Below are 141,690 nucleotides of genomic sequence, written 5' to 3' on the forward strand. Positions count from 1 at the left end.
GGGCTGACTCCAGAGGTAGTTCCATGAGCCAAGCTCGGCCTATGAAACATTCTGGCTCTAGAACTTGACTCTGGAGCAGAATACCATCTTGCTCACTTTTCCCGACAGTTGGCTGGCTCCTCAGAAGGTGGAGTTCCCCCCCACCCCCCCACCCCACCTTCACACACACCCTTCTGGCTCCCATGAGCTCCAGAGCCTCTCTGGTCTGATTTGCATTTTAAGCATTTCCAAGTCGCTTCCAAGAAATCCAAGTCTGTGGGGGGAGGGGGAGAGTTCAACCAAAGGACCTGCATGCATGCATATAAGCCTATCCAACGGTTAAGTTCAACAGGGGATTGGGGCCTGCGTGGGGAGAGGGGTGGGATGGGAATGGGGGGATGAGGACAAATATGTGACACCTTATTCAATAAAGAAATTTAAAAAATAAAAAAATAAAAAAAAATAAAAAATAAAAAAATAAATCTTGCTAAAAAAAAAAAAAAAAAAAAAAAAAGAAATCCAAGTCTGTTGCTTAAGTTATCTGGAATGTGTATCATACAGCCAAAAAGAATATAAAAACCCAACTGCTATATTGGAAAACATTTATTTAAAAATACAAAATACAACAGAGTAGCTGCGCAGCAGTGCCCTGAGGAACAGGTGATGTACTGAGACCAATCGGTGGCCAACCTCCCGGATGTACAAAAGCCCTTCTGTTCTGAGGCTGCCTTGCTGGAAACACCTTTAGGGTCAGACTAATGCCTTTGTTGTTTTTAATGCTCTTCCATCTGAGGATGATCTACTTTTACACCTTCTCTCTCGTGTTTCACTCTCTTCACTGTCAACAGAGATGCAATATTATGATTTTATTTCAAAGCATTTTTCTTTTCAAAATAAGATGTCACCTTTTGAAAAATCTCTTTTATTTTTAACAATTTGTCATTTTATTTATTTATTTTTTAAATATATTTTTATTGATTTCAGAGAGGAAGGGAGAGGGAGAGAGAGAGAGAGAGAGAGAGAGAGAGAGAGAGAGAGAGAAACATCAATGATGAGAGAGAATCATTGATCGGCTGCCTCCTGCATGCCCCCTACTGGGGATCAAGCCTGCAACCCAGGCATATGCCCTTGACCGGAATCGAACCTGGGACCTTTCAGTCCTCGGGCCGATGCTCTATCCACTGAGCCAAGCCGGCTAGGGCAACAATTTGTCATTTTAGTACTTCAAATTATCTGTGCACTCATCGATAATGAGGAATCTGTCTTCTTGCCCAAGGTGAACCAACAGAAATATAATGTAAGCCATATATGCAATGTTTAATTTCCAAATAGCCACAGTCTAATAAGGCAAAAAGAAACAGCTGAAATAAATGTGAATAGTTTATGTAACCCAATATATCTAAAATAATATTTCCACGTGAAACATTATAAAAGTATTAATGAGATAGCCCATGTTCCTTTTATACTGTCTTTGAAAATCAAAGGTTTGGGTGCCAGGGTTTTATTTTAGTTGTTTTGTTCTTGTTACTTGTTAGCTTTTATGTTCCTTTAAGTCGCAGGGTTTTTGTCCTGGGAGGCGTTAGGTGACTTGGAATCATTTCATTCTTTTGACGTTTGCTTTTACGTTGTTCAGGGTGGGCCCGGAGCAGCTTTTGGTCGGGCACAATTTGACCTCGCTACTGAGCCACACCCTTCTGAGGACTCAGCCTAATGCCCCAGGCTAGGGGGTCTCTCCCGAGGCTGTGGGAACACACTGTCCCCAGCCTGTGTGAGCCCTGGGAGGGGCCTGCCTACTCCTTCCTGGTGGTTCCTGCGCCTCAGTCATTTCTCACTACATGGATGCAGGTCAGTGCCAGCCTGACTCACAGGGACCCTCTGCCCATCTGGTCCCCAGAGTGGGCGCCCTCTCCCTCTCTCTCTCTCTCTTCTTCCCTCCCTCCTTCAGACCACCAAGCTCTCAGGCTCCCCTCCCCTTTAAGGCACCGGCGGCACTGAGGACCCCTCATGGTTTCTCTCTCGGGAATCAGTCTGGCGATGCCTGTTGTCCAATGTCTGGAAACTGCTGTTTCATGCGCTTTGCCCGGTTTTGAAGGTAGAAGGTCAATCAAGTTCCTGCAATGGCCCAGGTGTAAAACCCTCTCTGTTCCTTCACTAAGTGTTTACCGGATGCCTCCGGCCTGCGAGGAGCTCTGCAGAGCGCCGGGGAGGCCCCACTGAACCGAGAGAGGCAGCTCGGCCTCGTGGTCACCAGACCTCGGGGAGGAACAGCGATAACTGAGTAATAATTCGGATACAATAGGAACCCTGACAGGTGATAGGCCAGAAAGCAAAGTGCTGTGGACACTATAACAGGGCGACCGGATTTACTCTGTGCCATCAAGAAACATTTCCCCAGATAATGAACATTTTAAGTCGGGTTTGGTACCTGTGCTGTAGAGAATGAGAAGACTGCCGAGAAGAACTGCATATGCAAAGGGCCTGTGGCAGGACTGAACCATCAGAGGTCATCGTATGCAGCCCTTAGGTTTCCCCATGAAGACACAGAGGCCCGGATCCTCGAAGGTGCTAGTAGCAGGGCAGGCGCCGGAATCAGGACCCCACCTCCACGCCCAGCTCTCTCCACTTCACTGTGCTGCTGAGCGAATGCAGGGATCACTAGAACATCCTATATAATACATTGTCATTTTATGGTCCATGACATAGTATGGGCAATACACAATTATGCAACATACTTTTATTTAAAAATAATTATGACCAGCCCTGGCTGGTTTGGCTCAGTGGGTAGAGTGTCGGCCTGCAGACCAAAGGGTCCCAGGTTCGATTCCAGTCAAGGGCATTACAGCAGTAGCGGGCTCCTCCCCGGCCTGGGACCTGGTCAGGGCTCGGGCAGGAGGCAATCAATCAATGTGTTTCTCTCACGTCGATATTTCTCTCTGTCTTTCTCTCTCTCTCTTCCACTTTCTCTAAAAGTCAATGAAAAAATATCTTTGGGTGAGGATTAAAAATCTATATAATAAAAGCCTAAGTGACCATTACAGCGGAACGACCAGAACCACCGGTCGCTATGATGTGCACTGACCACTAGGGGGCAGACACTCAATGCAGGAGCTCCCCCTGGTGGTCAGTGTGCTCCCACAGGAGGAACGCTGCTCAGCCAGAAGCCAGGCTCACGGTTGGGGTGGGAGCTTCTCCCGCCTCTGCAGCAGTGCTAAGGAGCAGCGAGCAGGCAGGTGGTAAGGAGCAGCAAGCAGGCAGGCGGTAAGGAGCAAGGGGTCCTGGACTGTGAGAGGGGTGTCTGATTGCTCACAGGCAGACATCTCCCGGGGGTCCTGGACTACGAAAGAGTGCAGGCCAGGCTGAGGGACTCCCCCCATCCAGTGCACAAATTTCGTGCACTGGGCCTCTAAGAATAATAATAAAGGCCAAAATGTCATTCAAGATATTCTTTAAAAGGCCTATATTTTTAATGTATTTACAAGGAAAGGCTGCAGTGTAAATTAATGTGCAGAGCACAGGACAGACGAGCGTGAGCACTAGCACGCTCCGCCGCATTGCTGCGGGGCAGCAGCTGCCTGGTGCCTGAGTCACAGCGGGAGAGCCAGCGGGCAGTGGGAGCTCTTAGGGCTTTAGACCTTCGGGAGCTGCATCCGTGGCCCCTTCCCAGCTTCACTGGCGGAATAAATGTCAATTAACGATCCTTTAAGATTTCAAACGGCCAAACTCCAGTGAAACTCTGTCTGGTAGACTCGCCAGGTCGTCTCCACCTGCAGCCTCTCCGCGGAGACAAGGGCCTTTGCACCTTCCATGGCGCCACAGCCCGCGCGGGCGGGCGCGCAGAGCAGAAGTCCCTTTCCCCGGCTCCGCCAGCCGCCTCGCTCCTCGGTGGCTTTTAAACAGTTCTGTGTTTGTATGTGAACAGACTTCCGTTTCCTGTCCACAGATACAGAGCGAGCACTGGCGTGTCCCAGGCCTGGGGTTCAGTGGGGAGCAGGCAGAGGCCCCCCCCCCCCCCATCGTGCAAGGTCTTCCTAGGTGCCCTGGGCAGTCCCTCCCCCTGCTCCCTCTGACACCACTCCCTTCTTTTCCTTTTACTCATGAGGCTGAAAGACAATCGTCATCCATAAACATAAAACAGGGTCTCTGCTCACTTCTGAACTTGGCAAAAATATTTTTTATGTCTTATGTACAGCTCATTGATTTACGTGTCAAAACAACGCCATTCCGTTTAAGAGGCCCACGCTGCCAGGTGCTTGATGTCCTCGTCCTCTCCTCCTGCCCGCCGGGAAGGTGCTGGGACAGAAAGTGGATGGAAGTTAGTCATTGGTGACAGTCACACGCTGGCATAGAAAGCAGGGGTGAACTGGGTATAGAAAGGTATGTACTTAGGGAATAAAAGTAAGTGCTGCCAGGGATACGGGTCAGGCTCCTATTTTAGGTCGTGGAGGTGGGGACACACCTGCTCGGGGCCTGGGGGCCGTGCCCGCGGGGCCAGGCGTCCTGACTGGCTGTGCTGGGAGGGAGGAGGAAGGCACGCTCGGAAGTCGGATATTTGTCATCTTCTTATTTAATTCTTCCTGCTCCAGTTCTTCCAGTTCTGCCAGCAGCTCATCCTGAACACAGGAGGAAGAAAGAATTATGGAGTTTGCGTTTCAAGCCGTGGGTTTCCTCAAACACAATAACAAGAACATCTGCTACCCAATTGATATGTGAGAGCCCAGTGAAACGGAATATTTATTTTAAGACTAAGGCTCTTTTGCAACACTGAGCAATGATTAAAAAATGAATATTTGGGGTTGTGCAAATTTGTCGTAGCTAATCTTACAATACTTCAGCAAACGGTTATGCAAGTCATGTGTGCAGGCGGAATATAAAGCCTCCACAGTTTCCAGGGAATTCTCACCTCGCCTGTCCATTTCCAATGCAGCTTTTCCTTTCTACTGTGAAAAATGAAGACTTTGTGAAACCTTTCACTTGGGTTAATGTTATTAAAAATAAGCAACAGGTATAGCAAGAGCAGAACGTGCAGAAGGTAAAAAGAATCAAAAGTAATATGATTCTTTGTTAAATTACTAAAGCCACTAGGTGTTTGGGTTAAGCAAACTTCACCCCAAGGCAGACTTCTGTTAGCAAAAGTCTCAGAGCGGCCAGTTCAGTCCTAAGCCACTCTCTGTCCCAGGAACCTTCCATTCGCAAGGCTATTGGGAGACTTTGAGTGTAAGTCACCCACCTCGGGTAGGAGGTGACTTGTGGTTGTCCAGGTCACCTGGCTCCAGGCGTCCTCAGGCAGACCCAGCCCCTGAGAGGCTGACAGGCTGAATTAATGTGTCCCCATTAGAATTCTGAGTTTGTCCCCATTAGAAATGACCAACCAAAGAAAGTCTTCATTGACTCATCCATCCATCATTGAACAAACTGATTGCGAGCTACTCCTGCCAGGTATTGAACTCATAGCTGGGGATGCAAAGTTCAACCAAGAGTTCCTACCTTGACGGAGCTTATTGTTAAATGTGGGAGAAAGGCCCATCACCAAACAATTATCCTGCCTTAAAGTGAGAGGGATAATCCTAGGGGCCACAGAGGAGATACTTAAGGCAACCGCAACATTTGATGATGACGGTCAGACAGGAAGCAAGCTGACCACTGTGGAATGTGCTCGTGGAAAGGAAACGAAGCAGGAAGTGTGGGGTGGGGTGGTCAGTGGAGCTGTGTGGTGTGTGGCTCTCCACAGGCATTTTGAATAGAGTGCCTTCGGAATGAATAGTCTCATGTCCCGTTTCTCTCACAAAGCAATCAGGAGCAAATATAGCGAATGCGGTCACAGCAGAACACATGAGGCCGCCCGGAGGACGTGCCCAGAATCGCCTACCGCGCTCGGCAGGTTCCAACGGCACCACCAAGATACTGACATTTTCCTTATCAAATGGGGTGACAGAATCATCACCCCCTCCCTCATTTCCAGACGGCAGGTACCGCCACGTGTCCCTTCATGGATGAAAGGTTGAATAACCGATGTCCGAGCCCCAGCGTCAGGAGCCCGAGCCTGCAGAGGCCTGTTCGCCTCCCCAGGGTGGGCAAGCTCTCTCCGGGAGCCACACAGCCTCGCTTAGGCTTCGCGGGCCGCCGTGGTCTCTGCGCAGCCTTCTCTGCTGCTGTTCTTGGTGGTGCTGGTTTCCTGCAATCCTTCAGCATGCAGAGACCATCCCCGGTGCTCGGGCCTTACCACCAGGCCCTGGGAAGGATCTGGCCTGAAAGCCAAGTTTTCCCAACTGCTGAGCTCCACCGTTCTCTCGGGTCCCGTGGAACCACACCTTCTCACCACACGCTTCGTTTTTAAACCAGGGAGATGTAGGAAGCCAGGGCCTTCGCTGTGCTACTCTGAGGACGGGAGCCGCCCCGATCTGTGCTGGTGCGAGCGCCGGAACAGAGCCAGGGCCGTTCCCAGCCCCGCCCCGCCTCTCGGGAGGGTCTCACTCCGCTGAGTCCAAATGGAACGTGCGCTCTTAATGCCCGTCCACGTTCATGCGTTTCACAGCCCGAGGAGCGCGGGGAGGCGCACTCACCGCCCATGCCCCAGCCGCACCGTGTGCCTTCGGCCTCGCAGAGCGGCGTCTGCTCTGCACCGCCCAGATGTGCCAGCACCATTCCTCCCCCAATGGGCTGGTTAGGCGCCGCCACGGGGTCTCCAACGTCACATAATCACGGGCTGTTCTTCCCTAACAGCTAGAAACTTAATTGGGGGCCCATCTACCAAACTCTATTCACCTTTCCTTTAAGTCAGAGCTACCAACACTTCATTTCCCTCTTAAGCAGGTTTCTATCAATATCACCTATTCTTTGATGAGACTTAAGGAAGTGTTTAAGGCGCCCGTCTGCTGTGCACGGTGGGAGCTGCCCTGCCCAGCAGCCGCGCTCTGCCCGCCCCCGCGCTCCGTCCTCCCCGCGCTCCATCCTCCACACGCTCCGTCCTCCCCGCACTCCGCCCTTCACACGCGCTGCCCACCTCATCGAAGTCCTGGCCGAATCCAGCGCGCTGAGAAAATGCCTCAGAGATTTCTTGGGCGACATCCTGCTGCTCTGTGATTTCTTGCATCAAATCATCTATTTTGTTCAAATCCCTGGGAAAGTATATTTTGTGGAAATATTTTAGAATCTCACTTTAAAATTATGCATTTAGTTAGATATACTCCCATATGAAAAAACATGAGTCAAGTTAATATAAACTCTTAGTTATTCCTGTAGGATAACAAAAATGATATTATGTATCAACTTTAAAAATAATTTGCATTTCAAAAAAAATAACCTTGCATAAGCACAGACATTTTAAATATTAAATAAACAGCCATCACATTTGGGAGTCACGAATGAGCAAATCATTTTATAGTTTACAATATTTGTAGACCCGTGTTGAAATTTTGTCTGGTAGGGCATATGTAAACTTTAAATATATGCTGCTCTGTATAACTCTGCAAGAAATGGTGCAGGGACCCCAGGCCACATGACTGAGACCCGCAGCTCTCAGCAGCCCCACCTCCCAGCAGCCCTCAGGCCGAGCTCTGAGACCAGAGGCCGGGTCTGCCAGACGCCTGGCAGCTCTGCCATCCTGACCCCCGAGGGCAGCACAGCCTGGCTGCCTGAGGAGTCACAGGGAGGGCAGCGCAGGCCCGGGAAGCCCTCAGCAGAACCCGCCCCTGCCGCCCGGGGTGCAGCACCACAGGCCCCAGCGGGCGGCTGCCTCCAAGACCCCGAGCCCCTGGCCGCCCACCACCAACCTGAGCGGTCAGGGCCCAGTGCCAGGCTCCCACTGCGCTCTAGGACCCTGTCTCCGAGTGCCCCTCGGGCTCTGAAGCGAGGCCGAACGGACTGGACACCAGGAAAGTGGGCTCCTCACTGGGATTTTGATTCTCAGTGGGATAAACCTTTTGAACGTTTCTCAGACTCTCCACATGGAAAGTACTGAGTATTCTGACATACTTTCACGAAGTAAGTAAAAAGCACACTTTCCGTTCTGCTACTGCCCCTTACTCCCAATTCTTTTTATAACAAATATGTGGGGAATCTATGTCTGAAAGGGAGTGTGGGAGGTGCGGTGCAGGTTCGAGCAGTGGGTGAGGCTGCCGAGCCCCCTGCGATGGGGTGCACGTGGGCACCTGTTAGCAGCAGCCACAGGGGTTCGGACTGGCAGTGAGCGGGGTGGCTTGCTGAAGCCGTCAAAACGATGGCCCCCGTGGGAACGGCTGCATCGCCCGGCGCTCACCGCTCTCACGCGTGGGGGCTCAGGCCTCACTGTCACGTCTACTCAGCAAGGGTCAGGTCCCAGGCACTGACTCCGTGTCAATGTACAGCAATCTGCCGCTAGCCCCCCTACCACACTGACTGTTGATTATGGACGGCTTACTTCGTACCAGGGACTAAGCACTTGATATCTGGTATCTTATTGAATTTCACAATAACCATAAGGCAGTGGTCGGCAAACTCATTAGTCAACAGAGCCAAATATTAACAGTATAACGATTGAAATTTCTTCTGAGAGCAAATTTTTTAAGCTTAAACTTCTTCTAACGCCACTTCTTCAAAACAGACTCGCCCAGGCCGTGATATTTTGTGGAAGAGCCACACTCAAGGGGCCAAAGAGCCACATGTGGCTCGCGAGCCGCCGTTTGCCGACCACGGCCATAAGGAGTAGTATTGTCCCCGATTTACAGGCAAGGAAAGGGAATACAGGGGAGGCGAAGTAACCTGCCCGGGACAGTCAGCAGGGTAACCGGGACCCTCACTCCGAAGGTCTGAGCCCCAAACCATGCCCGTGGCTATGACTCTCACGCGTCGGTTAGTGTCAGGGTCACCTGGTGCACCTGCTCAGAACAGAAGGCCCAGCCCTGCCCGCTTCCAGGAGCCTGGCGCCGGCGTTCTCCTCAGCCGCTTTCCGGGAGACCTGGAATGTCACCAGGGTGACCACCACCGTCCTGTATCTAACAGCTCCAGATGCCGACGTCTAAGCCTCTGTGACTTATTGATGAAAAGTTACCGGCGCGGAGCGTCAGACAACAGTGAGGCAACTGGGAAATCTAACGGACAGAATGATGGTCCTTCGTATTGTCATGGAGTTCTGTTCTGTTCTGTTTTGTTTTCTACCACTGGAACTTCTAATCTTTCTCTGAAGGACCATCCATTCTGACATGTCCAAGAGCCTCAACAGGACAGGCCATTCCTGCCGAAACCACCATGTGGCCCTCCCGACACTGCGGGCGCGTAGGACGCGGAGGGCGGGGCACTCACATGTCCTCATGGGCGGCTCTCATGGCCCTGGCCGCCAGGCCCATGCTCCTCAGCACCTCGGTGTTGGTGTGCGCGTTCTCCAGGGCCTCCCGCTGGAACTCGACGGTGGACAGGGTGCCGTCGATCTGTGAGAGCTGCTTCTCCAACCGCTTCTTTCTCTTTAGCGCCTGCAACGCAGCTAAATAAGGGAGAAGCCACGTTTATAAGGAGAGAGCCCCGGCACTTACTCCAGAGACATTGGCACAGCACCAGCCGGGGACTGGGCATTGTTGGCACCTACGGACAAGAGACAACCAGAGGGAGCGGAGAAGCTCAGGGGTGCGGGTGCCCCTCCACCGCCTGCACCAAGGGCCACCCCTCAAACGTCGTCCCAAGACAGGCAAGTGTCAGAGGGTGAAAAGTCCGTTTTCACGTTCCATAAACTAGACCACAGACACTGGATTAAATAAACAAAGAATGGGCATAAAAATATGAATAGAAATCACGCAATCCTATAAAAGGCTAATATGCAAATTGTCCCCTCGACAGGGAGTTCAACCAGGGGCCGGGCCAGTCAGCCAACCACCGGCCTGATTGGCCCGGATCAGGGTGGGCCAGCCGGACACCACCCATGCACAAATTCGTGCACCAGGCCTCTAGTAAAGAAATAAAACTGAAGAGGAAGAAAGAACTTTAACGGCTGTTTATCCTAGCCCTGCTTCCTTGTTTCAAAGACAAGTTCATGGAGACCTAAAGAAGTGACATGGCTTGCTTGAAGGTAAACAGTGAGTGGCTGTCCCATACCCAAGATGCTGAGCTGCCTGTCTGGGTCTGAAATGGTTATGAGATGGCCAGTAAGGTTACAAGGAACTATGAGCCCCATGAAATCCTAGAGTCCCACTCGAGGATTAGCTGGCATTTTGGTGAGCGAAAAGAGTGTTGCCTTCAGACAAAGAATCTCTACCTACCCTGCCATTAGCATTTTAACAAATAACCTTATCAGCTCCATTCAGAAATCACAAAACTAAGAGTTCTTTTGACTACGCAACTTGGAAGGCACCCAAAAACAGGCCCTAAAATGTGAGCTGTGATAAGACATTTGGAGAGAGTGCAGGGAAAGCATGGCCGGGGAATGTTACCATGAAGATAATTAAGTGGAATTGGCAAAATAACTCAAAGATTAATGGTTCCGGAGTGAAACATGTAAGTTATTGCAACAGATTTCTGAGAGAAGGCTCTTTTCTAACTCAGTTTTGGTCAATTTTTTCTTGGAATTACAATAGGTTTGGTTTATCTATTCCAATGCTTTTTGTTTGGTGCACATAGTCATTATACTTGTTGAGATTTATTGGTGATCAATATGAAATATTGCTCTGACCGGGTGGAGCACTGTCCCGATATGCCAAGGTTGCAGTTTGTCCCAGGGCAAAGCACATACAAGAATTAACCCATGAATGCATAAGTAAATAGAACAACAAATCTCTCTTTCTGTCTACCTTATCTCTCTCTCTCTCTCAAATCAATAAATAATTTTAAAATGTAAAGAAATATCACTCTCTGTTCCATTCTTTTTGCCTTAAAGTATATTTTGTTTTATATTTAAATTAATCTTTTAGCTTTCTTTTTGTTACAATTTGTCTCTAATAATTTTTATGGGGACCTCCATTTCAAAAGTGTTTTAATATTTGGCTCTTTCTGTAAACTTATTACAGTTAGCATATAATTGGGTATTTGTGTGACTGTTTTTAACCCAGTCAGATAGTCTCTATCTTTTAATGTAAGATTTTAACTTATACTTATTTATTGTTATAACTGATATGTTATCTAATATAGTCTTTTTTACTATCATCCTTTTTGTGGTTTTTTTTTTGTTTTGTTATTTTTTGTTTTCTTTTTGTTTTTCTTGTCTTTATGTAAATTGGTCAAATTTTCTTTGTACATTTTTCCCCTTTAATTTGTTGGATAGTTACATATACTGAATTTATTCTCCTAATAAATATCCTTGTATTAAAATATACACATATCATTAAAATTAAGTTTTCTATCCATGTTAAAAATTATATATACAAAAGCCTAAGCGACCGAACGACCTGTCGACCAGTTGCTATGACGCACACTGACCACCAGGGGGCAGACGCTCCTTGTGGTTAGTGCACTCCCACAGCGGGAGCGCCACTCAGCTGACTGACGGGCACCAGAGGCAGGGCTCACAGCTGGTGAGTACCGCTGCGGCGGCGCAAGTCTCTCCCTATTGGGACTGACTGGGTGCAAGCCCACGGCAGGTGCAATGGGGCCGGGATGTGTGGGAGCAGCAGGTGGTGTTGGACTGCTGGTTTTGGTCCGATCCCCACAGGCCATGCCCAGGGACCCCACCGGTGCACAAATCCCAGGCCTCTAGTCAGTATATAATTTATTGTTCTCAAAAAGATTCCTTTCCCCCAAAATCTTCCCATGCTTGATTAAAATAATCTGCAATGTTATTAGTTTCAGATGGTTACTAATTGTTTTTCATTATCTTTTTAATTTTTAAGGAACCTTTTCTTAGCAATTGCATTAAGCTTGGTAGGCACAATTTCAAAAGTTATTTGCACTCAACTATAGTGTTTGCTGGCTGATTTTCTTACTATTGCTTTTGTTTCCTACATCATCCTTTCTTGGATTTTTCTTTTTCCTTTTTTACCAAAATAACTCTTGAAGTGTTTTTTTTTTTCAGAAAAGGTGCATAGATTCTAAAGGACTGAAAATGACTTCATTTTATTTCAAATTTGAATGATAGTTTGAATTTTTACAGAATTCTAGGTTCAGAATATTTTTAAAATTTTATGACATGATTCTATTATCATTGGGTATGCAGTATTTCAAAAGTTTGATACTATAATAATATTCTTCTCATCCCTTTGTAGAAAAAAACAAGAAAAACAATGTGCTTGTTTCACCTCTGGAAATGCTTAAGATTTTCTTCTTTACATTGTAGCTAGGAAATTGCATAAGTATAGGTTTAGGCATTTGCCTTTTTTTTTTTCCTTTTCTTAAGTAAACATTCATTCGTATTTTTATTCTGAAGAGTCAAATCTTCCTTCATCTTATAAAAACTATATTCTTTACTAGTGGCCTGGTGCATGAAATTCATACACATTAAAAGGGGATTAATTAGAAGAAATATTATAATATTGCTATTGGCCCTTTCTCTATAATAGAAGTGTCAGAGATGAAAGAAAATTAGTAAAATGTATATGAAAATCTTCCTCCTGTCATTGAGTCTGGGGTGAACCATGGGACCCAGAGTCAAGACCCCCCAGCCTGCGTGCGCCTCGAAATTGCATGAGACCAAGACCCGGCTGGCCCCACCCCCATTGGGCGAGATCCAGACCCAGTTGGCCCCAACCACATCAAGCCCCGCCGGGGGGAGGGGGGTGCAGCCTCAGGTCCCTCGTCAAGCCCCGCTGGGTGGGGGGCACAGCCTCAGGTCCCCCAGCCTGGTGCCAGGTAGGGGGTGCAGCCTCAGGTCCCCTGGTGCACACCGGGCGGGGGTCGCGGTCTCAGGTCACCCAGCCTGGTGCCGGTGCAGAGGCGCGGCCTCAGGTCCCCCGGCCCAGGGCAAAGGGTGCATGCCTTGAGGTCCCCCGTCAAGCCCCACTGGGTGGGGGCCGCAGCCTGAGGTCCCCTGTCAAGCCCCGCCAGGCGGGGGGCGCGGCCTGAAGTCCCCCGGCCTGGCACCAGGGCAGGGAGTGAGCCAGAGGTTCTCTGGCCCAGGCCGGGGCGGGGGGCGCACCTTGAGGTCCCCCGTCAAGCCCCACCAGGTGGGGTGTGCAGCCTGAGGTCCCCTGGCCCAGCACCGGGGCGGGGGGCGCAGCCTGAGATCCCCAGTCAAGCCCCACCAGGTGGAGGCGCGGCCTCAGGTCCCCTGCCCCAGCCCAGCACCACACAGCCTCAGGTCCCTGCTGATCACTCATTACAGGAACCCCGCCTCCGCTGTGGGCGCAGCCAACTTGTGACAGCATGAGGGTTAATTTGCATATTACCTCTTTATTATATAGGATAATTTTTTATTACTTCTTTCCCTTCCATTATTTCTACTTTCTTCTGAAATCCCTATTTATTTTCATATTATTATCCACACCATGACTCTACCCAAACCATTCTTTCTGTTTCCCTCTTGAAATCCCTGTACAATGGATGCTAGATTCCTTGGGTCTCGTCCTCGGTCTATTAACATATCTCTCTTTTTGTTCTGTGTTCTGGGAGAATTCCGTAACTTCATATTCCAGATCACTAACTAGTCCTCAGCTCTATTTATTCTTCTTTTACCCTATTTATTTTTAATTATGTTTTAAATTTCTAAGAACTTTTTCTTCTAGCTGTTCATTTATTTGGCAGCCATTCTTGTCTTATAACACAATGGCCTCTGGACCCTCCCTGAAGATACTAATATACGTTTTGTTTTTAACGTTTTTAAAAATTTCTTACATATCTCTCTTCTCTTGGATTCAGCTGTTTGCTTTGCTTACCTTGATGTTTCTCTTTATGCAATTACCTTTGCTTGAAATTCTTCTGAACTTGTGTTATAGGTTGGTATGTATAAATGAAAGACTAGGATAGTTGGTGCTTGTAGATGTGCCTCTTCTATATACAGAAGTGTGTTCCCCTGTGGCCTCTCTCTTGAAAGGGAAGGCTGCCCACAGCTCTGTAGGAGAAGTGGGTGGGGCATGCCGGAGGCAGCTGCCTTCAGGGGGCAGGGAGCAGGCAGACAGGCTGGGGGCTCCCACAGTCGCCGGAGAAAGGCCTTCATCTGGGTGGTGGACACTTTTCTGAGCGGTGGCTTTGCTTCCGCACCCTCCCTGCCCTGCGGACTGCGGTGACTCTGCTCTGCCTCCCTCCCAGATGCCACACCACCATTTAAGTTCTCGCTGAACAGTACTTACCCTTTATTTATAGAACAGTTTCTATTTGTTTAACCTTTCCTCCAGGAAAGAACAAAAACAAGTCTTTGAAAAGTCATCGGGCATGAAGGCCTTTCACAATCTCATCTGCAGAGAGGCTCCTCACATTAGTGATCGGAGCTGTGGGTTTTCTCCCCACACAGGGGGAATGGCCACCTGGCCCCCGTGCGAACGCCCCACCTGGGCCCACAGCTACTGCTGCATGTATCCCCCACTGTCTTATAATAATTTGTTAAATCTATTCGCCTCCACCTCCCCACACTGATTAGAAGCCCTGGGAGGCAATAGTCTATTCTCCCAATTCCCCAATCCCTAGCACATGGCCAACAAAGTACATAACAAAAACCAGCATCGATTGAGTTTTTGCTGTGTGCCAAGCCGATGTGCTTTCTGTGCATAATGTGATTTATGTCATTAACACTCACAAGCTCCAAGAGGAGACATTATTATAGAAGCTGAAGTGAGTGAACGTTAAGTGAATAAGTCTGGTAATTTTGTGCACACAGTATGACGACAACATGGCCTAATGGAAAAAGTGTGGGCTCAGAGCCAGAGTGTGGGTCCTTCTTCCAAGACTTGTTAGCTTTGTGCTTGTGGCTAAGTCATTCCCTTCTTGGAGCTTCAGTTCGCTCTTCTGGAAATGGTGAGGTAATCCCCATCAGGTGAGGTGACGTTCAGAATTAGTGATAATTTATGCAAAACAGTTTATACAGTCCCTGTGCATGGTATGGTCTTGGCAACTGGATATTATTATTAATAATAGCAATTCATATAACACTCCTTCACTAACGAGATTGTGTATCTTATTTCTGAGACCACTGAGCAGCAGGTTACTCGGCTTTTTTTCACTATAGCTCACCCTACCGGGCACATACATAACGAGACAGCTCCACACTTCAGTAGGCACAGGACACAGTGCTCTCGGGCAGTGGCCGAAGCAACTAAACTCCAAGTGCGCATCTCCACCCGCCACACCCAGAAGGGAAGGTTCGAAGTGTGTCCCCTGCCGGGCTCATCAAGCTGGCTCAGTATCTACACTTAGTTGGACCTATTGATTGATCCATTTTTTAAAACATAAAAATGTTAAAGTTCTCTACTAAAAAGTATGCTATGTTTCCTAATAAGAACTCATTTTAGATTACTTTCTGAAAATAAAGAAATGCAATTTGCTATAAAGGATGAGGTTTGGAGTCACCAGATCTACATTTCCATACCACCGCTACTGATCAATAACTGTGCGCACTGACCTTGGCGGGGACCTTCACTGTGCGCACTGACCTTGGCGTGGGACCTTCACTGTGCGCACTGACCTTGGCGTGGGACCTTCACTGTGCGCAGTGACCTTGGCGGGGACCTTCACTGTGCGCAGTGACCTTGGCGTGGGACCTTCACTGTGCGCACTGACCTTGGCGTGGGACCTTCACTGTGCGCAGTGACCTTGGCGGGGACCTTCACTGTGTGCACTGACCTTGGCGTGGGACCTTCACTGTGCGCAGTGACCTTGGCGTGGGACCTTCACTGTGCGCAGTGACCTTGGCGTGGGACCTTCACTGTGCGCAGTGACCTTGGCGTGGGACCTTCACTGTGTGCAGTGACCTTGGCGTGGGACCTTCACTGTGCGCAGTGACCTTGGCATGGGACCTTCACTGTGCGCAGTGACCTTGGCGTGGGACCTTCACTGTGCGCAGTGACCTTGGCGTGGGACCTTCACTGTGCGCAGTGACCTTGGCGTGGGACCTTCACTGTGCGCAGTGACCTTGGCATGGGACCTTCACTCCTCTTTAGTAGCGTTCTCCCATTTGAATGACAACAACGTCTAGAAGACCACAGTAGAGCACTGTACTCTGGAGTCAGCTGCCCACTTTCAAATCCAGGCTCCATCTAGCCACAGTGCTGTGGCCTCCCATGAGTCACTGATTGGGAAAAGGAGATACAGCTCATTCGGCTGTTGGGGCTTAAATGAAATAACATGCAGAGTAGCCAGTGCAGTGGCCGGCACATGGTGAGTGACCACTGAACGCCAGGGGCTTCCGCATCACCCTCCCCTCCTCCACAGGCTGTCAGAGCCCAGGGTGTGGGAGCCCCGTGTCTAATGCCCACCCCTGCAGGTGTTTGTTATAAATCATAACCAGACCTGGTTTGGGCACAGGCTTAAACACCTATGTTAATAGATGGTTTCTGCCCTTTGAAATGTTTGGGAGAAACTAGACCGTTCACCCAGAGCTGAGATCTCGATTTACACTGTGATTACCACACCACAACTACAGAGCGGCTCCAGGGAGTTCTCCGCTCACAGGGCCAGGCAGGTGGGGAGGGGAGGGGGGCAAAGAGAGGCTAGGGGAGAGGCCTTCTTGTCTTCCCACCTGAGAGGGGGGAGGAGGGGGGCGCGGAGGGCATTGATGTGAAGTCGGTGGGACAAGCCTGAGCTCGTGGAGGCAACACGCTCTGTGGCTTCCACCCGGGCGAAGAAGCCGGAGGTCGGATTTGCATGCAAAATCCCCACATTCAGAAACTGGTCTACACTTTTCAAACAGAACCCTGTGTGAGCAAAACCGGTGATTCCTGCGCGGCTGGACCTGGCCCCAGGACCCCGGATGCATCTGGCGACATCTGCCAGGCACAGGGAGCCTCTCACAGACACTCAGACAAGAGGCGTCTGTTCCAAAGAGCAAGACCTGCCCGGGAGGGCGCCCGGGACCTGCTGCACGTGAAACAATGATGCCGCCGCCCCGGACTGGACAGGCTCTTTGTTTTCTAAGAAACGATTTGGGAGAGTAACCACTGTACTTTCCCAAAGACACGCAACCAACTCTGCAAATCCAGCATCGCGCTGGGTTAGGCAAAAAGGGACGCCTCTGGAGCCGAGTCACTTAGCCCCTGGAGAGGGTGCAATTTAATCCTCCAGGCTCCCGTGCGGCATTCTTCCTACAACAAAGGAACGCACTGTATTCCTTTGTGGTGGAGACGCAGCCAGGGTGGGGCTGGTCTCCCCGCCTGCCAGTGCCGCCTTCAGCCCTGGAGCCACAGAACAATGGAGGCACGGCTGCTGGGGGAGCTGGGAAGAGCCCTCGCTCAAGCCCCCCCCCCGCCCCCCCCTTAGGATTGGGACTGAAACTTGAGAATTATCCCCTTGATGAAATCCAATCAGCCCCGTGCAACTCTGCTCCACAGCGCTGCCAGAGGAAGGCTCCGGGCACCGATGGAAAAGCAACAAAAGGCAGAAAAGCGCAGCGGCTCATTGCTCACATGAGTAGGGCATCTTGGGTTTCAAGGTCAACCTGCTGACTCTCACTCAGGGTGTGTGCAGGCGTGCATCGCTGACGCATTCGTTGGCAAAAAGCAAGCACCTTTGAGGAGCCATCACACCCAGGACTGCAGACAGCCTGTCTGTGAAAGAGGCGACCGTATGACCGCTCTCCCCCTCCTGGGCAGGACGAGCTCCACGGAAGGACTAAAAGGTGAGGCTCGCAGGAGCAACGTTGGTGCTTAAAATACATGCGTCACACCTCATCGTCTTTATTTTTTTTTTTATTTTTTTTTTTTTTAGTGCACTTGGCTTTATTGCACTTCCCAGATGTTTCTTTTTTTTTTTTTTTTATTTCTTTATTGATTAAGGTGTCACATATTTGTCCTCATCCCCCCATTCCCATCCCACCCCTCTCCCCACGCATGCCCCAATCCCCTGTTGAACTTAACCGTTGGATAGGCTTATATGCATGCATACAGGTCCTTTGGTTGAACTCTCCCCCTCCCCCCACCCTCCCCCTACCCTCCCCTATCCTCCCTCTGAGGCCCGATAGTCCGATTGATGCCTCCTTGCTTCTGGTTCTGTTCTTGTTCCTCAGTCTATGTTGTTCATCATTTCCTCTAGATGAACGAGATCAAATGTCACTAGATATATACTAATAAGAACTGAATGTGAGACGAGCAATAATATTTATGCTGACAGGCAAATGAATCAATCTGTAGCGAGCTTCCCCCTGGACCAACAGTTCTTTTGAGACCCAATTTCGATGTCCAGTAGTTCCTTATGTGTACATGTCAGCACTGACCCCTCAGCTCTGGATGGTGGACAAATGGTGGTAATGGAGGTCCGACTCCCTCTGGTTTGGTCTCGGCCAAACCCAGGGGCACGGCATCACCTGGACTAAGGGGCACGTGGCCTCACCCATACCCAAGGGGCGCGTGGTCTCACCCGGGCCTGGGACCCAGCCTCACCCGGATGGATCCAGGGGCGCACGGCCTCACCCGGACCCAGGGTCTGGCTTCACCCGTACCCAGGGACGCTTGGCCTCTCCCAGACCCAGGGGCACGTGGCCTCACCTGGGCTTAGTTGCACAAGGCCTCACCTGGATCCAGGGACACATGGTCTCTCCCGGACCCAGGGACGCTTGGCCTCTCCCAGACCCAGGGCCAATTGGGCTCACCCGGGCCTAGGTGCACGAGGCCTCATCCGGATCCAGGGACGCATGGTCTCACCCGTACCCAGGGACGCTTGGCCTCTCCCAGACCCAGGGGCACGTGGCCTCACCCGGGCCTAGGTTCACGAGGCCTCACCCGGATCCAGGGACACATGGTCTCACCCTGACCCAGGAACGTTTGGCCACTCCCAGACCCAGGGCCACTTGGGCTCACCCGGGCCTAGGTGCACGAGGCCTCATCCGGATCCAGGGACACATGGTCTCACCCGGACCCAGGGACGCTTGGCCTCTCCCCGACCCAGGGCCACTTGGGCTCACCCGGGCCTAGGTGCACGCGGCCTCACCCGGATCCAGGGACACATGGTCTCACCCGGACCCAGGAACGTTTGGCCACTCCCAGACCCAGGGCCACTTGGGCTCACCCGGGCCTAGGTGCACGAGGCCTCACCCAGATCCAGGGACGCATGGTCTCATCCGGACCCAGGGACGCTTGGCCTCTCCCAGACCCAGGGCCACTTGGGCTCACCCGGGCCTAGGTGCACGAGGCCTCACCCGGATCCTGGGACACATGGTCTCACCCGGACCCAGGGATGCTTGGCCTCTCCCAGACCCAGGGCCACTTGGGCTCACCCGGGCCTAGGTGCACGAGGCCTCACCCGGATCCAGGGACACATGGTCTCACCCGGACCCAGGGACGCTTGGCCTCTCCCCGACCCAGGGCCACTTGGGCTCACCCGGGCCGAGGTGCACGAGTCCTCACCCGGATCCAGGGACACATGGTCTCACCCGGACCCAGGGATGCTTGGCCTCTCCCAGACCCAGGGCCAATTGGGCTCACCCGGGCCTAGGTGCACGAGGCCTCACCCGGATCCTGGGACACATGGTCTCACCCGGACCCAGGGATGCTTGGCCTCTCCCAGACCCAGGGCCACTAGGGCTCACCCGGGCCTAGGTGCACGAGGCCTCACCCGGATCCTGGGACACATGGTCTCACCCGGACCCAGGGATGCTTGGCCTCTCCCAGACCCAGGGCCACTTGGGCTCACCCGGGCCTAGGTGCACGAGGCCTCACCCGGATCCAGGGACACATGGTCTCACCCGGACCCAGGGACGCTTGGCCTCTCCCAGACCCAGGGCCACTTGGGCTCACCCGGGCCTAGGTGCACGAGGCCTCACCCAGATCCTGTGACACATGGTCTCACCCTGACCCAGGGACGCTTGGCCTCTCCCAGACCCAGGGACACTTGGGTTCACCCGGGCCTAGGTGCACGAGGCCTCATCCGGATCCAGGGACGCATGGTCTCACCCGGACCCAGGGACGCTTGGCCTCTCCCAGACCCAGGGCCACTTGGGCTCACCCGGACCTAGGTGCACGAGGCCTCACCCGGATCCAGGGACACATGGTCTCACCCGGACCCAGGGACGCTTGGCCTCTCCCAGACCCAGGGCCACTTGGGCTCACCCGGGCCTAGGTGCACGCGGGCTCACCCGGATCCAGGGACACATGGTCTCGCCTGGACCCAGGGGTGTGTGGGCTCTCCCAGACCCAGGGGCGCTTGGCCTCGCCCGGGCACGGGATCCAGCGTCATCCGGGTCCAGGGGCACTTGGCCTCACCCGGACCCGGAGTCCGGCCTCACCTGGACCCAGGGGCATGTGGCCTCAGCTAGACCCAGGGACGTGAGGCCTCACTTATACCCAGAGGCGTGTGACCACACCCGAGCCCAGAGGCGCGCAACCCCGCCCGCACCCGGGTCTCAGCAGGGCCCCGTCTTCCCGATCCCAATTCCTGCCGGTCAATCCCCCCTCAGCAATTCCCCTGGCCATCCTTCCGGAGCTCCAGTATGGCTGCTGCAGAACTCGTCGGGCGGCGGCTCGGCGAAGCTCCGGTGCACCCGGTGCATGGCGGTGGGCCAGTCTGGCGTCGCTGCGTCGGCCCTTGGGTCTGCATCGGTGGCCGGTCGCCGAGTATGCACACCTGGCCGCTTCCGGGGCGTTGAGATTCTTGACGGACTCAGAGGTCAGCAAGCGCGGAGTCTCCCACCCCATGTCTCATAGGGGCTCGTCTGTCCGTGCTTGGCTGCCAGTGGAGCCGTCCCCTCAGCCGGAGACCGCCGGGGGAACTGCGCCGAGCACGTTCCAGGCCGCTGTTGTATCGCCTGAGCCATAGTTCTTTTGTGTCGCCTGAGCTGTAGTTCTTAAAGTGTGGTCTTTGGGTCACCGGCATCAGAATCATCCCACATACCCCTCTTTTATTCTAGTTGTAGAGCATCTACTCAGCCAGCCCTATGGTGGTCTTGGATGGTGTCTGCTCTGCTCTCTTGTCGTAGTCTCAAAGTTGTTGTGGTAGGCAACAATCAGGCTTCCACCCTATGCCTCCATCTTGGTCCTCCTTTGTATAGTTAAGTCTTGATTGTTGTTGGTGTCACTGGGGGGGCTCTCTTTGTCTATAAAGGAAGAGTTGCTGTGCAGGAGACACGTTTATGGGCCGGGTCTTGGTGCAGCAAAGCTTTGGCGCTCACTGAATATTCCCGTTGAATGTGTCCCTTATGCACGTGGTTGAAATCTGGTGTCATCTCCCACAGACCACTAGATGCCCTCGTTTCTGGGTCTCCAATGGGGTGTAGATCAGCTACTGCCTTAGGCACTCAGCAAGGATTACAGCAAAAACTGTAGTTTCTTCCTCCTGTCTGAGTGGCCCTGGAGCAGTCCGACTAGAACAGCAGATCATCTGGTCCGCTGCCAGAGGGCAGGCCACCCACATGCATAAGCCGTTGCTTGGGGCGCAGGTGTGCCTGCAAGACTTGCGGGGCAGGTCTTCAAAACATGCGGGGCGGGTCCCAGGGCGCCAACAGGCCATGGTGCGGCGAGCCTCGATGGCTGTGAGTCTGGTCCTTCTGCCTTCCATGTATCTAAGTCCCCTCGTTCCGCACTCCAGCGCAGCAAACACTGATTGCTGGGCGCACCTCTGCAAGAGTCCCGCCTCTCCCCGCAGGCATCTGGGTCTCCCGGGGTTCGTCAGAAGATGGGTTTCAGGGTGATGGAGAGCTAATCTCCCTTAGGTTTGGAACAAAAGCCCCTTTCCCCCGCCACCAGCCAGACCCACGCACCTCCACACCTCATCCCCTCCGATTTCGCTGGGTGCGAGGCAACAGAACAGCCTTTAACCTCCGCCGCCATTTTTTTCAAACTTCTCAATTTGTACTTCTTAATCCCTTCATTTCAGTCAACTCTACTGAAGTCTAGCGCCGCCGGGAGGTGCACGGAAAGGGCGCCCGGGCCTCCGTCCGGTGCGCGGTGCGCGCGTCCCGCGGAACCAGGCGCGCGAGGGCCGCGCGGCTGGGACGGGCACTGGGCGGCCGCCGAGCTCCAGGCACCGCCATCGCCGTGTTCCGGATGTCGCCGCCGCGGCGTCCCCCCAATTTCTACTTCTTAATCCCTTGATTTCAGTCAACTCTACTGAAGTCTCGCGCCGCCGGGAGGTGCACTGAGAGGGCGCCCGGGCCTCCGTCCGGTGTGCGGGGCGCACGGCCCGAGGCACCAGGCGCGCGGGGGCTGCGCGGCGGGGACGGGTGCTGGGAGGCCGCCGGGCTCCGGGCGCCGCCGCTGCGGCGGCGTCCCCAGCGTCCCCACCTCATCGTCTTTAGCTTTTAACTAGGAAGTCTCACCATCTTGTTGTTTTAGGTGAGAAACTTGAATGGAAGCCCTGTTCTTACATCCAAATCGCTTCGTCAATCCAACACTGCTTTCTGTCTGGGCAGCTGGTATTGGTTCTGGAAAAGCACAATCTGGATACCCGTCATCGTGAGCATTTCACAAATGGAATAAAAACCAAAGTGTTTCAAAGTCACGGTTAGATGGAAACAGCTGGGGGGATACTAGAAAATTCTATTATCATTTGGCTGGCATCACCCTGCTATGAATTCCCCTGGCCCTCGTCACTTTAAGAAACCATTCCTCATCCTTTCCTGTCAGCCACGGGACAGGATACACTGAGGATCTAGCGCACACCCAGCACCCTGTGGCCCCTGCAGGGACAACGGCTGAGGCTACAGAAGCCAAGGAGGAAATGGGTCTTCAGCCCCAGTCCTCATTCAAGGAGCATTTGCTAAGCACCTACTGTGTTTCAGGACCTGGGCCCAGGGATCCTAAGGGGCCTGTGTGCTTAAGTCACACCCCTCACCTCCAGGGCAGAGGAGAGGAGCAGGACGGAGTCAGTGGATGCACAGAGGATGTGGAAGCTCGCTCTGGAGGGTGAGGGAGGTGCCACAGGGGGCCCTGATGACGCAGGCACCTGCCCACGCCTCCCGCACTGAAGCCCGCCAAGTTCCAGGCCCAGAGACTCGATCCTCAGAACTGAGCTGGTCACAGCAATGTCATCAATGTCAAATGCCAGAGAAGGGGAAATGGGGAGCGAGGGGAAGACGCAGCAGTGGCGTGTGACTAGACAGCGGGGTGCAGGTGCCTGGAGAACAATGACAATGGGCCTGCCGAGCGGTGAGGGACATTCTGAGGAAAGGGCGTTTGGGAGAGGATTACTGCTGTAAGCAAGCCAGGAACTGGGCTAAACTCTGTGTAAAAAAGAAAGAAAGATGCTCAAAGTCACTGATCATCAGGGAAATGAAAATTAAAACCACAATGAGATATCACCTCACACACCTGTCAGAATGGCTACCATCAACAAATCAACAATGACAAGCGCTGGCGAGGATGCGGAGAAAATGGAACCCTCGTGCACTACTGGTGGGAATGCAGACGGGTGCAGCCACTGTGAAAAATAGTATGGAGTTTCCTCAAAAAAATTAAAAATGGAACTTCCGTTTGACCCACTTCTGGGAATATATCCTAAAAACCCCAAAACACCAATCAGAGAGAATATATGCACCCCTATGTTCATAGCAGCATTATTTACAATAGCTAAGATTTGAAAACAGCCCATCAGCAGATGAGTGGATAAAAGAGCTGTGGTACATTTACATCATGTGATACCATGCAGCTAAAAAACAGAGGGATCTCTTACCCTTTGGGAAAGCATGGATGGGCCTGGAAAATACTATGCTAAGTGAAATAAGTCAATCCGAGAAAGACAAATATCACATGATCTCACTTATTTGTGGAATCTAATGAATAAAATGAATTGGCCAACAAAATAAGACCCGAAGCATGGAGGCATGGAACAGACCAACATACTTCACAGTGGGGTTGGGGGGACCAGAAGAGATAAACCAATGAAATTATATACTTATATGCATAACCCATGGACACGGGCTCTAGGGTGGTGAAGACCTGGGGGGTGGGAAGGGGCTGGGAGGAGGGGTCTAAAGGGGAGAAAATGGGAGATATCTGTAATACTATCAACAATAAAAAATATATATAAAAGAAAGGAAGAAAGGAAGGAAGAGAAAAGGTATGCAACAAATTTCATGAAATGACAATAGCAAATTGTTGTGGCAAAAATGTTATTTATTGCATTGCATAAGATATTATAAACTCCTCCGGATATAATGTAGACAATATTAAGATTTTTTTCAGCAAACACATATAAATTTAATAAGAAATTTCCTCCCCTCAAAATAATAATAATAATTGATGAAATTAATGAACAAAAATCGCAGTCAATAAAAATGTTTAAAAAACCTTTAACAGGATTTGATCTTATAAATTCAACCAGTCATAAAATGACTTAGATTTCTGTTCTAGAATGGAAAACCATTTTTATATGGAGATATGTTAAAATAATTATTTCAATTATGTTATCTTTGTTAGAAAATTATGAGTCAATAACTAATAAATTAAATATTTTATCAAAAAAAGAAAGAAAGGGTGATTATTAATCTTATAAAGTATAAAAGATTAGAAGGAGAGTGATCAGCGCCCCCTCCTATCTCCAGAAAGATTATGCTTAATTTTATATTGTGTGTGTATGTGTATGTATATGCATGTATATGTGTATATATGTATTTTGCACGTGTGTGTGTTCTAGAATATGGTTCAATGTTCTACTTGTAAACAACGTTTCCTGTTCATATGATGCAGTGATATTCCTACCACTGTGCCTGTGGCTTGCAGGGACCCCTGAGAACCAACAAATGAAAACCCTAGAGCCGCCTACGGCTCTCACTGTCTGTAATTGTGTGATTATTCCTTTGAAATCCTATTACCGAAATCTCAAGAAATGCATACATGGCTCCTGTCCTCGTGATGACTACTGCTATCTGACATTCTTTAAGAGGTTTACCATGAAACTGGTGATGAACTATAATGTTCTTTAATTTCTCAAATATAAGTAGGAGAACAATACCCAATAAATCAAGAGTGCTTACAGAAATAGAATTTTACAAACTGCTCACAAAATCATAGGCTTGTATATGTGATCTTTCAAATATGTATATATTGATTTAACATAATCATAATTTTTTCTTGCTGCAGTTTTTTAGAAATTTTGAGTTAGAATACTCAGGCTCCAAATATTTGCTTTCACTTTATATGCATAAAATATATGGAAAGAATTGGTCGTGTAAATAGCGCTGTGCGCCGAAACAGGCCTGTTGAACAATGTTACTGCTGAGCAAATAAGACACACCCAGGATGGCCAGGTGGCATATACCCCTATGTGGAAGGATAAAGAGATTCTAGAGATTCATGTTAAAATAGAAAAGAAAATGTCCTAAGAGCCTGTCAAATATTTGGATGCATAATTTTATTCCTCTAAATTTATAGGTAAGTCAAATATAAAACTATAAACTTTATTTCATTTAAATTAAAAGACTGGCATTAAATTTTAATTTTTAAATAAAGAATTTAACTTCTACTGCAAGGATTCCTGATTTAATTTAACAGAGAATAATCAACTTCTCGTTTCCTGTATTTTAAAATCACCATTCTTGTTGTTGCTTTTCTGGGTTTCCTTCGTTTTGAGGGTCTGTAGATTGCTAGGCTGAGGAAGGGCTGATGGAGGTGGCCCAGCGTGGATGGGTGTGGGCTTCTAGCTACGCCTCGTCCCTCCCGGGAAATGCCCACGAGTTAGACACCCGGGCCAAGGGCATCGCCGCGGGCTGAGCAGCCACGGTCCAGGTTTAGGAGCTCTGACTGCTTTAAACAGGACCATACAAACTCTGGTTCCATACGCAAAATAGCATAAATCGAGGAAAAGCCTATTCTTTGCAAATACGGTGCTCTCTTACCCAGTTTGGGAATTTACGTGAAGAAGAATAAAAGAATGCTCCAATATTTGTAATGCTGCTCCACGTTCACGGAGGAGAAAGGCAGATCGAAGTAAGATTCGTCACAAGACGCAGTACCATTACCTTACGGAAGCAGTACCCTCACCCTTCAGTCAGCCGACTGTCCACCCCAGCCGCACCGACTAGAAACACGCTAGCCCGCGGTGTCCCCGGAAAGAAGACGATGGTAACCAGAAGCCAGGATGAGCTCACAAAGATGAGAAACCCAAACTAACCTCTCGGATGTCCTCACTGTGGGTTCCTGGGTGCCGACTAAGGAAACACCGCAGCCCACACTGTCCTGCGAGGCTGCTCTCAGCAGAACCCTCAGCAGAGCTGTGAGCCTCCCTCAGGTGTCCCACAGCAGAACTGTCCAAAGCTCCCAGGTGACCTGCCGGCTGAACACCCCCTCAGCGCACAAAACAGCACTGGTGTGACTGCAGCCGGTTTTAGGAATAACTCACAGGTATACTGAAGAGAGAAGCGGTTGGGAAATTGAGATGGCCTGGGCTGCAGATGCAGGTCAGCTGTTTTCACAGCTAGTGACCGCTGACCCCTCTCACTGCGACCTGCGGGCCCGCGCACCTGGGACGAGCCTCCTGCTCACGCCAGCCCCGAGGCTCTCCCCTCGGTTCTGTCTTCTTCAAGATTTTTAACAGACTCTAAAGACTCTGACAGCCACACACACAAAAAAAGGCTGCCCATCAAACCTGTGTCTGATTCAACTAAAAGAAACAGCTTATATCATACACTTAAAATGTTTAAATCTTCATTTTAAGGCAACCGAAAATAAGAGATTTCATAGAAATATATGTAAAATCCCGAGTGCCAGCTTCACAAATTGATTTCATAAGGGGAAGAGGGGCAACCTGGCTGGCATTTCAACTCTTTCCAAATCCAGCGGGGAAAGCAGGTGGGGCCTCTGCATGAGCAGCTGCAGATGAGGCTCTTGACCACAACAGAGTGTGAGTGACAGGCCAGTCCGCAGGGCGCCGGCTCCCGGGGAGAGGGAGGTGGGAGGAAGTGAGGAGTCTTAAGGAAGAGATAGGCCCCCCAGGCTGGGTCCTCCCACTGAGAGGTGGGAGCCAGGAGCTCCCCAAGTTGAGGAGGGAACAGGGGGAGGGGCTGAGGATGGTCAGGTTTCCATGGATCTGTCTTTTCCGGAAGAGACAACGCCCAGACACGGGTTGTGTTATGGTGCCAGGAATAACCTCACTCTGTTCCAGGCCCCAGAGTACAGAGCGTGGTACAAAAGACCAGATAGCGGAGGCGCACAGAACACTACTAGGATGCTCGGTTGTCATTGCACCTGGAGAACTGGCCGGCCAGGGGGCTGGGACCACGGTACCACGTGAGCCTCCGTTTTCCGGGGAGGATGGGTCAGAAACTCGGGGCAGGTTCTTCTCGGATAAACAGAGGGGGAGGGCAGGTAGAGCCTCCTGGTCCAGGCACCCCCTGAGGGCGGGGGCGGGGCAGAGGGATGCGGAGGGCAGCGCGCATCGGAACATGGAGTTCCTCCCTCCTTTCTGGGCCCTGCACTCAACCTTCCACCAAGCCAGAATTTAGGGGCTCCTGGTGGCTGCACATTTCACCAGCTGTCTTCAGGACTGCCGACCAGGTGACCCGAGGCGCCCATTTTGGAAACTCTCTTAGAAAGGAGGTCGCCAGGTAAGTGATCCCTCTCCCAGGGGCACTTGGTGCCCGGGGACCTGCAGCCCCGGTCTGGCTGGTCACCTGAGCCGCTGTGCCCTCACGGCACTGGCACTGCACTTGCCCACGTGGGTCTGGCTCTCCTCACCCGAGTCCTCCGGTCCCCAGGGTCCATATTGCAGAATTCAGCTCCGCGAAGGTAATAAAAAGCAATTTCCAAAGCCCAAAGAGGTTCCAACATGGTGCCCAGGACATCTGAGCCAGGACTCTGAAAGGGGGTTCAGCCTCCCAACAGAACGCCCAAGCGCCCCCAGAACACCCAGGCGCCCCCAGAACGCCCAGGCGCCCCCAGAACGCCCAGGCGCCCCCAGAACGCCCAGGCACCCAACAGAACGCCCAGGCGCCCAACCCAATGCCCAGGCGCCCCCAGAACGCCCAGGCGCCCCCAGAACACCCAGGCGCCCCCAGAACGCCCAGGCACCCAACAGAACACCCAGGCGTCCCCAGAACGCCCAGGCACCCAACAGAACGCCCAGGCACCCAACCAAATGCCCAGGCGCCCCCAGAACGCCCAGGCGCCCCCAGATCGCCCAGGCGCCCCCAGAACACCCAGGCGCAAGCGGGCTCTTACTCAAATAGAAGCTAAAGAGGGGAGAGGCCTGGGCACCCGGCTTTCACTGCAGTCGCATGTAATGTAGGGGTTTGGGCCAAACTTGCTTCCTCGCTGCCCCAACCTTTCTTCTGTCAGCCCATCAGCCTTGAGGCCCAGCAGACCGGCCGGGCACACCCTTCTCACATGATGACACGTTTGCATGTGTTGCTCAGCCCGGGCCTGGGGTGAGGGAGAGGGGCACTGGGGTGGGAGTTAAGGGGCGTTCACCCTCAGGTCGCAGGGTGAGACCCAGACCCAGCCTGGTGAGGACCGTTCCCGCCGGGAAGAGGTACCTGAGGACGCCCCAAAGGTGGCTGCGAACCCGCGACGCAGAGAAGGGACTGCTGTCCTCATGTTGCAAACAGTCTTCACGTCGCACAGGGGGGAGGTTGGTCCCCGTTTTTCCAGAAGACACAGTTTGGGCCGTAAGTGGAACTTGATTTCAGCCTGACACAAACAGCTACTGTTGTCACACTGGCTGTACGTCCAGAGCACTGGAGAAAGCCTTCACACGGTAACGTCCTCTGTCCTCCCACTCCCATCAGCCTCGTCAGCGCCGGGATGCAGATGAGGAAACTGAGCGAGGCTCTGCGCGTGGTCTCCAGTTACCGGGCTGCTCAATGGCAGGCCCGGCCGGGACTCAAACCCAGGCTGCCTGCTGGGACACCCTGGCTCTTCACTCCAACACTAAGTCACCTCCTATCGAATGTGGAAAGATCGGACCAGGATCTTCTATTTCAGCAAAATCCCTCTGACTCTCTCTTCATGATGTCATTTACATATGCACACACCCATAGGGAGGTTAGAACAGCGACCCCCAGGGTGTCCCATCAATCCATACGGCAGGAGGGGTCAGCAGAGGCCACCAGCCAGTGAAGCATCCAAATATCATCAGTGCCCATGGGTGCCAGGCTATGAAAAAGGTGAGGGCACAACGTGAGATAAGAGAGCTGGTCCTTCTGCCTCAGGAGCAGGACTGTGGGCTTAGGGGCCGAACCCTTACCTACCCCAGGACACGGGGAAGAATCACCCGGCGCCCACGCCGCACCCCAGCCCATTAGTCAGCATCCACGGGGGAGGGGCCCAGGCTTCACGGGGACTTGAATGCACAGCCAGGACCGAAAACTGCTCTGGAGGACGGTGCTCAGGAGTAGAAAACACTGCAGGGACACACAGAAAGGGTGCTTTTCACACGCAGATGACCAGCTATAACACGGGAGAGCTCCGTCGCCATCCGAATAAACTGCATTGAAGGATGTCTGACCTCGCAATTTCTAACCAAATTATAAGTCTTGCTCCAAGCATTCCTCTTTTGGATCAGCAGGCCGGGAGCATCATGACGGTTGCCAAGCCAGTCTGGTGACGCAGACCGGGGTCTTTCTGGCGGGTTACTGTAACTGCCAAAGAAGTCCGAAGTGAGCACTCGCTACCTTGCACAGCCTTGCTACATGTTATGGTGAAGGCATGTCTCAGGCCGAGTTCTACAGGCACACGCATTAAACAAACATACGTTGGCCAAGCAGGCAAAAAGCAGTTTGTCAGCCTGTCCCATGAGCTCAGGGAAGTCCTGACTCTGTCTCTTTAGGTTCAATACACTGAGAATGAAAGGCTCACTGAAGACACAGCCCCGCCGCCTGGCAGGGTGCCGTCCCCTGCGGGAGGTGAGACCCACCCGAGCCAGGATGCAGGATGCGCCGCGGCTCTGAGCTGAGGTGGAGCCTCAGGTACCACCCTAAGGTCAGGTTGGTTATCCACCCGACACGTTCTTATCGACACGTTCTTATCACCTGCTCTCCCGTGGGCAGCAGGAAGGCTTCCGACGGTGTTCGCCGGTCCACATACTCAGAGTGCCCACAACTTCACCAGGGAGACCCCGTTCCTCACATGTTTTCACATTCAATTAATCTGGTTTCTTTTCGACGTTTTTCCATTTCTCACATTTCTTATGCTAACGTCTGTTACTCATTTTACCAAGAAAACCATTTTTGAAAACCATTGTTGTAGAGCAATAGATCGCTGAAGAATTTGTACCGGCCAGGAGGGTGGTCCTTCCTCATACCATACTAGTTGGCTACTCAGCTAGTGTTCTTGACAGCATGTTAGCTGGCCAACCACCTCTAGAAGCAAAAGCTTAACTGCACATACGTGATGTCACTCTGGTTGTCATGTAAATTATGGCCATTCTAGCACTGACACTGAGCGAACAAAGTCCATTTAGCACCAAGTATAATGGGTCTTACAATGTGTGTGACAATATTCCCTGGTGGCTAATGGAAGTCCGTGACTATGTGTATAGGAAATGATCTGGGTTGTTTGGTGATGAGGATATTGACAGTGCTTCCAAAACTGGGTCTGATCGAATTCTTTCCATAGTTCAGATTACAGATGACCTCTGCTAACCAGCCTCTTCCTGTTCCCAAGGCTGCGACAGGCTGGGCAGCACCAAAGAAGTCCCCAAGGAGGCAGGACAAAGAGGAAATGGCTTCCTGGCACCAATCGCTAATTTGCACTTGGCACTGGCATCCGTCAGAAACGTCTCTGACTTAAGGAAGTCGGGCTGATGTTGTTAGTGTTGTCTTTAATATTTTTGCTGTCTGTGTCACCTCTAGTCATATACACTTTAGTGAATTGCCATTTGGAGAACATTTTCATGTTTGTTTTACATTTTTGTCTTCTGAAAGCAATTCTATGTTTTTATCACTCCCGAGAAGCAGATACTCAATTTTTTCAAATTTTTTAAACCAATATTTCCTAAGCAACTGCTGTAAGTAAGCTTTCTACAGATCCAAATGGATGATAAAAGAAAAAAGACAAGAAAAGAAAACCCCTGACTAACACTAAGGAAATGGCAGGTACATGTCACGGGGAGAGGCGGCCAGGGGACAGAGGGTGGTGAGTTTTCAGGAAGCCCCAGGGGCCTCGTCTCGCGTAGACACTGCATTTAATAACCTCCCCACATACTTTCAGGCATAAAATAAGAATAGAAACCAGCATTTCACTGGAAAACAGACTATACTACGGTGAAAAGTGAGACAGTTAGCAGAGAAAAATGGAACTTGGCCTTCTTATTGTTGTAATAATGGGCACAAATGTATCAGGAAGCATTTTTATGGGCGCAGCAGGGTTTCAAGGTCCGCCCAGGAGACAGTGTTCCTGTCCTGGGGGAGTCCATCTCCCAAGGCTCTTTATGACTTAAGGAGGCAAGTCCGGGGTTTGGTGGTGAGCAGAGTCCTGTGCGGCCACCTCTAGTTCTGGGTCTGCCATTGACCTCCAGTTACAAGAGCAAATCCCTTCATCGTCTCGCTGGGCTTTATATGTTCCACAGGAGCTGTTTGGATCTCTTCGCTATACAGAGAGCTGTACCATGAAGAAACCATGAACTCTGGCAAAGAATAAAGGGTTCAAGGTCCAACAGATACACGAGGTATTGTTACCGACTCAAAGTCCCTTGAGGGTGGCAAAAGCCAGTGATAACAAATTTATTAATTAATTCCCTGACTTTTATTTTTGTGGTTGTTACAATGTCTCAACTGCCCGACAGCCGATTAAAGTCTTCAGCGGCGGAGGCCCCTGGTACACCAGAACGTACTAGAATGCACTTCAGTGGAGGTTTACATGCAAGTTGAAGTGTGTGATTCCATATGCAAATACACGGGAGAAAACCTGACATTTAGACTTGAGGTCAGCAGTGCTGGGCTGGGGTGAGGCCAGCCAGGAGCAAAATGTAAGGGGCCGCCAAAAATTGCAGTCATCGAGATAAATAATATTTTCGTACCATATAGTTAAAACTCAAAATGAATGTATAAAAAAAATCCATGTTGAACAAAGCAAATTTTTTTAAAAATTGTAAATAAAGAAGTGCAGAGCAAAAAAAAAGAGCCAGCATCGAAAGGCGCGCGGGGGGGGGGGGGGGGGGGGGAATCAATAACACCGATCTTGCTTTTATTTAAAATTTTGATAGTTTGTTCATCGTGAGTTTTTTTGCATTCATTTTGAGTTTTAAATACCGCCTACAGTGCTGTTCATCTCCATCACCCTGCCCTCCAGGAGCGGCGGTCCCAGCGCCCTGCAGCCCGGGGCCAGAGCCTAGACGGGCTGGGGGAGCGCAGCGAGCCCGTGCCCCCAGCAGGTGCCACGCGGGCAGCCAGCCGCCTACCTGGCTTGTTGTGCGTGCCGTGCCGGCGCGCCAGGCTGAGCTCGCGGTGGATGCGGTTCTCCAGGTACTCCTGCTTCTTGCCCAGCATCTCCTCCGTCTCCCGGAGCCGCGCCAGGGCCTCCTGCGGGCTGGGCGCCGCGCGGCTCCGGGAAGAGGCCCCCCGTTTAAAGAACTTGCCCAACTTGCTCATGCTGGGCCGGGGCCGGGGCCGGGGCCGGAGCCGCGTCCTGGGTCTGCGCTCCGACCTCCCTCCGAGGCGGCGCTCTGGGATCAACAAGCCGTCGGGGCAGGTGACACACACCCCTGGGCACTTCCTGGCGCCGCCCCGCCCTCGGCGGCCAGGGGGCGGGGAGGGGGGCACGCCTCCGTGGGACATGGCCGCGGGCGCCGCAGGCCTGGGGAGTTGGGGACGGCTGGGGAGGAGGACAAAACTCCGGGGTGCCGCGGCGAAGTTGTGGCTTTGTCCGTGCTGGGGTGCATGGAGTGGAGGTCAGCACACCCGTGTTCCAGGGTCTTGTGGGGGCCTGCGGGCGCGCGCGTGCATTTGTGTGTGTGTGTGTGTGCGTGTGTGTGTGTGTGTGTGTGTGTGCCTGGTGTCCCTGCACAGTCTCCGCCCTTGTGAATAAGAACATCAGGTATGTGGGTCCAGGTGTGTGTCCCATGGGTATGAGTGAGGAGGCACAGGGACCTGCCGCTGTGATGCAGGTGTGACCGGGCTTGTCTCTGCAGAGCAGGAATGTGGGCAGGTGCCTGTGTGCTCTGCCCCCGACATGGGTCATTCCCGTCATCCTTACCGCATCCTTACGGAGCTGGAAGGGACTGGAGGGTGGTGGTCTCCCTGTCCCAACAGCAGGACTTCCGAGTGAGTTTGGTTGTTGGGTTCAGCTCTGTCCTGAAGCTGAGCCTTCAGCGTCACGGTTAGTGTAGCGATCACCTGTAAGAGGCTGCCCATGTGTCATGCCTCTAGAGACACCTCGGTAACAAAAAGAGAAAAGTCCCAGAGAAAAGACACGTTCTTTTGTTCATGCTCGCTCTCTCATCCCATCTCGGAGACCCCCAACGGTGTGGTCAGCTGGAAGGACACCAGTATGTACAGTGACCGTGGCCAGCCGACGCGAGCACGCCCCTGAGAAGTGCATATGGAGTTGAGTCTGCAGCCTGGTTTTCCAGGGCTGTATGTACCCCACACAACACGGCCTGTTGGAGCAACATCATCCCACGTCATCAAGACCTATTTGTGATCCTTAGCTAAGCACTGATTGTCTCAGGGGGAAAAAGCATCCATTATTATGACAAATACACCTTGACACCCAAGGTCAATAATCCAATTCATCTGCCATCATACTAACACAAGCAGCAGGCCAGTCCGCTTTATCCAGCACTGGAAGAGCCAGCGTCAAATTCTGCCAAAGAAATCAGACATTTTCATAGGAGGCTCATTGGTTTATGTCTTACACACACGGCACAGAAGCTCCTCATTCCCCTGTCACCACGGCCAGCCACTTCTTCCCATCTCCCCCGGGCCATCCCAAGCACTTGTGATTTGGAACACATATTTTGCTCTAATCTTCTTGTAAACTGTAGTAAGTGTAGTTTATGATTGAATGTTTTGTGACTGTTTCAGAACATATTTTCTCCGTTAGGCTGTAGGCCCTGGAGAGTTGAGAAGTAGCACGTTTTCCGCTCAGGTTCCCATTGCTGGTTAGTGGAACGCCTTTACTGAGTGAATCTCCATATAAGGTGCCTGCAGTACAAGGGTAGTCTGCCCGAAAGAGCTTGCCTTCCAGGGGTAGTGCCTCGGACAGGGGCCTGGCCCTGAGCGGGTCTGCCTAGGGCTGCCTCTAGTGTGGGGTTCCTGACTTCAAGCGGGAAGTTTCACCAGAGTCCAGGTGACCCTGAGGGAACAGTTATTAAAGCTGGGGATGTAAAGCACAGAAGGGCTTAGTCTAGAAGCAGCAGCAGAGCCCAGGCCGGGCTGCCCTCGCTCTCTGGGAAGGCAGAGGAAAGGGGGCCTGGGGAACAGGGTCAGGGCACTAGCCTGCGATGACCTGCCGCTGCCCAGTGCTCCCCAGGTTGCAAGCCTCTGGGGTCCTATACGGTTTAGGAGATGCATGCCTGTGGGGGAAGAAGAGGGGACAGAGAAAGGGGAGCTGCTCCCCAGAGGGAGAGAGCTCACTGGGTCCTTTGTCTCGAGGTTTTTATTTCTCTCTGCAGGCAGGAATCTTCGCACAGGCCTCAGGAGAGGGTTTCAGCAGAATATTCATCAGTTTTCTAGGTGTGCTCCTCCAGGGCGGGGTCTCCACCGATGGGTCAGTGGCAGGGCAGGGGGACGTCAGTCATCGCAGCTGGTCCTGGTGTCGCCCACCTGGTTCTGCTGCCTTTCTGGGTGTGGAACTGAAACGCAACTGAGGCTGAGATGTTCTCTCTAGGGAGGTGACCTGCCTCTGCGGTAAGTTGCTGTCAGTGTGCTGAGCGGTGGGTCTGCTTCCCTGTCCCCCGTGTCCTGGCTCCCTGGCCTGTGCCAATGGCAGTGAGGGCGTGCTATACGCCCAACACCGTTCCAGATGCTAGAGTCACAGAGAAAAAAGAAAGACTGAAACCCATGCATTCTTTTACTCTTCACCCAAGGATATGTTTTTATTGATTTTAGAGAAGGAGGAAGGGAGAGAGACAGGAACATGGATTGGTTGCCTTCCGTACCCGCCTGCAACCTTTTGGTGTTTGGGTCAAAGCTCCAACCAACTGAGCCACCCGGCCAGGGCAACCCATGCATTTTTGGGGAGCCTACTTTCTAGCTGGGGGGAAGACAGACAGTGAGTTAAGGAAGTAATGTATTATACGTGTAATGTGAAGGGAAAAAATAAAGCGTGGAGTGTTAGTTAATTTAAGTTTTAGAAAACATATGCCAAAATCTTGAGTCTGAAGTCTTATGGTTCAGAGGAAGGCCAGGACAGCGGGGCTTGGAGGCAGAGGAGAGGACTGTGAGACGGTCTCCAGAGGCAGACAGAGTCCAGCGTCCACACGATGTGCCAATAGGATCTTGTATTTTATCTGTAGAGCAAATGAAAACCAATCAGAAATTGAAACAAGTGTTTAATCATTAATTTATAATTCAACAGAAAAAGGAATCAGTTTTCCCAAATTTAATGGTAAGTACTTTCAGAAATGCATGTAGTATGCAAAGCAAGATACATTCGAATTAAAAAATCTTTCCCTTCCATTAATACATAACTTCAGTAGGGAAAAGATAATATTTGCATGCAAGCAAACCCTCCAAATATATATCAGTGCTTAATCCAGCAATAAGATATAGAGAATAAATTTTTAAATCAATGATGTAGAAGCTGAAAAATAACACATTAATCTTCATTCAATACTCATCCCAGAAATGTGGTTTCATAAAGAGTTCTCAGCATCTGGTATATTTTTCATTTTCTAGTCTCAATTGATCTCAGCTAATAAGGAGGCTGTTGTGCAAAAGAATGGTCTTGTTCAGGGTGATTTACCGCAGTTAAGATGGCGAAGGAAATTGGAAATTTATAGATCGGTTAAAAAGACCATAGTGTCAGGCTAATTGATACATTTTGGCCACCCCTTATAATTACATCCATTTTTAGGATGCCAAATGAACTCTCCAAGGCAACCGAAGAATTGCCCCTTAAACACACTGCAGAATGATCATCAAATAGTTATTTATTAAGCAGCTCAACAAGAATGTACACATTCTTTCCATCAGCAGTTCTGTTTCTCAGAACCAGATATGCATCGTATGTAATATTGAATCACGATAATGAGTACCAAAGTAGTTATTATGAAAAGTAATAATGTTTTTCAAAAATAAAAGATGTGTTGCCCTCATCGGTAATGATGATTTATGGTGCCTGTGACTGAGTTTTGCCTGCATAGCTCTTCCTGTTGTGTCCTATCTCTGCCTATCCCTGACCAGACAACAAGGGACAGAATCCAATGAACACAATAAGATGATGAATAAAATAGGACCAGAGGCATGGGAACTAGAACAGACTGGTGAATCTCAGAGGGAAGGGGCAGGAAGAGATTAACCAAAGGCTTTGTATGCATATATGCCTAACCCAAAGACACAGACAATAGGATAGTGAAGGCCTGGGGCAGGGCAGGAACTAGGAGGTGGGGCGGAGGTGGGGTGGGGGAAAAGGGTAAAAAGGGGGGACATCTATAATACTCACAACAATAAAGACTAAAAAAAAATTAAACTGGTTTTAAAAAAGGGGACAGATTTGGCTGTAAAATGTTTTCTGCCAACCACTTAATGGATATAAAGTGCGATGCAGCTCTACTGTAATGTCACCTGTATTGGGCATAACCTACCCAAAGCTGATTCCTACACCATCCTTTCCCTAGAGTTTCATTATGCCTGAATACAATCCCTTGTGATTTTGGACTTAATTAAGGAACACACAGTTTATCTCTCAGTTAATAATTATAGCTTTCCTTTTGCCAGAGACCTAGGAGTTACCCTTGACCCTTCTCTCCTTCTCACACTCCATATCCAACCCATCAGCAAGCCCATGGGCTCTCACGACTACAAAACCTGACCCCTGGCCGCCACCACCACTGCTAGCACCCTGCTCCCACCCGCTCTGCTCTCTGCTAGATCTCACAGTCGACTTCCAACTGACCTCCCGGGATCACCTTGACCTTGCTGCTGTCTCTCTGCAGAGTAAGCCAGGGTCAACAACCCCCCCCCCCCCCCCCCGACTTTTCAAGCCCCTTCATGAAGTGCTACCGACCCCCACCCACCCTCACATTGTTAGGGACAGAAGTAGAATATTGGAAACTAACTATAATTATAATAAACTAGAGGCCCAGTGCACAAAATTTCGTGCACTGGCAGGGAGGGGGTCCCTCAGCCCGGTCTGCGCCCTCTCGCAGTCGGGATGCCTTAGGGGATGTCCATCTGCAGTGAAGGTGGGAGAGGCTCCCACCACCGCTGCTGCGCTCACTACCCGTGAGCCCAGCTTCTGGCTGAGCGGCGCTCCCCCTGTGGGAGCACACTGACCACCAGGGGGAAGCTCCTGTGTTGAGCGTCTGCTCCCTGGTCGTCAGTGTGCATCATAGTGACTGGTCATTCCCACTGTTCGGTTGATTTGCATATTAGGGTTTTATTATATAGGATTTTAATCATCTGTTAACCATGATGGTTCTGTTCTGATTAGAGAAAGCACATTCTAACCTCACTGAGAGTTGTACTTCCTAGACCTGAGAGCTCACATCAGAATGCAGTCCATCCTCCTTCAGAGAACTGCCAGTCATTATGGAAAGATTTACAACCTCGCGGCCAAAACAATCTAGTCCAGGAGGCATCTGTTCTTTATAACCCCCAGCCCCTATTGCCTGTAATCTGGTCCCAGGGTGCAGGAGGAGGAATCAAGCGTGTTTATATGGCCTGAGAAGCATTTGCTGCCTCTCATCTGGGCTAAAGGCCTGCATTTACTGGGTGAGCCTGATCAAGAATTGGTGGCAAGGGGCATCCAGAGGTCCTTGCCTGGTCTCCTCGCCCTTAGTCTGATCCACTCTGGGATGAGAGACATTGCTCTGCTTTGGTGGTTTTTTGAACGCAGGGCATCCTGAGGTTTCTGTGGCTGGACAGACAAGGAGCATGGTGTGAAGTTCTTGTCTGTGGGTTTTGTGCAGTTGGAAACATTGTACTAGTATATTAGAGTGGTTTTTGCCTGATGTAACTTTGCCTGTGAGCTTGCTTAAATTGTTCAATGATGGGAGCTGGTGGCCTGATCCAAAAGATTGGGCTACTTATGCTTATCCACCAATGGGGGGAAAAGAAAAAAAAGAAAAGGGTGTTTTACTGCAATACTACTTGGCCTCCCTCTTAAATATCCTCAACTGGGAACAAGAAATTAGTGTTTGGGAACACATGGTGTGAAGCTCTTGTCTGGGGGTTGTGCGCACCTATAAATATCCTATATAAGGGTGTCTATTGATTGTTGTTTTGTGTCTCTTTGTTGTTTGGTTTAATTGTTTAAAGATGGGGCATATTCCACTCTGCGGGGGGTGGAGAGGGGCAGCTGCTTGTAGCAGGCTGACCCCATAGCATTGACTGCAGGAACTTCCCAGCAGCTGCCAAGGGTTCTTAATCTTGGGGACCCTCCCTGCTCTCCTTCTCAAGGCATCGGATGTCTGAAATGCTTAGCTAGTGAGAGTTTGGTCTGTCTGTAATGTAACTTTGGTTAAAGATGTTCTTTGCTTGCTTTCTTATCTTTTGGGGACTTAGTTTACTCTTTGCTGTTTTATGAACACAGGGAATCCTCTGTCCCTGCTGTTTGGACTTCGTGCCACTCAGAAGCAAAGGTCATTTGCTGTGCTGGGTTCGTGTAAAGTAAGATTCTAAGGCTAATGTCCCAGTCCCTCCTTTTGGGAGTACTCATTTATTTACTTTAGGGGGTGTTTTGTTTCTGTTTTGAAAGAGGATAATATTTCTTCTTATATACAAGATTTCATGTTGTTTCATCTATTCAGAGAGAAAAGTATGGGGAGTAAACCTTCTAATTCCCCTCCCCCGCCTGAGCTGCAGAAGTGCCCTTGGGCAGGGGCCACTCCCAAGTTGTAAAGAAAAAAAAATAGTAAAGTCCTTGGTAACTTAAAACTTTGGAGTCCTGCTGTAGAAATTATTAAATATCTAGGTATTTTTAAATACATGGATACTGAAATATTAATCTGAGTTTGCCCATTTTAACATTTTATTACAGAAAAGCTAAAAAATACACTTGAAACTTAGTGAATATTTTATAATAGAAACTAGTAGCCCGTTTGCACGAAGATTCATGCAATAGGCCTTCATTCACCTGGCTGCCTGCACCAGTTTTCTGCCGGCACCGGAGACCCAGGCCTTGGCTGTGGCCACCGCCTTCTGCCTTCTTTCAGGGTCGGGGCTTGGCCCCGGGCAGTGGCCTTGGGCGGCTTTCCCGGCCTTGGGCTCAGCCGCACCCAGCGTCCCTGCTACCGATCACAGGAGCCGACCCCCAGTGGTTTCCTGCGATCCGTGCAGGCTCCCCGCTAGTGCCCGAGGCTTTCCCGGCCTTGGGCTCGGCCGCACCCAGCGTCCCTGCTATGGATTGTAGGAGCCGATCCCCTGGTCGTTGCCTGCGATCCGTGCTGGCTCCCTGCTGGTGCCCAAGGCCGGGAAAGGAGGCTTTCCCAGCCTTGGGCTCGGCCACACCCCAACGTCCCTGCAACGGTTTCCTGGTGGGCGTGGTTGGTGGGCGTGGCTTGGTTGGTAGGCGTGGCTTGGGTGTAGCGAAGGTGCGGTCAATTTGCATATTTGTCTATTATAAGGTAAGATATGTCTCTCAAAAGTGTAATGTATTTGCCAATCTTAAAGAATGATAACCACTTAATTTTTGGTGGTCACTTAAAAATTAAGGTTTCTAAGAGTTAAGAATCTAACCAATTGGAAAGAGATTGTGTAGTTTTGGTAATAGAAAGCATGAGGCATGGAGACACATTTGGAAGGAAGAAGAAACTGAGTTCTAAAGCTAGTTGTTTCTGAATGGGTAAGAAGGTTGTGAATGTTGTAAGAAGCTTTGTGAAAGTTATGGAAGGACTGTGAAGAAAAATTTTAAAAGGAAATTATAGGTAATCCGAATAATAAATTTAATTAGATAAATGAATCTAAAGTAAGCTAATACAGAATTTGTTTAGTCTTTTCTAGTCTGTTAAAAGGAAAAAAAATGCAAATTACATGGAATCTTGTCCTTTCTGCAAAACACAATATTCCAGAATAACAATTAGAGCATATCAGAATCTATTTTAATAATGTGCATATAGCCGAGACCGGTTTGGCTCAGTGGATAGAGCGTCGGCCTGCGGACTCAAGGGTCCCAGGTTCGATTCCGGTCAAGGTCATGTGCCTTGGTTGCGGGCACATCCCCAGTGGGGAGTGTGCAAGAGGCAGCTGATCGATGTTTCTCTCTCATCGATGTTTCTAGCTCTCTATCCCTCTCTCTTCCTCTCTGTAAAAAATCAATAAAATATATTTTAAAAAAAATAATGTGCATATAAGTAGAATATAGTTATTATTTATTTGACAAAGTTTACCATGTACCTTAAGCAGAAAATTTTTCCAGATTTTGCACAGGAAGCAAAAGTTCTATAAATTATTGAAATCGTTATATATTATGTTATATAAATCAGGTACTTAATTAGTTATAAAAGGTGATCTTAATTGTGGGAACTGAAGTTTTGCTAGCCTATGTTTGTGTTTAATACCGTTTTGTCACTTTGAATGAATAAATAGTCTAATACTGTTTCATAATAATAATGATGATATATAATCTTTTGGTCAAAAATGTTTGACAACCTTCCCAGGGTTTGAATTTTAAGAAACTTTTTTGACATAGAGTTGGCTTTAGGCCATTCCAATAGGCCCTGGAATGCCTCAAGAATTTGTTTTCTCTCTTTATGAAGAAAATTTTCTGCTTAAGGTACATGGGAAACTTTGTCACATAAATAATAACTATATTCTACTTATATGTACATTATTAAAATAGATTCTGATATGCTCTAATTGTTATTCTGGAATATTTTGTTTTGCAGAAAGGACAAGATTCATGTAATTTGCATTTTAATAAAATCCATAACCGTATCCTCTTAAATTTCTTCTTGTTATTTAGAGACAGTCACTGTTTTGTCACAATGCATTTGGGAAAATGTTACATCTTCTGAGGGATCCAAGGAAAGGACTCTGACATTTTCAGATCATTCCCTTCTAACTGGATGAAAATTATTAGAACTCTATAGAGTATCTGGGTCTATAGAAGTACTAGCAGGAAAAATCAGGAGAAACAAAAAATTGATTATGGGACTGAATGAACTAAAAATAATTATATAGTTTTTGTACTTTTGTTGAGAGTATTCCTGATTTTTAATTTTTGTTTTTCAGACGTAAGGAAACTTGTTTCTTTTCTTAAAGCTATTTGGTAAATTATCTATTTTTCTCCCTACCCTACCCCTCCTGTCTTTGGCAATTCTTAATAAGTGAGTCATGGCAATACTTCCTTTGCATGAATTCAATAAGACCAGTTTCCAATTGTGGTTTTATTAACCAAGACTATGACTGGAATGTCATGTCTGAGAGAGACATGCCCTGACTCTGGATGTTACCAGAAAGCTTTAAGGAATGAAGACTGACTTTGAGGCCAATAAGAGCACCTTGGAGAATAGCCTGGTACCTTGCTTGGTCAGTGGGTTATGGCAGTCTTTCCAGGTAAGGAACGAAGGTTGCTTTCCTAAGAGATGGCCAGGAAAGAACCCCAAGACATTTTGGGAACCTCAAGAATGTGAGGAATTTGCCTAAGTCTATGGGTACTGCAGGAAAACCTGATGGCAATTAGGTGGCTCAGCTTCTTTGTCCTGGGAAGCCAATTAAAGCTCAATCATGAGATTCCAGCAAAGTGATTAAAAAAAAAAAAGCCTATATACCAGTTGCTATTCTTATTGTGTTCATGTAAACAATCAGGCCAAATTAAAACTAGACTTAATACAGAATATAAACTGGTCTTAATTTGTCTCCTTAATAAAAATGATGGTGATTTTAGGGGGAAAATTGTGTTTCAGTAGACTCTATAACACACAGTTGTGAATATTAAACTCAAAACTTTATTTTTTCTCACCTGTGAATTGAATTGGATCCTGAATTTATCTCCAGCTTTTACCCTAATAATACTAACATTTATAACAAAGTTTGTCTCCACCAGGTTATAAGCCCTACTCATACTCAGGGAATACCACCTCTAGGCACCATTGCCACCTCCTTCTGTGCCCAGGCCTCATTGTCCCTCTGACAGAAAGCAAGGATCTCTTGGCTCTGAAAGAAAATGTCATCCCTTCTCAGCATGAAGCAGTTACAGAAGAGACCCTGCGCCCCTTTTCTCTGAGAGAATTCAGAGCCAAGCTCCTTGAGGGGGGATGTGGTGGCAGTTAGACAGACATGAGCAGAGCAAGGACGATGGGCCAACCAGAGGAGAAATGGATGGGACCCTGAGACATGCTTCTCATCACTCAGCTGCTCTGAAGCTGGCAGTGGAGGAACCTATGCGGAACGGATCTTTACATTTTGCTGAGTAGGAGTTGGGACACCTCTTGCTAATATAGAGAACTAGTGACCCGGTGCACGGATTCGTGCACATTGAAAGGAAATTACCGTATTTTCCGGCGTATAAGACGACTGGGCGTATAGAAGATTTTCCTGGGTTAAAAAGTTGTCTTATACGCTGTTAAATACGGTAATTAGAAGAAATATTTTAATATCACTGTTTGCCCTTTCTCTATAATAGAAGTGTCAGCAACCAAATTCACGATCAACAATGACAGATCAAAACACATGCGTGCAATTGGTGCCAGTGAGAGCTTTATATGTATCGTGCATGCACGAGTCAACGTTTATTTTTAAACTAGTAGCCCATTTGCAGGAAGAATCCTGCAAGCGGCCGCTGCAGCCGTGTGCGCTGCCGCTGCCGCCGCTGTTGCAGCCACTGCGCCTGCACTCCCACGCCGCTGCTGCCCACCCCGCTCTGCCCCGCTCCGCCCCGCCCCGCCGGGCTTTCCCTCTGGCAGCCACCTTGCTTTCTGCTTTTCCTCCCTCTTCCTTCTAAGTTGTCTTCAGTCTTCACTCCTCCCTCCCTCAGCGTATGCAAATTAACTGCCATCTTTGTTGGGTAATTTGCATACTCGTCCTGATTGGTTGGTGGGCGTGGCTTGGGCATAGCGAAGGTGCGGTCAATTTGCATATTACTATTTTATTAGGTAGGATTGCCAGTGTGTGTCATATGTACCGGCTGGTCGGTTGGTTGGACGGTCAGACTTATATACAGTCGGTTACTTAGCCTTTTATATATATAGATTATTCCATTCGTTTTGGGAAGAAAGTCACATACTGGGACTCACTGTCTGGGAAAAGGATGCAGGGATGTTTTCTCTAAAGGTTGCTGCAGTAGTTCCCAGTGGCAAATGTCTGACATTTACTGAGTGTTCTAGTTATTGTCTTTCAGTATCTAATAACTACAATATGAATTGTTCTGATAATTTCACATTACCCCTCCCCCCCTTATAGTAATGGACATACTAAGCTGTTGGCTGGTTGGTTTCTGATATGTGGGTGTTTATTCATATATCCCCGCTAACAGCACCACAGGGAGTGGGGGCTGTTCCGTAGGACGACTGACTGTCTTTCTCTCTCAGAAACATCACACGGTCCAAACCAAAAGGGACCTTCTCACGGCCGTGGCACAGGCCTGCAATGACAGTGTCCTCCTGTGGAGCCCTGCTGAACATATTGCTCTAGCCATGTTTGTTATGCTGATAATAGTAGGCTGGCTCCCTTCATGTAGAAGTGACCTGGCTGGCTTGTAGCATGGTGAAAGCCCTGAATGCCACACCAGGCCTATACAGGGGGAAAATCAAGAGCTGAGCCAGGTCAGGGAGGCAGTTCTAGAGAATCAGGCAGCAACAGATTATTTATTGTTGCGACATAACCACACTTGTGAGGAATTTAAAGGAATGTGCTATTTTAATCTTTCTGACAATTCTCAATTGATAGAAAACAACATTCAACAAATTAGGGAAACCATCTCCCAAGATCCTGCATTCGGTGTATTCCATCCCTGAGAACTGCTTTCAAGACAAAAGGCAAACGCAGTCCAGCAGGATGAGATATTTCATCTAAAACTAACCTCATAGCTGTGAGATGATAGGAAAAGCAGGGGTGAATGTTAGGGGCAGAAACAGAGCATTAGAAACTAACTGCAATTATAAGAAATGTTAATCCTGCTCTGTTAACCATGAGGTTCTGCTCTGATTAGAGAAAGCACATTCTAACCTGGCTGGGAGTTGTGCGCCCTGGGACATGGAGCTAACATCGGAATGCAGTCCATTCTCCTTCCAAGAACTGCCTACCGTCATGGAAAGATTTACAACCTCGTTGCTGAAACAGTCAAGTCCAGGAGGCACCTTCTCTTTACAATCCCAAGCCCCTCTTACCTGTAGTCTGGTCCCGGGGTGCCCACCCTCCTGCAAACTCCTCCCTCCCCACCCCTCTGCAAGCTTGCATGATGAGTATCCTGTGCCTGCTTTCCCATGCCTGTAATTCTTACTTTCCCACGTAATCTTTGTCCTTCTGCCCAATGTAAACAGCTGGTTTATGGGGAGAGGCAGAGCAGATTTGTGTGGATGACCTGCTGCTCTCCATACTGCGGGTATTATTGGAATAAACGCTCATATATGATTCAACCCTGTCCCTGCTTAACTGGCTGGAGTAGTGGCAGGCAGCCTGGACCCCTTGGTTGTCCAGTTACAACATCACCAGTCCCTCCCTGACCAACCCACACCGGTCCACTCTGTGCCAGCTGCCCTGGCCTCACACCCCGCTGGGCTGGAACTCACCAGGCACGTCCTCACTGCAGAGCCTCTGCACTGGCTGCTCTTCTGTCTAGAAGCCCGACCCAGACACTGTTTTGTTCACTCCTGGGGAGGCTTTGAGTTAGAACATGGAATGCACGATAAACTGATACTCAGCGATTTATTTGTCATGTGAATTGTGGATTATTTAACCTTTGATTTGTTTTATTTATTCTCTGTACATTAGTGAGCTCTTGCCATGAGGATGCTGTTAGGGTCGCCAAAGGAGGAACACACGAAGCCAAAGTGGTAAGGGATTATGGATTTATTAGGCCATCTGGAATCCAGATGGGATGAGCCCCAACATGGTGCCAGCATCCAGGGACAGGGAGGCAGAGATTTTAAAGGCTTTTAGGTGGGCTTTTTCTGGGGGGAGAATTCTCTGGGTGGGTCCAGAGGGGAAAGATAGTGGTCTTAGCAAATGGATAGTTGTCTTAGCAAATAGTATAAGCGAAAGGGAATGTCAGTTGTGAAATGATCTAAAAGTCAGTTTCCCAGGGGAGGGGGGGTATCTATTCAATTATTTGATCAGACCTAATAGCTACTATGTTATAAAACACCCCAAAATCTCTAGGACTTACAGCCATAAGCGTTTATACTCAAGCTCACAGACCGGCAAGCTTATTGAAATTGGCTGGGCTGGGAAAGGCTTGCTGGGTAGCTCTTCTTTGGACTGTGGGTTGACTGAGCTTCGCTCCATGTTTGGGTGGGGTTTAGGTCTATTCCACCTGTGTTCATTCTGGGACCAGGCTGAATGGCGTCACTGTAGATTGAAAGAATTACGATGATGACTGAAACTTTGGTCCAGCCACCACAGTGGCTATAGCCAGCAAGGGAGAAGATATGCATAACAATTATAATAAAATTTAGAAATTACTGGGTGTGAAGCCACGGTCCACGTGGCCTCAGGTTCAAAGACTTGGAGAAAGAGCTGATGCGCAAATTAATACACAAAACAAGAAATATAAATTTGGAAATTATGGGGAAGCCAGTTGTGATCTTGGTACAAGGGACCAAGTTCCACTGAGTTTCCATTCCCATCTTTTACTTACTAGAATACACAATTGCCTTTTAGGAATGCAAACAGACATATCAAAGGTGATGTTTGGTAAACAGCAAGATTATCAGGTTGGGGGAGTTTGCTTTAGGCCACTGAGTCAACAGTAGGTAATGAAATGCAGATATTCATCCCTGTGAATATCAAAGAGCCCAATTCAGCCTTCTGACCGGACTTCTCCCATTTATATTAATTACTGTTGATCTTGCTTCCCAGCAACTGGGCTTAACAGAGCTGTACTGATCAACTGTCAGGAGAGTCCAAAAGAAGGAGTGGCTACTTCACAGTGGGAGGAGTCAGGGAAAGCCTTGGAGAGGAGGTGAAATTTGAATTTGGTCCTCAGCTTGGGTAGGAATTTGATTTGTGTAGATGAAAGAAAGGACATTCCATGGCTGAGGAGGCAGCACAAGACCCAAAGGTAGGAAAGCCAAGGGCATCTACTGTAAACCTGTAATGATTCAACTTGGCTCATGCATAGAAGAATTAAGAAAAATCATTTATTTATCCAATAAAAATTGGATATCTAAAAAGTAGACTTGGACCAATTATACTACAATTGACAGCAAAAACAGACATGGTCCCTGTCCTCATGGAGCTTACATCTTAGAGGAGGAAACAAACTTAAAAAATCATACAAACAAATACCAAGTCCAGTCTGGGAGATATGCTTGAAGGAGATACGAAGTGAATATAGTAACAGCAGATTGTGCAAGTAAAGGGAGGACAAAGACTGCTAAGGAAAATATACCTGAGGGGGCAGCTAAAGGAAAAGCGGAAACAAACGAGATTGAGTGCGGGAAGAGCATTCCAAGTAGAAGGAACAGCAGGTGTAAAGGGCCTGTGGCCATGGGGAGCACAGCATAGGAGGAGGCATGTGAGAGAGAATGGGTGAAAGAAAGGTAGGTTGGGCCAAGATTTGAAAGACTTTAAGTGCCAAGTAGAGACATTGCTCTGTAGACTAGGTGAACTCCTTGAGATCGGGGATCATGTCTTCTGTATCAGACCTAGACAAGTACCTGATATGCAACAGATGCCCAAACACCTGCTGCATTGACGTCGGCACAGATGTTATCATGCGGCTAATAGAAGCCACTGGAGACTTTTGGACAGGGCAGTTGTACGCTCTGGTTAGTGCTGGTAAGAAAAGAACGTTGGAAGTGCTACTAGAGCAGGTGCCTGATATTTCGCTGATGCCTCAGGACTTTCCAGATGAAAGGATAACAAAATCACACTCTGAAGGTGGGACAAGAGGAAAATCTGGTTCCAAACTGATATGATAAGAATGAAATTAAAGTTGAATTTTTAAATTTAGCTTGCCCGGACCCATCCCAGACCCTGAACATCAGACCCAGAGTCGGGCATAGGCAGCTGTATTAACAACACTCCACCTGACTGTCATGCTCAAGGAAGTTTGGGAAATTATGGGAAAGAGACACTCAAGGGACAAACGAAAGAGCGGGAGGTGGGGTCAGGAAGGTGGAGCGTGGGAAGTGAGTGCCGGAGCCTGTGAGAAGTGTTACCAATAAAGCAGTTCCTCACTGAGCTAAGGAATCCTAAGAATAATGGAAACCCGGAGGAAGGGAGTGAGTTCTTGGGGGAAGTAACAGAATTGAAGAGTGCAGGTGTGAGAGACATTTCCATGGCACAACGGACAGTTCAGTGGGTGCTTCCCTGGGAGAAGGAAGAAAGGAGAGGTGGGGGACTGCTTTCCTCAGGGAGGGGTGATAGGCAGGAAAGCATGCCATTTTCCACTGGAGTTTTACATGACAAACGACACCACGTACCTCACTTAGCCGAACCTCTCCTATGGATGGAAACACAGACCTCCAGATTGGGAGAAGGTTATTGGGGCTGGGAATATGGGGATGGGAGTCACTGGAACTCTTGGCAACAGGGAGGGCACCAGGTGTTAGACTTGTGGGGTCAGACGGGGCTGGGTTCAGCAACCTTAGTACTTGAGTTCTGGCTAGAAAAGAATTCAGAGCCAAGACTCAAGCTATAGGAGAAAGTTTATTTAGAAAGTCGCAGAGGTAGAAGTGAGTGGTAGGAGAAATGGGCTCAGGAAACCAGTTAAAGAAGCAAAAGAAGAGGCCTTGGATCTTAGGAGAGAGGAAGGTAATGGTAATACGCTTGGGGGGCAGGGGGGGAGAGCGCTGGGTCCTCCATCCTAATGGTTTCCAGGGTGGATATTTTAGGAGAGGTCCCAGGGGAGCATCTCCATAGACTACGTACCAGCTTTCCAGGCGTGTCCTTTCAGGATCTCGGTCTCCACGGATGGGTCAGCACCAGGGCAGGGGTCCTTAGTCACTGCAGCTGGTCCTGAGGTCAGGCTTGTCTGGTTGTGCTGCTTTTCTGGGCCCTGAGCTGAAACACAACTGAGGCCTAGACGCATTGATGTGGGTCAGAACCTCATTGCCCTGGGGGCTTAATGCTTCAGGGCTATTCTTTGGCTCCCTTTTCATTCCCCCTCTAAGGGGGGTCTAATCCACATGACTAGCAACATGCCAGGGGAGGAAAGGTCAGGGGAGGGTCTGAACCGCGTGACCAGCAATATGCTAAGGGGAGAAAAGGTCACTTTGGGGGTGAGGTCCTTGTTTTCCCAGTTTCACCCACTGCTAGGCGCCAGGGCTTTCCACCCTGGTGACCTTCGTACCTGGCCCATCGTCCTTGCTCTGCTCATGCCTCTCTAGCTGCCTACACAGAAGCATGGGAATTTTCTTTGTATGAGGATGTAAGCTGATAAAGGGACCAAGGACAAAATTTTGGGGAAACAGGCATGTTTAAGTAGCACCTAGAGAGAAGTCAGAAAAAGAGACTAAGTAGAGATGGAAAAGCTAGCAACTGCAATCTTGGCTATTCTAATTATTTAATACCTATACCCCCAGGCTAAATGAACTGAAAAAAATCAAAAGTATTTTCAGAAACACCAATCAGAAAGGATATATGCACCCCTATGTTCATAGCAGCACAATTTACAATAGCTAAGATTTGGAAACAGCCTAAGTGCCCATCAGCAGATGACTGGATCAGAAAACTGTGGTACATCTACACAATGGAATACTACGCTGCTATTAAAAAGAAGGAACTTTTACCATTTGCAACAGCATGGATGAAACTGAAGAGCATTATGCTAAGAAAAATAAGCCAGTTGGAAAAAGATAAATGTCACATGATCTCACTCATATGTGGGATATAATGATCAACATAACTTGATGAACAAGAATAGATTGACCTAGAGACAAATGGTAGGGGAGGGGGGTTAGAGAGCAACCAAAGGACTTGTATGTATGCATATTAGCATAACCAATGGACACAGACACTGGGGCGGTGGGGGCTTGCCCGGGCTGGGAAGGGCTGGGAGAGGGAGTCGATTGGGAAAAAAGGAGATATACGGTATGTAAAACTTTAGACAATAAAAAAAATTTTTTTCATTATGATAGGACAGATAAAATATATATTTGCCACCTATCTAGAACATTCTAGGAAATTAGAATTTACTTAGTAAATTCTAATGAACAGTAAAATTCTAGAAAATGTAACCACTGATTGATTGACCCAATCAGCTAAAATAAACATACAAAATCCAGGTAAGGAGGCTGAGATAGCTAGATGACATCTTAGCTTGCTTCCAGCTCTAATCTAAAGTGTTTCCAGAGATCCAAGAAAGTCAGAGATGGATTTCTTAAATAGTTATTCAAGAGCAAATCCTGAAGTAATGATACCTATTTCCTAAGCCTACCCTTCCCCCTTCCTCAATGAATAGTGACTAGGGACAATCCAAGGTCATACAGTGGGCGTTGGAATGCCCAAGGTCATAAAGGAGGCACTGGCCACTTTTCCAGTCCCTATCATGAGTAGTTTGATTTGTCATTTATGCACCTGACTGCCGTCTGGTGTCACGTCACTGGGAATGGCATCCATTTGTACCTCACCTAGCCAACCTCTCCTTCCTCTGTAACTCTGAAGTGGCTCATCAAGCACGCCAACTCCCGCAACCCAAAGGAATTCCCGCCCCAACCCCCTTCCCCCCCCTCCGTCAGTCGCTGCAGGGGGTTGTGTAACGAGTCTGGGCTCTCTAACGAGGGGCCTGCACGGTGCCCTATGCACTCGGGAGCTAGAGAAGGCAAGAAAAAAGAAAAAGAAACCTTTATTTATAAAAAAGCCTAATGTCTTCCTTACAAAAGGCATTTACTTTAAACTACGTAATCAAGTGACACCGGTGTAGGACAAATCAGGAATCGCACAAGCCAAGTCGTCTCCGTCACCTGACTTGCAAATACCTGTGCCAGGCACTGTGCTAGTCCCGGTTACACCAATAGAACAGACAGCCCTGGTGAGACCTTCCGCGACGCCGGCCGCAGCTCGGGTCCTCCGGGGCGGGAGCTGAGCATTTCCGTAAAGACTGCCGACTCCGGTCCTGGAAAAAGACGGAACCTGCCCGCTCTTTGGGTTGACGTGGGGACAAACCGCAAACACTCAGGACACCCTAAACACAGCAGCTTCGCCGCTTCCGGCCCTGGCCCCGCCCCGCTGCAGGCTCCGCCCCTGGGCCCCCCACGTTCCCAGCAGGCGCCGCGCGCGCCGTGGCCCCGCCCCCGATCCTGGCCCCGCCCCACCCCACCTGCAGGCTCCGCCCCTGGGCCCCCCACGTTCCCAGCAGACGCCGCGCGCGCCGTGGCCCCGCCCCGCCCCAGCGGCGGAGAGCGATGGCGGAGCTGGACGTAGGGCAGCACTGCCAGGTGGAGCACTGCCGGCAGCGAGGTGATGGCGGAGTCGGCCCAGCTCTGCCCCACGGACAGTGGCGGCGGGAGGGGCGGCGGGGGCGGAGCTTCTCTGTGGGAGGGAAGCGCGTAGCCTCCGTGCATGGAACCGGGAGCTCCTGGACACACGTGGGCGTGCACCTGGGTTTGCAGGGGCGCTGCCGCTCCCCTCTGGCCCTGGCACTGCGACCACGGGGCCGCCGCTTCTCTTCCCCCAACTTCATGTTTCACCTGCTACTGTCAGGCGGAGGCAGCGGGGAGATCAGTGTTAACCTGGGTCCCTGGGCCCCTCCCGAGACGAGTTCTAGTCGAAGGCCCTTCGCGTTCCCAGCTTCCCCAAGGGGCTCTGACCCTCAGGCTGTTGCGCCAGGTGATGGCTCTCCCAGCTGTCACTCTTGTACTCCGATTGTCACCAGGCAGCAAACATCTACCAAGCAGCTAGTTAGCTAGGACAGCGTTCACACTGGTAGTCAGCGGCACTTTAGAGCATTGATAATAATGGGGGCTCTGTCCCCTGAGCCTGGAGGCCCGTGACCGCACAGCCCACCCGGCAGCAGCGCCTGAGGCGAGTTCCTGGAACATGACAGCACCCAGCAGGCTCCGTCCTGGACCCCTGGGTTTCCATGTGCGCTATCACCTGTGCCTCACACTGCAAGAGGGTGGCACATGGGTTTCCTCTCTCGTTGCAGCTTCAGTCACTGGTGGCAGGCACCCGAGTCACTGTTGAGAGGCCTCAGGTTCAGCCCGGCTAGTGGGAGTGCCACCGCTGATTAGTGTACCTGCTGTGGACTGGGCAAAGGACAGCATCCCGCTGGGCCCTTGTTGCTTACAGCGCTCTGGATCTGTACCTTCCACTGCGGCGGTCCCAGCCCTCCAGCAGCTTCCTTGCACTCTTTCATATGGAAGCTTAGCCGGTGGTTTTGACTGAGTTATGTATCTCTGGTGTACCTGATTAACCCTGAGAAGTCCACCTCATCCACCATTTGTGAGATGGTCGCCTTCCTTGCCAACTTCAGAGGTCTTCTAAAGTGTAAATGTCTGAAGGGAGGCCAAGGCCTAGCTCTTGGACTAGTGGACAGCAGTTACAATTTGGAGTGTGAGTATCCTAACATTTTTGTTAGCTTCCTGATGGATAGAAAGATGGTGTCAGGTACCAGGAAATGACCTTGATTGCACTCTCCCCCCTGAGTCCTCTTGTTTGTATCTAATGTTTACATAGTCACTAGAAGTCTCAAAATAGCAAACAGGTACAATTTTTCCCATTTGAAAAAGACACCAGCAGTTTCTGTTTCTGTCTCATTGACAAATGTATACACACTTTCCTGGTATGAAACGCTCATGGAGTCATGCAGCCAGAACCAGAGGGACTGTTCCCTAAGCCCATTCTCAGAATTACCCAGGGTCCCTTTCGGTTATAAGATCCTTTCTTTATGTTTCAAGTTAGATGACCTGCAGGATGAGATCTTTGGGGGGAAACTGTAGCTTTCTCTAAAGGGCAGTATGTTTTGTTTTCACTTTGTAAAAGTGGTGTGATTAGATATAGCCAGCCTTACTTTAGCTGTAATTTAATATGAGGTACATTGAAAACATTCTAGAGAGTAACTGATTGTATCGGTGGTTAATAGTTGTCACATCTGGGACTAGATACTTCCATGTGCTTTGCAAAAGTTCTGTTCCTAATGTAGTTATTTATTTAGTTAGTTAGTTAATACTAACTTAGTTGTTCCTCAACAGCAAGGAAAAACACAATTCAGGATTAAATTTTGCAGTATCAATCCATCAATCTATCGAATTTCTGGACTTTCTTTAAAAACATCTCCACCTAGTCACCACAGTATTTTTCTCAGAGCCTATTCAAGACAAATTAATTGTTGTGATTGTCTTAGGAATTATAGTTGCTTTCTAACTATTCATACCTTTTATGTATATCACTAGAGGCCCGGTGCACGAAATTCGTGCATGGGGGGAGGGTGTCCCTCAGCCCAGCCTGCACCCTCTCCAATATGGGACCCCTCAAGGAATGTCCAACTGCCCGTTTAGGCCCGATCCGAGGGTCGGGCCTAAACGGGCAGTCGGACATCTCTCTCACAATCCAGGACTGCTGGCTCCCAACTGCTCGCCTGCCTCCCTTCCTGATTGCCCCTAACCACTTCTGCCTGCCAGCCAGATCACCCCCTAACCACTCTCCTGCCAGCCTGGTCACCCCTAACTGCCCTCCCCTGCAGGCCTGGTCCCCCCCAACTGCCCTTCCCTGCAGGCCCGGTTGCCCCCAACTTCCCTCCTCTGCAGGCCTGGTCCCTCCCAACTGCCCTCCCCTGCAGGCCTGATTGCCCCCAACTGCCCTCCCTTGCAGGCCTGGTCCCTCCCATCTGCCCTCCCCTGCTGGCCATCTTGTGGCGACCATCTTGTGTCCACATGGGGACAGCCATCTTGTGTGTTGGAGTGATGGACAATTTGCATATTACTCTTTTATTAGATAGGATTTGGTTTTTATAATTACCCTGTGAAGTAGATATAGCATATATATATCCAGAGAGGAAGATATATATACACATACATATACATATAGACCTATATACATACCTAATAATAGCTCTGGTTTTGTGTATATACTATGTGTATATATACTGTAAAATGTATTTATATATAAAATCTCCAAAGCTCTACTGTTAAGTAACTTGCTTAGCATTGCTAAATTAGTAAATAGTGGAATCAGAATTGAAATCAGGTTTTTCCCTTAAAATGCAGGAATTTTGCAAAATGCAGTTCTCGAAAGCAACACCTACTAACTCTGGGGAACAAAAACAAACTGAAAAAGCAGAACTTTTTTTTGGATTTAACATGCTACGCTAAGTAACACTTGTCTCCCGATCATCTAGTAACTTTCTCTCGAGGACTGGAGGTTGTGATGGCGTTTGTTTACCTGCTACATTAGGATATTGGTCAAAAAGGAAAGTTCTCCAATGGAGGTGGCGCAGTACTTGCAGATTCTCTATGCGTAAGAAAACTAAATCAAAATCCAATACTGACCAGTACCTATAACATTTTCCTTCAATTTTAGATTTTCTTCCATTCGTATGTGATGGTTGTTCAGGAACATTTTGGTAAGTTATGTTTTTGTGCAGGATTTGAAAGTAACTTTGATGTTTGTAATATGAGATTTACTTCTGAACAGCAGAATTATGTAAAATAGCTCTTACTTTAGCCATTGATATTTAATGTTCATTATGGTAAAATGAACATATGGAAAAAATAGACTAGTCATAGGCTTTGATTACTTGTGCATATATTTAGCTAATCTTTAAACTTCTTAGATGGCATTATCTGTGTGATTTTTCTTTTTAAAAATATATTTTTATTGATTTCAGAGAGGAAGGGAGAGGGAGAGAGAGAGAGAAATATCAATGATGAGAATTATTGATTGGTTGCCTCCTGCACCCCCAACCCCTACCCCCTCGGGGATTGAGCCTGAAACCCCAACATGTGCCAGGACCGGAATCAAACTGGGACCTCCTGGTTCATAGATCAGCACTCAACCACTGAGCCACACTGGCTGGGCTGGGTGTGATTTTGTATGTAAAAGTTGTAATTGTGACTTTTAATCACAAGGAGAGAACATGTCCACAATATAAAGAATATGGAAAAAATCCAGTTAATGATTATACTCTTTATTTTAATTAATAAAATGAAAGTAATGCATATTTTAAAATCAGAACTAGAGCACATTTTTGACCTTTTATTATTGATGGTCTTTGAGAAATAAAAGGAATCAAAAAAAGATTTTTTTATCAGTTCACACACCTGAAAGCACTCAGAGTAAAGGTAATTTAGAGTGGCAAATTGTTTTTTCTCATATGGAAGTTGAATAACTGTTTTAAACCTTTTGAGGCAATAGATGCTCTATCTTTATCTGGCATTTCAGCTTATCCTTATTTGTAGATTTCTTAATGTAGCATAAATGTAATCTTAAGGATGCTAACAACTGAAATATCTCAGATTATTGCAATTATCCTTACATTATTTGATTGCATTTAAGTAAACACTATTTTTTTGAAATTATTTAAGCCTTGAGCACAGAAGCAGAGAGTCGCACGGCTGTTCTGAGGTACGTTAATAGTTCTCCTCTCTAATAACTCACATTTGTATTTATGTACTTTTCTTCCAATTTTTAAAAATGGATTTTTATTGATTTCAGAGGGGAAGGGAGAGGGAGAGAGAGATAGAAACATCAACGATGAGAGAGAAGCATTGATTGGCTGCCTCCTGCACGTCCCCTACTGGGGATTGAGCCCTCAACCCTGGCATGTGTCCTGACCGGGGAATTGAACTGTGATCTTCTGGTTCAAAGGTCAACACTCAACCACTGAGCCACGCCAGCTGGGCTTTTTCCAATTTTGAAGAGGTTTCAAACCAGCCAGTGTACAGCAGATTAAAATTTGGCATACTAAGCTAATTATGCAAATTATTGTTTTTGCTTTATATTATTTTTCTGTTTGTTTTTTCAAAAGTTGGTCTACTTGGTATTTTTACTTTTTTAGTCTCATAATTCTTATTTCTTTACACTCTGGTTCCGTTTGGGTGGCCGCTTGCAGCTCTAGGCTCCCTGTTTGCAGATCTGAAACGGAATTGCCGCCCTCATGCACCCCTGCCAGTTTCCTTCACTCGTTTGTTAGCACTGGTGCCTGGTGTTAGGATTTGGTGACAGCATATTGTTCTGACTCAGCCTTAGACCACCTGGAACAAACCTGTGGTCCCACCAAGTTCCATTCTAATTCTGACCACATGGAGAGCTTAAAAAGTGGCTGGCAGACAGAAACCAAAATATCTGTGTTATTGATAAAGGACAAGGAGAATGGTAAGGCTTAGTGAGGAGAGCCCAGTAGGTCTGCAGACAACGCCAGGATTAGGCACACTGCCTGCCAGCCCCAGCAGTGCTGGACCTGCCAGGCCTCCTCCTTGACTCCCAAGTTCAGTTCCAAGAGGAAAAAGAGAGAAAGCTGAGCCCACTTTCTCACATTTGACAGTCAGACAAGTGGCCCTACCTCCCTCGGGTCAGGAGAGGCGGGAAGTTAAACTGAATTCTCTCCCTTTGGAAGGAAGCGTTTGCCTCACACTTTGCAGGGGACACATATTCCTGCCCACTGTTTGCCAAGCACAAGGATTTTACATCTGTTCTCTCAGTTATAGAAAATTAAGGTTAAATGGCTTCAGTCAAAGTCTGGCCCTGTGAAGTTTAGGTGATTTATTTGAGGGAACTAAAAATTAACGAACTTATTGGTATTACGTAGGGTTAACTGGGAGAAAAATCTAATTTAAGTCACAGAAACATGCTGAGGTTTCTTATGCAACTTGTAAATCTGCCCTGTGCTGTCCTTTTTCTTATGATACCATTTGATTTTCTTTTAATGTCTCTCACAGAATGTCTCTCAATTGGATCTCAATTAAATAGTGAAGATAAATCATTTACCTTGAGACTGTGGGAACAAATTTGGAAAAATAGTTAAGTCAATTCCAACAAGATGCAACTAATGTTTATATGGAGGAGTGTCTTTGATTGTGGATTTCAAGAAATTATTTCTCTAAATTCATTCAACTCTAGAAACGTAGTTATTTAATACACTTCCCCATTTTCAAAAGTTCACTTTAAGCCCCTTCACTTTTATGAAAGACCCACATTAGTATCTGTCTGTGCTAACCTAAGGAAATCCAAAAAGCGTTTCAGTTTTACAAAACAAGGGGAGAAGTGAAAATAGCATTTAACCCTTGTTTTGCAGTGAGCCATTCGCTGCACAGGCAGCGGCACCCCGAGCTGTGAGAGCGGCTCACCAAGCTCCTTCCCCCGAATCATGCTCAGCATCTCAGCATTAGGGCTCCCTAGCTTTGAACTGTGTCTGAGCATCTGGGAGACCCATTTTGGGGTCTGGGAACAGTGAAAAAAATTTCCATGTAATTAATGGTAATTGCGCCATTTCGGTTTATGAAAAGTTTCAAAGGTAGGAATGCTCAGCTACTTTTGGATAGTGGGGGACACCTGTAATCTAAATAGCCTGGTTGATCTGGATTTTTCTTTGATCTTATAAAATCTCACCTTTTTCTGATGTAATGTTTGCTGGAAATACAATATTAAACACACCATTGCGAGCAGTATATCATTATGAAAACTGTCTTTAACCCTCTGTATCATGGATAAACATAATTTTTAAAATGTATTTTATTGATTTTTTACAGAGAAGAAAGGAGAGGGATAGAGCAGTGGTCGGCAAACTGCCACGGTTTGCCGCTCTGTTGACTAATGAGTTTGCCGACCACTGACCTAGACTCTCGATTCCAATAATTACAGGCTGTTGTTGTTCCTTATGATTAAGCCCCTATCCCAGCGGTCGGCAAACTCATTAGTCAACAGAGCGGCAAACCGCGGCTTGCGAGCCGCAGTTTGCCGACCACTGGGATAGAGAGTTAGAAACATCGATGAGAGAGAAACATCGATCAGCTGCCTCCTGCACACCCCCTACTGGGAATGTGCCCGCAACCAAGGTACATGCCCTTGACCGGAATCGAACCTGGGACCTTTCAGTCCGCAGGCCAATGCTTTATCCACTGAACCAAACCGGTTAGGGCGATAAACATAATTTTAAGTGTTCATTTATATATATTTAACTACTTAAAATTGGTGTAGAAAATAGGTAGACTTGCCATTGAGGACTGATGTTGAGATGACTCCCTGAGCATGTTAATATGGGGGCATCTTTGTGTTGGACCGTTACAAAGTAGAAGACTAAAATTATAAAGAGTAACTCAGTAGTCACGTTAACTTGATTTAGAAGATAAATATACCACAGTAGGAAGATTATGAAAATGTAGAACAGTCAACACAATAATCTCTTCTCACACAATTATTTACTACAATCTGTTTTGTGGGAGCATCTAAGTTGCTCTTATAAATTAAAGTAGCAGTAATATGAATCCTGCCTTCCAAAATAGATTTGTTGACTTATTCTCCATGTGAAATATGCCAATTTCTCCTTTTTTACATTTTCAGGTGACTGTAGTCAAGGAGAGGCTGAAGTCAGATACACATGCATCTTACCCATGTGCGTTCAAGGGCTGTGCTGAGAAAGAGCTTGTGCCAGTGACCTGTCCGCACTGTGAGAAGAACTTTTGCCTGAGGTGATCACTCAGATGAGCCCACTCAGTGGATCTGTTTAATTTGTATGCAAATACTTGAACTGGTGTCACTCTTCTGCTCACAGACACCGTCACCAGTCAGATCATGAATGTGAAAAACTGGAACTCCCTACGCCACGCATGGCTGCCACTCAGAAACTTGTTAGAGACATTATTGGCAAGTACCAAGGAAACTTGTTTCATTGCTTTCTGTATTGCTATCTACCTATTAGTTCCAAAGCTCCTGCTGCTTATGTCTGCTTTTCAGTATGGAAGGCATTGCTAACAGCCCCTGTGGGCTGCAACTTGCAATCTATTTTGATGATATTCTTGCAACAGTATTTCTCACAAGGCCAGATGTTTTCCTGCTCGACCACTCAGATCAGCTGGTTAACCATCACAGCTAGAAATGGTTTCACGGGGCTGAAGTAGTAGTATGTAGTCTCTAAAGACTAAACGTTAAGCCTATTGTCCTAAGAATGCTGTTACAATCTGAGGTACCAGGAAAGAATCTATAATAATAAAAGCATAATATGCTAATTAGACCGGACGACCTTCCGGATGAAGCTGGGGCTGCGAGGGAAGCCCAAGTCCCGGGTGCCTGCCCGCAGCCAGAGGGAAGCCCGGGTCCCAGGTCCCGGGTGCCAGAGAGAAGCCTGGGTTCCCAGGTGCCAGAAGGAAGTCGGTGCTGGCACTCGGGGGAAGGAAGGCCTACTCTTGCATGAATTTCGTGCATCAGGCCTCTAGTATATCTATACACTAGACCAGTCTCTGCCAACATGTTAGTTCAGCCGAATTTTCATTCTTTGTTAAGGACACTACCTTTAATAAAATCTTCTATAACCAAAACTTAAAGTTCTCTGTAGAAGTGTTAGTGATTAGATTAAATCAGCTTAAGTTGGAAAGAAGCACCATGCTAAGGGTTTTGATGTGGAGATTGTCAACATTTTAAATATAATACATACACAATATGTTGTCTTTGTAGAGCTCTGTTGTATGTAGTTTTTGTATGTTTCAGAGCCATAAAACATTAATTGTGGAGGATGGGCTGAGACCCGCCCCTGTGCCCGCTGCAGCCTCGCAGCCCACAGTTCCTTTCAAGGTGCATGAATTCATGCACTGGGCCCCTAGTAGTTAATAAAAGTCTAGAAAATATAATGTAAACATTATGTGTTTATATGTTTATTTTTATTTCTTAGATTCCAAGACAGGAGAGACAGCGAATAAGCGACGGAAGGGTGCAAAAAATAGCGCTACAGCTGCCAAGGTAGCACTGATGAAATTAAAGATGCATGCTGATGGGGATAAGTCACTGCCCCAGGTTGGTCTTGGAGACTTTGAAAAACAAGATGTTTACATACGGTTGAAGCCCCTCTCTACTCCTCCCTCCCATCTGGTAACAACTAACCTGAACCTGATGTGTATCTTTCCTAGTGTTACAGGTGTGTAGCTACATAAAAAATGGTACATCGTTTTGTGAGATTTTCACTTCATAGAAATGGCAGGGAGCCATACGTATCCTTCAGCTTTTTTTTTTTTTTCACTTGGCATTATGTTTTTAGCATTTATCCATGTTGACACATTAGTCTAGTTTGTTCATTGTGATAACTGCATATCTCATAGTATGAATATACCGCATTTATTCATTCTTGTGATGAACAATATTCAGAATTTTTCCAAGTTTTTTTGCTATTATAAATTGTTCAACAGTGAATGTCCTTGTGTGTATATAAATAACGTCTCACTAGGGCAGTTCCTTTAAAAAGCCATAATATCAATTGCATTTTATACAGCAACCCAGTACATACATATATAAATACATACATACCTTAACACAGTTTCACCTAACCTTACACTATTTCTTAATTCTATTTTGTTTTAAAGATGATTGATTTTATTACCACTGAGGGATTGAGACCCTCAGATTGAAAAATGCTCCCCTAGGAAAGATATGGAGAAATAGAACATCTGGGTCCTAGGCTTTGCTTATCCTTAGGTTTCCTGGATACTGTCAACTTTGTGCTCAGTGGTTGTGCTAATTTTTCTTCTTCCTGTCTGACGGTTTCAGTGTTTCTTGCCAACATTGGGTGTTATTCATTGTTACCAATCTGATAGATATGAAGTTATGTCTCACTGAGGTTTAAAGTTAAATTTCCCTTTGACAATTAAGGTTCAGCTATTTTGCATGAGTTTATTGGCTATTGACTTTCTTCTGTGAATTATTTGTTCATATCCTTTGCCTATTTTTTCTGTTGGGTTTTTGCACTTTTTTTTACTCTAGATGTTTTGAATTTTTTTACTACATGTGTTGCACATTTCCTCTCTCAATTTGTGGTTTGTCTTCTCTTTGTTTTTTTATCTCTTGAGTGGTCCAGACTTTTAAAATTTTAATATGTTCAAATTTATTAGTGATTTCTCTAAGATTTATATTTTTCAAAATAAATTGTTTTTTTCTTACATTTTCCTTTAGAAAGCTTTATTTTATTTGCTTATTTTGTGTAGCTCTTTATTCCACTTAATTATAAGTAGAAGTAAAGATTTACACACACACACACACATACCTGAATGGATTACCTGTGGTCATAACACAAGGTACTGAGAGTTCATCCTTGTAATTACACCTCAGTCACCTACCATATAGTACACGTGGGACTAGTTTGGGACTGTCTGTCCATCTTTGCATCAATATCAAACTGGCTTATTATCATAGCTGTGTAAGAAGCAGGACACGTTTCTCCACCTTATTTTTTGCTTTCAGCTATACCTATTCTTGGCTCTTTGTTCTTTTGTAAAAATTGTAGGATCACTTTGTCCTGTTCTATGAAATTGTGATTGATAGGAATTATACTGAATTTTCTATTAGAACAGTTTACCTCTTTAGAATTTTGACTCTTCTCATCCCATCCATGTTTGTGGTCTATTGTTCCAATTTTTCATTAGGTCTTCTTTTCTGTCTTTAACATCTGTAATGCTTACCATCCACATCTATATGTCTTTTCTTCATTATATTCTTAAGTTCTTCATAATTTTTGCTGCCATTGTAAATAATAACTTTTAAAAAACTTAACGCTTCCTTAACTGGCTATGCTGGTTGTTGTTTGTTGTCCTTCTCTCCTGCAAAGAAACCTCTTGTTGTTCCCATGTTTTATAGGCTTTCTGGGATGTTCCCATGCAGTTATATTTTCTGCAAATGACAGTTTTGTGTTTTGGTGTTTCTTTTCCCCAAATTTCCTTTCCTCTTACTCCTGCTTTTCATCATTATTTGTCTTAATGCATGGGTTGAGCTCTACAGAACAGGACTGAATAATATAGGCATCTTCATCACAGTTCTGACTTTAATCCAAATGAGGCTGAAGTTTCAACATTAAATATTATCTTTATTATAGGTTGTTTTCAACCTACTTGTTTGGGTGTGTTTTTCAGGTAACTTTAATTTGATGTAGTTGCAAACACAAAATAGTAGCAAGAATAGTACAAAGAATTTTTCCATATTTTTTACCCAAATGTACCAGTTAATTACATTTTGCCCTTACTTGCTTTATCATTTGCAGTCTCTCTCTTTGTACATATGTCTACACATGTGTACCTGTGTTTGTATGTGATTGCATACTAATTTTTGGTTTGCTTATCTATCAGTTTCTGAGACAAGTGTGTTAAAATCTCCTGGAGCTGTGGTTTTGTCAGGGTTTTTCTTGTAATTCTAATGGTTTTGCTGAATTGTATATTATCAGGTGTGTGGAATTCTCCATTGTTATATCTTCTTTGTGAATTGCCTTTCATGCTATTTTGAATTATAATAGACTAGGGGCCCAGTGCACGGATTCATGCACCTTGAAAGGAACTGTGGGCTGCGAGGCTGCAGTGGGCACAGTGGTGGGTCTCGGCCCATCCCCCGCCCCCTCCGCCTGGCCCCTCCCACCGCCGCCCCTGGTCAGGTAACCTGTCTGCTGGAAGCCCCACTCCCACTGCCTCCGCCGCACCCATGCGCTGATGGTGCTGGCCCCACTTGCACCCGCTGACAGCACGGAGCAATTGGGGCCAGTGCCGTCAGAGGGTGTGAGCAGTGGCTGCTGCCCCAATCGCCCCTCAGGAGCAGGGGGAGTTGGAGAAGCCCTCAGGGGCAATCGGGGCTGGCAGCCACCACTCACACCCACTGACAGGGCCGAGTGATTGGGACCGGTGCTGGGCACCGGCAGCAGGTACGAGTGGCAGCTCTGGTGCTAGCTGCAGGTGCGAGTGGGGCCGGCGCTGGCAGTGGGTACGAGCAGGGCTGGCACCGGCAGCAGGTGTGAGCTCCCGGCAGACCGAGGCGCGCGGGAGCAAAGAATTTTCAGTAACCACTAGAGGCTTGCCCCAATGACAGCGACTGGCGCCCCGCCTTGGTCTGGCGCCCCCGCTTACCTGCTCCACCATCCTGCTGCGGCCAATGCCCACCACGTTCTGTGCTCTCCCATCTGCTGCCGATGCCCATCCTGTTCTGCGCGTGCCCCCTGGTGGTCAGTGCACATCATAGAGACCGGTTGTTCAGTTGTTCCACCGTTTGGTCTAGTTGCATATTAGGGTTTTATATATATAGATTGTTTCACTAGTTTTCTTTTGGTTAAGATTTAACTATTATGTCTATTTTCATCATGTTATGTTCACCTTTTCTGTGTTGTTTTGTTTTAGGGTGTCTCTTGTAAGCAGCATATAGCTGGACTTTGTTTTTTTAATCCAGTTTGCTAGTATTCCTCTTTTATAGGTGAGTTGAATCCATTTATATATATTGTGATCACTGATACATTTGAATGTATATCTTCCATCTAATGATTTTTGCTCATCATCCTTATTTCTCTTTCCTGTCTTCTTTTATATTGATTGGATTTTCTACGTTTTCTTTTATTTTACTCTTTTAGAAACCATTGATTGTATTCTTCTTTTAGTGATATCCTTAGTATTTTCCTTTTAAAAAATCTTTCTTTAATGTTTTTAAATTTGCAAAGGTAGTACACACTTCTAGCAAGTGTAACTATTAAGAGATGTGTAAAGGAAAAAGCAAACTTCGCCTTTAGGATTCATACTGGATTTGCATTACATGTTATTTATCAGTTTTGAGAGAAATAATGTTTTTACTACGTGGCCTTCCTATCCAGGAGCCTTATGTGTCCTTCCAGTTATTCAGGTCACGTTTCTTGTCTTGTGTAACATGCTTGTCTTCATTTAAGTCTCAGTCCTTATTTATTTTCATTTCCAATTGAGGTTTATTTCTGTTGTGAACAGAATATTTACGTCCACCTCTATTTTCAGATACTTACTGCTAATATAGAGAAAAGAGTCTTGATTTCTGTATATTCGTCTGATTCAGCCACATCATCAAACTCTTATGATTAATTTTAGAAGTTTCTTTTTCACCATTAGTGCCTTTGATTTCTTAGATATGCAGTCACACCCCATTAGCAGGATAGCCTTTATTTTATAATAATTATATTAGTTATTTCATTTTCTTATTCTACATTATCTAAAATCTCCAACATAATGCATTATAGTAATGGTGATAATAGGCATGCGTTTATATTTTTTATGTATAAAATTAAAAACCAGTTTTCCTTTTTAAAGTTACTTGGTATTACATCCTCTCAAATAGCACAAGGAGCTTGACATGCCTATCCACTCGAATGTCTCCCACCCATCATCATTGTTCACACATAAAGACTATTGTCATCAATACCTATGTAAATCTACACATTTTTTTTAGTTTCTTCTTTCCTTAGGACTTACATTTATTTTTCTGAATTCCATTCTTTAGTGATTCACTTAGAGTCTTTGCAGGTAAACTCTTTTAGTCTTTCTTGTCTGAGAGTGCCCTATTTTATCTTCGCTTGAGCTGGTTGTCTATTAGACTCTCACTTCCTTGGATCTACGTACAGTGGCCTCTGTGATCTGTTATAGGGGAAATATTTGCTGTCTCTTGATTTTCATTGCTATATGGGTAACTGTCTTTTTTAGTGGCTTTTACGACTTTACCTGTGGTATTTTTCAATTTCAGTACAATGTTTCTGGGCATGGATTTATTTTAATTGCCCAGCTTGGCCCTTGAGATACATTTAAAATTTTAACTTATGTCTTCACTTTTAGAAAATTATGTCATTTTTCTCTGACTATTGCTCCTCCATCATCTCTTCTGAAACTCTTGTTAGTTTCACACGTATTTGGGGACATACAGTTTCTATTTTGCTGTCTCCTTGTGCTACATTCTAGATGACTTCCTCAACTCCATCTCCCTATCAAGTAAGCCTTTTTAAAAATATATATATATTTATTGATTTTTTTACAGAGAGGAAGGGAGAGGGATAGAGAGTTAGAAACATCGATGAGAGAGAAACATCGATCAGCTGCCTCCTGCACACCCCCTACTGGGGATGTGCCCCCAACCAAGGTACATGCCCTTGACCAGAATCAAACTAGTGACCCTTCAGTCCTCAGGCCGACACTCTATCCCCTGAGCCTAACCGGTTAGGGCATCAAGTAAGCCTTTTTATGGAAGGTTAGAGAAATTTATCCTGTTTGAACTTTTAATTTCAGAAACTGTGTTTTTACGTTTATATTTCTTATTAGCTATTTATAGCTTCTTTTATTTCTGCCTGTTTTTGGTTTCATAACTTCTTGTTCTTTTTTGTGGATATTATCCCTTAATTTGTCTCATTTTTAAATGTCTTTTTCACACTTAGTTATTTTCATCCTTGGTTTGCTGTGAAATTTCAGTTTACAGATTGTGCCTGTTGGTCTTGAATAGGAACTCCCTTCTGGTCTCTCTCTGCCCACTCACCTTTCTGCATTTCTGTTCCATTTATGATCTTCAAGCATATTTATCTTTTTATTAGGTGAGGCTATATCTTTTTAATATTCTCTTTTCATATTTATACTCATTACTTTGATTTTATAGAGTTGACTCAGAGTTTGAACTTCCAATGATTTCTTATTTTTTCTTTTAATTCTTGTTATCTGTAATAACACACTCCACTGGTCTTCAACAAATCTCAATTCTTTGGTGCTGGGAATAGTCTTGAATCTAATGTTTCCTAAAATAATTGTAATCTTTCCTCTGTGACTTAGAGATGCTCCTCTTATGCCAACAATTTCATTGTGACAGGAATTGGTCTGTAAAGCCAACTCTTTTTAAACCAATTTTCAGGACTCAAGGAACACCTTTGCTTTTACTCGTTTTCCCCTCTGCATTTGTTAACTTAGCATGAAAATACAATATGAGGAAGCATATAGCGTATAGAATACTAGAGGGACCATCCAAATCTTCTATGAAACTTGTCTATTTTTTCTTTTTTTCTAGCTTCTTTATTCTCAAAAGCCCTGCTCTCTCTAAACACGTTGTCTTTCATGTAGGAAGATGTGTTTCATGTTTCAGGGACTTTCATTTGCAAACGACAGAAACTTGATACCAACTAGCGTAATGAAAACTGTTGCCCCTCATGTGATGGGAGTGGCGTTGATCTGGTCACCAGGATGACTGAGCTCCAGGACGCAGATGCAGTAGAAAGAGCCCATTGTGTCCTTGACTTCCCCCTGTGCTGGGCCCATTCTTTCCCATCCCACAGGACTTTTCCACCTTGGTTCAGGAATGGCCGAGGGGCCTGGGCGACAGCTTAGGCAATTCCAGGTTTAATCCAATACGCCTTACAATCTCAGGAGAAAGAGAGCTGCCCTTTCCACCCCAGCCTTTGAATGTAAAATCCCAGGGAAGAGCTTCGTTGGCTTACCGAGGTCACATAACCCGTTTTGCACAGGTCACCTGGCCAGGTCTTGAGTCCTCTACCCATGCATTCAGGTGGCTGCTGGGCGACTCTGACTGGTACTCCCACCACCAGTTTTACCATCAGAGGGCAGTCCCTCGCTGACCAGGAGAAGAGAGGAAGTGACAAAAACAGCTGTCTAGTTCATGTATGTAATCTATTGTAACTGTTCTGTTCCTACAGACGGAAAGAATCTACTTGCAGGTGTTCTTACCCAAGGGGAGCAAAGAGAAGAGCAAACCCATGTTCTTCTGTCACCGATGGAGCGTTGGGAAGGTCATCGACTTTGCAGCTTCTTCAGCCAGTCTCAGAAACGACAATAACAAGTCCACGGCCAAGGTACCAGCTGGTTGTAACAGCTCTGCCGTAGGGGTTTAGGCTATGCTACAACAGGCCTGTTTGTTGGTTACACTACTGTGTGCTTTGCTTCTCTCTTAACAGAAGTTAAGGCTCTGTCACATGACTTCTGGAGAAGCGTTGCCCTTGGACCACACGCTGGAAGCCTGGATGGCCAGGGAGGACTGCCCTTTATACAACGGCGGGAACGTTGTCTTGGAATATCTTAGTGAGGAAGAACAGTTTTTAAAGAATGTCGACGCTTACTTGGAATAGTCATTCAAGGATTCAGTCCAGGAATCATGAGGAAAATTCTATGTGAAGTCAGTTTCTTTTACTACAAATACTATAAGTATTTTTTTAAGTTGCTCTTACATTTTTTTCATTATGTCATAATGTCCATTATCAGTTTTCTATAAATTGAATTTAAATTTTTCCTTTTAAAGTTTAACTATGAATTGACAGTTACTAGCATGTCACCGTATTTAATTCGCTTTTATTAGGTGTGTTTCTCGTGGGGCTATGAGCTGTGGTTTGACTGAGACTGCTCCGCGTCACCTTGACTGCGGATCCACACTGAGCGTTGAGATGTCCTTTTTGGGACATTGCCGTTCTGTGGAGAGGAGGAAAGATGCTCTTAGGGACACCTGCATCTCTTCTTCTTGGAGCAGGTAACTTGCAAGCGTAGCACTGTGGTGCCAGGAGTGGAGCTGTTCCGTGTGCCTGCATCATGGCATGTGCATTGATGTGTGTACATGAATCAGGAACTGAGGGCTTGTCTCATTCACTCTTCCGAGTTTTTGGATGAGGAATCTCAGGCCTGGGGAGGAGAAGTGCTTTTCCTGCTGTCACCTACCTGCTGTGGGGCATGGCTCTGACAAAGGCTCTCCTCCTGGGAGTCACCACCTGTGTGTGTTTGTGGGAATGGATTCAAATGAGAAGAAAGATGGCGAGCTCAACTTGATTGCAGTCTCTTTATACCCACCAAAGCAAAATACATGCCAAGAGTGACTACATTGTCCCTCAACAAAGGACTACTAGACAGAGGGAACAGAAATTACTTCTGTTTGTTCTTTGTCCCTTTGCTATTTTAATTGTCATGGACTTGCAGAGTGGCTTTAGGTTTAATTAAAGGAATAAATTCAGAATGTTTGTTTCATCTCTAATTTTTCGTCGTATAATTTTCATGCAAAGAATGGAGATAGCTTCTGACTTTCATCAGCTGCTTATACACTCATTTATTAGTGTGATTATTTGAGTACCTACTAAGGATAAGGATTTGATTCTAGTTTCCATGGTAACTACCGTGCAGAGCAGTGTGACAAGTACCAAATGAACAGATGGATAGTAAGTATAGCTGTGCTCCAACAGCTCTTTTTCACAAACTGTATGACCAGAAGTAGAAATAATCCTTAAATCTATTCCCAGACACCAGAAGTTTTCATACACACGAATACCTTAGCATGTGCCATAGTTACTCGCACATGTCAGGGGATCAACACAGGTCTCATGACTCAGCTAAGGCTAAACATGGGAGAGAAAGTCCCAGTGGGGCTGAGCAGAGGGGAGGGAAGGTGGCAGGAACTGAGTCACGTGGAGGCGAAGGCAGAGCTGGCCTGTCAGTGATCAGACGGAAAGGAGAGCCAGGGCGCGGAGGGAAGGACTGGTGTCAGTGGGCGTTCGCGTCCGTGGCGAGGGAGGTCAGTTTCCGGATAGTGGGCCAGCTGTCTGAAGGCACAGGTACCAGCCTCCTCAGAGGCTCCCGGGACGGGGCTCCCGCATGAGCCGTCTCCTAAAGATTCAGGTTGTGGGTGAGAGAAAAGCCCGAGCTCTCACTTCCCAGTGACTGAAAAGACAGCTTTCGCGGACGTAGTTCCAGGGCTCTCCGTTGAGTATGCGCAATGGAATTTTAGGTTTTGACTGTTCCCACCCGACCCTAGTATCTTTCCACCTAGATAGTCTTGCAGACGACTGGAATTATAAGTAGGAAACGCACAAACAGCTTTAAATGCAGATACTGTAGCAGTAACAGCAGAATGGTACAAATGAGCTCCCATTGAAATGTCATTAGCCAGGAAAGGCGTGTGGCGGATAGATCATTAAACTTTTCTAGTGTCGGTTTTATTCCCCACAGATCTTCGGTCAGGGCAGGACCAGAGGGCCTGGTGAAGGGAAAGGGTGCAGATAGCAATCAGGAAGACAAAACGTCCCTTCCTCACACCTGTGACCTGGGCAACAAAAACTGGGAGCTGAAATACTTGCTCACATACTGTACAGATGGCTTTGGTTTTATGAAGTTTCTGTTTGTTTTATTTTTGTCTTTTTAAACTAGAAACATTCTCTGGGAATTCAGCTGAGATATCAGAAACATTAGTTCTGTTCTCCATTTCAGCATCAGCCAATGTCTTGATGTGGTACATGGAAATACAACTTATGAACTACAAGTTCTATTGCATTTTTTTAAAGTTTAAAATTTTATTTTTTAATTATAGTTGACATTCAGTATTATATTAGTTTCAGGTGTAAAGTCTACTGCATTTGAAAGACTAATCTACATCAGTAGAATTTTTAAAAACTTAAAAAATGTCCAGTAAAATTGCTTTAACAATTTTTGAGGAGCAAATGTTATAGTGTAAAAATACTCCAAACTGTCCTTTGTGCATTGAACACAGATTCTGCCTTGATTACATGAAGGATCTGCTGAAGTGGGAATATATTCAGAGACTACCAGGTCTGTAGGTTTAATACAGGGTGTCCAAAAAAAATGTATACGCACTTTGAATGATTATAAAGGCAGTGTTTATTAACAAACAGTTCATTTTTAAAATTTAAAAGAATCTACAGAAATGCCTGGCCAGTGTGACTCAGTGGTTGAGTGTTGACCCAGGAACCAAAAGGTCATGGTTCCATTCTTGGTCAGGGCATAGACCGGGGTTGCGGGCTCAATCCCCAATAGGGGGCGTGCAGGAGGCAGCTGATCGATGATGTTTCTCTCTCATCGATGTTTCTTTTTGTTGTTGTTAATATCACCAGAGGATATTTTTCTGTTGAATTTTAGAGAGAATGGAAGGGAGAAGGAGAGAGAAACATCAATGTGAGAGAGGCACATCAATTGGGGATCTGGCCTGCAACTGAGGTTCATGCCCTTGACTGGACTCGAACCCATGACCCTTCAGTCCTAGGGCCGAGGCTCTATCCACAGAGCCAAACCAGCTAGGACTCTCATTGATGTTTCTATCTCTCTATCCCTCTTACTTCCTCTCTCTCTAAAAATCAATACAAAAATATTTAAAAGAATCTACAGAAATGAATACATTTTTTTGTCAGTGTCTGTTTTAAAACTGATGACCATTCTGGTCCAGGCACTGCTGATGACTGGAAGCAATGGAATCACAAACATCAAGAATCATTTCGTTCGATATTTGTGCGCCCTCAATTCATCAACTGTTGCCGGTTTTTTACCTTAAACTTTATCTTTTATGTATCTCCATAAAAAAAAAGTCTAGTGGCACTTAAGGATAAGTTTTCTTTGTTCAAAGCTTAGCCTGGCTTCACCCATTATTTCAAATCAGTTAAACCTGAAAAGAAGTGAAAATTAAGTGAGTTATCAGTTGTTAAAGTATATATACGTTTTTTGGGGATACCCTATAGCAGGGGTCCTCAAACTTTTTAAACAGGGGGCCAGTTCACTGTCCCTCAGACCGTTGGAGGGCCGGACTATAGTTTAAAAAAAACTATGAACAAATTCCTATGCACACTGCACATATCTTATTTTGAAGTAAAAAAACAAAACGGCAAAAACACCCGCCTGTGGCCCGCGGGCCGTAGTTTGAGGACGCCTGCCCTATAGTAAGTAGACAGTCACAGTGGATTTTTGTTCTTTTCTTTCCTTTTTTCTGGTTAGTATCTGAACCCCCTCTTGTTTGGGAATCCATCATTATGGGAGTATGTGGGGTGTCAGTCCTCACCAGAAAACCCCCAATACTTTTCCTTATTTCCGGTGGGCAAGGCACAGGCACCTGACCTCAGTTGGGCCAGTGAGATGACATGCCCTTCTCTGTGAGTAGGCATGGGTGTTACAGAATTAGTGCCCGTGACTCCCAGTGCCCCATGGTGTCAGGCCCCAGGTGTCCAGCGGCAGGGGTCCCTTACCCAGGCTGTCCCGTTGGCCATACATCTGGCCACCCACTTTCCCTAGGTTCCCAAGCTCCCTGGTTACCATCCAGGAAATTGTTTTTCGACTTAAGGATTCCAAAACCAGTTTCAGATTTTGCCTAACTGACGCACTCTCCAGAGTTGTAGGAAATCTATGAGCCGCCTCAGGATGTGGCAAGGCTAGTTTCTGGGCTCTGCGGTGTCTAAGTCTTGCTCAGGGGCTGCAGGAGGAGAGGGTGGAGCGGGTGACTGGCTGATTGCTCTGCTCCGCCCTGCTCCAGGCCCAGCGCCCAGCAAACGTGGCCGATAAATACTCATTTGATTTTGATGTGACTCACCACCTGCAGGGCCCTCAATATCTATTTTATATTTTTGGATCGTGACTGTTTCTAGTGTAGAGTTTCCTTAGGAAGAAAGAAAACTAAACAATGTGTAAGTTTTTAAACGCAGGTGAAGAGGAGGCTGTTTTCTCCTTAGCAGAAAGGAGGAAATGAGGAAGAGATTGGGTTTCTGCTGGGGGCCGCTGAAGCTGCAGAGTGCCGGGCCTTGTGCATTTTCCTAACTACAGGTCGGGCAGGTTGTGTCACTCACGAGGTAGCCAGGAATTGTTTGAGAGCACAGGCCCTCCTCCTGGACTTTGATCCAGCAAAACAACTCTTGCCTCAGCCTCAGCCCGGCATTGGGACGCCTCTCCCAGGAAGGTTCTCCAGTTGCCTTTGATGCGTTCGCATATATGATTGATTTAAGCTTTCAGAATGATTAGACGCCTTTTTATTGTCTTGCTTTTTGTGACGCTGGGAGAAGCAAGGAAGCCATTTCTCAGGTTTCTGAGTACAGAGAGGACTGAGCTACTGTTCTTCACAAAGACCGAAGAAACCGTCCTCGTCCGATCCACGTACCGAGCTAAGCGGCCCAACGCCAGCTTCCTCTCTGTGCGGCTCGAAGACCCGGACCTGCTGCAGGTGGTGAACGTGACCAGGGCCACCTCGGGTGCCACAGACTTCATCATAAAACTAGTGGCAGAGGAGGAAGGAGAGACGAACTTGACCATTCAGCTGTGGGACTCTGAAGGTAGGCAAGAAAGACTCATTGAGGAAGTAAAGAATGTGAGAGTCAGAGTGCTCAAACAGAGGCCAGGCAGTCTTTTCCCGGCGTCGATGCGCATGGATAGAAATGCCCTCCTGCTCATTCTGCCAATGATCCTGTTAAACAAGTGCGCATTCGGTTGCAAGATTGAGTTGCAGGTGTTTCGCGTGGTATGGAAGAGACCTTTGCCAGTAATTTTGGTGGCAGCTACACAGTTTTTTCTGATGCCATTTTGTGGATATCTTTTGACTCAGGTTTTGGCATTGCCCGAGGCACTGGCGTTTGGGTTTGTAATGACCTGCACGTGCCCAGGAGGGGGTGGGGGCTATCTCTTTGCTCTGCTTCTAGAAGGAGATATCACTTTGGCCATTTTGATGACCTGCACATCAACGGTATTGGCCCTGGTAATGATGCCTGCCAATTCCTACCTGTACAGCAGGATCTTAGGGCTGTCCGGGACATTCCATGTTCCTGTTTCGAAAATTATGTCAACACTCCTCTTCATACTTGTACCTATATCAGCTGGAATAGTCATCAAGCATAGAATACCTGAAAAAGCAAGCATCCTGGAGAGAATCATTAGACCTCTGAGTTTTATTTTAATGTCTGTAGGGATTTATTTGATGTTCAGGATGGGATTGGTGTTTCTAAGAACCGATAGCCCAGAGGTGCTTCTGTTGGGTGCCTTAGTTCCTGCTCTGGGCTTGCTGTTCGGGTACTGCCCTGCTAAAATCTGCAGGCTGCCTCCCGCCGTGTGCAAGACTGTTGCTATCGAAAGCGGGGCACTGAACAGCTTCTTGGCTCTGGCCATCATCCAGCTCGCCCTCCCCCAGGCCCAGGCCGACGCAGCTTCCGCGGCTCCCTTCACAGTGGCACTGTGCTCTGGGTGTGAAATGCTGCTGATTCTCCTGTTGTACCAGGCGAAGAAAAGGTGTGTCCTTGTCACAGGAGAGAAAAGGAAGCACCTTCCCCGCTCTAGCAATCAAAGCACCGCAGCATGCCCGCTCTGAGGTGCTGTGGGGCATCAGGGGATATCTACAGTGATGCTGCTCGCGGCCCCCTTCTGATCTGATTGAGAACTTGGCACGAGGGGGAGGCATGTACATTATAATATGTACATCATCACAACATGCATTCTCACCTGGAGCTCGGGAGGAGGCCACTGCGCTGTGTTGGTCTGGAAATGCTTTATAGAGTGGGATTTGATTATGATACTTCATTTCGGTCTCTTAAGTGGGAAAGAGCAATTTAAAAACACCTCCTGTAGTGATTCTGAGAATACCCCAACTTTTTACAGAAGGGGCATTTCCTACATTCTCACAGTATTAGTTAATTAGTTTGCCAGCTGATAAGACAGCCAAGGTTCTTTTTTTCTAATTTCACCAAATTCAGTATTTCTATATTTATAAAGTGAATAATAATGAGCCACCACCAGGCTGAAGCTCATCTTTTATAAATCTTGGTATTTTTATAGAAATCTTGGTATTTCTATACCAAGATTTATAAAAGATGAGCTTCAGCCTGGTGGTGGCTCATTATTATTCACTTTATAAAATGATAATTGCCCTCATGGAATCTTTTACTGCTGAGTCCTTTCAACAGAAACCTCCATTTAGGGGTAGAAAATATAATTAAACTTGCACCAATTTAACTCATATGCACTTCCATGAGCATATTCTAGTGATCGGGAGACGAGAGACCTGCATTCTAGTTGCACTTTATCATTTACCTTGAGAGCTAGCAAGACACTCTGTACTTCAGTTTTCACATCTGTAAAATGAAAAGATTTAATTAAGGTTTAAGATTTTGCTCAACTCCTGAGTCTGTGGTTGTGGCATGAAACTCCAGGACCTAGCAGCTAGGCAGGGTGATGGGCGGAGGGAAGGTTCAGGCTGATGAAAGGAGCCACACCCGGCTGCTGTAGTGGAGGCAGCAATCAGCATTCGGCTTCTTGAGTGCAGGGACCCTGCATTCTTTGAATTCCTACGGTGTTTAGCACATGCCTCGAATAGAGTAGGTGCTCATTACACATTTATTGGATTAATTAATCAATAATATCTATAATGGTCAAGGTCATATGCTCCAAGCCAGACTTTGCCTGGGTCTGCCATTTCAGCTCTGTCACCCATCAGCTGGATGACATTGGTCAATTACTTAATCTCTCTCCGCCTAAATTCATGTGGAATGTGGGGTGAGGATCGTACCTACCTCATGCTCTTGTTGTGAGGATTGAATGAGTTCATAGGAGCAAGGCTCTCGGAGCTGCCCAACACACAGGTTACTGTTACTCTATGAATATCTGATTGGTCTTCCATGTTGAAAATACACTCTGTCCTTGGACTTGGAATCTATTTTATATCTCTTATAGATGTATTGTGGAAAACGGAGATTTTCACATAATAAAATTTATCTCATTTGGATTGGGATGAAATTCCTTTTTTTAAGTTTCACCTCTTAAGAGGGATGATTCTGTGATACGTTGTCTATGATATATACTAGTGGCCTGGTGCACGGATTCGTGTACATTGAAAGGGAAATAATTAGAAGAAATATTTTAATATTGCTATTTGCCCTATTTCTGTAATAGAAGTGTCACAGCCGCCACTGGTCACCGTCTGTGGGCAATCAGTGGGGCGATCAGGGCCCTGTTTGCACCCACCTTGGCCTGGCGCCGCCTGCTCATCTGCTCCACCATCCTGCTGCAGTCCCGCTCTCGTCAGGGCCCATTGGGACAGCAGCACCGCCACTGCCACCTGCTGCCGGCGCCGCGTCGCCAACACCCACCATGTTTCGCGCTGCCCCCTGGTGGTCAGTGCACATCATAGTGAGTGGTCGAACTCCAGGTTGAACTCCTGGTCGAGGGGACAATTTGTATATTAGGCTTTTATTATCTTACCTTATAATAGACAAATATGCAAATTGACCACACCTTTGCTACGCCCAAGCCACGCCCACCAGGAAACCGTTGCAGGGACGCTGGGTGCAACCGAGCCCAAGGCTGGGAAAGCCGCCCGAGGCTTTCCCGGCCTTGAGCGCCAGCGGGGTGCCTGCTGACCACTGGGGGTCGGCTCCTGCGATCGGTCGCAGGGATGCTGGGTGCAGCCGAGCCCAAGGCCACCGCCCGGGGCCAAGCCCGGACCCTGAAAGAAGGCAGAAGGCGGTGGCCACAGCCAAGGCCTGGGTCCCCCGGTGCTGGCAGAAAACTGGTGCAGGCAGCCAGGTGAATGAAGGTCTATTGCACGAATCTTCATGCAAACGGGCTACTAGTATAGACTAATAGCCCTGCACACGAATCCGTGCACCAATAGCTCTCTGCAGGGCCTGGCCACTCAGTGCCCGCTGCCCAGAGGCTCTCCGCAGCCCAGAGGCCCATCCGCAGCCAGGCGCGGAACACTTGCCTCGTCACCAGGGCAATGACGCAAGTGTTCCGCACCCCGGCCTGGCCAGAGGCCCATATGCGGTCAGGCACGGAATGCTTGCCTTGTCACTGCGGCGACGAAGCAAGCATTCCGCCCGGCCGCTCACGCAGCCCACTCTCAGCAGCCGCCCTCCCAGGACTGGGGGACACTGGCAGGGCTGAGAGGACTGGGCACCGCCATCTTGTGGCTATGGGCGCTGCCATCTTTGTGATGGGGTGACAGTTAATTTGCATATTACCCTTTTATTAGAAAATTTAAAGGAAATTTAATTTGCTTATTAGATAGGATTCTCAGATCTGGGAAAGCTGTTGGCATTACAGGGCACAACAGGGCTTAACCAATATCCACAGCTCCAACCTATTTTACATCAAAACAGTAAGTGCTGTTAGCTACCCAGGAAACTCCACCCCCTGAGGACCTGCACATTGCCCGTGTACTTTTTAAAAATAATCAGTCCCCTAAACAACTCTTACCCAAGAAAGTCTTGTGCTGTGAACCTGATTTTTTTTTTTTAGTGAAAGGAGTTGCCATTTACAAGCAGTCATCTCTTGGGAGGAAGTAGGCTTAGCAAGATACCCAAGTGCAAGTACAGGGCAGTTGGGCACCTTTTGCCCTTGCGGAAGCCCGACCTGAGCACTGGCTGACAGAGGCCCTCCTCCCCGGAAGCCTGTCCAGGTCCAGTCAGGTGTCTGGGGAGGAGCCAGGGCTTCAGATCCCCACCCCCCTCTTCCATTCTGAGGTTAGCATCATCAGCACCTCTCTCCGGGATGAAGTCAGCTGGTGAAAAGGGATCTCAAAGGCCCCCTGAGGGACTCCCATCAGTGAAATGTGGGACGGTGACCTGGGCTGCACACCAGGGGGGGTTTAGTCTCACCCTGTGTGGCTGAGGCTGGAGCCCGGACCCTCCCTGTCTCCCAACCACCTTGGCGTGGTAGGTCTTTGGGATTGGGAACCATGACCGCAAATGCAGCTTTAAAAATTGCCCCTTTGAGAACTCGGGAGCAACGCACCAGGTACTGAGGACCCTGCAGCCACCTGGACTCACAGACAAAAACCTTGGATTTTGTGGAACCAGTTTGCGATACATCCAAAACGAGAGCCGAGCGCTGGACTGCCCTGCGCTAGAGGACTCTTCATTGGCTTCCAGGCAGGCCTTCGGGAGCAGAACAGCCTCTTTGACTGAAAACCCGCAGTTACTTGTGAACAATTGAGAGGCAGCAGCGGAGTCGCCTAGAAAGAGGTTGGCCCTCCTGCTCATTTGAGGTAGGAAGCGTGAAGTGATTTTAATTTGAGAGAATAAGATATTTGATCTTCTACCCATGAGCGGGACCACGATCATTTAAAGGAGGTTTAAAGAGGATGCTGATGACATTTCTGCAAATGCCTGGAAAATTTTATTTGCTTATGAATCAACTCATCACCATGTAGTTGGCAAGTTTGTTTTAAGTGTCTGACAACAAAGAACCAAAAAAGCTAATTTCTGAGGTTTTCCTCTTCTTTTTTTGTTAAGAACATATAAGCATATTTTGCTAGACAAATCGAGGTATCCAGTTCAGATACTCAAGGCATTTTTAGAAGAATAAAAACAAAATTCTGGCTCTTTGTGAGGTTTGAGAATTGGTCATTCATCTGAGAGCTCGTTCATCTGCAGCGTGTGGTGACAACACCTTGCCTTTTGGTGAAAAAAGGGAAGCAACCTCTTGACAAGCAAGGAGCCAAATAACCTCCTTTCTTGTTCCTGATGTGGCTGGGATGTCTCAGACCTGTGCATTGCTTTTTCCACTAAAACGGGAAGACTATATATCCCACAATGCCAGACGTGCTATCTGAAGACCTCAAGGATCCCAGACTAGTCCTTGTGTTTCACGCGGTGCAGCCTCGCCGTGCCAGGTAGTCCCGGAGTGTGGACGCTGGGTCCGTGTCCCACTCTCTGCTTTTGCTGTGTGACCTGAGGACAGATGACTTCTCTGGGCCTTCGTTTCCTCATTTGTATGATGAAGCTAGTCATATCTTCGTCCTGAAACTGTTGCGATGGTTAAGTAAAAGAATGCATATAAAAATGCAATTGTCTGAAGCATGGTAAGTCCTCACTAAATGGTAATGTTAACATAAAAACATTCAAACCTGTAAAGAATTTTTGTGAGTTTATTTGAGACAAACTGTCGACAGTTGCCAGGAAGCAGAACCTCAACGGATTGAGATAATGCTCCAGAGAATGTTGGTTTCTCATCTATTTTTTTTTTTATATATTTCATTGATTTTTACAGAGAGGAAAGGAGAGGTACAGAGAGCCAGAAACATCGACCAGCTGCCTCTTGCACATACCAGGGATGTGCCCGCAACCAATGTACATGCCCTTGACCGGATCGAACCCGGGACCCTTGAGTCCGCAGACCGAAGCTCTATCCACTGAGCCAAACCGGTTTCGGCGGTTTCTCATCTATTTTTATACATTGCAATCAAAGGAGGGGACGTAGGTGGGTTACATAAAATCCATTGGTGATATATTAGAGAGGCGGGAGAAAGCAAAACGGGGGTGGGGGGAGAGGAGGGGAGGGGAGAGGAACCCCTGGGATTGGATAAAAAGTAAAATGATAGACAAATACTTAGGTGGGTGCAGGAACAATTAACACGATAATGAAGAAATTTGTGGTCTCAGTCCTGGCCCCCAGGCACATTAGGTTGTGCCCCAAGGGATCCAGAGAAAGGGAAGTTACAAGTTACCCAGACATTTCAAGGGTATGTTATCATAGATGCAAAAAGACAGATGGGCTCAGTTAAGGTAAAGGTTGACCTCGTCAGTGAAGATACCCGCCTAGGACGGAACTGCCCACCATCACTGCTTTTAGTTACAGTTTAATTTCAGACCATCCTTGTGGTGACTTTAGGTCTCTGAGTTTGCCAGGCCGCCATGCAGGCCTCCCCTGGGCTGTCAGGTCAGCATGTGGCCAAGTGAATGATTGAGGACAGGGGCGGTTGGTTGTGGCCATCACTTACCAGTCTTCCTATCTATTATGTATTTGTAATTTGTATGGTGTATATAATTTACATGGTCTACATATAATTTACATGGTGTATAAATAATTCATATGATACATATTTATTTATATTTACTCCCTAGTATAGCTTTAACAAAAGTTGCAAGATACCTGCCATGTGTGTTTTGTCAAGGGCAGTCTGGAATAAGAGGAAGGAATAAAAAAGAGAAATGGGAAAAGGGGCAGGAATGGAAGTGGGGAGCGCAGCATAAGAGGAAAGGAGTTTTTTAAAAGTTACAGAAGAAATGCAGGCAGGACGCTCTAATTCAGAAGGAGAGACGAGAGAGGAGCCAGGCAGGGGTGGCAGTCTGAGGCCCGCCCGGAAACGGCGGGCGGGCGGGGCGGGGACTTCCGGCCCGGGACCTTCCCTTTGCCCCCGGAAGAACCTAGCGGTCCCGCTGGCGGCCAGCGAGCCGGTGCCCTGCCGCCGAGGTGAGACCTGCGCCCCTGCGCCCCTGCGCCCCCAGCGGGTCCTGCGGGTCCCCGGGCGGGGCTCCGGGCGGGCGGCGGGGCTGGGGGTCGGCGTTGCCGGGCGGGGCCGGGCGGGCGGCGCCGGGAGGGGCGGGCGGGGCGGCGGGGCCTGCGGGGTGCGGACCGTGAATCGGGTGTGGCCCGGTCCCCCAAGAAATGGGCGCAGAGAGGTTGGGGAGGTGAGGCACGCACACACGTGGCGGGAATGTAAGGAGGGTGTTCAGACGCGGGCCTCAGTTTCCCTCCTGTGGTGGCTGACATTTCTCCCTGCAGACCGCACCCCTCTGAGCTCAGGATCCGGTCCAGCTGCCTAGTGGGCGTGTCCGTCCGGCTTCCGGAAGGGCCCTGGTTCTCCACTAATCCAACTCTTGCTCTCCCACCTCCGGCCCGAATTGCACTCCTTCCAGTTGCTCCCTGTTGCGGTCGATGGCACCATCCTCCGTTCAGTTGCCACGTGGGAAATCTGGGCATCCTCAGCTCCTCCTGTCCCTCCTGGACCCAGTCCAGTCTGTTACTCGGTGCCCCCAGCCTCACCTCCCAAAGCGAGTGCCTCCTGCACCTCAGCCCCACCCCACCCCAAAGGTGTCAGCCAGCCATCAGGGTTGAAAATCTAAATCTGAAACTGATCTGCCCACTCTCCACGTGCCCTCCACCCTCCTGCCCTGTTGCCCCCCCTGTCCCCAGGATTCGTGGGGGTACTCACATCAGTCACCTCCCAGGCCTGCACAGACCCCTGCTCTCCCGCCTCTTCCCTCCCTTTCCCTGGGTGGAGCTGCCACCTGAGGCCGTTTACAGCCCCTCTCCCTGGGCAGTCGTGCTTGTTAATGCCTGTTCGCTGGGCACGTCCTCAGGGGAGCTGGGCAGAGCTCCCTGTCACCTGCTTCTCATTGCTCTTATCCTTGTCTCATCCATGACGGTGCATGTAGCCCGACTGTTTTGATCAATGTCTGAGTCCCCACTAGGGAGTCCGTGGGGACCGCCATGCAGGGCACAGCATACAGTATTCAGCAAGTAGTTTGGGGTGGTAAACAAACCATGACTTCCGGGGGTCCTTTCTTTTTTTTTTTTTTAATTTCTTTATTGATTAAGGTATCACATATTTGTCCTCGTCCCCCCATTCCCATCCCACACCCCTCCCCACACATGCCCCCACCCCCCTGTTGTCCTTAACCGCCGGTTAGGCTCATATGCCTGCACACAAGTCCTTTGGTTGATCTCCCCCTTTACCCCCACCCTCCCCTACCCTCCCCCCAAGGCCCGACAGTCTGATCCATGCCTCCTTGTCTCTGGGTCTGTTCTTGTTCATCAGTCTATGTTGTTCATTATTTCCCCTAGATGAGTGAGATCATGTGCTATTAGAAATACACTTATAAGAACCGAAAATGAGACAAGCAATAATGGTTATGGTGACAGGCAAATGAATCAGTCTGTAGTGAGTTTCTTTCTGGGCCAACAGTTCTTTTGAGACCCAATTTCCATGTCCAACAGTTCCTTATGTGTACATGTCAGCACTGACATTTCAGTTCTGGATGGTGGACAAATGGTGGTAATGCAGGTCCGACTCTGGTTTGGTCCTGGGCAACCTGCAGTGATGCACAGCTGCTAACTGCTAGTATGGGAAGGCCACATCAGCGTCTTCCGTCTCTGGACTGCTTCTCTTCTGTCTTCATGGCTGGAGTAGTCCTGTCGATTCCTCTCTTGCTGGAATCCACATGGTCTCGGAGTTGTTTTCTGAAAATATACAAACATATTCTCGACCAAAAGTTAATAAAGGAATATTTTCTATAAATTTGACTGGGGATCCTTTTTCAATTTTTGCCCAAATGATTTTCCTCTGGCTTGTTTTGTCACCTTGTGTGTTTTTCATGGGTGTCTTACTTTTAGCCTTACAATTAATTTTCTAAAGTATTAATTTTCTAGATGTAATTTACTTACAGGATATTTTTCCTTACATGATATTCCTCTACTATCCCCTCCTTTTTTGATTTAAATGTTAGGAGGCTTTTGAAAATTTTATAATGTAGTCTTGATGGCTTTTAAATTTTAATTTTTTGCACTATAATATTACTGTTTTAGGTTCATTATATGGTGCACAATTTTATCATGAGATGAAGTACCAATAAAAATTTTAGTTAACACTTTAGGAACACCTTTTTGTCCAGTACAATTAATTTTTCTAGAATATTCGCTTGTTTCAACTAGCCAATTTAAACTTGCCTGAAAACTTGACTACTATTTTACTGTCAAATTTATTACTCTAACAATAATCTTGTTTTACCCTGTAAATATTGGTGGAAGGGATTATTTGCCTTCTTGAGTAGGTCCTGAGCATTCCTGGTGGTAGGCTGGATTTAGATATGGTAAACCCACTTCCCCACACCATGGGTACAAGACAACTCAAACAATTCTTGTTGGAGTGAGAGGGCAGCTGCTGTCGGCCAAGTCTCTGTCAGTCGCCTGGGTCCTGATCTGAGCTGGGCATGGGAAGCACGAAGCAGCCATGGGGGCAGGAGACCTCCCTCAGAAGGGGCTAGGATTCAGGCCCCTGCAATGTTGGCGGGGTGAGGGTCTGTGCCCCACCTCTGTTGATCCCCAAATTCTCTCCTGATGGCCCCTCTGCGACTGTGCCTGTCTTAGTTTGTTCCTTCCTTGAGGAATCTTACCCGTCTCTGGCTAACCAGCCATCCCCCATAACCTTGAGGGTGGGGGTCCTTTCTGGGGGAGGACCCCCAGAAGAAAAGGCGGGTTTGGCGGCGGGAGGGAAGACTGACTGCATTGTCAGTGCCATTACATGGGGAGAGGGTGGCTGGAGCAGAGCCTTCCTGCTGCTCAGCCTGGAGGACAGGAATGGAGTAAATAGGAAAGGAAGAAAAAAGTTTGGAAACAGCTCTTGGAGCGCCCTAAGCAGTTACTTTAGAATTGTAAAATGTTAAGCCGCTAATCCCAGGAAGAGAAAGCAGCTAGCAGAAGCAGCTGTGTCTGCCCTTGCCCTTTCCTACCGGGAGCACTGAGACAGCCTCAGGGTGAAGCGCTGGCAGGTACTTCCGCTGTGAAGGTGACATGGTTCCGGGCGCTTTGTAAAGGATGCATTTCTGAGTCTGAGCTTGAAGGCCTCCCTGCCCAGGGCACAGACCGCAGAGATCACCCAGCCTGGGCGGGCGGCTTAGTCCTCTCTTCAGCCGGGCAGCAAACACCCAAATATGTTGTGTGTGTTTCCTCTCTGAAACTCAGGGAGAGAAGTTTCCTTTTTGCTTTATTATTATTTCCTTTTGGTCCTGGAATTTTCTCTCCGGGTCTGCCGAGGGCCTCCTCCTGGTATAAGAGATACACCTCTGTCAAAGTTGGGACTCCATTCCTCCCATCCTCCTGGCTGGGATCACTAGTGAGGTTAATCTGTCACCTGCTCGGAGTGTGTCATTTTTTTATTTGGCTTGTGAAGAGAGATTGTCCTGCCTGCTCTTGGCGTGTGGCGCTCCCCCAGCGACCCCCGTGCCAGCAGAGACGGAGACCGGTCTCTGAGCTGAGCTGCGCCACCTCCTCCCAAACGAATCAACGCCGGCCGGTGAGCGGTGTGGGAGCTCCTGGTCTGTGGCCTGGGTGCCTTCAGCTCAGAATGGTCCACGTGCAGAGTGCACACTTAGGGGAGACTTGTTCTGAACCCCTATCTTTGAAAATGTTCCTGTGTCCTTTCTTCTCCATCCTCCCAGCCAGGGTTTAAATGGGACATGATATGGGCACTTTGGGACACACTTTCGTATAGTTTTTTTGTTATGAAGAATGTTTCTGCAATAGAAGTGGAGTCATTTAGGTAAAAATGTTTTTTTACTGGATCTACCAGTGGTTCTTGGAAAAAAATGGGACTCAAGATTCAGGAGGGGAGAGAATCCTGAGTGAAAGGACGTTGCTAATTGAGATGCACTTGTAAACTAACTGTTCTGTGGTTAAGACTCAGAGATTCGGCGCGGCTCTGTCCTGATATGCGTTAGACCTGTTGGAAGATGGCTGACCCCTGGGAGGAGTGCATGGACTACGCGGTGACCCTGGCAAGGCGAGCTGGAGAGGTACGGCTGCCAGCGCGTCCCGATGCCACTGTGTCCCCGATGCCGCGGGTTAAGCACCTGCGTTGCTTTTCATTCCACTAAACACTGTGCATGGAAAGAGTACTCCAATTTTGTGTCATTAACCGTTGGATCTGTCTTAGGATGTAAGATGCTATGATTTTGTACCTAGAAGGACATAACCACTAAAGGTTTATTTTGTAAATCTTGTGATAAGAAAAATTTAAGAATATCATTTAAGACAGACTGAATGTCTTACATCATTTCTGTTTCATTTCTAGCTTGATTTAAATTTACTTACGCTTTTCTATTTGCTTACCAAACAAATTTTCAGGTGGTTCGTGAAGCTCTGAAAAATGAAGTGAACGTTATGATTAAAAGTTCTCCAGCCGACTTGGTAACTGTGACTGACCAGAAGGTTGAAAAGATGCTTCTCTCCTTCATAAAGGAGAAGTACCCATCACACAGGTATGTCTCACTGCTGCTTTCAGAGTGGACCCTGCTTGGAATCAGTACCTGAGGCAGCAGTGCCGACCTGGACAGAAGTTGACTGTAGTTCCCTGAGCCTGGAACGGAGTGCCTCCGGAGGGTGGCGGTGGGCAGCCTGGGTGGGAGGTCTGGCAGGAGCCAGGGAGGAAGGGGCACCTGGACCCCCCACAGGAGCCACGGCTGGCTGCTGAGGTACCGGTTGCCTCGCTCTTGACTCTGATTTCCCGATCGCTCACGATTACAGGTCCTGGGCAGGGCCACCAGCCAGGAGGGATAAGGGGTGTGTGGGTGCTGGGAAGCTGATGTGAGAAAGGGCTGCCACAGGCATGGTTTAGGTCAGTTTTGTTCTCTGCATCGCAGACTCTTCTGCGTGGTAGCTTTTGGGGCCTGAAAGAAACCACCAGAGTCAGGGCTCTCGCAGGCCAGCCAGAGCAAGAACTGTCACCACTTAAGTCTTAGTGCTGTCATTCTCTGCCTCTTCCCGGTCGTTGTAAAGCCCTGTACACTTCCTCTCAAAAACGCTGTGCAGCTAAGAGACAGAAGATCACGAGTGATTGTTAGGAGAGCTCATGGTTGGATAAAGGGAAATATAAAGCTGAAAGTAGGGAAGAGAGAAAGCAGTGACTCGGGCACCACTTCCGGAATCACCGGAGAGTTGTTGCACAGCGTGTTTGGGGAAGACAGGTGATTTTGGCGGGCGACTTGCCTTCTTGCTGACTTATCTAATGTTCTGTTTTACTTACCTGTTGCTGCAAAGCAAATTACCCTAAACATTAGCAGCTCCAGACAACACACTTTTATAGCAGAGTTTTCTAGGTTCAGAATATGGCAGCAGCTGAGTGCAGGGTCTCATGACACGTGGGAATCCGTGGGCCGGGCCGCAGCCACCAGGCCTGCGCTGGGCCGAAGGTCCCATTCACTTGGGTGGTTGCTGGTGACTCCCCTTCCTCCCGAGGTCTGCGGGCAGCTCCCGTCGGTTCCTCGCCACGTGGCCCCCTCAGAGCAGCTCAGCCCGGGTGGCCTGCTTCCCCGGGCGTGGCAGGGACGGGGAGTGGAGTGGGTAAGACGAACCACAGTGCGTGCCGTGAGCGGGTCCTCAGGGTGGCACGTTGGCACTTCTGCTTCATTCTGTTGCTTAGAAACGAGTCACTAAGTCCAAGTTCACCCTCGAGGCGCGAGCGTTAAGCCTGCCTCTGGAAGAGAGGAGGATGAGAGACCTGGGGCATCTTTTTAAAACCACCACGTGCCCTGCTAAGGCCTCACCTGTACCGGGGCCCCGTGCACGCCCATGCCTTCGCTCGCCCGGCGCCCGTTGCAGGTTCCAGCACCGCTTGTCAGGTGGTCTGGGAAGTGACGTTTGCCCACGCGCGTCCCGCTGGAGGAAGGGGCCCGGATGGAAGAGGGGGCTGTGTAGGCTTGTATGTCTGTGTGACTCTGTAGCTAAGGGAATGTTAAACCTGGAACTTGTGGAAATTGGTGTAAAGAGTCATTCTTGCTTTTAGTTTCATCGGCGAGGAATCCGTGGCCGCCGGGGAGAAAAGTGTCCTCACCGACAACCCCACGTGGATCATCGACCCTATTGACGGGACAACTAACTTTGTGCACAGGTACGAGCGGGGGTTTGCACTGAGGGGACCTTTCGAGTGCTCCGTTCACGAGCATTCATGCTCCAGAGAATCGTGTGATTTGTCGAGTGAGCCGTTAGGAGACTTCAGCAGGTATGGCAGCCGTGAGGAAATGGCTGGTGGGACTGTGCGACCCAGTGGCCTGCTCACTTCTTTTCCCACCGAGGGAGCAAGGGCGACCGAAGCCAGCACCGCGCTGCTTTGAGATCAGCTAGGGCGCTCTGCCCCCACTGCCGTGCTGGGGTGCCACCTTCAGCCCGGGCGAGGAAGCTTAGAAAGAGCCTGGGTTTTAGGGTCAGCACTCTTGGGCCTGAGCCGGTGTTTTTTATAGGCTTTGCGGCCTGGGCACCTTCCTTCACTTTCCTAAGCCTCAGATGCTGTTTTCTTCTTATCTGCGAAATGAACATATTATTGGTGCCTGCCTCATGGAACTGTGGGGACTCGAGTGGTATACATACGTAAGGATGCTGTACAGGGCCCGGGACACAGGGTCGGCACACAGGGCCCGGCACACAGGGCCCGGCACACAGGGTCGGCACACAGGGCCCGGCACACAGGGCCCTGACACAGGGCAGCACACAGGGCGGCACACAGGGCAGCACACAGGGCAGCACACAGGGCCCGGCACACAGGGCAGCACACAGGGCCTGGCACACAGGGCAGCACACAGGGCCCAGCACACAGGGCAGCACACAGGGCCCAGCACACAGGGCAGCACACAGGGCCCGGCACACAGGGCCCGGCACACAGGGCAGCACACAGGGCCCGGCACACAGGGCAGCACACAGAGCCCAGGGCATAGGCCCAGCACACAGGGCGTGCATGGGGGAGAGCCTGTTGGGGCTGCCGATGAGCGAACATGAGCAGCCTCGCTGGGTGGCATCAGGGAGCTGCCCTGTGGCTGGCATGCCTGTAGGGACACAGAATTGTTTACGTTGTAAACCAAGACGTAGCCTGTGTAGGTGGTGGATCGGGATGTGGAACGATGCCCCTGGATGTTGTAGCCGGGAGAAGATTATAATGCAGTGTGTATAGAACGGTCTCATTTTTGTTAAAATAAAAGCTACTACATATTTCTAAAAATGTTTATTTTTAACTAGAGGCCTGATGCACAAAATCTGTGCAAGGGGCTCGGCCCTCGCAGCCCGGCTTCATCCGGAAGGTCGTCTGGTCTAATTAGCATATTATGCTTTTCTTATTATAGATAGTTATATTGAAGCCATTTTGTCTTTTCTTTATCTTGGTTCTCTTCTGAGTCAGAAGTGACCACCCTGTCTTCAGACTGCCATGCAGCCATAGCAGCCATGTGGCTACCAGTCACCTCGCAGTGTGAGGCTCTGGATGGGGGTTCGAGGGAGACAAGTAACAGTGTATTCTGTGCAGGCCCCGCCTGTGTTCACAGGTCCAGCTGGGGGAGAAATGACCACAGAAAAGAAACTTTTCTTTTTAGCCGGGGTCAATGTAAAATCTCTTAACATTTGTTTTTATTTTTTGAGAAAATATCGTACATCATTACTATATTTGTGGTATTCGACATTCAAAAGATAGGAAATGGCGTGAGAGCGAAGGGGCCTTCCCATTTCTGTCCCTGGTTTCTCAGGCCTGTCTCTGGGGGTGTCTCCTCTCAGAGCTGCTCGCTGCCACAGAGGTGCCCTGTGTGTCTGCATCTGTGTCCCCGAGCCCCGGCCCCCATGTACACGAAAGGCTGCATACTGTACACACCGCTGTGGGGCAGAAGAATGAGACTTTATATGGAAAATGTTATAAGCAATTACATTGTGAGAAGATGTATTTATTGGTAAATTTGTATGTATGTGTTTTTTTTTAAGGTTTCCTTTTGTGGCTGTTTCCATCGGCTTTGTTGTCAATAAAGAGGTACGCTGTCTAATTATGGCTGGTAACATGCCTGCTGTCATTTCTGAGAACGAGTAACTGTCTCCATAGTACGTACAGGTTTGTCTCTATTCAGTTTACACAGCTGCATTGTTGTGACATAAGCTACAGGAGTATTAACATTATCATGGTACTTTTCCCAGGAAGAACATTCAATGTTTTTTGAGCAGCAGGAGTTTTAAGGGAGAAATACGCACACTGATTTAGTCACCACGGCATATGTGAGCGAGTCGGTGGTTACAGGGAGAGTGGGGTTCGAGCTAGCACGCTTCCGTGGGTGTCGGTGAAAGGCCAGGGCCCGGGTGGAAGAGCGGCGTGTCTGGAACCCGAACCCGCTGTGTGCAAGCCCGGCAGAGCGGAGGGTAGCTCGGGCATTGCCATGCCTCGTGGCTGCTTGGTTGATAAACAGTGAGTGCTGTTCGTCTCCTCTGTGGCCCTGTCTTCACGGGGCTTGTGATGTGTTGATCAGCATGGACAAAAGAGTTAAGAGTTGCTGGAAATGAAAACACAAGTTAGTGCGCATGGAATTAGCCACGGGGCTGTGAGCCGGGGGAAGGTGCGAAGGAGCCGAGCGAGCGAGCGAGCGTTCTCTCTCATGTGCTCACCCTGCACGGTGTGCGGTCCCGCCCTCGACTCCCAGTCAGCGCCATTAGCTGTGGGGCAGATGGGATCCTGTGGTGGATGCTGAAAACCTACCGAGGGAGTGTGAGTGGGTCCAGGCATCTGCCAGGAGGGGTTTGAGGAGATTCCTAGCGGAAGGGTCTTAAGATTTGACCGGGTGGCTTGGGCCTTGGGACATGAAGGAAAGGAACGCATTTCCATCAGAAGGAGCGGCTTGGAGAAGAGCCTAGGGGGTGGGGAGCCGGGAGGGCTGTGTGAAGCCCTGGGCGAGGCCGGGAGGTCCGGGGAGAAGCTGGTCGTGGAGGCCTGTGAGGCTGTGGCCTGTCTGCACCACAGCATGAGGCCTGGTTTTGCGGGGACGGGCGGGCAGGCAGGCGGGCGGTCAGGGGAGGTTCTAAGTGCAGTTACAGGTGTTTGCAGCCGTGTCGGGATTCTGAACTAAGATGGTGCAGTGAGAATAGCTGAGGAAATGCCCAAACCAGGAAGTGTCCTCAAGACGGAATTTGAAGGAGCTCTGGCCAGTGTCTCAGTGGTTAGAGCATCGGCCCCAGCACCGCAGGGTCTGGGGTCCATTGCTGGCCCAGGGCACGCACCAGTCGGGGCATGTATGGAAGACAACCAAGCAGTGTGTCTCTGTCACATCGATGCTTCTCTCTCTTTCTCCCTCCTCTCTTCTCCCCCTTAACCCCTCTCTCTCCCCCCCTCCTTCCCTCCCTCCCTCCCACTCTATAAAGTAAAAAACACCTCAGGATTAAAACATGTTTGGAAGGAGAATGGGGAAGGACGGAGGTGTGATCAGGTGGTGAGTGTGCGGCCTCGGTTGAGGTTCCTTGGAGAGAGGTTCTCACCTGTGATGGTGGAGTTGATGGAGCCGCAGTGCCAGTGGTAGTTGGTTAGTGGGCTGTCGGACAGTGGAGAGCTAAAAGGGACGTGGGAGAATGGAAGACGCTGATGTACACACCTTTCAAAGGTTCAGCAGAGAAGAAGGTCCAAGAGAATGACACGCCCACTGGCTAGTGAGTGAGGGGGGGACTGAGTCCTGGGCACACGCGGAGCCTCCGGATTCCCTGGCTCCGTCTCGGAGAAGGCAGGTGGCCGTGGAGTTCATGACCGTCTCTGCGGGAGTTTCAGAAGAATGCTTGGTCAGGGCAGAGGCCAAACTGCAGTGTGTTACAGGGGAAGGGGAGAGGCGGGGTGTAGACTACTCTTTGGCGGGGAAGGGAAAAGAATGAACATTTTAAAGGTTTTGTAAGGGAGGGAGAGCTAGGTGAAGAGGAACCAGAATCGATGTTCCAGAGGAGGGAGCAGCAGGAGAGGGGAGCGGCCACACTCAGGAGGAAGGATTGGCCCTGGAAAATAGGCATCTCTGTCCTCTGGGCGAGAGGGAGGGGGGCCACAGGGGGCGCTGGAGGGTTCTAAATGGCTGGGACCTCTTCCCTCCGAGAATCTAGAAGTCAGCCTTCTCGGTGTGCCGCTGTGTAGCCATTTGAGACATTCTTTGTCCGTGTGCCGGACCCTCCTGTTACTGAGGGGAGCACCACAGACACCCAGGGTGGTAAGGAAGTGCTTCCCGCCTGCAGATGGAGTTTGGAGTTGTGTACAGCTGCGTGGAGGACAAGATGTACACGGGCAGGCGGGGCCGGGGCGCCTTCTGTAACGGCCAGAAGCTGCAGGTCTCCCGGCAGGAAGGTAGGCTCCCGGGGCTGGGGCTTGGAGTGTTACCTGACTCATAAATTGTATTTATCTTCTCTGCTTTTTGCTCCCACTGGAGTTTGAACGTGGTAGTGGAAGTGGGGAAGCTGGTGGAATTGAGCAAACCACACTTCGGGACATCGCTGCGGGGCTGGGGATGGAGGTTATGGCACTTTTTTGCAGCCACTGCCTCGCGGATTCTTTGTAGACTCGCTCTGAGCTGATGGCGGTGGGACCACTTATTAGGCAGTAAATCAGGGAAACTTAACTTTAGGAATCACTAAAACTGACGCATGCACATTCGGTAAGAGCTGGGTGATTGACAGGTAAGCCTTCTCTCTGCATGACAGCTGAGAGGGTTTGAGGACCTTTCCCCATAAGCCACGCCCAGCGTTTTTCAGTTTGCACATCAGATTTTTAAGTGCACCAAGAACTTACAGATCCTTGCAAAACCATCTAAATTCAGAATCCTCCCACACTGTCGTAATTTTTCTCCTCAAACACTTAATTTGAGAGCAGACATTTATTTCATTATCTTTTTATTGAACTCTAAGACCCGAGTGTCAAGACGCTAACGTGTGAAAAATGTACATCTCAGAATTGAAGGAGTGGTCGCTTTCCTGCCAGCAACTCGTCCCCTCTTTATAATTATTCTGCCCTACACAGTGTTGAATTAAACCGTGTGGGTAAATATTTAAGGTATTTGCTCATTTCCCACTAAAGCTATTATGTAAGCAGGTAAGTTGGTTGTATTCTGGGGGGATGGTCTGAAAAGCTAGACTCTCATAGAATGACCTCTGAGGTATAACAAATGTATCTGTATTTTAAGATTTAAAGCCTTAGAAGTAAACAGATTTGACACAACGAGGAAGAGAGCTAAGAATGTCCTGTTTTGCTCTGAATCACAAGTGTTGATTTTTTTTTACCAGAATTCTTATCATTAAGTGAGTGATTTTTGAAGTCATTTCCCTTTAGATGTCACCAAGGCACTCCTGGTGACAGAGCTGGGCTCCTCCCGAACGCCGGAGACCGTGCGGACCGTCCTCGCCAACATGGAGAAGCTGCTCTGCCTCCCCATCCACGGGTAGGTAGGCTGTGCCCGCGGCCGCGGGCCACACGGCGATTTCCTCGTAGCCGTGACCTGTTCATACTGGACATGGGATCAGGACCATAATTCTAATTTTCTAATGTAACTTGAAAACCTTTTATTTGAAAATAATTTAAAACTTAACAAAATTTGCAGAAATAAGGTAAAAAGACAACAGTATATCCTTTGCCCAGTTCACCTATCAATATTTTACCCCGTTTGTTTCACCCTTTTATTATTCCCCTGAACGGTCTTAAGGTAAGTTACTTACAGCATAGCTCTTTATCCCTAATACTGCAGCTTGCTACTTCCTAGGACAGTGATGGGCAACCTTTTGAGCTTGGTGTGTCAAACTTCGCCAAAAAACTGAGCATAACTCGGGTAGTGTGTCACTTTGAGGAAAAAACATTATTTCGCAAATGTTTCATCCTCAGGAACAGCAAATGTTTCATCCTTGGCATGTGGCCGCCTCAGCGGCTGCGTGTCATCAGAAATGGCTACGCGTGTCAGTGCTGACACGCGTGTCATAGGTTCGCCATCACTGTCCTAGGAGCAGGGGTATTCTCTCCCATAGCCACAGTGCGTTGCTGACTTTATAAACTTACTTGTTCTCTAATCTGCTGTCCACGCTCGCTGTGGTCAGGGGATCTAATGACATCCATCCTTTGCAGTGTTCCGTCCTCCGCGGGGATCCAGGCTGTCCTGCCTCTTTAGCCACCTCTGCTTTGCATGTTGTTTTTGAGACATTTGATGCCAGCCTAATTTTCTTGGCATTTAAACTATTTCTTGATTTACATGGAGCCTCTGAGATTTTGTTTTCCGTTTCACTTTTGTTTTGGTCTGGTTGTTTTACAAGGACCTGTTTTGGAATTTCACATCTGGGAGAGTTTTCTCCTTTAGTATAGATTTGTGTCTTTTTTTCCCAAGCTTTCATATATATATTTTATTGATTTCAGAGAGGAAGGGAAAGGAGAGAGAGAGAGAAACATCAATGATGAGAGAGAATCATTGATTGGCTGCCTCCTGCACACCCTCTACTGGGGATCGAGCCTGCAACCTGGGCATGTGCCTTTGGCCGGAATCGAACCTGGGACCCTTCAGTCCGCAGGCTGATGCTCTATCCACTGAGCCAAACCAGCTAGGGCTCCAAGCTTTCTTGAGTTATAGTTTTAAATATTAACTCAGGTCTGCTTTTATTTTCTTCTTCAGACACCAACAGGCGAGGTCTCTGTCCTCCATTTCAGCCACTTTCTCTCTGACCCTTTTACTCGTGTTTATCCTGCTTTTCCTTGGGGCCTTGATTTGGCTTTCACTCGCAGCCGCTTCGTTAGGGCTCCCTGAATCGCAGTCTGAGCTCAGTCATCATTTCCCTGAGCTCAGTCATCTAGTTTTATTTCTTCCTGGGCTTTGTTCCCCGCTTTTTCTGCGTGTAGGTTTTGTATTTCTGATTAAACATCTATGTTTACAACTACTTCTTTGAGATGTTTCATTGAGATTGGATTGATGTCAGTTTCAGTTTTCTTCCATTTCATTGTTATTTTTTTTCGGGAAAGATTTTATCAACCAAAAAAGTCCCAACACACTTAATAGCAGCTGAGCAGGGAACAGAGTCAAATCTTTGTGATACCAAAAGTGGTCAGTCCTTCCTACCAGGTTTCGACAAATGTGGTTACACACACACCCGTGCACAGTAGTGGAATTTAGTATTTTCTTCAGCCATTTCCCCTGAAAATGTCATGGCTGTAATGTTTATCTTATTAAATTACTTTGTGAGAGTGGTCATTTCTGTGGTGCACCACAGTAATTAGGTTTTTATGTATTTTTATTTAACTTAAAATTAGGTATGTATCCTGTAGACGGGTTCAGATGGTCTCAGTCGACACTGAAAATGAACTGACGCGAAGGAAGACCTCATTTGAAAGAATTCCTTTTCCAACCTCCTTTCTAAATGCTGTCTGCTAGGATCCGAGGAGTCGGGACAGCAGCTGTCAACATGTGCCTTGTGGCCAGCGGAGCTGCGGACGCGTATTACGAAATGGGCATTCACTGCTGGGACATGGCAGGAGCGGGCATCATTGTCACTGAGGCCGGCGGGGTGCTGATGGACGTGACAGGTAGCGGATGCGGCGGGAAAGCGTCTTCCTGCCCCATCTGTTGGGCTTCGGTCTTCCAGTGTGTGCTGTGTTGATACTTGAGCTCTAAAGACAAAACAAGCCATGTGATGGTCTGCCAGTTCCAGATAGACATTGCGGGGAGAGGCGAGGATAGAGGCTAAGGGGAGTGTGGGGTTGCTCACGCCATGTGGCTGAGCCTCTCCAGACGTGAGGAGAGGAGCTCTGGAGAGGCCGGGGAAGGTCTGGCGGGTCCGCGGCCTGAGGCTTGTGCCAGCAGCTCTTTGATGGTGAGCGAGCGGCCGCTGATGACGGACCTCCGCCTCCGTCACTTCCTGCCGCGGGCGGAACGGTTCACTGCTTCAAACTGATGGGGACGTTTTTAGAAGTGGGAGAACCTGGGTTAAAATCCTCCAGTGTCTGAGAGAAGGGCAGCGGAGAAGTCAGGAAGTGGGCGGGGGTGTCCTGCCCACGGCGCCCAGGCGTTACAGAGGCAGTCAGAGCATAACAGTGGCTCAGGGAGAACAGAAAACGGTGGCACGTTCAGACCGGTATGATTGAGGACCCCCCAAACTGGTATTCAGATAAGATGCCTAGAAACTCATTTGTATCTTGCCAAAGCTTAACCATTATGGTCATGTGACAGGAGCTTTTTGAAAAGATGACTGGAAGTATTAAAAGGTTATGATGGGCGTAGTGCCTGTCACCATACGAGTTCTGTAGGAACGGTTTCGGTACGAGACGTAACTCTCTTCCTTGTTTGGTTGATTTCAGGGGGACCGTTCGATTTGATGTCGCGGAGAATCATTGCTGCGGGCAGTAAAACCTTAGCGGAGAGAATAGCCAGAGAAATCCAGGTAGTGCCCTTTCAGAGAGACGACGAAGACTGAGCCTCACCGCCTCACCCGCGGCCACGCCGGCTGCTCACCCAGATTTGCTGACACTGATGGTGTCACAAAATTTAGGACTTCATTTCAGCCCTGTAATCTGATTGGCTTACATTGTCTTGATGTCCACGTTTAAAAATTGCTACTTGTTCCATATTGTCCTAGGACTAGGTAGGCACGGATAGTGGAAATGTTTCGTTGTTGTAAAATTCCGTGTAAGAATGTACCTTTTGGCAGCTGATGAGGTGGTATCTCGTCCACCAAAGTAGTGAGCGTTCAGTTTCCGAGTCGGTATGAGCCTCTGAAATTTTGACTCGCTACTGATGTACCTAAGCATTCTTAATTACAAAGTCAACCTTTTGGAAAAGAGTTTAGATTGAAAGTAATTTTAGGTTGAAAAGCCGTGTTTTACTGATTTGTAAGGAGTGTGATGAGTCCTGCCTGGGCCGGGCTTCTGTCTTTGCAGAGAGCCTTGCTTTATGCACGGCTGGCTGCTCAGCTAGCACCTGGCAGGCACCTGGCAGGCGGTCGGCTGTCCAAAGGAAAGCATTGAAACCACGAGGCTTTTGGAGGGAGCAGCTCCTGGCTATAGCAGATACAGAAGTGAAGAGCTCACCATTGTGTGATCACGTCAGGTTTTGAAGTGAGACTTACCTAGCCACCCTTTATATTTCACATTACCATTCCTAAAACATTTCATTCCGCACGTTCCCATTGCCACCCCGCCGGGGTGGGCATTTCCGCAGTGAGTGTATCGCCGGGCCCTGCCTTGCATGTGCTGCGGCTCCCTGTGCTCAGAGGGACCCGGGTGAGCGCCGGAGACTGCACGGGGCAGATAGACGGGGTTGATGATACTGAGCTTGGTCCTTCTTAAACTCCTCGTTTCACTTCGTTTCGACCGGTTTCTATTCAGCCTTTCAGTATTCCTTAAGGTCTTTGGCTTATCACACTCAGAAAGAAAATTGCTTCAGTTCATAGATGCTTTTAAAGATTTATTTATTGTTTATTGGCATGTGAACAGACTATTAAGTTTAGTTATAGGCTTATGCGAGCCTGGTGTTGGAGGGAACGGAAGTTTTCAGGGCAGGGCTATTTCATTGTGCGCGTCTCACATTAAACTGGTACTAAGACTTGAGTGTTATCATTGTGCGTTTGTGCTGTTGGCCACGTGCAGTAAAACATCTCATACTGTATTCTTGCAATTAAATATATTTTAATTAAGACAATCATGAATAACATTTTAAATAAAATGTGTAATTGAAATTTTTATTAAGGTTTATAGTTTAAACTACCTTTTTGTTATTTCTTTTAATTTATAATACATTTTAAAAATAAGAAATAGCCTTAATATTTAGCATTTGTTGAGCACTATAGCAGGCACTGTGTAGCACTTGACACCGTGATCCTATTTAATCCCCACAATTGTCAGGAGAGCAGTTGTCCTCCTTTTTACGAGGCGCGTGGATGTTATTTAATGAGCCCGCTTTCCCTGCTCAAGGTACAAGCGGTGAAACTCACGTAGAGAGCGGGACGGCGGGAGCCCACAGTCTTCCCCCGGCCCAGCGGTCCTCACCTGGCTGCCAGGAGGACCACCTGGGCCTTTTGAACAGCATTGCTCGGTCCCCCCTGAGGGAATTGGACTTACTTGGCCGGCGCTGTGGCCTGGCCAGCTGTCCTTTGGTAAGGGGCCCGGGGACTCTGGGTGGCCAGGAGTGAGCTGCGTTCTCAGGAATGGCCTCCTCAGCGACTCGCCCTCGCCACCTCCACAGCCTCGGAGGGCTTCATGGTGCGACTGGGTGTCTTCCCACTGAAATGTGGTTGAGAGTCATCCCTTTGCTGATGGGGTGAGAGCCGGATTTGAAACTATTGTAGTGGCCTTTTTATTTCCACAAATGACCACTAGATGGCAAACTACACATAGGGAATCATACTTTAGCATTTTCATCATGGAAAACATTTTATTTTTCCTTCAAATAACCTCATTGGTTTAATAATACAGTATCAAAACCAGGGTAGTTTCCTCATAAAGTGAAATACCCTGCATTGTGGGTCAACTTATTTCCTTTCGGCAAAGCCATAGGTCCTGCCTGTCCTGTGGCCTCGACTCAGCATTGCCCAGCTTTAGCTTTCAGGGGCTCATTAACACAGACGTAAGCGAAGTGTGGGCCTTGCTATACTTGAGAACGCCTTTCCACCAGTAGAGTCCGGTGTCACTGTCAAATAACCGGCCCGCTCACAAAGCCGCTCCCACATCCTGCTCCCCTTTCCCAGGGGGCTGGCTGTAAGGCGAGGGGCGCTGGTGAGACGTGAGGGAAATAATAAAGTGTGTGAATGAGGTCATGCAAGCACTTGTGTTGATCAGTGAACGATTTTTAAAGTTTTCTATCACAAAGCAACTACTTGCCACGGCCCTTCATCAGACTCAGGCATGGCACCAGCGGAGGGCTGGCCTGGGAAGCCGTGATGTGGACGTCCGAGGGCCCTGCCCTGCCCACGGTAGGGCCCTTCTTGCTCGGCCCCAAACCTTTCCACCTCCATCCCTGCTTGCTCCCGTTCCTTGCTAGCTGTCCCCCCGAAGGCATTAACTTGTGGGCGCTTTGGAGAGCGGTTCCCAGGATTACCGGGAGGGAGGGGTCCGTAGATTGTCTGGGTAGGTTTCAAGGAGGGAAGATGCTCTCGCTGTCCGTCTGCCCGCCCACAGCCAACACGCCTGAGAAGGGCTGCACCCGTGCGTCTGCCCGGCAGCCAGACTTCCCTCTTGGGTCACTGGTCACTCCCAGGTGGAAGCTCCGGGAGACCCAGGTGTGAGCTGTCAGGTGACACAGCCTGGCATCGGCTCTGACACAGGTGTGAGCTGGGCGCCCTTCACACCTGCTGGGCTCTCACTAGGGAGCTAACGGCCAGCGCTTTGCTGCGGGGCCTGGCTGGTCTGGGGGTGCAGACAGCAGACGCCGTGTGCTTAGAGCTAACAGGGCCCAGTGCTGCGGGGCCTGGCCGGTCCCGGGGTGCAGACAGCAGACGCCGTGTGCTTAGAGCTATCAGGGCCCAGTGTGCGGGGCCTGGCCGGTCCCGGGGTGCAGACAGCAGACGCCCTGTGCTTAGAGCTAACAGGGCCCAGTGTGCGGGGCCTGGCCGGTCCCGGGGTGCAGACAGCAGACGCCGTGTGCTTAGAGCTAACAGGGCCAGTGTGTGAGGCCTGGCCGGTCCCGGGGTGCAGACAGACGCCATGTGCTAAGAGCTAACAGCTAACAGGGCCAGCGCTTCGTGGGCCTGAAGTTAACATAGAGCTCAATTGAATTTGAAAAAGTTGAGCCCCACTCATTTTAGAGAACTGAGACCAGATGACACGAGGATTTGCCATAGCAACGTGCTCAGGGTCCGAGTTAGAATCCGAGGCTGCAGCTTCTTCCTAACCACGGCCGCCCCGTGGGCTGGGTGGCTGTGGCAGCGGGACCCGGGGAGGACAGGTCCAAGCCCAGGGAGCGCGTCCTCCTCAGGACTTCGGCCGAGGTTAGGGAGAGCGGAGCAGGTCGGGAGGAGCCACCTTGGACTTGCTGAGCAGGAGGGGGGGCGGAGGGGTCCAGGCAGAGGTGCCGGGAGGGCACCTAGGTTTCAGGAAGGGAGGACTGGTCAGCCAGGAGGGTCCCCCAGAGGTGGCAGCGGACACTGTAGGAGGAAGGGGTCACTGCAGGAGGCGGAAGGAGCAGATGGAGATAAAGCTCCTCCCGGGAAGGTCCGGCCACTGGGAGGGTCTCCAGGGAGCTCGGCAGGTATGAAATCAACGGAAAGCAGTGACCAAGAGCAGTTTTACTCCAGGAACTGGCCTCTTGACCTCTCAGAATAAGATGGGGTTATGAACCCTAAACCCATCTGACTGGGAGAAACAATCTGGGGGCGATGCGAGCGGTGTGGGGTCCCCTGGAAGCTCACCCCGGCAGAGGCAGGCACCCCGGGCTTCCGGAGGGAGGACACCTCTCTGTGGTGTGATGTGTTTCACCGCCTCGCGCAAGCGGCAGACGCGGCGCCTGCGGCTGTTCCCGGGCCTGGCGGTGCTTCCTGCTGGCCCGGCCCTGGGCGCTGCTCTGCCTCGTACCCAGCGACTCTGGCTGCGCTGCCACTGAGCAAACAGTGCTCCGGCCGGAAGCACTTCACAGGGCGGGATTGCTCCTCCAATATTTACCGATCTGCCGGGGACTCAGGCCGAGGTGCTCACGCCGCTCACACACACGGGCCCCTGGGCACGAGCTCTGAGCCCAGGCTGAGTGGCTGGTGGCACAGGGCATGCAACGCTGAGGGAGCAACTGCTATAAAGTAATTCACCAGGTAACACCGTGGGGGCCCTTTCCACAGGCATTGGTTCCACCTGCAGCCGCAGGGGAGGGAGGGGCCGCTCACCGAGCCCACCCGCTCTCCTCCACGCGTGACGCTGTCCTCCACGCGTGATGCTGTCCTCCACGCGTGACGGCCAGGGTGGGTGGCTTTGCTCCTCCGCCTCCTCCAGCTGTATCGGCAGAGGTGGCAAGCACGAGTCTGTTAAAGATCTCGAACCTTCTAAAGATCCAGATCTTGTCATTTTAGACTCCGACTCCTTCGCTTGCTCCATAGAAAGTGGAGAGGACTTGTCACTAGAAGAACACGCCTGCGCCACCGGGAAGGGCCGCTTCCTGTTTTTGGAACTCATGGAGGCAGAACACATGGTGAGGAGGGCCGGAGGCAGCAGTCCTGCCTTCACTGTTCTCACTGATTCCTGCTCGTGAGCATTTAGGCGAGTTACTGTGGCGCAGCCCCAGGGCCGGCCTCCCGTGCTGGGAGCGGGTACAGCAGGATCAAGCAGACACAGCCCCATCTCGGTGCACGCGCGTCACCAGAGGAGACGGGCAAGTGAAAAACGCCACGCAGGGCTGCCGCCTTAGGCGCTGTGGGGTCCGTCCGTCCGGGCAGCTGTCTGGGGTGGGGTACCCTGTGCCACCTGTGGGATCCGGCCAGTTTCTCTGCTGCTCAGGTCGCTGGTAGGGTGGTGGGAAGATCCGGTTAAATGATAACCACAAATCGCTCGCATGCAGTCCACGTGTCTGATGGTGTTTTAAGCTCCTTGTGACAAGTTTTTGAATCATTTTGCTCACGCTGTGCTGTGTCCCCAGTGCCTGGAGCCACGCCCCACACGAGGCAGGCATGGTTACACACTTGTTGGCTCAATGGCTGGAACAGTGAAGAGAATCACGGTGGGGAAAAGAGACCACAGAGGAGACACACGTAAACTGCCAAAAGATTCCTAGGTTGCTGGATGGAGCCTGGTAACCTGGATGTCACAAAGTGCAGCTTTTGGAGTGAGAATCTAAGCCAAAAACCAAGCGTTAGTGCTCAGAAATGGAAATCCTGTCATCCTCAAGGGAAGGAGTCGGATGCGTTCCTGTCTGTCCCCACTGGAGGGAGCCTGTCCCTTCGCTTGAACCAGCCGGTCCCCAGCCAGCCCACCCCGCCTCACCAGGCCATGCTCCTGGGGAAGCTGCTGGGGCCACGGCCCACTCTCTCTGGCTTTGAAGATGTTTTTAAAAAAGGCTCAGATCAAATCAATGGTAGCCAGAATACATCATCGAAATGTAATTCATGTAGTCTTTCCAAAGAAATATTAAAGGAAATCATTTTTATTTCATTAACTTCAAAAGAACTCAATCTGTTGCCCACAGGCAGTATGTCTGCACGTTTTTAATCTTCGGGCTCTCGAATCTCAGTGCTCAGAAAATCACTGGAAATGCCATTCTTTGGTTGTTTTGGAAATTAAAGTTGGCCAGCTTTCCTTTTTTTGCACATTTTCTTGCATGCTTGAGCCAGATAGTCTAAATCAAACGTCTTTGTATCTGACATGCGTGGGTGGGGTTAGTAATGTGTAAGTGGTCACGATCACACCGTGTTGGGCACACGCGGACACGATGGACGAGAGGCATGCATGGAGCGGGGGTCCTGGGCAGAGTTGCGTGCTGTTGGTCATGTGTGAACATAGATGCTGTGTGGAGTTCCTCATGTTCGGAATCGCAGTGGCTTGGAGCTTGGAGCACAGGCCACTCACTGGTGTGAGCTGCAGGCCAGTGGCCCCTGGGACCCAGGCGCGTGCTCGGGGACCTGTGGCCCAGGAGACAGACGCCGTCCCTCCTGGAAAGGCAGTTTGCTCCCCGCGGCCGAAGCTGTGGAGGTGCAGCATAGTCCTGGGAGGGCCCCTTTCCCTAGCAACCAGTCGGCCCGTCCCCTCAGTGCCACGGGAACTGTCAGGTGAGGCGTGACTCGGGCTGTGGGGTTTCACAGCCTTTGGGCACTCCGTGGCATGTGTGCGTGTGTGCATACATGTGCGTGTGTGCACACCTGTGCGCGCCTATAGATAGGTCGTTGGCTATTCGGTCAGTGTTCAGCTGACTGGTCTGACTAAGCCTCCAAATCCCCTTAAGTGGAGAAGGCTGGCCCTCAGCTGTCACACTGTTGTCAGACGAAAGTGACCACCGTGCCCTGCCAGGCCTGGCCCTGCTGCCTCCCGCCCTGTGGCGCCGCCACCTGGGTGGTGACCTGAAAGTCACGGCTCACTGCTCACTCTCAGATCAGCAACCAAAGCTCTGAGTCCAGCCGTGGGACCCTGAGTGCCCAGGAGCCCAGAGCTCAGCCGCAGGCTCCTATGCTGTGCGTGGCTTCCTCGGGGGCCAGGTGGGTAGCGACGGGATTTCAGGAGCTGGTCATGCTCATCAGTGAACAGTTCCCTTCTCCGAGTCGCTGGAGGGCAGCTCACCCACAGGACAGCTGAGCACAGGGAAGCAGCTGCTCGTGGGCCAGGCCCGGGACAGTCACCGCACTGCGTGAGGCCTGCAGACTCTCAGGCCAGGCCCGGGTGGTCAGCACTGCGTGGGGCCTGCAGACTCTCAGGCCAGGCCCGGGTGGTCACGCACTGCGTGGGGCCTGCAGACTCTCAGGCCAGGCCCGGGTGGTCAGCACTGCGTGGGGCCTGCAGACTCTCAGGCCAGGCCCGGGTGGTCAGCACTGCGTGGGGCCTGCAGACTCTCAGGCCAGGCCCGGGTGGTCAGCACTGCGTGGGGCCTGCAGACTCTCAGGCCAGGCCCGGGTGGTCAGCACTGCGTGGGGCCTGCAGACTCTCAGGCCAGGCCCGGGTGGTCAGCACTGCGTGGGGCCTGCAGACTCTCAGGCCAGGCCCGGGTGGTCAGCACTGCGTGGGGCCTGCAGAGGTGGTCAGCACTGCGTGGGGCCTGCAGACTCTCAGGCCAGGCCCAGGCGGTCAGCACTGCGTGGGGCCTGCAGACTCTCAGGCCAGGCCCAGGCGGTCAGCACTGCGTGGGGCCTGCAGAGATGGTCAGCACTGCGTGGGGCCTGCAGAGGTGGTCAGCACTGCGTGGGGCCTGCAGACTCGCGGGTGGGCCCGGGTGGTCAGCACTGCGTGGGGCCTGCAGACTCAGGGCGGGGCCCGGGTGGTCAGCACTGCGTGGGGCCTGCAGACTCAGGGCGGGGCCCGGGTGGTCAGCACTGCAGGGGGCCTGCAGAGGTGGTCAGCACTGCGTGGGGCCTGCAGACTCAGGGCGGGGCCCGGGTGGTCAGCACTGCAGGGGGCCTGCCAGATCAACAGCCAGGAGCCCTGCGGCTGGGCTGAGGGGTCACGTCTGTGACAAAGCCCGCCCACTGTGCAGGGAGTTCAGTCTCAGACAGGGGCCTGCAGCCGGAGCAGCGGGGACACCCTCCATCATTCTCTGAAGCTCCAGGAGGAGCCGATCCCACAGACAGACCCTGAGGTGAGACCCAGGCTCCGCTCTGGAAGCCTGGTCCCCTCCCGTGTCGCTCACGTGCCCACCACGTGTCTCCATCCTGTACCAACGACGTGACATCATGGTATAACACACCGTTGTGACAAAGATGCAGAAATGAACGTTTTATAATAAAAATCCCGACAAAGTGGCTCTTTGGGCAGGAGTGGCCTTCACACGACATTCCCCAGGGAGGACCAGGACGGGGCGCTGGCTTTGCTGACGTGTCCACACAGTTCCGGCTCCTTCCAGCAGCTTCGAACCTCGCCTCCTCCGCGGCCTGGGGAGGTGGGTGCTGGTGCAGACGGGGGCCCACAGTCCCGTCCTCCCTCCCGTGGAGAGTAACCCACAAACTCCAGAAAGCCTCTCTTCCCTGTTCAGGGGCCGTTAGGTACGTGGCGCGTGCTGATGCCAGGGACCCGTGGCGGCGGGAAAGGGCTCCACGAAGGGCTTGGGCTCCAGCGACCAGCACGGCCCGGTGCTCCTCACTCCAGCGGACGTCGTTCTCGCTGTGGACACGAAGGACGATGCGTGAAACCGTTATTCTAAACAAACACAGGAAAATCATCATCAACTTTCTGTAAGGACAGGAAATGTATGTATCAGGGAAATGTGTGGAAAACACTATAGTTTCCAAAATAATTAAGAAGTGGTGTTTTTTTCTCTTGGGAGGAATCCCAGATCTCCGCTTTGGCCTATAAATAAACAAAAGGGCCTTTTCTTGCCTGTGCATGCGCACAGGGCGGGGAGCAGGAGGGAGCCGGAGCAGAGCCTGCACCAGGCCGGGCTTCCCTCCCGGGGGCTCGGGAAGGCAGGTTGGGGACCCCATCACCTCCTTCATCGTCGCAGGAAGCCAGGCGCCTGGCAGGCGCGGCAGGTGACCAAGGACCTGCCAGCCGTCCCTGTGCCTGCTGGAGCCAGACCTCGCCCATCCTGACCCAGGAACAGGGCGTGGGCCCAGAGCCGGGAATGAGGAGAAGGCAGCACGAGGGCTCCTCTCAGCTGACCCCGTATTCGGCCAGTGGGCCAGGAGCACCCCCAGGACGGCACTCCCGAGGGGCGTAGAGCATCCTGGGATGTCGCAGGATGGCGAGCACGCCGTCCCTGAGTTCCTGCTGTGTGTGGAGAGGACACTGGAGTGGAGGGTGGGTCGGGATAGGACCGCCAAGAAAAAGGCCGAGGAGCAAGGTGTTGCTGACCTGCCGTCAGAGAAGGGGCCTGTTTAAGCCAGTCCTGTGTTTGGCTGAGTGAAGTGCAGGTTTGGAGCCAGAGCCGAATGGTGCGGAACCGAGAGAGGCTCCCAGACATCGCTTCTCTCCAGCCACCAGAGGTCCTCCTTCTCCGTCCCTCTCCACCCCTCAGAAGAGCGCACCCAGCCTCCACCCACTTAAACGGCCAGAGTACCTTGGCCGTGTGAGTCCGAGGGTGACAAGTCTTGGGCAGCCGTGGTCGCCTTCGTGTGCAGCAGGCTCAGGGCAGGGCGGCCCCGGGGGCAGGGTGGGCGGCTGACCCGCTCGCCGTGGTGCAGGAAAATAAAGAGGGGGCTGCCCCACTTCACGGTTCCCTCCCAGAGCCGCTGAAGGCCCAGCGTCCGAGCCCCTGAGCGGGGATCGGCAGAACCCGTATTCGAATCGCTGTGCAGCTCCTAGGAATACGCAGGACAGACTCCCCTCTGACCCGCATTCCCCCTCCCGTGTGTGGGGAGCGCGGTGTCCTGCGGGCCCGCGGCCTTTCTCCTCCTCTCCCTCCTGGGCCTCCTGGCTCCCCGCGCAGAGCACAGGCCGCAGGAGCAGGCGCCGGCCCAGGGCCCGGCTCTCCGTGGGCCGTCGATGTTGAGGCAATCGTCCTGTCCATGCGGCCCCGAAAGGCCCTTGGGCAACCGTGGTGTGCGGTGTCCCAGTGGCCTCTCCCCTAGCTGGCCTCTCACACTGTCCCCAGCGAGCCCCGTGCTGACCCAGGGCCTCCACGGCTCCCTGCCCACGGAGGCTCTAGGCCACGGCACCAGGGCGTCGCTTTGGGGCTTCAGGACTGCGTGCAGGGGCAATCTGTTCATCTGGTTCGGCCCATGTGAGGTTTTAAAGCCAAATTTAAATGAGGCTTAGAATAAACCCTTTTAGTTGAAGGACATGTCTTATTTTTCTTCTTTGGCTGATAAAAGACTTGCTGTAGAAAACAAAATGGAAAATAAAATATTATTTTTTTTTGGGGGGGGGCGGGGAATGACCACGTTTAACCCAGATATTAGCTAGGACCTCCTTGTAGTTTGAGAAAACAGTTCAAGATTTTAATTGTTTTCAGACCAAACTGAAATCACTGCTACTCTCCTGGCGCTCTTTCCCACAGCTAGTCCAATCTTACAACAACGCCGCGTGAGGTTCAGCCGGACTTCCCTCTGCAGACTGTTTCATTCAGCACCCCCGTATAAACAAGTCTGAAATGTAGGCACATCCAGAGAAAAGTGAGAAGCATGGTTAAGGGGTAGGAAACCATGTTATATAGAGAAGGTTCTGGAATTTATTACCTTCTTCCAGGAAAAAATAACACATACCTAAAAGGAAAATGTTAGCTGTCTTAACATATTTGGAAGACAACCAGGCTTATTTTGTTTGGATCAGGGACACATAATCATATCTAATAACTAGGAGTTGTAGAAAATGAGTTTGACGCAGTATAAGGAAAATCATCCTAGCCACTGGTATCTTCTAGAAACACAATCCAGTGCCAAAGAAAGCTTCCTTACCCTTAAATCGTTCAAGCTGCAAATATTTGTTGTGCTAAGTTCCAGGCATTGTCCTAACACTGGAATGTAGCCAGGAAAAACTCATTCCAGGCCTGATGGCCACGTATCTGGGCTCGTGTAGGATGTCTTAGAATCTGAACAGGACCGTGAAATTGTTATTTCTATAGGATTTTTCCTATTCTAAAATGTGACACTTTCATTCACTTGAAGAAAATAATCACAACAAACCTAGTTATCATTCACCGTTATAACTAGTAGTTTTGGGACAGTGATTTCCCCCGGAGCTGATGAACTGTGTTGTAGTGAACAGGTGTCCATCAGTTCTGGGCTCTGGGCTCAGCGAGCCCCCGAGAAGGCAGCCATGCTAACCATGCCAACGTTTCCTCTCGCGGTCGCCGACAGGCCGGCCCTTTTCAGTGGGTCCAGTCAGTCAAGATGGGTCACTCTCACCTTTCTCTTCAAACCCAGTAGCTCTCCTCCGGAACTGTGTGCACTGGCCCCTGCAGTAATGTGCCTTCCGTATCTTCATTGCGATCCGTGGAGGAAGTGTTCACAGGACAGGAGTAGATACAGCGTGTTCCTGCCAACTTTCCATCACGCCACCAGGCATGCGGGTGCCGGGAGCGGCCGGGCGAGCTGCGGCATCCCCCATGCGGGCTTACACTCCCGGCACAGATGCTTGAAAGACATTAGAATTGGCTTATGAGCAGCAAGGCACTGTGTTTGCAGCAGGCTCTATTCTGCTCATTACAAAAGAATGATTTGTGCCCTAGCTGGTGTGGCTCACTGGGTAGAGCCTCATCAGCCTGTGGACTGAGGGTCCCAGGTTTGATTCCGGCCAAGGGCACATGCCCGGGTTGCAGGCTTGATCCCCAGTAGGGGGCGTGCAGGAGGCAGCCGATCAATGATTCTCTCATCATTGATGTTCCTCTCTCTCTCTCTCCCTCTCTCTCTCTCTCTCCTCTCTCTCTCTCGCCCTTCCTCTCTGAAATCAATAAAAAAATATATATTTAAAAGTATGATTTGTTATTAAGATACTTTGATTTCTTAGAGAGCACCACTTCACTTCCTATATGCTCACAAACAATATTCAAAAATTTATTGTAACAGTGTTCCACAATCTAAATTTACTTAAAAAAATTAGCCCTGGCCCATGTAGCTCAGTTGGTAGGGCGTCCTCCTGTGCACTGAAAAGTTGCCTGTTCGATTCCTGGTCAGGGCACATGCTCGGGTTGTGGGCTCAATCCCCAGTAGGGGGCGGGCAGGAGGCAGCCAACTGACGTTTCACTCTCACATAGATATTTCTCTCTCTCCCTCTCCCCTTCCTTTTTCTCTAAAAATCAAGTTTTTAAAATCTTAAAAAATAAAGAACATCTAGAATCTTTTATCACTTGAGCTAACTTTCTCCAGTGTCTCTAGGGGTGAAATTATTTTCCTGAGTGACTTTTCTTTTACTACATTTCCTCTAATTAAAAATTTCTATTAAGAATATACTTTAACATGTATCTAATCTGGAATTTAAAAGAATTCCTTATTTTAACTATGGTATAGCATGTTGCTTTTATTGAATTGATCTTTAAAAAACATATTCTTACTGATTTCAGAGAGGAAGGTAGAGAAAGATAGAATCATCAGTGATGAGAGAGAAACATTGATAGGCTGCCTCCTGCACACCCCCTACAAACGATGCTCAACCACTGAGCACACAATTCCGGACTTGAATTGATATTTTAAATACTAAAAAATACTTATAGAAATACAAAATAAAATTATGATAAATCTCAAACATATTAAAGACTTTTTAAAAATTATTAAAAGATAGAGAATTATCTTATGCCACTAGATTCTTTCCATCATTCCCATGGAGGTTTTATTAGTCACTGAATAAATTTTTCTATTTAAAACTAGGTTTCCATGGTCAAGTATTATATTGTTAACTCTCTCCATGAAGTCTCTAGAAATGAAGCTCAAAGAAAACCCAGACACATTTGCTAAGCCCACACAGTCTCCTCAGCAGTCTAGGTCAGTAAGTTATCCTTTGGGACATGTCTCCTTTTTATTTTTATTTTAAAACAGCCTATATAATAAAGAGGTAATATGCAAATTGACCATCACTCCAACACACAAGATGGCCACCCCCATGTGGTCAAAGATGGCCACCCCCATGTGGACACAAGATGGCCACCACAAGATGGCCAGCAGGGGAGGGCAGTGGGTGACCAGGCCAGCAGAGGAGGGCAGTTGGGGGGGGGGCCCAGGCCTGCAGGGGAGGGTAGTTGTGGGCAATCAAGCCAGCAGGGGAGGACAGTTGGGAGAGACCAGTCCTGCAGGGGAGGGCAGTTGGGGGGGACCAGGCCTACAGGGCAGACAGCTAGGGGCAACCAGGCCTGCAGGGGAGGGAAGTTAGGGGCAATCGGGCCAGCAGGGGAGCAGTTAGGTATTGATCAGGCTGGCAGGGGAGTGGTTAGGGGGTGATCAGGCTGGCAGGCAGGCAAGTGGTTGGGAGCCACCATGTGATCAGGCCTAAATGGGCAGTTGGACATCCCTCCAGGGGTCCCAGATTGGAGAGGGTGCAGGCTGGGCTGAGGGACACCCCCCATCCCCCGTGAATGTATTTCATGTACCGGGCCTCTAGTAGTTTTATAAGCTTTAATAAGAATAAGATAGTGTCTTTCGGCTTCTTGAACACTGTTTTCCAATCATGGACTGCTGTGTAGAGCTTAGGGCAGGTGCTCATACATATTCACTTAATGAATGCTGAATGGGATGAATATGCAAATGAAGTGCATCTCAGCATAGACCAGTGTGGATCCTGGAGAGGAGGAACACCTGGACCGGCCCAGAGCTGAGAAAACTGAACTGCACAGCCACGACCAGGGTATGACAGCCATAGATCATTCTGACAACATTTGAAAAACAAATACATGCAGCATTTCTACCCAGCTCCCCCCGCCCTGTCCTTCCAATGGCCTTGGGGACACAAAATGTGTGTAAGTGGAATCTTTGAACACGAAGTTAGAATGTAAGTTATAAAATTCTTCGTGTTCTTCCTTTGAAATCCTTCAACTTGTTTTGCTTCTTAAAACTCTGGGCTGGTTTTCACGGTGACTACACCAAAAGAGCACAGATTCGGCTTCTCCAAAGACGGCAGCAGATCACGGGCGGGCGTGGCCCCTGCCTGAAGGATTTGAACTCCACAGCCTCAGCGTATGCCCGGAGGCACCGCTTCTCCCCTTTGATCTCCGTGACAAGCTCGAGGATCTCTGGGCCTCACATCAGGAGAGTTCACAGCTTGGCAAGCTTCCTGAGCCTGCTCTAACAGGTTACTTGTCTCTGGGTAGCTGCTCCTCTTTCTCTGGAATCAGTTTAAAAGAAAGGATTAACCCATGCTCTCCATTGCTGCTGGCTGTTTGATGAGTGCCAAAGGGAAATGGGAACTCTGACGCCTCACCTGGCTCTCTGAAACTTCTCTAGTCCCACCCGGACACAGACCCAACCCCTGAGCTTGCCCATCCAGGCCTTCCCTCAGTGTATCCTCATCTTCCCAACTGCTCTTTCCGTATTGGTCAAGGCTTTCCAGAGAAACAGAGCCACCAGGGTGTGTGGATGTGTGCATCTATGTATTTATTGTCTACTATCTATCTATCTATCTATCTATCTATCTATCTATCATCTATGTATGTATGTATGTATGTATCTATCTTCTACCTATCTATCACCTATCATCTATCGATCTATCTATCATCTATCATCTATCTGTCTATATCTATTTTTCTTAAATAATTGGCTCATGCAATTGTGCGAGTCCTTAAGTTCAAATCTGCAGGCTAGGCCAGCAGGCTGGGGACCCAGGGCAGAGTGGCCATCCCCAGTTTCAAAGTTCTTGCTCAGGGGAGATCAGCTTTTGTTCTACTCAGGCCTTCAGCCAGCTGGGTGAGGCCCACCTACATTATCAACTTTTCTCAAAGTCCACCAACTTAAATGTTAATTCTCATCTAAAAAAATACCTTCACAGAAACATCTAAAATAAGATTTGACCAATTATCTGGGCCTGGCTAGTCGTGTTGACATAAAATTAACCATCATTCTTTCTGTCCCAACTGTGTAGTTTTCCTTGCCACCATCACTCCCCTCCATACACAGCTACTTGTCCCCCAGCTGCAACACCTCTTCACCTGCCAATCATGTTCTCCAAGTTGCCTTGCTCTAGTCCAGTGGTCGGCAAACCGTGGCTCGTGAGCCACATGCGGCTCTTTGGCCCCTTGAGTGTTCTAACGCCACTTCTTCAAAATAGACTCGCCCAGGCCGAAAACCGACTTCTGCTCATGGGCCACGAAGTTTCAGTCGCACTGTACGTGCGCGCCCGCACGTGGTATTTTGTGGAAGAGCCACACTCAAGGGGCCAAAGAGCCGCATGTGGCTCGCGTTCTGCGGTTTGCCGACCACTGCACTAGTCGAATGGTCGAATGGATCTCATCGTGGTGTGTCTCAGAGTCACCAGGAGCAGAACGGACTAGAATGGCCCAAACATGTGGGAGTAGCATAAGGTCTCGGGCGGGGAGGGGGGTGGTCTGTGTTTTGCTGCATGCTGTGGAGGATTCTGATACACAGCCTGGTCTGAGAATCATGATTCTAGTCCAAAGCCTGCCCTGTCTTTAAGTGCTTTATGTCCCCTTCATTTCGGAAAGTATACTTTCCATGAATCTACCTGTTTACTAAGCCTGCCGTAAGAAATTCTGCAGATCGGGGGCTTAAACAGCAGACTGTGTTTTCTCTCAGTCCTGGAGGCTGGAAGAGCAAGATCCAGGTGTCAGCAGGGCTCGTTTCTCCTGAGGCCACTCTCTGGCTTGTAGACCTCAGCTCCTCACTGTGTCCTCATGTGGTCTGTCCGTCCGTCGCATTTGGGAAGCCCTGGTGTCTCTTTGTGCCCAAATTCCCTCTCCTAAGAACACCAATCAGATTAGATTGGAGTCCACACTCATGATCTCATTTTAACTTAATTACCTCATTAAAGGCCCGCTCTCCAAATGCAGGCATATTCTGAAGTACTGGGGTTAGAGTTTCAACGTATGAGTTTGGGGGACACACAGTTCAGCCCAGAACACCAGCCAATTCCAGAAATAGTTTTCCTTTTGTAAAGACCAGCCCGTTACACATGCATGACACTATTTCAGACTTCTGTGGGCAGTGCCCTCTGTTTTCCAAGTGTGTTTTGTTGTGTGCATTTCTCTTCACCTTCTGCACAGAGCCAGTGTCATGAAGGGGGCGACCTGGCAGACGGCGTGATCTAAAAAATGCAAAGAGCCCGGCTGGCATGGCTCAGTGGTTGAGCATCAACCTATGAACCAGGAGGTCACGGTTCGATTTCCAGTCAGGGCACATGCCCAGGGTTGCGGGCTCGATCCCCAGTGTGGGGCGTGCAGGAGGCAGCCCATCAGTGATTCTCTCTCATCATTGATATTCTATCTCTCTCTCCCTCTCTGAAAAAAATAAAAATAAAGCAAGCAAGCAAAGATTCCTTACCCTGTATGGACTTTTGAATCCTGTATTTACTTTTGGTAAACTTTAAGAACTCTTAAGTTTGGGCTTCACTTCCCGAGGTTCGGACTTAGTGGCCAGGGGTGGACGTGGGTGCTGGTGTGTGTTAGGAGCTGTCCGGGTGATTCTAGCATCTCAACCAGGGTTGAGGACCACAGATCGAGGGAAAGCGATGAGGGAGAAGGGCCTTTGTATCATGCTGTGCCCCGGGCGGTGCCAGGCACGTGGTAAGTGGTCAATCCGTATTTGGTGGAATAAATGCTGTTTTCACCACGTCTAGCTGTGGGCTCTGAAGGGTCTTCCACAAGTTCTCTAAACCCTAACCCTATTTATAAAGCGGAGGTGACAAGCCCTGGATTGATGGGGCGGTTTGGGAATTACATTATTTGGCTCACAGTGGAGGCTTATCAAGCGTTAACTGCCTTCCCTTCAAACGTGCATGTTCTCTGTTCTCTGTTCTGGCGGGAGTGCTATTGGGGCAAGAACAGTGCATGTGACATGTGCCGGGGGTGAGTGAACGCCACGCGGAGAATAAGTGATGGACGCAGCACTGAGTGATTAGACGGGCCTGAGGAGGGTCATGTCTCGTTTGCATTGTTGGCGCCCGGATCCCACTGCCCCCGGAGGCGGAGCTGAGACAGTGGGTGTGACTCTCGGAGGAGCTGGGCGATTCGCGGTGGACTGTCTCCGCCAGCACCTGCTGACGGAGCAAAGCGTTCCCTCTTGTTAAAACGAACAGCGGTAACGAAGGAACTGGAATGTGACCCAGTGAACTCGTCTGGCCCCAAACCTTACTTGGGATCACATGTTTGAGTGCCCTTGAACCCCAGAGGCCTTAAAGGTCATTGCGTGGTGCTAAGGAGAAGTGAGGGAGGGGACACTGTTGAATGGTCCCTCCAGTTGGCTGGTGTGTGTGTGTGTGTGTGTGTGTGTGTGTGTGTGTGTGTGTGTGCATGCGCCTTGGGGACATGCTTTTCCATGTTCATGAAGTTACATGACTGGCCAGGCATCCGGACTTTGTGAGCTGGCAAAGGACGACACACTTCTATTTCAAAATCCTTGCTAATTGCTCAACTCCCACTTTGATTCTCTCTAGATGCAAAGCAGAGGAATTCTGATGTTTCCCTCCTTTCTTCTTCACATGACTTTATTTTTTAGACATAAAGGGAACAAGTGAGTTTTTGCGAACCACCCTGGTGAATGTGCCTGAACACGAAGAAGCGGCTGAGGGGAGTGCCGTCTGCCAGGCCTGGCCTCAGGAGGAGCCGGCTTGGTGCCCACGGGCGGTGGGAGGCGGTGGGGGCAGCTCGCACCTGCGTGAAGTGCTGGTGGGGGTGGGGTGTCACCCACTGGCACTCAGGGCTGGCCCTCCGCTCTCCCTTCCCGTGGAGCCGGTTTCCGCCCGTGCACGGTTACTGAGAGTGCTTCCCGTGAGCAGACCTCCCCGGGGCGGCTGCGTTGTGTCTGAAATCCCGCTCTCCGGGCACTCCAGTGGCTGGAGCTTTCACACCCGTTCTGTGTGACCTGCTCTCCACAGAGCCGGTCCCGTTTGAGCCTCAGTCCACTCCATCAGACGCGGGAACGGTAGCCCGAGGCACATACACCGTGTGTTACGGGGGCAACATTCCACAATCAAACACAGAATTTCTTCAGCAAAATGTGCTTATTCACTTACTTGCAAAGATTGCACAAGGCCTCGTTCATCGTGCTGCGCCAGGCTGGCGTTTGAATGAGTTGCGATTTGAAATCGTGGGTCAGGGGCTGTGAGCTGTGTCTCCATTTCCTCACTCGGCCATCTTCCCCCCCCTACCACCCCCCCCCGCCCCGGCTCCTGTCACTCTTTTCCCACGCTGGCACCTCCAGAGGCCATGGTCCCCTGCCCCTCCTCCAGCCCCACGCTCCCCTCGGATCTCCTCCAAGGATCTCCGTTTCTAGTCCCCCAGTGCCCACTGTCCTTCAGACACAGAGGGCCTGGCCCACAGTCCCGGTCTCAGCTCAGAGCCCAGTGTTCCGGTCACCGCCGTCTTCCCACTGCCCCCACGCCAGGACTCCTGTACCGGCAGGTCTCCACCCGCGCGGGACCCTGAGGGAAAGGTGACATCTCCCCTGTGCCGCTGCTGCAGCAGCCTGCTGTCCACCTCAGCCTTGACCCCGAGTCCCCTGGGTCGCCCCCACTCCCCCTTCCCCAGGCCCCACGGCCCTGCCTGGCCTCAGCCTCTGGTCACGAAACCTCCTCCTGGAATTGCTCCCCCAAGCGGCCCATTTCAGGCCAGAATTTCCACCTAGTGAACTCTCCGCGGATCCTGCGGCTGACTCTCACCTCCCACTGGGCTCCGGTGCTGCAGCGCCCTCTGCAGCGCCCTGAGCAGCGCCCACTGCAGCGCCCTGAGCAGCGCCCTGAGCAGCGCCCTGAGCAGCGCCCTCTGCAGCGCCCTGAGCAGAGCCCCGAGCAGCGCCCACTGCAGCGCCCTGAGCAGCGCCCTCTGCAGGCCGAGGCTGGGATGCGTTCCTCTTTGTGTGGACATGAGGGCAGCGCAGAGCCACGTGTGCTGGGGAAAGGCAGCCTACACAAAGCTAAAGGACTTTTCCCTTTCGTGTCGGACTTCTTCCTGGCTGAGCCATTCAAACAGAGCCCTCCTCCCGTAATGCTGTCGTATTTTACCTTCTCCCTACAGTGGGTTGAACGGTGGCCCCCAAAGACCTGTCCACCCTCCTACATTGTAATCCCTGGAACCTGGGATTGATGCTATTTGGAGATAGTGTTTTTGAAGACATAATTGAGGATTCTGACATGACATCACCTGGATTATCAAGGTGGGCTCCGGAGCCAGCAGCAAACTTCCGTCCAGGAGGGAGAAGAGGAAAGGACCCACCGGAGGACAGGCCGTGGGGAGACGGGCGGAGAGCGGAGGGAGCAGCCAAGGACGCGGAGCCCCCAGAAGCTGGAAGAAGCAGGAAGGACCCCCTGTGAGGGCCTCTCGGGGGAGCATGTGGCTGCCGACACCCAGAGCTCTTCTGGCTTCAGAGCAGGGCGGGGAGGAGTCTCTGCGGTTATAGGCTCACACTCTCCCCTTTCTCAGGCGCCCCGCTGGCTGCTTTCATGAGAGTTTTCATGGGACTCTGGACCAGGTCCTCTGTTTCCCCACCGTGACCTGGACTGACCCCATGCACTCCACGTCACTAAGCCACTTCCCCCCGACCAGGCCTTTCTCTCTGTGCTGCAGGTCTGTGTCTGTAAGGTCCTGGTGTACACTCTGCCGGCTGCAGACACGGGTGTGCAGTTGAACTCACATCTCCCTTTCTTCTGCGGAGTGTCCCAGTCCCCCGGGCCAGCATCAGTGCTCGGGGCAGAACTAGGAGAGCGGGGACCACTCTAATATAAGAAGCATTAATCCTGTTCTGTTAACCATGATGGTTCTGCTCTGATTAGAGAAAGCACATGGTACCCTGGCTGGTAGTTGTGCGCCCTGGGACATGGGAGCTGACATTGGAATGCAGTCCGTCCTCCGTTCTGAGAACTGCCTACCATCATGGAAAGATTTACAACCTCGTGGCTGAGACAATCTAGTCCCAGAGGCACGCGCCCTCTGCAACCCCAGCCCCTATTGTCTGTGAACCCCCCCGCCCCAGCCCGCATTGCCTGTAAGGAGGTGCTCAGAGGCACCTGCCCTCTGTGAACCCCCCGCCCCAGCCCGCATTGCCTTGTGACCATCATACCTTGCCCACTTTCCATGCCTGTAATTCCTACTTTCCCACGTAATCTTTGTCCTTCTGCCCAATATGAGCAGCTGGCTTATGGGGCGGGGCAGGTCAGGTTTGTGTGGCTGACCTGCTGCCGGCAGGACTGGAATAAACGCTCATATGGGGTGCAGCCCTGTCTCTGCTGAATTGGCTGGAGTGGTGGCAGGCAGCCCGGACACATTGGTTGTCCGGTTACATCAGGACCACTTTCCACTAACTTCTGGCCTTCACTCCCGTGACCTATCAGTCTCACAAGCCCTTACTGAACAGACTCTATTTTAAAAAATTTACCTCTTTATTATTATTTTACATATTGCATTGTATTGTCATTTATATGTAACATGAAATAACTGAACCATGAAGTACAGTTGGTGGGTCATGTTCAGTCCTATTCACATTGTTGTGCAACAGATCTCCACAACTTTTTCATCTTGCAAAACTGAAACTCCGTCTCCACCCTCCCCTCCAGCACACTGAAACTCCCTCCTCCCACCACCTTCCTACCTCCTGTTTCTGTGATTTTTGACTACTTTAGATACTTCATATTAGTAGAATCGTATGATATTTGTCCTTTGGTGCTTTATTTCTTATTTTATTATTATTATTTTAAAATATATTTCATTGATTTCAGAGAGGAAGGGAGAGGGCGAGAGAGATAGAAACATGAATGATGAGAGAGAACCATTGATTGCCCCCCCCCCACTGGGCAGGTGCCTGCAACCTGGGCAGGTGCCCTTGACTGGGATCGAACCTGGGATCCTTCAGTCTGCAGGCTGATGCTCTATCCACTGAGCCAAACCGGTTAGGGCTGGTGCTTTATTTTTAAAATATAATTTGTTCTTTTAATTACGGGACAATTTTAGAGAAATCGAAACTACTGAGAAGTAGAAAGAAAGAGAAAATTATTTTGTCCATAGTCAAACCCACAAAGATGCTCACCATTAACTTAGTACATTTACTCCCAGCCATCTTATACATTTTTAAATAGTTTTGAGCAGACTACAAATAATTTTGTATGCCCATAGGTGAATGAATGAGCAAGTCTCCCTGTTTTTCAAAATTGTTAGTGTTTGTTTTTAGACACCCCTGAAACAGAAGTCCTCATGTTACCTACCATCCCCTAAACTAATTTCAAAATAGTATTTGATTTCCATCTTCACTGTGTTTTGAATCAGAGCTCAGATGCTAACTTCATCCCCCCCTCCTCCCCCACCCACACCCTCAGGTGCTCCCTCCGGTGGAGCCGCCATTGTTGAAACAGCTGAGGTCACGTTCCCCGTTGACAGCGACTCCACGTTGCACAGGCAGCTGTTCCTGGAATGCCATTATTCACTTGGGATTTCACAGTTGACGCTAATGTGAGAAGGAAAAATGACTCACGGACTGCCTAGCCTGTGGCTAACTGGATTCATAGCACACGCAGGGTCACACAGCCCAAGTTGTGAATGCTCCGCTTTCTAGGGCAACGTTTCTGATTACTGGATGTTTCATTGTGGTTTTTAGACACTAAAGGGCCAAAATTGTAACCCTGGGTGTCTTACTTGGAGATGAAGTTAGATTATCCCATGAGTGATTTGATAGGATGGTGCACTTCCTTCCTTCAGTGGACAGAAGTCAGCCCTGTCCACCTTGGGGTGCAGTGTGTCTCCACCGCAGCCAGGGGTCAGTGTTCTCAGGTAACCCTGCCCTTTCCTCCCTCGATTCCCAGGTTGTGCAACTGGGCTTGTCACTGATGTTGTGGGAGATATTAACCTCCTGTTAACGCCCGGGTGGCGTTAGGGATCAAACAAGACTCCTGTATTTAAGGAAGGAAACGCCTCGCCCTGGCTGGTGTGGCTCAGGTGGTTGGGCATGGTCCTGGGCTCTGAAAGGTGGCTGGTTTGCTTCCAGGTCTGGGCACCTGCCCAGGTTGTGGGCTCGATCCCCTGTAGGGGGTGTGCAGTAGGCAGCTGATCGATGCTTCTCTCTCCCTCTCCCTTCCTCTCTCTCTCTAAAAATAAAATAAAAATAAAATCAGTAAAAATATTTTTAAACATAAAAAAAACTTGTCATACAAACACAAGATAGGGTCTGAGCCTTCGAGAAGGGTTCCATGGGGGCCGAGCCCCGAGCAGGGGCACAGAGTTCGCATGTGAACGGGAGGAAACAGCCTGGGGTCGTGAGAAGTAGGCAGGCCTTCCACAGTCACGTGAGGGCTGTCCAGGCCCAGACGAGGCCGAGCGGACGCTGAGTTCCAGGCTCGTGCTAGAGAGCAGGCTTCCACCTCTCTCTGCTCAGTAGACGGCTCCCCGAGGACCCGTGAAAAAGGCTGATTCGGATGCACAGGCCCAGAGCGGGTTCTGGGGTTCTGATCGTCTGTGTCACACACGCTCTCGGGTGCTGCGGCCGCTGCTGAGCTGGGACCACACTTTCGGGGTCTTATTTTTTTAATTGTTTTTATTTAAGGATCTATATTTTGGAAAAGTTTTAGATTGACAGAGAATTGCAAATATAGCTCATAGCATTCCCATAGTCCATCCACCGCACTTCCTGCCGTTAACATTCTACATTATGGTGAACATTTACCAAAGCTGAGACGCGACTGTCAGCGCAGTGCTAGTGAGCTGTGGCCTTTACGCAGATCCCCCAGCTTCTCCGCTGATGCCCTTCCCTGATCAGGCGCTAACTCAGGATCCCAGGTACATTTCGATCTCACTCTCCTTAGCCCCCTCTGACCTGGGCACTTTCTCAGATCCGCCTTGCTATTCGAGACGGGACGTTGACAGTTTTCATGAGTGCTTGGTAGAATGTCCTCGGTTTTGTCTTCCTGTGTCCCGTGCTGCCTCATGGTTAGAGCCGGGTGCTGGGGCTTGGGGAGAAGAGCTCAGAGGTGAGCTGCCTCTCTCGGCCTCGTCCCGGGGGAGGGGGGGTGCAGAGGGAGGAGGGGCACGTGATGTCAGCATGACTCGGCACAGGTGAGGCCGCCCTCGGCCAGCTGGGTAAGGCGCCACGCCAGGTGTCTCACAGCACTGCCCCCTTTCCGTCCCCTGTTCTTTGGACGCGGGTCTGAGTGGACGGGGTCTCGGGTGAGCACACCAGCTCTGCCTGCAGGGCTGACAGATAGCCAGGCCCGGCCCAGAGCCGCTCACTCCCTGAGTTCCCAGCTGATGCTCGGCGCCAGCCGACCCCACTCTGAGGACTTGAGCATTTGACCTTCATGACCGACCTCACTGCTCTTCTACCAAAAAGAAGGAAACAAAATGGTAGGATCCTTGGCTTATGTGACAACATATTCCCCGTATGGTGCCCTGAGGCGGCCTGCAGGAGGGCAGGGCAGTGCAGGCAGCCCCGCTGCGTGGCCCACACAAGCAGGCCAGCACGATGCCGGAGGTGCTGGTGACAGACAGGACACAGCGTGGCCCAGAGATGACGCCGCCGGGAGCATCTGACAGCCCTCCAGGGCTCGGGAGCAAGGCCACGCCACCTGCATAGGATCGTATGTACTTCATGGAACAGAGCTCCTCGCGTGTTGCTGGGACCTGGTGGAGGCAGAATTCTTCACGAGAGGACACCAGGTAACCGTGCGTGTGGAGCTGTCCCTGGTGAGCTGGCTTCTGTCAGGCCCTCAGCCTCACTCAGGCGGGCCCTGCAGGCCCAGCAGAGACTGAAACGGTGCCTCTGGGGTCCAGGCTAAGACCAGAAGACGGGAGGTGACTCACCAGCAGGCAGCCCAGACCCCAGGCCACCCACCACAGGTGTCCCGGCACCCCTCTCTTGGGACTATGTGAGGTTCCATGTGACCAGCAGAAGGGGTGGGAAGAGCCTGAACACGTGTTATGAACAGGTCAACTCAGGGCGTGGACTCCGGCTGACCAGCAGAGGTTTAGTGACACCGAGGGGGCGCGGGCCTTGAGAAACAGCGCTGAGAAAACGGGTCCCAGTGGACGAAGCTCAGAGGTGCACCTGCTCCCCACCCTGCGTGCAGGGACCAGTGGCCCGAGGGGAGAGGTACACATCCTCGCGGGTCCAGGGACTTGCCTGAGAGGCCAGTCAGGGGTCTGGGAGGGAAAGGACTCAAAAACTGGAGGCAAGGGAATGGCCTTGACGTACATTCGCGAGAGCGTGTCTTCTTTGATGGCATTAAGGGAAGATGACAAGAATTAGAGTTCCCTGTTTTCCCCCTGACTCTTCTATACCATCTACTGAATTGCATTTCAAAAATTGCAGGATGTGGGAAGATTTTCACTCGGGTATTCGCAGACGCCAGAAAAAGGCAGGGAGCAGCCGAGCAGACACAGTGGCCAGCAGCTGACAGTAGCCAGTCTGAATAGACACGACGGGTGTGTGAGTGGAAGGACCACCGGACAGACAGAGGCTGTGCCCGTGGCTCTGTGCCACCGACTTTTCTGAAAACCTCACCGGCCAGACATGGAGACCGACACTGAGCTCTCCTGCGATGGCGGGGGGGTGGGGAGGGACATCTGTATGAGGCCGCAAAAGCATTGGGCCTGGCCCTGCCGAGGCGTTAGGGGTGAGCTCATTAAATGTTTGCCAAGTACGGCAGGCTAATTTTTAAGTTGATACTTTCGTAGGGGCCGGGAATGATGTCATAGATATCCAGTGGCCCTGGGCCGAGAAAGGGTTCCCCAGCCCTGCTCTAGGCGATGATTCTCAGCGGTGATCCTGTCAGACCCTCAGCCACACTCAGGCAGGCCCGCAGGACCAGCAGAAGGCTGAAATGGTGCAGCTGGGACCGGGCGCACGGACAGTCCATGTGCATCCAGCATGAGGCGGCACACGCAGCATTTTCCTGGAAAACCTTCGGGCCTAATTTCCATACCTTTAGCACCTTTAGGTGGGTCATTTCCCAGCTCAGCCTTATTCCTTCCTATCCAATGGAGTGGGCATAACTTTATAAACTGCACACGTTAATATGAAAAATCACAGTATTAAACTGGCTAACACAGGAAAGATAACGAGCCAGAAACAAACTGGGATAGCTTTTCTCATCGCAGTTGGGCCATTAAACCGATGGTGTCTGCGTGTGCATAAGACTAGCTGCTCCACAAATGCCAGGTGAATAATGACCACTGAGACCGCGGGCCTGGGTAAGCGGCTCCACAGATGCTGATCGTGTTGGGAATTTAACAAGAACCAGATGCCAGCAGGACGGGTGCTGAGAGGAAGAGACTCCTGAGCCGCCAGGACTCAGCAGTTGGTCTCACGGCCGTGAGAGCCCGGCGTGAGCACAGCCAGGTGGGCGCCCCGCTGAGCGCCTGTGTCCTGAGCACTGGGCGCTGCAGGCCCGGAAGCCAGGCGGCTGTTATAGGCCCGGCCGCGGCCAGAACGCAGAGAGGCACTTCTCGGTGGTGTCTTTCTCATCAGCTCAATCCTTACATTCACCGCGGCCTGCCCTGTATTGGGAAAATAACGTGGATTTTTAAATAAACTAGTTGGGACACAGTGTACCGCGCAGGGTCCACCTCAGCGGTGTGGGACAGGACAATAAACAGGTTCGGAGCTGGAGAAATAACTGACAATCTCACCTAACACCGAACTAATTTTACGGAGAAGAGCGCAACCACCCCCCTGTAGCCATCACTGGAGCCGGCAAAGGAGAACATTCCGTTTCATCGGCACAAACCTCATGCGGCTCAGGCCTGGACGCTGGAAACTGCGTGGACGGTCGCTTTCTCTTGGGGATGGGAAGCAGGCCACGCGGGTTAACCGGCCACTTCGGGATCACCCGATGGTTTCGGGGAGGCCTGGAACCAGGCCGGGTGTCCCATGTTTGCTAATGGTTAACCTCCCAACCACAGCAAAGGGGGTGTAAGGCACAGCCTGAGAAATCGGCCCTACCTAAACTCTCATGCCCCTGGCTGACGGCAGGATTACCTTTGGGGCTGAAGACTTACAATGCAGGAAACACCCAAACCGTGACTAATCCATCACCTGCATGACAGCTTTGCGAGGAAATTCTTGCTCAACGCACTTAACAAAGGAATAAAATCTGAGACCGGAGAATTTGGATGAAAGGAAATAGAAGTTCGAGTTTTAGCTTAGCATTTGCAGATGAGAACTCTGCTTAAGAATAAGTTTGAGAATACTGTTGCATGTTGTACATGTGGGAAATTTTCATGTTGACACAGTGTGGAGATGTCATGGAGATATGCTTTTAGCTCGAGGGTCATAAAATAGAACTTCTCCTTTAAGAGACTAGAGACCCAGATCCCTTCCCGGGGAAGGTGACAAGGCCTGCGGTGGCCGCCCCAGGGCTGTGTGTCCCGTGAATTTGCTCTTAGCAATTGCTTACAGCCAACAAAACCAAAGAGAGACTGCAGTCACCATTCTAGACCTATTTTGACCGGAAATGTTGAAGAGACATGACATTTAGTTAAACAAACACACTGAATCCCGGGAAGGACCAGATGCAAACAGGACTCTTGCTGAGGGAAGAGCCTCGTGGAGGCCTGGGCGAAGCATGGCCCTCCCCGATCTGGGGTGTGAGCCTGCCTCTGCATGCCCTGCAAAACTCAGTGACTTCATTCTGATTACCTCACGGCCAGTTTCCAAACATTTTTTGGTCAATCAATGGACACCTTTGCCAAATCACATGCAGAGCCTTAATGTGTAAAAATGGTGGGTGCAAAGCCCTCCTGTGCAGATCCCGGAGCCCCACGCGTGACTTCACCTGCCTTTCCGTGTTCAAGGGAGGCTCTGAGGACAATTTCCTTCGCTCCGTCTGCCGAGAGGCCAGACCCTGCGGCGGGATCCAGGCTCTGAGCAGGAGGCTCTGCGTGGCGGGTGCCGTGAGGCAGGATCGTTAGATTTTAGAACTTTTTTGACAAGTGGGAAAAGGGAAACTGAGGCAGGTGGTTTGACAAATAGGGCCAAACAAGTCAATGGACAGCCAGCTAGTAAATCGCATGACCTTATCTTCCCTAACCAAGGACACTGGAGAGCAAACAGCTTACACCTCTGCTCCCTCACCGGAGAGTAAATAGCCTAAACCCTGGTCAGGGAGACAGAGGACAGAGGCCCAGTTAGTGCCATCGGTGCCAGCCAGACCCAAGGACGGAGGAAGTTGGGGGAATAAATAACAACAAACCCAATCAGAGTCGAACGAATCCAAGACAGAGGCAGAGCTGACCAGGAAATGACCTGCCCCTCCATGCACACACCCTGGGCCGCCAGCGCATTAAAGAGCACACCTGGAAGCTGACACGCATTCTGCTGAAACCGGCTTCACACCACCCCCAGGCTCCCGCCCACTAAAGAGATAAAGCCCTCAAGACCCAGGAAGCCTGTGTGGGCTCTCTCTGGAGTCTACCCACACCTCTCTCAGGCGTGAGCCTTTTATTTTCTTACTCCTAAACTCTCACTGCCCCCGGCTTTAGTACATATACGCTTCAAATCTCCTGGACTCGTGTGGTGAAATCTCTCCTGCACCAAGAGCCCACACACTACCCGCCGGGCCCAGGCCGACTTGGGCCTGGCGCCTGTCCACAGACACGGGGACCTCCTACAGCTGGGCTGTGAGCTCCGTTTGAGAGGGATGGAAAACCGAACTGACATCAACCACAGCTACCGGAACCTCCAGCTGCCCACAGTCTGCAGAAATATCACCGGGGTCGTGCCGACAGGAACACAAAATACGACATCAGAGTAAAGATCTGAACGCGGTTAGGGAATGAGCCAGGCATGAGCAGATCAATTGGGAAGTTGTAGCAATCTCCCGGGCATGCTGAGGGGGACTTGCCGTGGGCGTGGCGAGAGGTAGCGGGACTGGGGATGTGTTTCTAAGTTAGGGCTCACAGAATTTACTGATGGGTTGAATTGGAAAACTTGAACTAGAGTTAGGATGATTTAAAACATTTTGGTCTTAGGTCTTAGAAATTTGGAGAGTGGGAATTTTTGAGCATTCCAGAGAGGCCGTGGACTATGCCCCAGATAGAATTGTCAGTGCTGACACCAGGCCAGGCCTTGAGATATGGTCTCATGGCCCCTTCCCAGCATGTAGGCCTTCTTTCATAGAACACTGTCAGCTTTCTGGAGAACAGGATGACCCTGTGAATAACATGGTCGTCATTGGCATGATCCTGACGTTGCTTGGGAAAAACTGTTTTGTCTTGGGTTACTTGTTCTGCAAAAACCGGATGCTGTTAATGTGCTTAAAAGCGGTCCTACACAAAGGGTCACTGCTGCTCTCTGGTCTCCCTGCGAGGAGAATGGCAGAGCAGTCGCCGGGCTAGTCGCTTGGCCCTGCCGGCCGGCTAATAAATGCTCCCTAAATTTTAATTTGGTCTGGGCTCCAGTGGTCATTCACTCGCATCCACTCCACAACAGAAAGATGCATGTTATTAAGTGACATCAACTAAACTATGCCAAAACAATTGTCTGGTTTCATAAATTCACTGAAAAGTGAAACGGAACAAGACAGAAATAACCAAATGGGTGGAAAAAAGTGGCTCCTTCACTTACTCAGGAAACATCGCAGGCCTCCCTTTCTGGCCCAGGTGGAGTAGAGGGACCAGATTTACCTCCACCTGAAACAGCAGAAAAATGGCCAAATGCTGTGAAAAGATGGTTTTCAAGACACAGGCTCTCAGGGAAACATAGCAGGGACCCCAAGAGAAGGGAAGCGGGTGAGGTGAGCTCGTCCATTGCTCAGTTTCTCTGGGCCTCAGAGGGGCACCCGCACCTGCTAGGCCTCACGCCCTCGCCTCTCTGGGGAGCCTGCCCTACTCCAGGGGACCAGGGGACACCTTTTCCACACCTTAAAATTCTAAAACCCCATCCTTTTCCTGTTGCTCCTGCAGCCACAGGAACTAGCTGAGTCCTGCTGTCACCTCCATGTACCTCCACGCCACTTTTCCAGTTCTCTGACACCAGCTTCAGCAATGCCTCCTGCTCCCATCTCTCTGTGCGCTTTCTACCTGCTCCCACTGCCGGGTCAAACAATGCCCTAGGTCATTTACACAAAGCCTTAGGGAAGTTAAACAATACCCCCGCCCCCCGCCCCCAGGTTGCAGGGATGCTAACGGCACACGCAGGACCCAAGTCTATCTTCTTATAAAGACACTGCTCTCATCACTAACACTGCAGCTGGACAAAGGGCTCTGGAAGGGAAGTCGAGACTTCCCACATTACTCCTGGAATTATGGCTAAAGCCAGGATTATTTCTAATCATGTGTAACTTTTTACCTTAAAAATATATTGAAGGCTAAATGTCTGGGAGAATAATTTGATCTCAGGAATTCGATACATATTATTTCAATGTCTATGATAACGAATTGGCACTTTCTCCCGGCTGGTGTGCTCAGTGGTTGGCGTTGTCCCATGCACCAAGAAGTCACCTGTTGGATTCCCCGTCAGGGCACATACCTGGGTTGTGGGCTTGATCTCCGGTGGGTGCCGTGCAGGAGGCAGCTGATCTATGTTTTTCTCTCATTAATGTTTCTATCTTTCTCTCCCTCTCTCTTCTTCTCGCTCTAAAATCTATAAAAATCTATATTTTTAAAAAAGGATTGGCACTTTCTGTTTGTTTTTGGCCGTGGTGTGTGTGGTGACTCTCCAACACCACGCACACGTTTACCAGATGCGGACCCGGGAGCTCTCACAGAGACGGGCATCCTGTGTCTGGCTGTCTCTGCTTGTCTCTTCCCTCGAGAAGACTCTGAAATGAGTTTCAAAAGAGTAAAGTCCTGAGAGCCCCCCTACCCCCCATTGCAAACACTTGACTGACTAGAGCAGCTCCGGTTGGGATAATTTTGAATCTAGACTCCAGCTCCCCTCTTGCCTTGCAGCAGGTGGGTGCACGCTCCGGTCCTGAACAGCTAGCTTTCATTCTTGTTTGTTTCCTGGAGAGGTACTGTTTCCTGTACAAACTTGGAGTGTAGAGGGGAGCATGCTCAGTATTGATAGGTATCGCATCTCTTCCCACTTCTCTATCCCAGCGCTGACCTGCATTCCCACCACCTAGGGACTGGCAGAGGGGAAGCCATGCCTTCTCCACAGTAGGACCAGCAATGTCATCAAAATGGAGGGGTGCGTTACTGAAACGAGCGTGGTCACACTGGACGGCACGTGCAGGTAAGATAAAAGGGAGATCGGGGGCTTTGCTTCTAGCCGGGGCCGTGACAACAAATGCCCCATAAAAGGCTAGCATACTGGGCAAAGTGCATGAAGCAGCACTTTCCAGATATTGGGGTACAAGAAATTCAGGACCAGGATGCCTTAGAGAAGGGGAACACTTGAGGTGAGCTCACACCATCGAGCCAGTTTTCTGCTTGGGGCTACGTCCCCGAGGGGTGTATGGGGAGGGATCCCCAGGACAGCACAGTGGCCCTGCTGAGTTGAGGAGACGAATAGAAGTGTAAGGGTTTGCGGCCCCTGGAAGATGTGGGGCAGGGTTTTAGAGAGGAAAGATCTACAGGAAAAAAGAGCTCTAGAAATCTGTGTTAAAGGCGCCCTTATTCTTGGCAAAACCTTCAGCAGGCGTGGAGAGAATGGCCACAGGGCTGGGAACTGAACCACTCTGAGTCCATACGGAGAAGGGAACTGCTCAGGCTCTCGCCAGCCCGAGGGGCGTCACTGGCACTCAACCAGGACATTCAGGCGAGACCAAGACAGGTCCTGTTTTGGTGCCAGAGTAAAGGTGAGGTTAGACCCACCTTGACGAAACTTAAACTCAAACCTTGTAAGGATTACGCTGAGTTGCCAGTAACTTAAATTTCTGTAAGAACAAAACCCAATCCTCTTTAAGGAAGGCCAGATGAGGCACTCAACAAAGCTACACTCGCAAGGTCCATGCATTCCATCAAAATGATTAAGCACGACAAGAAAAGGGGATGAAAAGTGAGGTCTCTAAAAAAGGGAGAAACTGTCAACGGAAACAGATCCAGGAATGACAGAACGAGCAGAGCCTCTGAGATTGCTTTAACACATAAGCATGCTGAAATGCACAAGGATTTAATGAAAACTGAGCATAATGGAAGAGAAAACGTCTAGAAATAAAAAGTACAACATCCAAAATTAACACTTGCTGGATGAAATGAAGAACGTATGAGAAACCGTGGAAGCAAAGATCGGTGAACATGAAGACTTCGCAATAGAATCTACCGGGGCTGAAGCACAGAGGAACGGAGGCTGGAAACGGCTTTTGGCTACAGAGAGCTCCCTGGCTCCAGTTCAAACTCTGCCCCGCAGGGAGAGGAGCCACAGCCCAGTGACAGTTTTGTTGGGGGCCACTCATTCCAGATGGGGCCGCAGCTTTGCGTCTCCTGCAGTGGGGTGGGCGCATGCCCAGGTCCTGAAGAAAGGGATAAGCTGTACTTAAAGAGAACAGCCTCAGAGCTGACTATGCAGTGGAACCAAAACCCCGACTCAGGCAAATTCCTTCTGTGAAAAACTATTTAAAAAGAAAATTTCACAGTGTTCTTTTATGTTTACTTTCCATACAAAAGCTTCCTCTAAGTTCTTATAATATATTTTTAAAGTTTATAAAATAAATTGACATGTAAACATGCTATTGAACAACCAAGCTGCTTTTGTAAAGGAAATAAGCTCCAACAGGGTGGGGACTTGTGTTGTGTTTGGTCCTCGGTTGGATCCCGATACCGTTCAGGACGGTGCATTCTAGTAAACTTCCTAGACGAACAATGCCGCTGGACAGAACCTCTGGATTGTTTCCTAGTTATGTGCTAACCCGTGGCCCCTGGAATATTTCTCCTGTCGCTTTCTGCACTTCCTGTTTGTTCTCTAGTCCCACCCTTCCTGCTTTCCTTTCCCACAGAGCAAACTCTAGAACAAACAAAAATATGAGGTCAAGAAAACATATGGCATCAAATAGGCATAACTTGCAGTTGCAAGTTTCATTAATATTCAGTTATTCAGCAACTGAGAAAAGGTGAAATTCACGGCGGGCCACTGCGGGCACCCATCTTCTGGGGGACGATGAGGTTCCTCTCTGCCCGCGCCCCGTTTGTCTGGAGTGAGGAGTGGAGCTGTGAGCGGGGTGGCAGGCGACCCAGCAGCTCGCTGCCGGTGCTGTGCTCACGCGGGCTGCCCGGACACCCCTGTCTCCAGCGGGCTTCTCTGTGCAAATCAGTGCCCACCCGGGAGATTCAAGTTCTCTGTCCAGCTTCCAGTCTGAACGCCACAAAGCGCAGGAGCCTGAGGTTACAATGAGAGGATAACAGATAGCCCTGGCCGGTTTGGCTCAGCGGATAGAGCGTCGGCCTGCGGACTGAAGGGTCCCAGGTTCGATTCCAGCCAAGGGCACATGCCTGGGTTGCTGGCTCAGTCCCCAGTAGGGGGCGTGCGGGAGGCAGCCAATCAATGATTCTCTCTCTCATTGATCTTTCTATCTCTCACTCCCTCTCCCTTCCTCTCTAAAATCAATAAAATATATTAAAAAAAAAAAAGAGGATAACAGATAAATTAGACAAGAACAAGCAGAGACCTGAACGTCCACCATGAGATACTATTTAAGGAGGCCTCTACCTGGAGCATGCCCACGCCTTATCTGGGGTGGAACTTTTTGTTTTCTCTAAAACACTAAGGGTCCCCAAGAGACAAGCCACCGAGGGAAGAACGGGCATGGCGCCAACCCCCTGAACCTGCCTCCGAGGCCCCTTTCTCTGACGCCCCAGTGAGCTGCCAGCAGCCCAGCCCAGGCGCTCCTGTTGCTGCTTCTGTGCCAGGCCGCTCCTTGTTTCACTGTCCCAGCTGTGATAAATGTACTCTCAAAATAGAGATAAAAGAGAGATAATGTTTAAGCATCGCCTCGTCCAGCATGAAGGCTAATCGTTCATTGCCACTCTGCACTGAGAGGCTTTGGCCGGGGCTGAGCCTGTGATTCAGCACTCAGCCCCGATTTCACAGCTTTGGCCGGGGCTGAGCCTGTGATTCAGCACTCAGCCCCGATTTCACAGCTTTGGCCGGGGCTGAGCCTGTGATTCAGCACTCAGCCCCGATTTCACAGCTTTGGCCGAGGCTGAGCCTGTGATTCAGCACTCAGCCCCGATTTCACGGGAGGTGCTTCGGGAGGTCGTTGAATACCACCTGCTTCAATGGCAAAGCACAGCTTTCTGCGTGTCCCTTCACTGGGGGACACCGGAGGGCTGGCCTGCTGATTACACGCCTCTTTCACTGACCTTCAAGCACGTTATTTCCTGTGTGAGCCCCAGACCAGGTATTTCAACTTAGCATTGTTTGGTTGTTTAATTAAAATCTCCTGCTTTTAGGAAATACTGTAGGCGCTTTCTGAATTGAGAAGTCTAGAGAGCTGGGCGCTGGAGCGTTAACTACATCCAGCGACTAAAAACCAAATTCCGGAGTTCCAACCTGTGAGAGCCGGGCCTTGAATTCTGTGCGGAGCAGGCTTTTGGGAGAATGTATTTCGCAATCACTGCACATGCACGTTAGCGGGATCATAAAATGGTTTTGAAACGGTGGTTTACACAGTGTCGTCAACATCATTGTCAGCAACAAGAATGGTCCCTACACTCAGGTGGGGGTCACTTAACCTCATTAACACGCAGACCCCAGAAAGGTCGTCACCACAAAACCCAGGCTCCACGGCCAATCAGTCCTGGGACCACAAGGCTCCTCCAGTTCAGAGAAGGGAGGGAGGGGGCGGGGCGGGGAGGGAGGGGACAGTTTCATGGAGGGGATGGGTCATAAAGGAGAGAAGGGGTTGGAGACGCATTTTTGGGGGAGTCAGTGGTGTAACCATAGGGAAGCAGGAATGAGTCATCAATAATGATTGAGGAGAAAAACAAGTAATTAAATGGCAAGTCTCCTAACTGTGAGAGGCAGGAAGAGATCATCAGATCTAGCCTCCTGGCTTTAGGGAGGTAAGGTCTTATTATCCCACTTTGCAGATGAAACAACTGAGGCCAGAGCATCTGGAAGGGTTAAATGAGGTGACTAAGTCCTTAGTCCAGTGACCCCCCCCCCCGCCCCGCCACCCCGACATTTTCAGAAGAGAGTTTTAAATCTTTAGATTGCTGGGCTCAAATCCTAGGGAGTCTGATTTGGCAAGTGGGGGTGAGGCCTGAAATGTCCTTTTTTTTTTTTTACAAGATGCTCAGATGATCCCCAAATTTGGGAACCCCATTTGGGAGACAGTGGTTTGATATATGAGGCAATCAGGGAACATCCTGTACCATTTCTCATCTTACCCGCTAGTCCTGATAAGCTTTCATCAGCTCTGGATAGGTGGACAAACACTTGGTTTATCTCATCACTAGCTATTTTTATCCTTTTTCCTAGTTTTCAAAAATTCCATTACAGGCAGAAAGAGGCCCACCGTCACTGCCCAGGAATCTGGAGAGATCTGCACGTAGCTGGCTCCAGGCCCTTCGGTGTAAGGCCCAGAAGTGCCCCCTGGAAGAGCTGGCACATGGCAGAGTGCAGAATGCCCACCAGCCCGGCGGGAGTCCTGGCTGCGCTGAGGCCCCTGGGGCTGGTGCAGTGTTTTCACCCCCGTCTCAGGTGGTCATCTGTGTCCCGGCCAGTAAGACGCCCCCTGAGTATGTCACACTTCTCTAAAACTACGAGACCAACACAAAGTTAAAAAATAACTACACTGAGGATTTGATTGAACCCATCATAGGTAGGAGCAAAATGATATCCATCTAAGACAGTTAAGCCACGGTAGCAGTTACAGAAAGTAGGGTCCTCAGCCCAGCTCCCCAAAAAGGCAAACATCCTCTTTCCCAGAATCATATGGTCCCTGACGTTGATCAGAGAGTGGGGACACGGAAGCAGTGCCCTGCCGTCCCCTCCCCCGAGGCTGACCTGGGACAATGACCCGGAGGGTGGGGGAGGGGGAAGAGTGGGGGAGGGGGAAGAGTGGGGAACTATAACCGTTCTGCTCCCTCTTGTTTCTCTTCCTCTGTAGGCAGAAGAGGTTTGGGGATTGTGTGTCTTCTCCTTGGGGAGGCTACACGGTGGGAAGGTTTTCAAAGGCCACGGCGGGGCCTGCAGAAGGAAGCACGGCGTTGCTGGCTTGGCTCACCCGGGACCAGGCTCTCGGGAAAGGAAGGCTCCTTGAAGTTCCCGCCTTTCCTAGTGTGTCTCCCGGGCGGCGGCAGGTGGTGCTGGGCAGGGAGCATGTGTGTTTGATCGTACTTCGTGCACGCCCTGGTTCCTGGGCAGAGAGCTAGGCCGCCGCATTCAACGCTGGATTCAAGGCAGGAAGGATCCTGTCGGAAACGGTTCACAAACCATGCCGCCCAGCGCCCAGCGCTGCTGTGGTGCCAGGCAGCGAGCCGCTCGGAGGGGGGTGGGGGCGCAGAGGGAAGAGGACACCGTCTTTGAGAGAGAGCCAATGGCAGTAACTGATTCAGCAGGACAGAGAACGAGGCAGGGAAACCCCGGGACAGATCACGACGGCCCCCCTGTGTGGTCCTATCCGACGGGGTTAACTCCTGGCGCCCCCTTGATCCATCCTAATTCACCCTCTCTTCATTTGTCTTCAATGAGCATGAAATGCATTAGCTTTCTAGTTGATCTCCTAGTCTCAGGGCCAGTCACTCCCCAAACGAAGCCACTCGGCGGCTGGCGTGACCTCAGGAACACTCGGGTCTGATTTTGCAATCACCGCCCCTGCTGGAAAGACTTGATGAGTCTCCTGGCAAACGCCTTCTCCTGACCTGGCTCTCTCCCCGCCCGCTCAGGTGCCCGCCCTGCACACACCTTATACACTCACCTCCACCCTCCCACACGCTTCGGGCATGAAAATGGGCTTTTTATTTTATTTTCAAACACAGAATCACCACATGCCTATGCCTATTCACACCCCCTAGAGTACCCTCCCGCCTCCTCTGTCTGACAAACCTGGGTTAGCCTGCCATACGCAGCTCGAGTGGCACCTTCTCAGCAAGTCTTTCTTGGCTCTGAGAATGGAATGGTCCTTCCCTAATATTTATGGACTAAATAGTTCTAGATTGCAGTTGGATTTTTCTTTTGAAGACTTTTCTGGAATTTCCAGGTCAAATGGGTGAGCAGCCTGTTGCAGGCAGGCCTGTGCTTCACAATGACTCTCCTCCTGGCCTCCCCGGACGGAGAGCGGTGCCCCCGGGTCCCTGGGCTGTTCTTCTCCCTGAACATTAGAACAATAGGAAAGACGGGAAGGCTCCCATTCTACCGTAGGCAGAAGCGCACCCTCTTCTGTACTTGCAAGTTCTCAAGATGCCTCTTGCCGGAAGCCTGCCTACTTGTTCGACCCACTTGTAAGTTAAAGCGCAACCTTGGAGCTGTCCCCATTACTCATCCCTTGAAAAGTTTTCCCAAAGCATCTTTTCACCATTTAGACACCAGTGAGGTCTTCCTCCAATGTCTTCAACAGAGTTTCTTACGGAGCAACGAGCTTTCCTAGGCCACCCCGGGGGAAGTCATTGGACCAGGAGGAAGTCAGTGGGACCAGAGCCACGGGAAGTGATGACTGACGGCAGAATGTTCTGGTTCTGAGGACTGTCTTCCCTCAGCTCCTCAGTCTCCTTTATCTCACACGGACTATTTCTACCGCAGTTAGTAGACCTGCGTTCTGATACGGTGGACAAGAAAGACCCAGGAATCCAGTTTCTCATTCTTTTTGAAATTTATAACTGTCGTTTATTATTTAATTCACCCACAGTTCTTCCCACCTCAGTTCTTCTGCCACCCAAGCAGGCCCGTTGTTGGATTAGATCCTTGTCAGGCCCAATCAACCTCACGCACTCTGGCTGATGAGCAAGGGGACACACGGGATCCTGGATTTTGGAACTGGGACACCGGCATTGTGTGGTTGAAGGGATTCCCCTTGATCCTCAGGCAAATGAGAGAGGAGTGGGCAAGAGATGCCAGTGATCAGAGCAAAGTAATTCTTTGTCCCACGTCAGGTGTCTGCTGCCAACTGCACACCTAGGATGCGTCAGGGACAAGTGCTGTGGCCCTGCCTCTGCCCCAGGCTTCCTCCGGGCCCCTCTCCTCAGCCACAAGGTGGGAGAAGGAACGTCCTCTTTTACTTTGGCCTCTGCTTTTCAAAATCTCTCCACGGGAATTCAGTTCAACAAAATGGCCACCCAGCCCACCCTTTGTCCTTGCACCAGCAAAGGTTTGAACCTATTTCATTTATTCCAGCAGCAGAAGGTAATTTACCAGGAAGACGGAGAGGCAATGGTTCCCCAATCTGATTATGTCCAGCCTGGGGGAGGGTGCGCTGGGTCCAGACTTCCCACTGGCCCAGACCTTTAGCTCTCTGGAGGGATGGGGCCTCAAAGGCCATTTTAGGAAAGATCCCCAAGCCAGGGAGATGATTGTTGAGTTTAAGGCCCACTTGTCTAGCGGTCTTTGCTGGGGCTCGCACAGGTTTGACGTCTGCCTCCAGGGGACTCCGTTGCCCGGTGGGGTCTGCAGATTGGATTGTTACCCAGCCGCTTTCATAAAAGGCAAATGGCTTTCATAAAAGGCAAATGGTGCTTCTCCAGGCTTTGTCATCTTCAGATCTCTACAGCAAGCATGTCAAACTCTAAGGCTATCACAGGCCAAATAAACAAAGTTTAAGTGTATGTGGACTTAAATAAAAACAAACACTTCAATTTTCATAGAAATGTAGGTTTATTTCGATAGAGACATGCTGAACACAAAGGGCTGAAATAAATGGGTAATCATTCACATAAAATAATAGAACATTTTAATAAAAATTAATATTTTTTGAACATTAACTTACCAGACACTGAATAACTGCACAAATTAATAAGCGTAATGCAAATAAACCCATTTTTCTTGTTCTCTGAAAGCAAAATATTTCCTGTTGCGCACACCAAACAAGTCAGTACAAGGCGAATGACGTGGCCATCGCTGTTAAAATATTCGCTGCTGGTATTAGTGGAGAGAAATGGTGCGCCTGCGCGTCAGGCGCGTAAGGGAAATGAATGCAGCACGATTATAGCAATCAGTTATTAGTGAACCTTGTAGTTCGTATTAATAATTATGTATAACAGGCTATTGTAGAAATTAAGGTACAAAATGTTTATTAAAACGTTTCTTACATACTGTTACATTGGTTGGGCCACAAAAATATTCCTTGTGGGCCGCATGCTTGCTCTACAGCTTAGAATCTCCTCTTAACCTACCCCTACATGTCCTCTGAAGGGGTGTCTTGGGGGTTTTCATCCATGCTGGGCCTTCCCCCTGAGTCACGTGGTCTGCCAGCCTTATCTTTCCCACGACTGTCGGCTGGACCCTCAACATCCAACCTGGGACTGAAAGATGATGCATCCTGTCAGGGCTTCTGCGACCTTCCGGGCAGAGCTCGAGGCCTCTCAATCTTGTGCACACCTGCCCCGCCTCACCCTTGGCCCCGGCTACATTCCTGACTGTGAAGCCTGGTCTTCCTGAGACTGTAACACGTTTCAATGTTATTACCATTAACATTAATAAAAGCAGAAGTTCTAGTAGCCGCTATTATGTACTAGCTAACTACCACTGCTTCATGAGAATTATCTCACTTGATTCGTTTAACACCTGTAGAAAGAGCGAGTGCGTGTGGGATTGTCTGACTTGATGTTAGGCACTTTGCATGCAGGAGGCACCGAGTAAGTATTTGTTGAATGAGCAAATCATCAATGTATTGATATAAATGAATAAAGATGTATATAAACAAATCATCGATGTACTGATATAAATGAATATAAACTCTTCTGAAGGTTGCTAATTACTAAGTTGTGGCTGTTGTCAATTACCAAGTGACCCACAAAGTGTTTTTCTGGACAGTATTTCTATGTATGGAGAGAAAAAAAAGTTTAAGTGTATGTGGACTTAAAAACAAACGCTTCAATTTTGATAGAAATGTAGGTTTATTTCGGAGATTTTATCCTCTTAAAAATGCTTCTTTAACAGCAAGCAAAAATATAAATTTTTTTATTATATTAATTTAAAAACATCAAAGAACCTACATAGTACATGTAAAATTACCATATGCCTTCTCCTAATACTTAAGATGTTTTCATCTGCATTTCCAAGCCATCCCATTGGGCCGGTCTCCAACAGTGAACAGAAATGATGTACTTTTAAGAAGATCCATCCGCGAAGGTTTTATGTAACATGTTTTTGCAGCTCTGAGAGCTGTGTTGCCCTCTGGACTACTGCTCTGTGGGTCTGGGAGAGACTGCTATTTTTGAATAAAGACAATGCATGGACCAGAATAAAAAGCATGGAAGTGGGAAGCGAGACTTTCATTGACTTGATTTAAAATAGTCCGTGTCCTGCAGCCCCGAGGAGCTCAAAGTGTGTCAAAGGACACGGAGAGCCCCCTAGACGGGAGTGAGGACAATGGCACGGGGCGTGATTTGGGAAGAAGTAAGGGTGACATTTGCAGAATTTGGCAAGATAACTAGGGGAAAGGGCAAGGGCTGAAGTGGCTGCTTCCAAGTTTTAGGACGACTGGGAATTGAGGCCCTGGAGAAACTCGGGTGAAGGGAAATGTGCGCCGGGCCCTCTGGGACCGCTCGGGGCCTGCCCTCGCCGGCTCATGTTGCTGAAAGGAGGCTGACTTCTTCCTTTGGCCAAACCAGGAAACACACACACACAAACCCCACACACGTTTTATGAATCTCACACACAGCATGGCGAAGCACAAAGGGAAAATCAGTATTTTACAATAGATGTTTTCCCCTAAGCCAGAACTCTTTTCTTTGAGAATTTAAGAAATAATTAAGAAAATTCTGCAGAACATAAGTACACGCCAAGGGCTATCTCAGGGCGAGAACACACATGTTAAACTAGAAATGTCAGTGATGGAATAAGCGCTGGGTTCAAGGCATAAATAAATTTACAACCTTCACAGCTGCTGGGTTTTTGTTTGTTTGTTTGTTTGTTTTTTACCAAAGCGTTCAGTGATTTCTCCAGAGGGAAACAGGGAAGAAAAGAGATAAAGAAAATCTGGATAAAAATCAACTCCGGTCAAAGAATTCCTGATTCTTCACACACATACATGATGGTCAGTCCGCTCAGATGGCCAAGGGGCAGACTGTCTGTCTGAGGGGGGCTGTTCCGGCCGGAGCTTCCCAGGTACCACTCTCTGACACGGGTAGCAGTTCTGAGTAGGGGAGTTCTGAGGCGTTTTCAGCTTTTATGCTCCTCCATACGCCCTGACGAACGGTGGTGTCTGTGGAGGAAAACAATTCTTCTTGGTGGACACTGGCCCTGGGCAGCACGGGTGCTCACCTGCGTCCCAGGGGTGCACCCTCAGGGGCGGAAATCTTCACTTCAGGAAACGCGATCCAGTTTCCTGAATTTTACATCACATTTTATGCAAGCTTTTCTCTATGTCTCTTTCCACATTAAAGAGAGTCCTATGCTATGGAAGGTACCTCTCCTGTTCTCACATACTCTTGCAGGTTTGCACTTAATTTGATTAGGATACATGATTCCCTGACTGATGAACCTGTTCAGAGAACATGGTCTTTAATGGAGGTAAGGCACTCTACTACGTACACATCAAAGAGAATAAGCATTCTAAGACAATTCGAGTCATGGTAAGTCTTTTTATCACAGAAAAATACAATTTAAAAATTTTTTTATTGATGAGAAAGAGAGAGAGAGAGAGAGAGAGAGAGAGAGAGAGAGAGAGAGAGACATTGATTTGTTGTTCCACTGTTTCATGTAGTCATTGGTTGATTCTTCTATGTGTCCTGACGAGATTGAGCCTGCAACCTTGGCGTACATAACCACCTAAGTTCCCTGGCCAGGGTGTTACAATTTTTTTTTTTAATGCGAGGGAATCATTATCAATCAGCACAATATTTTAAACCTGCTTCCTGTAGTTACTAATCAAGAAAATCATCTTGTTGGGAAATGTAAGTGCAAACTCTCAACCGCTTAGAAAGCTCAAATGAAAGAAACAGTCTTTGTAAGCAGGTCTTGATCAATCTTGAGAGAATAGTTATGACCAAAGTATAGTCACTGTAATTTTCCTGCCTCATTATTGGGAAATCAGATGAAAACACGTGACTTGAGGGCGATACTCCACCTCTCTCTGACATTTGAAAACGTTCAACCGCTCCCCTAAGAGAAGCTGCTGCAAGCTCTTCACTCATACACCGTTTTATTTTTTCAGTCAAAGACCATGCACAGTCATATTTGTGCATAGTGTTACTTATTTCTTCATTGAATTCACTTGCCTTTCCTAAGCCAGGGCCTTGATGATCTTGGTCAGCCAGCCAGCTGCTCGGCCTGCCCCCGAGCATGTGTTGAGGACGCCGACTGCCCTGACTCAGGCCCTGGACAGTGCCCTGGCTCCGCTACTGGAACCCCAGTTTGTGCTCTGCTATCTACTTACCTTGTGCCCACGTTGACCATTTCGAATCCTAACTCCCACCGAAAGCAATCCCCATTTTAAGCCAGTTCTATTGAGAGCAAATAAGTAATTTCACGTATTATTGGTGGGAATTTGAAGAGCAACTCAGTCTTGTGTATATACTAACATTTACAATGTGTACACCCAGGCCCTGGCCAGGTAGCTCAGTTGGTTAGAGCGTCCTGCGATAAGCCAAGGTTAAGGGTTCTATCCCTGGTCAGGGTACATACAAGAAGCAATCAATGAATGTATAAATAAGTGGTACAATAAATTGATGTTTTTCTCTCTCTAAAAATCAATAAATAAAAATTGTTAAAAGTGTATTCACCCATTAGCCCTTCAACACTACTGCTAGCATTTATTCTACAGGAATATTAATGTAAATAGACCAAGATAAATATGTACAAAAATGCTAACTAAAAAAAATTAACAATAAAAAGTAAAGATATTGGTTAAAACATGGCACATATATAAATAGAATACTTGGCTGCAATTTTTAAGAATGAGATGTATTTATATTAACTGACATGAAAAAATGACTGGCATATTATAATTGAAGATAAAAACTATGGAGGAATACATACATACAAAGTTTTGGCATATTATCCAACATCTTTCATAAAAATCCATATTTATATTTCGTGCCTTAGCATATCTACACTAATAAAAGAGAAACATGCAAATTGACCATACCTCTGCTATGCCACAAGCCACGCCCACCAGCCAATCAGGAGCGAACATGCAAATTAACCCAACCAAGATGGCTGCAGCCATGGAGTGAACAGGAGGCTTGGGTTTCCCCAGCAATGGAGGAAGCCAAGCTTCCCACCCACCCTGGCTGGCCCTGGCCTCCACTCAAGGCTACAAAGTTTCAATTATAGAAGATAAATAAATCCCAGATACCAGGGCCTCCGCTTGGGTCGCTGGGGGGCATGGCTGGCCTGCAAACCACCACAGGCCCCTCGCCGATGCTGCCCCATGCCCCAAGGGAACCCCCACTCTGATCCGGGACACCTTCAGGGCAAACCAGCCGGCCCCCACCCATGCACCAGGCCTCTATTCTATCTAATAAAAGAGTAATATGCCAGTTGACTGTCACTCCAACACACAAGATGGCTGCCCCATGTGGACACAAGATGGCTGTCACAAGATGGCCAGCAGGGGAGGGCAGTTGGGAGGGACCAGGCCTGCAAGGGAGGGCAGTTGTGGGCAATCAGGCCAGCATGGGAGGGCAGTTAGGGGTGACCAGGCCTGCAGGGCAGTTAGGGGCAATCAGGCCTGCAGGGGAGGGCAGTTAGGGGCAATCAGCTGGCAGGGGAGCAGTTAAGCATCAATCAGGCTGGCAGGGGAGTGGTTAGGGGATGATCAGGCTGGCAGGCAGAAGTGGTTAGGGGCAATCAGGAAGGCAGGCAGGCGAGCAGTTGGGAGCCAGCAGTCCTGGATTGTGAGAGGGATGTCCCAGATTGGAGAGGGTGCAGGCTGGGCTGAGGGACACCCCCTCACCCCCCCGTGCACTAATTTCATGCACCGGGCCTCTAGTGCATAAATAAAACACTGAAAGAATATTCATTAAATCATTAAAAGTGATTATCTGGAGAGTGGAACAATTACTTTCTCATGTATATTTATATTGTTTAAATTTTTGTATCAAATGTATTAACATTTTAAAAACATTAAAAATATTTCCATTTGAGAAGAAAACTGTCCACAGTATGATGAGAAGGTATTAACATAGTATCATCTCTTAAGAAAAAAAATTTATTCTGATGTCATGATGTCAACGATTTTAAGAAAACCCCTTTTAAATTTCATGAATTTCTATGGTCTCAAGACTAAACTTTCACTCCACATTCATTGAGAGTTAAAAACCAAAGACCACAGAGAGAGTGAGACTGTTCGATGTGAGAAAACATTTGCCCTCCTCCTGGCCCAGGGCTCATCCCCAAGTATGTGGCTGATCTTTGAGGAGTAGGTTGTTGTTGTTGTTGTTATCATTATTATTACTAGAGGCCCAGTGCACAAAATTTGTGCACTGGAGGGGGATCCCTAAGCCTAGCCTGTCCCCTCTCACAGTCCAGGAGCTCTCAGGGGATGTCCTACTGACAGCTTACACCCACTCACCAAAGGGAGGTGACCAGGATGATCAGGGGAAGGCACCACCCCCATCACCCCGCTACTGCTGCCACTGCCAGCTGCCGCAGCCGCCAAGGTGTTTTCATCAACACGGACTCCAGTCCCTTCACCATGAAAAAAATGACAACTTTCTTTAGGCATTTTCAAGATGTGTCTCTCTTTCTTTCTTTTTTCTTTTTTTTTTATCCTTACCTGAGGATATTTTTCCACTGATTTTTAGAGAGCATGGAAGAGAGAGGGAAAGACAGAGAGAAACATCAATGTGAGAGGAATACTTTGATCAGTTGCCTCCTGCATGAGCTCTGACCTGGGCCCCGGCCAGGGAGGAGCCTGCAACCTAGGTACATGCCCTTGACCAGAATTGAACCCACACCCTGTGGTCTGCAGGCCAAGGCTCTATCCACTGAGCAAAACTGGCCAGGGCAGGATATGACATTTCTTAGCCCCTCTAGCAACGGACCTTCGTTTTTTCCTCCAGGAGTGTGGTGGAAAAACCCTAGATTACCTTCTTGGATTCTTATTACCCAAGTTACCAAGAACACTGAGAGTGGCTTACTGAGAGCTTAGCCAATGAGTCGTCAGAAAAAGTGTTTCCTATACAGCTCATGAGCAGAGGCGGGACTGCTGGCAGGCAGTGCAGGCAGGACCCCCTGTCTGTCTCAGCTCCAGGTCTGCTCAAGCCGTCGTGGCCAGCGCTGGCAGGCCCCCTTGTCTGTCTCCACTCTGGGCCTGCTCAAGCCGCCGCAGCATCTGTGGCTTACCTCACCTCGCACACAGTCCCCTCCCATCCACCTGAGTGCGCAGCCTCCTCCTGAGTGGTCATGATGTTACGTCATCCCAGACAATTTGCATATATGTATTACTACTACTACTGCTGCTGCTACTACTAGCTACCACAAGTTGAGTTAGTTATATGCTAGGCAACATGCAAAAATACTCGGCATTGAAGATTGCTAATTTAAACAATACCATCAAATACAGCTTTCCAGTTTTACAGAGAGAGCTGAGCGCCATGGAGATCAGTTAGCTTGCCCAGGCCACATGCTCGTGAACAGAATTTCAGCGTCTTATCTGCAGAGCACCTTTAGAAGCTCAACATGAAAATGTCACAAGTATGTCGGTGTTCACTGAATAAAAATTTTAAAATAACCAACGATAAGGAAGGATGATATCTTCACAGCATAAAACCATTTCAAGAATCTTGTGACGGGGTAGTCACATCTAGACGGAGAGTCTTGGCAGGCCCTGCGCGCAGGAATGCACATTTCACCCAGTGAGAGAGGATTTTCGTCAAGAGGGAAGTTAACACCCAGATGGCAAACACAGTTCACAGATGCCTGACATTGTGCTTTTCACTGGATCAGAGTTCATGGTGGGAGGGGGTGAGGAAGGGGGTGGGGGAAGGAGAGGGGGGAGGAGGAGGAGGAGGGGCTGGAGGGAGGAGGAGGTGGGGGGCAAAGGGGAGGAGGAGGCAGGGTGGGGGTCCCATGCAGGCGTGCCTCCCAGAAAGAATATGCCGCATTTCCTTGTAGTCAAAGTCCTCCTGGGATGGGCTGCCCGTGCTGCCTCCTGATCAGCATCGATCACGGCCGTGTGGTGTCTTCATTGGGGCCGCAGCTCGCATTAGTCTACGAGCCCAGCCATCCTAAGCGCTCTCCCCTCCCCTCCTCTGTCGTTCCTTCTCGCTTTTTCTCCGTCTTTTTCTATTCCCCTTTCTCCCTGACCTCGTCTTCCCTCTTCTCTCTGTAAGCATTGTTTCCTAGGTGCCCACACGCACCAGGAGCCATGCCTGCTGTCTGCCCGAAACAGCCTGGCTGCACGGTGCAAGCCTGGGGGCAGCGCCGGGTCCTCCCGGGCCTCCCGCGTGTGCTGCTCATGGCGGTGCCCGAGCGTGAAGCACAGACTGCACCCAAGAGACGTTGCGTGACGACAGGCCTGAAATCTTCATTGCATCCAGTTCTTCCGATGTAATTTAAATCCCACAATCTGTGTGCAGTTTGCAAGAGCATGTAACGTGTAAGTGTGCTAGATGGGTGAGAGCGAGGTGATGAGCGACGTTTGGAGAAGATGGGGGTGCCCTCTCCTTGAGGATTGAAAAGAGGTCTCACGGCCCAAGGGGCAGATTCCAGAGCCCACGGCCTCGGCCAGACGGGTTGCACAATGGTGGGCCCCACCCCTGAAGTCTTTCCTTGGTTCTGCCACAAATTTTTGTGGGAGTTAATCAGGATCTGTTAATAAAATGCAAATACTTCCAGTAATAGTAAGATATTACCTGTCCTTTATACCTTAATATGCTCTAAATCAATCTGGTTGATTTCCTCCTAATTCAGCACTGAACTCTACGGAACTGCATGTCGTACAGAACGCTACGTTTGGGCTCTCCAAGCGATGGTGCCTACCGCCAAAGGGCTCATAGCGGGCGCTAGAGAAGGAATCACTTCACGTTAAATGAACACAAAGCAGAGAACAAACTTGGAGCGTGTATGTGTGTGCATGCATGCATGTGTATGTAATAGCATGTGTGTATGTGTGTGCATGCATGCATGTGTAGGTAAAGCACGTGTGTGTGCACGCTCGCGCGCGCGCTTTGGCCTGTCCCTGGACATTGTCTTGGTGACGTCTTCTGCCATCACAGCTGGTTCGGTTGTGCATTCCTCCTGGTTTCTCTGGTTAATTTTTGCTGCAGGCGGTTCTTGTAAGGAGGCTCCTCTTACCTAGGGACGACGGAGGGCACTCGCTGCGTTCAGAAAGTGGCCGCCAGCTCCTCTGCTGGTTCCCACGTGCGCGTGCCGTGCTGAGGACGCAGACTCCTTCGGTGGGCACGTGGGCACGTGAAGAAGTCGCAGGCTGGGCACCGCGGCCAGGCCTGTCATTAGCCACCGCTTCTCACTGGGCGCAGCCTGCCGGCTCCTCACTCCTTCTACAACCGCCACCGTTCTGAGGGCAGAGCCAGTGGTCGCTGTGGACATATGTCCAACGACCGGGACACAAACACTCACAGGCGCCTTTAAGGGAGGAGAAGAGGGAAAATAATTCTCACAGTCGGTGTCCCAGGACGCTGTGGGCGAGAGAACCAAATAAAGTGCCTAACCCTCCCACCAGCATCTCATCTTAGACTCTGACAAACCCCCAACACTGGTCACAGTAATGCATGATGGTTAGAAGCTTTGTTTCAAGAAAAGGGGAGCGTTGGCCTGAGCCGCGACGTACCCCACCACACATACTGTGAAAACACTTCCTCTCGTCAGCTTTGCCCTTATTATGCAGCGATTGGGTACGTTTCCTCTTCAATTTAAAAATTGTTAGAAAAATACCCTCATTTCCTCCAAAAGAAATAAACACAGGCAAAGGTCAGGGGGACGCATTCCATGGACGCTGTCCACAGTGGAGCAAAGTGCAGGCAGCCGGCCTGGCCAGGGCGTCCCTGGCCGTCAGCACTGCGGGTTTGGGGCCGTGTCCCCAGGCTCCACGTTCCTGAAGAAAGCGAGGCCGTCACTGGAGACCCCTTGCCCGCAGCTCTGGGGAAAGAAGCTGCATGTTCATGCTGCGTGGGAGTGTTCGTGAACAAAAGCATAGTCACCCCTGTGGGAGGTGCGGGGAGAGATTTATGGGGCCAGGCTCCCCCAAAGAAAGGCACTCTCATACCCTTCCTATATCATTTATTTCCTCCTTCTTTGTAAAATCCTCACCCAAGGAAGAAGGAAGTGAGAGCAAAACAGTGATTGGTTGCCTATGCAACTCAACAGGGGACTGAACCTACAATCCAGGTATGCAGCCTGACCGGGAATTGAACCCGCAACCCTTTTTTTTTTTGTGTGTGTGTGTGTGTGTGTGTGTGCATGGGACAACGCTCCAACCAATTGAGCTACCCAGCCAGGGCCCTACATCATTTAAAAAATATATATTTTTATTGATTTCAGAGAGGAAGGGAGAAAGAGAGATAGAAACATCAATGATGAGAGCAAATCATTGATTGGCTGCCTCCTGTATGCCCCACACTGAGGATAGAGCCCGCAAGCTAGGCATGTGCCCTGACCGGGTATTGAACCGGGCCCTACATCATTTCTTAATTTCTGCCCCTGCTTGCCCATCGCTCACTGCCTTTCTCTTTTCTCAGCCCCTCGCTGTCCTTTTCCTAGTGCCTATCTATCTGCCCAACATGGATTTCTGCCACACTGTTGGTCTAAAACTCACCAATACCTTAACCTGGCAAATATTTGGGGAATGAATAAGGAGCTAGTCACTTTAAGTCATGGATGGGATAAAGTTCAGGATGGAAAAGTGAGTCAGGAAAAAGGGGAGATTAGGATGGAGATATAGCCTATCTTTTACACATTAAAGGCTAATAAAAGATGCTAAAAGTGTGAAAAATTAGGAGAGCAATTAGTGCTTCATGTGCAAAAAACATGTCCATATTAAGATGTCTGTCAAAATAAAACAAAGGCTTTGTATTTTCCTTTGGCCCCAGGATGGTAATAGACTAGAACTTGGATCAAAAAGGAAAGACAGGAATCGTGTGCAATTTATTATTATAGTCTCTCACCTTACCTAGCACAGTGCCTTGGACATAGCAGTTTTGCAAATTAAAAAAAAAATCACATTTATAATTGCATCAAAAAGCATAAAATACCTAGTAATAAATTTTTAAATTCTTTATTGTTGAAAGTATTATATATGTCCCCTTTTCCCCCATTGACCTCTCCCAGCCCGCCCCCACCCCCCAGCCCAGGCCTTCACCCCACTGTTGTCTGTGCCCATTGGTTATGCTTATATGCATACAAGTTCTTTGGTTGATCTCTACCCATCTCTTTTCCACCACACCCCCAACCCCCGCCCTCCCCTACCTTCCCTCTGAGGTTTGACAGTTTATTTGATTTTTCTATATCTTTGATTCTGTTTTTGTTCATCAGTTTATGTTGTTCATTATATTCAATAAATGAGTGAGATCATGTGATATTTATCTTTCTCTGACTGGCTTATTTTGCTTAGCATAATGCTGTCCAGGTCCATCCATGCTCTTGGGAATGATAAGAGTTCTTTCTTTTTTGTAGCAGCATAGTATTCCATTGTGTAGATGTACCAGAGTTTTTTAATCCACTCATCTGCTGATGGGCACTTAGGCTGTTTCCAAATCTTAGCTATGGTGAATTGTGCTGCTATGAACACAGGGGTGCATATATCCTTTCTGATTGGTGTTTTTGGTTTCTTGGGATATATTCCTAGAAGTGGGATCACTGGGTCAAATGGCAGTTCCATATTTCATTATTTGAGGAAACTCCATACTGTCCTCCACAGTGGCTGCACCAGTCTGCATTCCCATCAGCAGTGCACGAGGGTTCCCTTTTCTCCACATCCTCACCAGCACTTGTCGTTTGTTGATGTATTGATGATAGCCATTCTGACAGGTGTGAGGTGATACCGCATTGCTATTTTAATTTGCATCTCTCTAATGATCAGTGACTGAGCATTTTCTCATATGTCTCTTGGCCATCTGTAAGTCCACTTTCGAGAAGTGTCTATTTAGGTCCTTTGTCCATTTTTTGATTGGATTGTGTATCTTCCTTTTGTTAAGTTGTATGAGTTCCCTATAAATTTTGGAGATTAAGCCTTATTAGATGTAACATTGGCAAATATGTTCTTCCATGCAGTGGGTTCTTTTGCAAAAAAAATTTTTGTAAAAATTATTTGCCAGGGTGAGTTTATACAATGAAATCAGGTTTGAAAATGTGAACTGTATAATTTCTAGTGGTTTTCAAGAAAGGATGAGCACCAACGTTTTGGTTAATTATGTCCCTGCATTAATATGTAAGCATCTTCACGGCAGTTTTTCAGACTTAATCTTGGCTGCATGGATAAGAGAGAATGTTCCCTCATCAAATAACCATCTGTCCCCACAGTGTCAATGGACAGCTGTGGGAATAAGGTGGCATCTGAGGAGAATCCTACAAAAATAATTCAATGTT

At 49.3% G+C, this 141,690-nt stretch overlaps 4 protein-coding genes and 1 long non-coding RNA gene across 9 annotated transcripts; 3 read left to right on the forward strand and 2 right to left on the reverse strand.

Annotated features, from left to right (window-relative positions):
* Window positions 1-4,127: 4,127 nt before the first annotated feature.
* On the reverse strand, window positions 4,128-32,570 carry CHMP4C (charged multivesicular body protein 4C). The gene is made up of 5 exons (XM_008156813.3): window positions 32,275-32,570; window positions 9,256-9,433; window positions 6,980-7,094; window positions 4,436-4,589; window positions 4,128-4,269 (listed from the first exon to the last, which is right to left on the reverse strand). The coding sequence occupies exons 1-5, from the start codon at window positions 32,462-32,464 to the stop codon at window positions 4,205-4,207; spliced, it is 702 nt and encodes a 233-aa protein (XP_008155035.2). The 5' UTR covers window positions 32,465-32,570; the 3' UTR covers window positions 4,128-4,204.
* Window positions 32,571-34,971: 2,401 nt separating this feature from the next.
* On the reverse strand, window positions 34,972-50,283 carry LOC129147231 (uncharacterized). Its single transcript, XR_008554590.1, has 3 exons — window positions 50,059-50,283; window positions 48,011-48,153; window positions 34,972-35,325 (listed from the first exon to the last, which is right to left on the reverse strand). It is a non-coding gene; the product is annotated as an uncharacterized LOC129147231 (long non-coding RNA).
* A 165-nt stretch (window positions 50,284-50,448) lies between these two features.
* Window positions 50,449-66,360, forward strand: ZFAND1 (zinc finger AN1-type containing 1). 3 transcript variants are annotated; one of them, XM_054708607.1, is made up of 9 exons: window positions 51,428-51,634; window positions 53,600-53,642; window positions 54,604-54,643; window positions 57,578-57,705; window positions 57,789-57,880; window positions 58,902-59,023; window positions 65,670-65,825; window positions 65,928-66,145; window positions 66,326-66,360. In XM_054708607.1, exons 1-8 carry the CDS (start codon window positions 51,529-51,531, stop codon window positions 66,096-66,098), a joined length of 858 nt encoding a protein of 285 aa, XP_054564582.1. In that variant the 5' UTR covers window positions 51,428-51,528; the 3' UTR covers window positions 66,099-66,145; window positions 66,326-66,360. The 3 variants fall into 3 exon arrangements, with proteins under 3 accessions (XP_008155033.2, XP_054564582.1, XP_054564581.1); XM_008156811.3 differs by lacking the exons at window positions 51,428-51,634; window positions 66,326-66,360 and adding an exon at window positions 50,449-50,539 and having other exon boundaries at window positions 65,928-66,319; XM_054708606.1 differs by lacking the exon at window positions 66,326-66,360 and having other exon boundaries at window positions 51,429-51,634; window positions 65,928-66,319.
* Window positions 66,361-70,723: 4,363 nt separating this feature from the next.
* Window positions 70,724-72,073, forward strand: SLC10A5 (solute carrier family 10 member 5). The gene has a single exon (XM_054708696.1). It carries the CDS (start codon window positions 70,733-70,735, stop codon window positions 72,071-72,073), a length of 1,341 nt encoding a protein of 446 aa, XP_054564671.1. The 5' UTR covers window positions 70,724-70,732.
* A 5,812-nt stretch (window positions 72,074-77,885) lies between these two features.
* On the forward strand, window positions 77,886-93,731 carry IMPA1 (inositol monophosphatase 1). Of its 3 annotated transcripts, XM_054708503.1 has the most exons (10): window positions 77,886-77,952; window positions 81,431-81,560; window positions 81,938-82,052; window positions 82,384-82,517; window positions 84,041-84,145; window positions 85,993-86,038; window positions 88,258-88,366; window positions 89,345-89,453; window positions 91,419-91,570; window positions 92,342-93,731. In XM_054708503.1, the coding sequence occupies exons 3-10, from the start codon at window positions 81,990-81,992 to the stop codon at window positions 92,455-92,457; spliced, it is 834 nt and encodes a 277-aa protein (XP_054564478.1). In that variant the 5' UTR covers window positions 77,886-77,952; window positions 81,431-81,560; window positions 81,938-81,989; the 3' UTR covers window positions 92,458-93,731. The 3 variants fall into 3 exon arrangements, with proteins under 3 accessions (XP_054564478.1, XP_054564477.1, XP_054564479.1); XM_054708502.1 differs by lacking the exon at window positions 81,431-81,560; XM_054708504.1 differs by lacking the exons at window positions 81,431-81,560; window positions 81,938-82,052.
* The last annotated feature ends 47,959 nt before the right edge of the window (window positions 93,732-141,690 follow it).

This window comes from Eptesicus fuscus, chromosome 19 (assembly GCF_027574615.1).
Source record: "Eptesicus fuscus isolate TK198812 chromosome 19, DD_ASM_mEF_20220401, whole genome shotgun sequence".
Classification (NCBI taxonomy): Eukaryota; Metazoa; Chordata; class Mammalia; order Chiroptera; family Vespertilionidae; genus Eptesicus; species Eptesicus fuscus.

Coding starts and splice junctions, on each gene's coding strand:
- CHMP4C (XM_008156813.3), bottom strand. CDS start 32,464: ATGAGCAAGTTGGGCAAGTTCTTTAAACGGGGGGCCTCTTCCCGGAGC. Junction 7,095..9,255: donor AGAGCCGCCCATGAGGACAT/GTGAGTGCCCCG, acceptor ATACTTTCCCAG/GGATTTGAACAAAATAGATG. Junction 4,590..6,979: donor TCGGCCAGGACTTCGATGAG/GTGGGCAGCGCG, acceptor TCCTGTGTTCAG/GATGAGCTGCTGGCAGAACT.
- ZFAND1 (XM_054708607.1), top strand. CDS start 51,529: ATGGTCGCCTTCCTTGCCAACTTCAGAGGTCTTCTAAAGTGTAAATGT. Junction 57,706..57,788: donor GAGAAGAACTTTTGCCTGAG/GTGATCACTCAG, acceptor TTCTGCTCACAG/ACACCGTCACCAGTCAGATC. Junction 59,024..65,669: donor GGGATAAGTCACTGCCCCAG/GTTGGTCTTGGA, acceptor CTGTTCCTACAG/ACGGAAAGAATCTACTTGCA.
- IMPA1 (XM_054708503.1), top strand. CDS start 81,990: ATGGCTGACCCCTGGGAGGAGTGCATGGACTACGCGGTGACCCTGGCA. Junction 82,053..82,383: donor TGGCAAGGCGAGCTGGAGAG/GTACGGCTGCCA, acceptor ACAAATTTTCAG/GTGGTTCGTGAAGCTCTGAA. Junction 91,571..92,341: donor GGTGCTGATGGACGTGACAG/GTAGCGGATGCG, acceptor GGTTGATTTCAG/GGGGACCGTTCGATTTGATG.
- SLC10A5 (XM_054708696.1), top strand. CDS start 70,733: ATGATTAGACGCCTTTTTATTGTCTTGCTTTTTGTGACGCTGGGAGAA.